This window comes from Dunckerocampus dactyliophorus, chromosome 1 (genome assembly GCF_027744805.1).
Source record: "Dunckerocampus dactyliophorus isolate RoL2022-P2 chromosome 1, RoL_Ddac_1.1, whole genome shotgun sequence".
Classification (NCBI taxonomy): domain Eukaryota; kingdom Metazoa; phylum Chordata; class Actinopteri; order Syngnathiformes; family Syngnathidae; genus Dunckerocampus; species Dunckerocampus dactyliophorus.
The window spans coordinates 43207822-43329717 of NC_072819.1; the positions used below are offsets into that span (position 1 = coordinate 43207822).

At 41.5% G+C, this 121896-nt stretch overlaps 3 protein-coding genes across 8 annotated transcripts in view; 1 reads left to right on the forward strand and 2 right to left on the reverse strand.

Annotated features, from left to right (window-relative positions):
• Positions 1-26132, reverse strand: part of LOC129188935 (IQ motif and SEC7 domain-containing protein 1-like) — a 128529-nt gene extending 102397 nt beyond the window's left edge. For 2 of the 3 annotated variants that reach the window (XM_054790093.1, XM_054790085.1), the window contains exon 1: positions 25564-26132. In XM_054790093.1, the coding sequence (XP_054646068.1) occupies positions 25564-25826 (263 nt within the window). In that variant the 5' untranslated portion in view covers positions 25827-26132. The remainder of the gene's footprint in view (positions 1-25563) is intronic. The other variant, XM_054790144.1, reaches the window with a different exon arrangement.
• A 15106-nt stretch (positions 26133-41238) lies between these two features.
• nup210 (nucleoporin 210) lies at positions 41239-77423 on the reverse strand. 2 transcript variants are annotated; one of them, XM_054791688.1, is made up of 40 exons: positions 77019-77423; positions 72575-72714; positions 71105-71236; positions 70328-70424; positions 69946-70096; positions 69011-69143; positions 68758-68916; positions 68446-68514; positions 68244-68350; positions 66623-66763; positions 66376-66513; positions 66064-66219; positions 64664-64862; positions 63058-63203; positions 61593-61811; positions 61285-61458; positions 60993-61185; positions 60702-60808; positions 58992-59096; positions 57972-58073; positions 57710-57838; positions 57364-57491; positions 57158-57293; positions 57016-57078; positions 55694-55873; positions 55538-55618; positions 55326-55457; positions 54821-54979; positions 54455-54546; positions 54159-54336; positions 53510-53685; positions 49987-50207; positions 49733-49869; positions 48981-49095; positions 48282-48428; positions 47143-47393; positions 46842-47046; positions 42744-42863; positions 42391-42468; positions 41239-42096 (listed from the first exon to the last, which is right to left on the reverse strand). In XM_054791688.1, the coding sequence occupies exons 1-40, from the start codon at positions 77177-77179 to the stop codon at positions 41993-41995; spliced, it is 5661 nt and encodes a 1886-aa protein (XP_054647663.1). In that variant the 5' UTR covers positions 77180-77423; the 3' UTR covers positions 41239-41992. The 2 variants fall into 2 exon arrangements, with proteins under 2 accessions (XP_054647663.1, XP_054647653.1); XM_054791678.1 differs by having other exon boundaries at positions 42744-42866.
• Positions 77424-85824: 8401 nt separating this feature from the next.
• Positions 85825-121126, forward strand: fbln2 (fibulin 2). 3 transcript variants are annotated; one of them, XM_054793032.1, is made up of 17 exons: positions 85825-85894; positions 87315-88599; positions 101358-101472; positions 102383-102512; positions 105115-105316; positions 106791-107009; positions 107728-107835; positions 109585-109686; positions 110281-110412; positions 113403-113540; positions 114534-114668; positions 115832-115960; positions 116121-116246; positions 116578-116694; positions 116770-116898; positions 116991-117114; positions 119898-121125. In XM_054793032.1, the coding sequence occupies exons 2-17, from the start codon at positions 87348-87350 to the stop codon at positions 120253-120255; spliced, it is 3516 nt and encodes a 1171-aa protein (XP_054649007.1). In that variant the 5' UTR covers positions 85825-85894; positions 87315-87347; the 3' UTR covers positions 120256-121125. The 3 variants fall into 3 exon arrangements, with proteins under 3 accessions (XP_054649007.1, XP_054649028.1, XP_054649018.1); XM_054793043.1 differs by having other exon boundaries at positions 85854-85871; XM_054793053.1 differs by lacking the exon at positions 115832-115960 and having other exon boundaries at positions 119898-121126.
• Positions 121127-121896: the final 770 nt, after the last annotated feature.

Consider the following 121896-nt stretch of genomic DNA (forward strand, 5'->3'; position numbering starts at 1 on the left):
TCTCGCGAGATCTGTGACACCTTTACCTTCTATATTTGCTACCGTTTTCTTTGTGGCTACCATCTAAAAACATGCATGTTAGGCCCGATATTGATTTGGATATCAGATATCGGTCTGATAGCAGCAAAAAACAAGTATCAGATTGTATCAGCCTTCATCTAAAATCTCCTATACAAGCAGTCTATTCTAGACCGTACTATATCCAGCATGTCTATCCAGCAGTGCCCAGGCAGAGCCCAAGTGATCTCAACGACAGCATGTGCTAACGTGCTAACAAAGTGGCAAGGAGTAGGAGTGATGTCGGCCGTGTGGCAGTGTTTTTCTGTTAAAGGCCGGAAAAGATGTTGTGGCTGAGTGCAAAACTTGTTTTTTTGTGGTGGCACAGAAGCGGAGGAGTCTCATACAACCAACCTCAGTGCACATTTGAAGCAGCATCACAAAAATACTAGGGCTGCAACTAACGATTATTTTAATAACCGATTAATCGCTCGATTATTTTTTCGATTAATCAGATTTTTTTTTTTTTAAACACATTTTTACTTGACTATCTTGTTATGCCTGAAACACAAAGATAATAGGTCTGCTTTCATAGATGACTAAAGAAATTAAAAAAATAGTCACATTTGAGAGGCTGAAATGACTGAATTACAGTACATTTTAAAATGAGACGATTCGTCGATTACCAAATTATTTGACGATTAATTGCTCATCTATTAATCATCAATTACAAAAAGATTAATTGCTCATCTATTAATCATCAATTAATCGTTGTAGCACTAAAAAATAGCACAGAGACAAAGAACCTAACTTGTGGCTGCTCTATGAGCAGCCCCTGTCGGTGGTGAGTAATATCAAGTTTAAATACCTACTGTTGCTTAGTGTTGTTTTCTGTGAGTAATATCACTTGATCAAGCCTTTTCTAATATTCAACGCTACAAAATAAGTAATAAAAGTATGTCATGCTAATATCTGATTGATATCTGTAAGGGACGACACTCAAGGCTGTAATATCATATGGGAAGTGAAAAAGCTGTCTCGGGTCACCCTTCACTGATGACCAAATCGTAACACATTGTCGCTGTGTGATGACAAAACAAGCCACAAACAACTACTAGACAGATTTAGCATAACAAATTCAAAGCTGTCTTCACAGCCATCACTGTATGGAAGTACAGTGTTACCGATGTAAGTACACACGCAATCGCTACTCCACACTTTCATAATGGAAAGCAGCAGAAAGACTCCAAATGAGCTCACAAAGTGAAAATGAAGAAATGTCATTTAATTAATGCAATCGCTCCTTCACACGTGATACAGACAGCAGATGAAAAATTGTGAACGAGCGACAATGTAGACACAGAAATGACATGCTGTTGTGTAAATCGGGTTTAAAATAAATAAATAAATAAATAAATAAATAAAATAAAATGTATAGGCCTGTTCTTCATGGCAAGTATCCTTAAACTACTTCTGTTGTGATCTGGTGTTGTATTAAAAATAACATTAAAATTTTAAAAAATTGAACTGAGGGTTGCCCTAATGGTAGGGAAACACTGACGTGTCCATTCAATTTTCTTAAATGTTTTGAATGGCCTTTTTTTTTTTTTTTTTTGGAAAAATTTGAAATTCTCATTTCAAAAATATAAAATCAATGTGCATCACAAACATGAAAATTAAAGAAACAAAAAATTGTGTCGCTGGCGTAAGCTTTGGCTATACACGGAATATCATACACTAAAACTGACAGGTTTTTTGTCAATTAATCTGAAGCTTGAAGATTGACTAGGCCCTAGACCAGGGGTCGACAACCCCCATCCAGCTCTTTAGCCTCCTTGATGCACCTCCCTGCACCAAGCAAAGTCACTGCCAATGACGCTGGCTTACCCATGTACTTGATATTTGGTGAGAAATTAGCAAACAACAAAAAATTTAACATTGAAGGACATTTTCAAAACAAGAGCTCAGCCTTTTCCGAAAAGTACCCAACTGCAGATGGACGTAACGGAGCGATTTGGGAACTACTACGGATGGTTGAGCAGAGCAAACATACTTTGAAGAAGTGGATGAATGTAGTTCAGTATTTAAATGATTTCAAAGTACACCTACACATGCAGTCTGCGCTTCTTTTAGTCGAATTGTGTCGTTATTGTTGTCCACAAGCTGTGTAATGTTTTGCGGCTCTACACTATTTTTCTTTACTGGAATAGGAGACGAAATGGCTCTTTTGATGGTAAGGGTTGCCAACCCCTGCCCTAGTCGGACCAAATCAATATGAAGCAAACGCAGTGAGTGGTTTGGTCCGCAACACATCAGAAAGGAGGCAGAAATGTCTTGCAGTGTTTTCCATAGTCAAAGCTAATGTGTGTGAATATCTTGTTTTGCCTAAGCATGTTTGGTCTGCTTTCATGGATGCCTTAAGGAAATTAGAAAATATTAACATTTCAGAGGCTGACATCAGAGGATATTTAAATTTTTTAAAGAAAAAAAAAAAAACACAATCAAACACCAGTAGGTAATTCATTGGATAACCCATTAATTGTTGTATCTCTATACTAAAGATCTGCTGCATTTAACCCCTAACCATGTCAACAGATAAGAACTATATTATAAACACAAAGCAATGGCAAGTCTTGCTGCTACACACTCCACAATGGTGGGCATAACGGGAATGTGCTGCAATCATTGCAATGCTAACACCACGTGAGGGACTTGTGTAGAGCACAATATTATTATTTTGGTCAAATGAATAACAATTATGCATTAATGCATTCCAGTGAGCCAAGTAATATGTGGCTTCTCAGTTTATTAAAGGACGTATCGCAGCAGGAATTCAGTTTGGAGAGACCAGCATTGTTTTCAAACTTCAAACCAACAGCTATTTGGTTTGAATGATTGGCAGCCATGAACCGATTGAAGCTTCAAGCCGTGATGAATAGGAATAAATCTCAGTCAAAACTTTGGTACCTCACGCCGCCCTCCACAAGCGTGTCACCACCATTCAATGACTTGAAGCTGTGGTCAGCTATAACAGCTCACTCACGCTGACACCTTCATCTGAGAAGCACAGGCTGAGTATTTCATGTTTATCGTCAGTATTTTACAAGAACCAGAAGGCTGCTGTCGGGATAAAACACTTTGCTGTATTTCCCTCCTTGCCTCTCTCAACGACAGGCACGCATGTGTGCCTCCGTATGTCTGCCCCACTCCGTTTGAAAGTCTTTTTCAGTCCACTGCATAAATGGAGTACATTCATCATGTGTAAGGTTCCTTGGCGATGTAAATGATCTTTATTAATCAGCAGCAAATTACAGCAAGAAATGTGTGTGGCTAAGCAGCTTTAATGAGTTCATCAAGTCCTAACGTTACGGTTTACGGTGTGAAAATGATGTATTGCTAATGTGTTTCTGATGTATGATCCCCAGTGCCTCTGTGAAGTCATGTGGCACTCACACGCTCCTTAAAATAAACTTCTACTCTAGCTACTTACAGTAAATGATCTCCATCTAGACTGAAACCAGGAGGTGGCCCCAGTCCTCTGCAGAGGTTATGTGTCAGCGCTCAACAAGTCACAAGTTTCAATTCAACTTTAAACTACTGGGCATTCAATGAAATGATATCAGGTTTGGATGTCCTGATCCGATCTTCAGCATCGGGATCGGCTGCCGATCCCCTGTATTTTGAAGATCAGGCAATATCGGCTTCCGCCACGAGATCGGGTCCGATCCGGTTACCGTATCACGTTCGTAACTGTGGGCCACACTCCAACATGGTAGGTGCGGTAATGCGCTTCAATGCTGTTTGCCCCCTTCCTGATTTCTTAGTTTTTTTGCATGTTTGTCACACTTAAATGTTTCAGATCAAACAAATTTAAATATTAGTCAATGACAACACAACTGAACACAGAATGCAGTTTTTAAATGAAACATTTTATTATTAAGGAAGAAAAAAAATCCAAACCCACATGACCCTGTGTGAAAAACTGCCCCCCCCGTTAAAACATAACTTACAGTAACTGTGATTAATTGAGATCTATCAGTCTGGAAAAAGTTATAAAGCCATTTCTAAAGCTTTGGGACTCCAGTGAACCACAGTGAGAGCCATTATCCACAAATGATGAAAACATGGAACAGTGGTGAACCTCCCCAGGAGTGGCCGGCCAACCAAAATTACCCCAAGAGCGCAGCTACGACTCTTCCAAGAGGTCACAAAAGACCCCACAACAACATCCAAAGAACTTCTGGCCTCACTTGCCTCAGCTTAGGCCAGTGTGACTCCACCATAAGAAAGACACTGGGCAAAAACAGCCTGCATGGCAGAGTTCCAAGACGAAAACCACTGCTGAACAAAAAGAACATAAAGGCTTGTCTCAATTTTGCCAGAAAACGTCTTCATGATCCCCATGACCTTTGGGGAAATACTCTGTGGTCTCACAAGACAAAAGTTGAACTTTTTGGAAGGTGCGTGTCCAATTACATCGGGCGTAAAAGTACTGCCACATTTCAGAAAAAGAACATCATACCAACAGTAAAATATGGTGGTGGTAGTGGGGCTGGGGCTGGGGCTGGGGCTGTTTTGCTGCTTCAGGACCTGGAAGACTTGCTGTGATAAATGGAACCATGAATTCTGCTGTCTACCAAAAAATCCTGAAGGAGAATGTCCGGCCATCTGTTTGTGACCTCGAGCTGAAACCAACTTGGGTTCTGCAGCAGGACGATGATCCAAAACACACCAGCAAGTCCACCTCTGAATGGCTGAAGAAAAACAAAATGAAGACTTTGGAGTGGCCTAGTCAAAGTCCTGACCTGAATCCTTTTGAGATGCTGTGGCATGACCTTAAAAAGGTGGTTCACGCTGGAAAACCCTCCAGTCTGAATTACAACAATTCTGCAAAGATGAGTGGGCCAAAATTCCTCCACAGCGCTGTAAGAGACTCATTATCGCAAACGCCTGATTGCAGCTGTTGCTGCTAAGGGGGGCCCAACCAGTTATTAGGCTTAGGGGGGCAATCACGTTTTCACACAAGGCCATGTAGGTTTGTTTTTTTTCTCCCTTAACAATAAAAACTATTTAAAAACTGGATTTTGTGTTCACGTGTGTTGTCATTGACTAATATTTAAAACTTTTAAGTGTGACAAACATGCAAAAAAAAAAAAAAAAGGAAAGAAAGAAATTCGGAAGGGGGCAAACACCTTTTCACACCACTGTACATTCTATCCTGGCAAAGAAATATAGGGCCCTTAATTTCCATATTAGAATCGAGGATTCAATTGCGGAATAGGCCAATAAAAATGGAATCTACTGTTAGATGCGGAATTTCGCGGAAATTGACAGTGTGAATGAAAGGCTGTAATCGTCAGAAGGAACGTTATTGAGGGGAAATATTTCCCCAGCGGGCCGCTCATTCATAGCCGCATGTCCTCACAAACACTAACCAGCCCCCTTCTGAGCTAAACATGTTGAGGCGGCAACCTGAAACACCAGCTAAGTTGGCGAAACAAATTCTCAAACTCTTACTTGTCACAGAGCATGAGCGTAAACTAAGGTACAGCAATAGCTTGGGTTAGCTTAGTTTAGCGGAGCATGCTAGTGCAGCTGTGTGTGTTTGCCACTCAGGCTTTGTGTGTTGTACTTTAGTGTTTGTTCGTTTAGGATGGCCGCTGACTTTGTGCAGGTTTTGTGTGGGGAAAAAAAGGATGACAACCACGGCTGCAAGCAACACTCAGCTAGCTATCTCACTCAGCAACAGTCAAAACAGATTTTCAACACAGACCACACTTCCGGCCTTCAAAGTAAAAGCTGCCCACATCCAGTCTAATAGTGGTAATAAAATAAGGGTGTCACAAAAAATAGCTTACATTAATAAAGCGATTGCAATTGCAACTATGTCTTCTTTAACCACAAGCACGGATATGATTGTTTGTTTAGGATTGTGTAGCAATGAACAGTTACGAAAGTTAGCAAAACTACGCCCGTTTCTGAAATACTGGGCAAAATTGTCCAATGATATTCTGCATCGATATATGTAAGGATTTTTACATTTATTTAACGGCAATTTTATTCACTGACACAAAAATCAAACAAGCCATGGTAATAAAATAAGCGTAAATAGTTTTTTAAAAAAATGGAAAAAAAAAAAATTAAAACCGAAAAAATGTAATTTAACAAAATTTAACGGATTTCACAGGTCTCTAAAAACAAAAAATCAAGAAGTTAATTTTGAAAAAAAAAAGGGGGGGGGGGGAATGTGTTAACAAAACAGAGATTTCAAACGATCTAAGATGTTGAGAAGTTGTTGTTGGTGTGGATTCCCTCCTCTCTCTCCCGTCTCTGCTCCTCGCCGTCTTCAATAAAACAACAAGTATCTTCAATAAAAGATAAAAGTGACATTAAATTCATGCATCCATTTCATTCAACATTTAGCATTATTTTTGCATTGTTTCCCGCATGTGAAACTAGAATGATATTGAAGCTTGAAGATCGAGTAGGCCCTATAATGTATTTTTTACATACATTTTGGGTGTCTGAATGGATTGACATTATTTCCTATGGGAAATACTGTTTTCATTTGGTTTCAGTTTTCCTCTGACCTTTTGGAACAGATTGATGATGAAAACCTGTACCACTGGATTTGATGTTTGATTATGTCAAAGGTTGGTATACTTTTCATTCTCGGGCATAATGAGTGTCATTTTTGGTACTTTCTGGTACGGTCAGTCAACGACTGAGGTAATGAGATTTACTTATTAGTCAGTATCAGCAGGAGCTTCGCATATCAGACTCGTTATCTTAAGCCACATTTCAGTCCACTTGAGGATTACAACCCTCCCTCTAACGCCTACTATACGCAACCATCTGTGTTTTCTGCTCGCCGGGTTATTTCCTGTATGGTGGAGGGGCCATGTTCACCAGCAGGCCACTGACTGTGTCTGCTTCCTGCTGTAAGCTGAAAACAACACTATGAGCTCAGCGACCATGACACAGCTAAACAATGAGCTGAAACTCTAAATGCTGCGGTAAAGCTGAGGGCACAGTTGGGTGGTAATGACATTGCACAGACCCGAGAAAAGTTATGACTTTAAAGTCACTTTAAAGTGGTGACGCAAACAATAAGGATTGAACAGTTATTTCAAGTTTCACTCCAAAAAGCTCCAGGCCTAAAAAAAAAAAAGCAGGATACAGAGAAATCTCACTTTAACTCGGCACCCATTAATTTTTGATTTAGGCCGACTATTTCTCTCTAAATCAGTGCATAGCAGCAGAATGGATGTGGATACATAGATGCTTTGTTGGACCAGCAATGGACCAGCTGTTTTCCGCCAACTGAGACAGAGCCCACACATTGTAAAAAAAAATGCCTTACTGCTAAAGAGAAATGGAAATGTCCTCTACGGAAATAACAAATGGGCTCTTAAAGAGGACAAAAGCGGGAAAATGAGAGGTATCTGCAGAAAACCATTGGAAAATATGATATTCCAACTACAGATGGTCATAATAATCTATCAGTGGATTATTTGATTATTTTAAAAAGGTGTAATTGATTGTCGATTCATCACATCTGGAAGTAACGAGGCAAAATGGAATGTCCTTCTTGGCTCAGTCTCAGCTAGTTTTCGGTGTAAAGAAGTGAGATACATCCGCACAGACTTCTGCAAAAACAAATATTTGACACATCGGAGTAAGAGTATTTCAAATAACAAATCGATCAAGAAGATGAAGTCAAATGTCCGTCCCCAATTAAAACAAACAAGTTCTTAAATCAAATAGCCTGATCCTCATTTCATTAAACTAAGCTATGCTAAACCTTTGTTCACAACATAACTCATCATTAACTAATTCAATACCAAAGATGTAGTTTTACATTTTTATAAACCCGAACGCCCAATCCCAACAACATATTTATACGTTGTTTTTTTTGTTTTGTTTTTTTTTTTTGCCAGAGGCTACAGGAGGTGCTGATGCAACTACTCACCAATGGATTAAGCTTGAGAGCAATTTTAAGCCATAAAAACGGCCACTGGGTGGCACAAGTGCACAATGGGAGGAAGGGGAAACACACATGACAGGAAGAGGAAGCCCTTACATAAAGGCAGCTCTTACATTCAAGATTCAAGAGTTTTATTGTCATATGCATAGTAAAACAGGCAGTTATACTATGCAATGAAATTCTTATTCTGTTCATTCTCCCAAGAAAAGAAAGAAAACACAAGAAAAAGAATAAGAACATAAGAACATAAGTACCAACATAAGAAACAAATACCATCCCAAAATGAACAAAAAAATAGCAAAAAATAGAAAAAAACGGGAGAGTGTCACAGAGACGTCTGCCACAGAGGGCGCCATCTTTTGGTATCACACACAAAAAAATGACGCATTGTAGGGACATTTTAATGCATGCACATGCACACACGCACACACACGGGCACACACACAGTTCTGTTGCAAATGTGAACATTGTAAATCGTTCATGGTGTTATATTTGCAAACAAATTATTTTAATGTAAATAAAAGCAGTTGTCTGGGTTATGTTGTGGTATAGTTGTTCAGATATTTGAGCTGCCACAAAAGCGAAAATTATGCTTGGAATGTAACTTTTGACAAAAAGCTCGTTTTCTCCCGTTTCTAGTCGGCAACTGATATTTTCCTGAAACTTACCTATGTTCTACTGCTGATTACTACAGAACGGAAAAAAGTTTATATAGCCATCGAAAACCTTATTCTGTGTGCCTTGAAAGATCAGTCAAAATAGTCTAAAACGGCCGGTACTGAAGGGGTTGTCTTTTGAAAAATGCCTGGGATCGAATGAGTAAAATATGCACTGCATTGTAGCTCTACTCACCATGTGTGTGCAGCCGATGCACATGAAAAAGATGCACACAAAAAGCAGCCAGCCGCTCCTCTGAGCCACTTATGTGAAGTGTTTACAGACCAAACTACTGCCTACAGTTCATTTGCATCTCAGAAAATGCCAAACCCCCCAAATATTGGTCGTCACTGGCCACACTGGCTCGGAGGGAGAGGCGTTGGGCATCCGTCTATGCTGACCAAGATGTGTGACCATCAGCTCCTCATCTGTGTTTGTGTGTTCAGCTGTCGTCGACTATCTCCACTTGCGCACACGCGCACACACAGTGCTCTCCCACCTGGCACAAAACAAGCGGCAGCCTTTCATGAGTCTCTCGGCAGGTAGCGTGCTACAGCTTGTGTCCAATTTAGCTGCACCATCAGCTCGTGTCGACAGATGTGAGGTGAATAATTGGACAGAGAAGTGGTAAACCCCCCACCCAAAAAAATGAAAGGCAGCTTTAGGCTCCTGACCCCCTCCAAGTGTTCTACTTTTCGGATGGAAAGTAAAAAGGAAAAACAACATGCATATGTTCCTCCGTTTTGGATTTTTCGAACATCTTGTATTTCCTCATTCATTTAGAAGTAAACGGTGGCAGGGAGATGGGTAACAATGAACATTTGACCTCAGCTACCGCAGCCATCTTTTATCAGAGCTCATTCAAGAACAACTCCCTTAAAGTTTCATTACTGCATGTGACCTCATCTTCTTCAACTATCTTGCATTAGAGAACCTTTTTAAAAAAATAGCAACGACCTGGGAAAATAAATCAATGAAGTAACTTGGCTGTACAGTGTTTCAGACAACTTTCTGCTCGGAACCTCGGTTTTCGTATATCCCGATTGTTCATGTAAATCATTGCCAATAATATGTCCCGGTTATTGTACAGCCAAACGGCGCCCAAACAAAGCATCCACACATTCTGTGAATAACGGATGGTGATTCTTTTAGATTTGGGATGCTGCAGACACATTCTGGCCAGGGAATGTTTTTCAAAAGTGGACAGTGTCTGACTTTCAGACCTTTTCGGATGTAGATATGATCAGTGAATACGATCGGTTCCATATGTGTGAACCAGTCGCACACCGATCCACCAAAATTAAGGAAATCGGAGCTGCACGCTTATACCACACGTTTGGTGACGAATGGGGGCTTTTAAAGTTGGGACAGTTCGACAGATTCCAGCCAGGGAATCTTTTACTCATGTTTATTATACAGTATGTGTGCGGGTGGTTTATTTGTTCTTAGAACGCACACAGAACTTTCTGTCTCCTTTCCTCCTCTTTTTAAGCACTGCTGCCCTGCGCTAATTAAGTGTTCAAGCGCACTGCGTATTTCTGAGGTGAGAAACACGGTTGAATTGAAGAAAGAACTTGGAGCAAAGTGCGAAGGTAGTGTCTCTTACAATAGGATTGTCATGTAAGTTAACCAGTTCACACACATTGCAGGGAGAACTGATTAAGGGAGACACACTACAGAAAGTGAGCCGAGCGAGTGTGTAATGATTGTACCTGCTGGTGAAGTCGAAAGTAAAGTGAGCAAGTACAAAAACCGTCCATTCTTTAAAAGCTTAAGCTTTAAATTTGTCACGGATTAGGAAAAAACAGCGTCCGCGTGGCTCAGTCAATATGAAGGTAAAAGTGCTGTTAAATGTTAATTTATCAATTTTTCACAGTTTATATGTATATCAATAGTTTCCGGCATGTAAAACTATAATTATGATGCACAAAATGCGTGTTTTGTTCATATTTATGAATGTCTGGAACGGATTAATTGGATTTGCAATGGGAGTTAAAAATTGCTTCGGTGTTTGTACGTTTCGGTTTTTGTCTGACCTATTGGAACACATTGATGATGACGACAACCGAGGTTCAACTGTACAACAAAAAAAAATCCTTCAAAAGTTTGAAGATCATTCGAGCACTGCGGCCGGCAAGAAAACACCGCAGTGGACACAGAAGACTGAGGCCAAATTCTATGTAGCCTCGATGTTTCCAAGGGAGCATAATTACTGACACAGCTGTCTTCTTCCTCTCCTGCTCATTAGAAGCTACAGAGACAATGGCTCTACCTTGAGTACGGTGACATGAACTGATGCGAGGTCAGTGGCGTACCTTGGTGTGGCGGCCTTTACCAGTAGAGTCATCAGACGAGGTTAACGGTGCTCATTAAAATCATGACTATCCTCTCGGGGGTGGGGCGACGGACAGCCACATCAATGAAAGCCCACCAGACGGCCTCTTAATAGGCTTGATTAGAGTAGGAGGAGGTCAGGAGCAAGTGGCACAATACATACTCAGGCTGCTTGCAGTTGGTTTGGAGTGCATGAAGAAAATTGTCTTTGTCCATTGCTTGAGATTTATTGGTAGAGCCTGAATGCAAATCATCCCAGTGTAGACATTAATCTAGCAGGAGTATTTCATTAGAGGGGGGCTTCCTTGGAGAAGGGGGAGTTCATAGGCTCGTAAATATGGTTTGGCACACTGATTGTTCAGCAGATCACGGGCTAAATGAGTGGATGCCGCCGGCCGCAAGAAACAGCCTTCTCCATCATGCTATCATTTACTGCCATGGGGGCCTAAAACATGCTGAAGCAGTTACCCGGCTTGGTATGAACTACATGCAAACTTGCCAAAATGGAGTTTCATCGTAGGGAGCAAATTACCCAAGGGGAGCCAAGATACAGACACGGCAGCAAAAACACCAGTAACTTTATATGGTACTTATCAGGGGCCTCGCCTATAAAAATATGTGTGGAAATCTGACTTTGAAAAGTCTGTGTACGCCAGAAACCCAACATTCACGCAATTTGCGGTTCATAGATTCCACCTTGAGAAGTGTGCGTACGCAGCTCCGCCTCAAGTTACGCCCTTTCCACGCCTCCACTTCGCCACAGAAGGTCAACGCCAAGTGACTCATGAGTGTGGCGTCCGTATTTACAGGGCCTTGATTGCATTGGAATCGACGAGGATGAAGAAGCGGGCTTTTACGGTGGAATTACTGGAAAACGTGTCATATTTGGAAGACACGGCGGTGGCATAACAAATAAAACAAAAGATTGAGTGAAAGCACGTCCGCTGCCATCTGTGTGAATGGAGCAGGGCCAACCGAGGCAAAAAATAAATAAATAAATAAAAAGCGGCCCCATATCAAGGCATGCATTTCCATTTTTAGAGAGCATGTTTCTAAATGTTTCCTAATTGATTAAAATTGACATTAACACCATCAAACTATTAAGTATATTATAATTATTTTATGAGGAACTAATGTGTGTTATTTCAAAGCACAACAAAAGAAAACGCCATCATTTCTGGAAAAGGAAAGAGTACGGCAAATAAATGTTGCCATTGATGACATACTTGACATAAGCAACAAAAAGCTGTCTTATTTTTGTGCTAAACTGTTCAAAGGAAAAGCAAGAAACGGAGCACTAAGGACATATTAGCTCTGTGTCTTGTAAACTTAAATCCCAGAATTATTATTACGTACCGCAGCCTTACATGAAGCGCACCTAGCACGCACATCGCGCTCAATCTAAAAGCTACCAACGGAGGGTGAGTGGCAAGCACGTGGGTGTCACGGGTCACTTGCTCCATAAGTACGACACACTTCCAACCCCTCTGATACCCTACTTCCTCGACATGCTGGCATGGTATTGCATTAATTACATTTTGGGGAAAGAAAAGTAAATATCCTCCGATTTCAGCCTCTCAAATGTGATTTTTTTTTATTTCCTTAGTCAGACCTAATATATTAGTGTTTTAGGCAAAACAAGATATTCACACACATTAGCTTTGACTTTGTAAAACAGTGGTTGACACATTTTTGTCAGTTTTCTGATACATTGCGGACCAAACTGTTTGTGTTTGGTTCATATTGATTTGGTCCGTCTCAGGGGTCGACAACCTTCAGCATTAAAAGAGCACATTTCCTCTGCTTCGGTGTTTAAAAAAAAAAAAAAAAAAATCACAAAGCTCAGCGTGGGAGCCACAACAATGAGACTGAAGAGCCGCATGCGGCTCGCCCCGGAGCCGCGGGTTGCTGACCACTGGTCTAGGACCCTTCCCCATTTACTCGATAAATCGAAACAACGAAGTTCAGATTCATCAAAAACAATCGTTAGTTGCAGCTCTAGTAAATAGTTTATCAAAATTGCGTAAAAATCAAAAGCATTATTTACACAGGTGCGGCATAGACCAAGGAGGAACCGCTTGCACGATGGAATTGATCATTTCCACCACACGGTCACTTTCAACAGAACTGTCAACAAGCCTGAATAATAACATTACACTACATGTCTGTTTATCACTCTACATGAACCAGGAAGCAACCTGCATTAACAAACATAAATAGGAGCAGGTTACTTCCTGGTTCATTGAGGACAACATACGGGAGTGCACACATGCTGTTTGGATTATGAGCTGAGCTTCTCCATTCATGCCTTATTAATTCAAATGGTGAAAAAAAAAAAAAATCATTGCTTCTGCAATGTTATCTCTGCACTCAAATTTGGGCCATGTGCTACTTCTCCAAAAATTGATGAAATATTTTAATTGAAAATTGGCTGCGTTGCTTACACCGTTTTCGTGTAACCCTGTTTGCTAACTAACTGACTAACTAATTAGCACACAACACGCACATGTGCCGTTGCTTTTGTCTTATTAGCATGAACAATGGCAAGTTTGCCCTTTGCACTGATTTGCCATGACATTCATCAATATTGGAATGCTGACTGTCGTTATTTGCTACAGACAATTTACAGACACACATATTAGATATACCTGATCAGGAATTTGGGGGCCAATCACTGAGTACTGTAGTGTGCCTGAATAAACTGATAACCTATCCACAGAAGCATTCCATCATTTTTGTCAATTTAGCCATGCCAGAAACTACGAGGCAAGGTTTAAAATAAAACTAGGGCTGAATAATTTGGAAAAATAATACGACTGCAAATTTTTAGACCGAATATTGTGAATGAGATTTGATAGGCAATTTCAAGTTAGGAAAAAAAAAAAAAAAAATTCTGGGTTGTTGTTTTTTTCCCCCAAAAACACATAATGAATGATTTTAATATGACCAACAATATTAATTCAATTCAATTTATTTATCACAAGAGCCGTTATCTCATGGCACTTTACACACGAAGGTCGCAAATGAAAACACCCCACATGATCAAGCAATTGCCGACGGAGGCAAGGAAAAACCTCCAATGGGGAAGAAACCTTGAACAGAACCCAGGCTCTGAGGGGTGGCCGTCTGTCTCGACTGGTTGGGTTGAGGTATAAAAATAAATGTCCCCATGATTGAGTAGGGGAGATGGTTCCATACCAGAGGAGCCTGATAACTAAATGCTGTACTTCCCATTCTACTTATAAAAATTCAAGGAATGGTATGTAATTGTAAATTCTGGTAGCAAAGTGTTCTACTGCGTTGATAGGGTTCTGGGAGCTCTTTAAGAGGGGCCTGACTATGTAGTGCTATAAATGTGAGGAGAATTTGAAACACAATTCAAACTTTGACAGGTAACCAGTGCAGTGAGGTTAATACGGGTGAGATATCATCTCTTCTTCTGGTTCCGGTTAAGATTTGTGCAGCAGTATTTTGGACTAACTGAAGGGTCTTTAAAGATTTCTTAAGGCAACCTATTAACAGAGTTACAATAATCCAACCTGGAGGTCACAAAAGCATGAACAAGTTTTTCTGCATCTGGTGGTGGCAGGAATTTTTTGTTTTTCATTGTTTCGTCAATGGAAAAATGCTTGTCGAATTTTGGAACTAAAGGAAAGGTCCTGATCAAAGATGACACCAAGATTTCTGCCAGTATTTTGGGGTTGAGTGCAAGACCATCTAAGGTAGTAATATCATTTGCAATCTCGTCTCTGAGGTTCTGGGAACCAAGGACAACGATTTCAGTTTTATCTGAGTTTAATAGTAAAAAGTCTGAGGTCATCCAGTTCTTTATGTCGTTAAGACACTCCTGGAGTTGGGACAGCTGACTAGTTTGGTTAGGTTTCATTGATAAGTACAGTTGTGTGTCATCTGCATAGCGGTAGAATTTAATGGCAGTGTTTTCTAATGATATTACCTGAAGGTGACATATAAAGGCTGAACAATACAGGTCCGAGCACAGAACCCTGTGGGGGTCCATGACTGACCTACATGTGTCTAGATTCTTTATTATTGATGGATACAACATATTAGAGAAAAAATATATATAGTTTATTAACATTTATGTATTTTCTTTTTGTACTTTTGCATAGTTCCACTATGGCATACTGCCTAAAGATATACAGTACCTACAGTAAGTTGCAGATGTCTTGTGTTTTATCTAAGATGTACCATACCGCAGACGTGTTTCTGTTTCATTCAAAATATTTGAAGCTGAGCCCAATGGCTCATTTATGATATCATTGAGCAAAGCCCTAAATTGGACAGCAGATATCACAGACTGCATATTTATGCCCATTATCGGCTCCCTTCACCAACCAATCCATCATCATCATCATATTCAAAATACCAGAAAAAATTTCCACAGAAGAAAAAAGATAAACCCCAAGATCGTAGTGCTCTGAAAGCAAAGGGTAAAATCAGGTGTCACATCGTCGGTCCAGCCACCACATCTGCATGCCAAATATTACTTTCACCCTCTGGCTCCAGGCCCGGGACAAGGTTTGAATGCAAAACACACGTAAACAGATGCATCCACCAGCATCGCGATAAGAAATCAAAGTACACTCAGACACTATTCCACACTCTAAATCCCAGTGGACAGCTTCAGATCGCTGCGGTGCAACTCTGATTAAACCACCTTCCTCTGGTGCATCATGCAAAATAACAAACATTCATCAAAACAAATGCCTGAGCATTTGTGACCTGGGATCACTTTACAGTGGCTGTGACCAGGCAGACCGTGTGTGTGGGTGGCAACTGCAACAAAATGCCATTTATCACCAGTGTTTGGGACTGGAATATACGGGCTTATCTGGTGTTGCCTTTCAGTTAATTCCAAAGTGAGCGCCAGCAATGTAGTCAGCAGTGTAGAAGGCTGTGAAAACAAACACCATTAGGAGAGAAAATTGCAAAGGGTCAGCATAAAATAGTGTCAGACCCAGGCTGACAAGGCACTCAACTATCAGGAAACCTGATATGCATGTGATTTCCAATTCTTACCGGTGTACTACAGCAACTTTCCATTGACACAGGCTTTATTTAGAAGTCAGGAAAGAAGAATGTTCCACTTTGAAAGCAGAGAAACCCATCACTTGTATAGCAATGACTGGTGTAAACACACTGGAGTCACTGCAGACCGAGATGATGTTCAATACGAGTGCATCAGTTGGACATTCACAATTCCTGACCAACAACGTTCCCTGGATGCCTGTTCTGCAGCATTCACTGGGAAATCTGTTGACTCGGCGCCACAGGATTCACATGAGCGGTGCATCACATTTCCTGCTCGATGCACTTTGTTCCAAAAGAAGGGCAGAGGGAAAAGCCTACATACAACATGTCAGGGAAAAAAAGCGTCTAGCCGATATCCAACCTAAACCATCACTCACGTAGAAGTAGCATTCATTTGTCTTTTTGCAACAAAAACAACCCTCTCTCTTCAACTTCAACTAGAGACGGAAGCTAACAAGCTAAACACTAAATGCACAATCCAGGTTTAACGCCTAAATATGCCTCACACACTTATTATTTTAAATGATGAAATGTATAGGCACCCACCCCGAATGAATGGTAATCGACAGAACAGATGAATCAGAGTCACGGGCTAGCGCGACAATCGCATCAACGTCTACTGTGGGATCGCCTACGCTTCACTCTGAAGCGGCCTGCGGTTGTACGCGGGTCCCGGCTAGTTGTCGGAAAAGGCGTTTCTACAAGCCGCGTCTACATAATCCGCACTTGCCTGTTGTAATTCCACTAACAATTTACCATCATATATTAACGTGTACTCAGCTTGCTGCAAGTTTTTAGGCTAGATTGTTATATGCAGTATTATATACTCGTTTAGCGCGGTTAATTGGTTCCATGATAGGTGAATTTCCGCAAAATAGGATTCCTTATTTTTAAATGGAATATTTTTGTAGTTAACATTATTGGACGTCTTTGAATGTGCCTTCTGAATGCCTTATACCCTCATCCCTCACGGTTAATTGGTTTCAGGACCGACCGCAATAAGTGATTCATAAATGCAATATTTTCATAGTTAGAGCATAGAAAAACCTTCTATAAACATTTTTTTTTTACATTTTATACTCGTATTACCTAATATAGTAGACATGATAAGTGATGAGACATAACTTATTACATGTTAGCATTGTGAAAGTTCCTTCTCGTTGTAGTATCACAAACATAATGTGGGTCGATCGCATGTAATGGAATCATAAACATTTTTTTTAAAAAGATCCACCTGGGCCTATCATGATCACTATGACATTTGCCACTTGACTGATTTTACAGGGCAGCCATCTGACATGAATCTGGTACAGTACCCATGGCTGCAAGTTAATGTAATGTACGGCACCGTCTCATCAATGCAACACTGGCACCTAGTGACCAGAATACTACATATGACTTGTTTTTCTATATTTTTGACTAATAATAGGCCATAGTCAACCACAAATCAGCAATCATCCATCCATTTTCATCAGAGCCAGCCAATCACAGGGCACATATAGACAAACAATCATTCACACTCACATTCATACCTAAGGACAATTTAGAGTCGCCAATCAACCTAACATGCATGGTTTGGAATGTGGGAGGAAACCGGAGTACCCGGAAAAAACCCACGCACGCACAGGGAGAACATGCAAACTCCACACAGAAATGCCCAACGGAGATTCGAACCCAGGTCTTCCCGATCTCCGGACTGTGACTGCCAACATGCTAACCACTAGACCACCGTGTGGCCCATCAGCAGTCATTTATGAATTAATGTTTGCTAAATCGCAATAGTGAAGGAGTGATGTTCGAACCGTGATATTGCGGGGGACGACTGCATTTGTATTTTAGTTTATTTTGCCATTTTGTGCTTGAAAATGCTTATTTTAGGCATGAGATATGTAAAATTTGCTTAAATATGCACATTTTGGACTAATAAATGGACATATTCAACCAAAAAACAGCATGATTTATTAATATATTTTGGAAAAACCGTGCAAAATATAGCTAGGGTGAAGCCACAAAATTCAAAGCGTGAAGTGTCGAGGGATAACTATAAGTTTCACTTTTCAGGATTTAAGATTCAAGAGTTTTTACTGTCATATGCACAGTAAAACAGGTCGTTCTGCTATGCAATGAAATTCTTGTTCTGTTCATTCTCCCAAAAAAGAAAGAAAACAAGAAAATGAATGAATGAATGAATGAATAAATAAATAAATAAATAAATAAAGTTATGAGTGTGTGCGTGTGTTGCGAATTTGTTTTGCGTCTCACAGCAACTGTGGTGCGGCCAAGGACCGTTGCAAAATCTCAAAGCTTTACAAAAAACATTATCGGTAAAGCATAAAGACATAACTGTAAAAATGTGGGCTTTTTTTTTTTTTTAACAGTGGGACACGTATTTATGAATCATTGGGTAGATGAGATATGTTTTCTGGGGGAAAAAACAGCCCATTTTCAGAGTTTTGTGGGTTTTTTCCCCCCAAAAATATCCACAAATTTGCGGGGCCGTCGTGAATGCTGAATCGTGAACGTGCGAGGATCCACTATCCATAAAAGCCACACTTGTAATGTTGTGTCAAGTGTTTCTCAACAGTCAGTGGCGATTGATGCACAAACCTTTCATGCACTGAACACCAGAACAAATTCACATCAATCAGGGCTTCCGCTACATGTAATTGAAGGGAAAGCCGCCACACCTTAAAAATTAGTTTGTTTTTCTTTTAACTTGAAAAACTATTTGAATATATCGTATAAATGTATATACAGTATATGCTATATAGACTCATATCTAGCTTATGACTTACGCACGTCCACTTGAACACAATTTAAAATATCATAAAAATTCCTATTAGAAAGAATGAACAATAGCCTGTAAAGTGTCAGTTGACGAAAGCTTGTCACATGCTAAGCCTATCTATGCCAGCGTGTGTGATCGCTCATGTTTCCCTCTCATCGATAAGCTTCCCATTTACCCAACAGAACACCCCGCATGACGTCGCAGTTTATAAGGCTCACAGCGAGATGCATCCTGTCTTATTTTGCCTTGAGGATCAACAAAAAAGGGCATATCCTTAAACTCATCCTGATACAAATATGTTAATTAGAGGGATTTAGAGGTGGATGTTATTTTGGCTAACTAACACTGGAGTAGCTTTGATTCTGAAGCTAAGCTATCCATTTCCCCACCGGCAGCCCTGATAATTAGGCTACAGACATGACGGTCCTATTGATTCATTTACTTATTGGATTGAAAGCAATTTAACTAATGTATTAAAATGCACAACTATTCCAAGATGAATGACCTCCCTGCTTGTGGTCTTACAGACATTAGTGAGAGGGGGGAAAAAATCCTAACCTCGAAATTGTTTGAATTATTTTTAACCAGCTGTACCTTTTTATGTATGTTACATGAAAGGTGGCAAAATAATGTAATAATGGAGATGCACTGTGTCTTCTGATACACTGAATGATACTTGGTTAGCTAGAAGGCTAATCAGAAAGTCTCTTCATTTCAACGTTACCTTTTAAGAGGAAGTGACAGAAATGTTTCTTTGCCGTTTCTTTTCTTCCTTCACGTTGACATTTTTACAAGCATTAAACAAGCAACCACATGGTAGCCGCGGTTATTTTCGCTAAATTCTACGCTAACATCCTCAAAATGCTAACACTTGATCTTGGGTTTACTATGGCCACAGTCTGGAGCTGTGTTTGAAAACATACGCGATACTAGAATCATACATCAGTTTGATGTAAGATATTTGAATGCATCACTACTGAAGTGTACATCCTACGTTTTTTGGTCATCGTGTTACCGACAAAGCCTGGCTGTTGAAATAAAAAACAGCAGATGAATTTGATGCTGTTGTTTTGATACAAATAGGGTTGACTTCCGCTGTATCCGCTGTATTTTGAAGATCGGCTTCCGCCACGAGATCGGGCTGATCCGGTTGCCGTATCACGTTCGTAACTCTGGGCCACACTCCAACACGGTCGGTGCGGTTGCCACTCCAGTCCTGCCACACGCGAGAAGAACTACCAAACATGACGAAGCGGCGGCGGAGTGTGAACGGAAGCTAGCGGGGTTAGCTTAGTTTAGCTGAGCATGCTAATGCAGTGGTGTGTGTGTGTGTGTATGTGTGCGTGTGCGCCACTCAGGCCGGATGATTATATTTTCACCGTGTTGCGTTTTACCGCTTTAATGTAAGGACCATTTTACAATGTCCACTGACGAGGTGCAGCTTCTGCTTCTGTCAACTGCCATTCCCAATGCACACAACACACTTTTGGCCTCCAAAATAAGAGCGCTCTTTATCATTTGTCTAACCGTGTAAACAAAATAAGGGTGTCATAAAAATATCTTACACTAATAACGCGCTTGGCATTACAACTGTGACTACATCTTCCTTAAGCGAGAGTTAAATCCCGACGGGCTCCGCAGTTTTGGGGGAAATTTGTTGGCTGTGGCCAGCACGTACAGGAAGTAGGGTTGAGGGGTTGCAAGTGTGTCGTACTTACGGAGCAAGTGATCCGTGACACCCACGTGCTTGCCACTCACCCTCCGTCGGTAGCTTTTAGATCGTGAGTGCAGCGTGGGACTCGTGCGTTCTAGGTGCGCTTCATGTAGGGCTGTCGTTTGTTTCACTCACTGGGGACGTACAGTTTGTGGGCATCGCACGACGCCCCTGACGCTCACTCACTCCAGAGCGTACAGCGGGAAGAGCCGCCCGCCGTGGCCGGGCAAGGCACATTAATGTCGTATACGCTATGCGAGCAGCCGCTGTGCGTCCACAGAGGTCGGGAGAATCAGAGTGTACAGCTGGAGGAGTCGCCCGCCGCGGGAGGAGCCACTGCCGTGGTCAGGTAATGTCCTATGTATGCGACACACACACTCCTCCTCTGCCTTGCTCTTGCGACCTGGCTGCGTGCAAGGTTTTCCTGCGTGCACTCGAAAAATTATTTGAAAATTAGCCAAGCTACATCCAGTTCTGAATAACAGGACAAAATGGGCCAATGATGTAGTGCATTGATAAATGTAAGGATTTTTGCATTTAATAGGCGGACATTTTATTCACTAGCTCAAATATGACACACGCTACGCTGGTAAAATAAGGGAGAAAGGTAAAAAAAAAACTAAATTCTATAAAAATTAAAATGGAAAAAAACAAATTTGGGAAAAAATGTAATGGGTTTCATAGGTCCCTAAGAGAGTTTGTTCAGAAAAATGGCGCATATTCTAAATCACACCACAAATTGATCTATAACCATGTCAAATGATTAGGCCTAGCCTAAGTATTTTGCAATTTTTGCTTTTATTGGATGGACTTTTATTGCATCTTTTATTTGATTATAATATTGTTGGTCATGCTGCGATCGGCAAGACTATAAAAAAAAAATCGGATCAGATCAGAAGCCAAAAAATGTGGAGCGGGACATCCCTAGATACAACGTTTAATTTAAACTGCAATTAAAGGTCACGAAAACCGCATGTTCAGAGCATCAGACTAAAACTCGCATAATTGTGTCTTGCCTACATCTTTGGCATGGTGGTGGTGGTGGAGTCATGGTCTGAGGCCGCATGAGTGCTGCTGAGCTGTGGTTCACTGAGGGAAACATGAACTCAAACATGCACTGTGACATTCTCAACGCTATGCTTCATCCCCCACCCTTGGGAAACTGGGCTGCATGGCAATTTTCCAACATGATAAAGCCAAACACACCTCCAGGGCAACAAGTGCCTCGGAAAAGGATTCGGCTCTGGGGAATCCCACGCCAGATAGCAACAGTGCTCACGCTAAATAGTCACACATTGGACGTGTTCACTGTGATGTGGACTCACCTGTGTTGCCAGCTACTTAGACAATAATGACTGTTTGTTGACTAATTTTCAGAAGACAGTAAACCTATACCTCTTTCCAAGCTGTACACTGACTACTCTCAGTTATATCCAAGTTTTTGGTTGCCTTTTGTGAGATAGTGTACCTCCTAAAGCCAAACCACGGTTTGGCTTCAGTTCAGCATCATGATGCCACTACAACTTCCCGTCGTTTATCACAAGCTGTGCAGAAACGTCTGTTACGAGATATGCAGAGTGCAGTTGATTACTTCCTAGAAGGATAGCCTGCAGGTTTCTGGAAATTTAGCAAAGCATGGAACAACCGAGCTGATGCTGACATGTCCCTAGAAAATCGAATTCCAATTATACACAGTTTCAAAGCTAATTTGTCATACATACCTGGATTGCTTGCAACCACGGCACTCTTTAAACAGCCCCGCACTACAAGTAGTTAAAGAGCACTAATGTCCTGAATCGGCCTATCAACCACACTTTACATTAACAGCTGTCATATTTGATCAGGTTCACTGCAGGAATCTCAGTCTGTTTGATAACCTGAACTCAATTAGTGTCCAGATACGGTACTGACAGGTGGACACCAGATGAATGAGAGGCGTCAGACAGAAATCTGCACTGCCCCCAAAATCAAATCTAAAAAGGTCAGAGTTAAATGATCTTCTAATCTTGTGAGTCTTGTATGATCAGCTGGCAAAGACATATTGTCCATGAGTCATCAATATTGATTTGCTGCCACAGATCTGTACTCCAAGCTCCAAAAGGTCAAAGCACCATCACGTTGCCCAGCAGACCGTCAAAAGCGAAGTTCAACGTCTGCATGCTGAAGCCTTCCTTCTGCAAGAGTGAAGTTCAGCTCAGGGAAGATTTACCCTGACAGTGTGGCCGAGTCTTATCTGAGGCTGTGCTGCCTGCAGACATGACCACCAGAACAACGGTACTTCCACTGGAGAGAATGTCTTTTCATTCACACTTGACAGTCTGAAGACGGGATCATGTCCACTCCATGTTACAAGCTATGCAGCCCATAACACTCAAGACTGTCCATCCAGGGATGGAGCCTATCACAGCTGAGTCAGGCTATGTCCACAAAACGCTATTCTTTTTTTAATGCTTATTTTTCTATGCAGTTTGGCCTTTCATCCACAGGTTTATGTCCTTGAAAAACTGAGCTTTTCAGAAAACTCTGGCCAGGGTAAAAACTTCCGAAAACTTTCAGCATGTGTGTCCCTTGTAACAATTATGTGTCGTCATTTCCACCCTTTATAAATAGAATTTAATTTGTGCAATGGAAAACACAACATTGCTCATTTTAAACATACTGACAGGTCTTCGGGCCGCACGGTGGCCTAGTGGCCACACAGTCTGGGGATCGGGAAGATCTGGGTTCAAATCTCCATTGGGCACCTCTGTGTGGAGTTTGCATGTTCTCCCCGTGCGTGCGTGTGTTTTCTTCAGGTACTCCACTTTCCTCCAACATTCCAAAAACATGCATGTTAGGTTCACTGGAGATTCTAAAATTGTCCATAGGTATGAATGGGAGTGTGAATGGTTGTTTGTCTATATGTGCCCTGTGATTAACTGGCGACCAGTCCAGGATGTACCCCGCCTCTCGCCCCAAGTCAGCTGGGATAGTCTCCAGCATACCCATTAGCCATAGTGAGGATAAGTGTGGTTAAGGTGTGGGTAAGGTGTGGGTACCTGCACCTGTAGCCACACTCCTACTTTCGCTCTATATTAATGAACAAAGGCACCAATAAGGGCTTCGAAGGACATTGCTGTTGCTGCTGCTATGTGCTCCATATGTGTGGGCGAAACAGCTCAGTCAAACACAATAACAATGTCCTTGACATGCGAAAACTCCCACGTATCTTCAAAAATAACGACTTCCTAGACAATGTTGTCCCTCCGATCAAGTCTTGTCCAAAACCACCGTCATAGAAGTCTGACTGAAAGCATCCCTTTGTTATAAGGGCCCTATGATTTTCGGAATCGCGAACTAAAAACTGAATCTACTGTTAACCGCGGAATCTCATGAAAATTGACACAATGTGAATGAAATGCTGTCAACGTGAGGAGAAGGAACGTTGGTGTGAAGCAGTACAGCATTTCCTCGGCTGACCGCTCAGTCGTGGTGGAACCTCATCACAAACACTAGCACACCCCTCCCAAACTAAAATGTCGACACGACGACCTGAAACACTGGCAAAAGTTGGGGGAAAAACTTCAGAGCTCCTCTCTCACGGAGCCTGAATGGAAGCTAGCGGGGTTAGCTTAGTTTAGCAGAGCATGCTGGCGCTTCAAGGTAGTACGCGTAAAAGGGAAAAAAAAATTAATTTTAAAAATTGCAACGGAAAAAAACAAACTTGGGGGGGGGAAAAAACGGAATTCGGGAAAAAAAACCAACAGATTTCATAGCACCCAGGTTACATACGCCTGTTTTGTGCTACAGAACTGCTGTCACGAGGGTAATTCAGCAAGATAAGGACAATTAGCCGCACACAGGATTATTTCAGCAATGACAGCATCACAGCAGAAGGAAAGAGTCAGACGATTTCTGTCTGAACACCTGCATTGATAAAACAAACTCCACTTCACAGCAAGATCCTGAGCATCAACATCTGTTCCATTTTCAGTTTTGTATTCTACTTAAAAGTAACTCTACTTTGCAATCAGTTTACACCCATCTCCTCCCGTAAATCGCCATGCTTGTTACTGTGCCGCCTATGGAAATGAATTCTGATTGGCTAAAATTGCCTTACTGTCCAGGCGGCAGCGCCCCCATTAATTTAAATTCTGCATGACAGCCTGGGAATGCGTTTTCATGTGGACAGAGACTGAAGTGGTGTGGATGGCGATTTTCTTTAAAGCGGAGAGAGGGAAAAGTGTGCTTTTGAAAGGTGTCAATTATAGGACTGACATTAACACCTATGAACAATATATGGAGTCTCTTCATGAACCTAGCATGCATGTTTTTGTCAGGCAGGAGGAGAGAACCCATGCAACCGCCACACAAAAAGGCCTGTGTCAACACATTTTCAAATCCAGCAGCTTCTTACTGTTATCACAAATGCTGGTAAATCGGGAAAGGACCTGTTGATGACTTTTATTTACATAGAATTTCACATGTAATGTTTTTATTAAAGTTGTTGGAGTGGGGTGGAGCAGGAGGGCCCGTTTGGGGTCAGATGAGGACATTTTCATTAGTTTCACAGAGGCTATTACATGGACCTTGGCAGAGATTTGCACTCGCCTAATGCCCTGCTGGTTGCATAACAGATCTTAGCTGAGAATGCTCCTTTTTCCCCCGAGGTTGCAGCCATTGCTTTCCGTATATCACGGATTAATATGGCTGACCACGCATGTGAATTACACTTTTAGGACCGCCGCTGGCTTTTATGGCATTTAGTCCGCAGTCCCATCAAGTTATAAAACCTGATGAGTCTGAATAATGCTGATCTTCCTTTATTAAACTGTGAGCAACTCTGGTTGTAAATTGTTACGCAGAACGTTTGGGACATCTAAACCTGAACCCTTCTGTCATTCTGTCCTGTATCAGTTCAAATGGGACCAGAAAAGTTGCTGTTTGCTAACCCCAGCTAATGTCCATCAACAAGCAGACAAACACAGCTCAAGCAGGTACTTTGGCTGCCACTGTAGCACCCCTGGCTGCTGTGAACGTTGCAAAGACGCTTACTTGTCATGTGTGAAATGCTCCTGGATGGCCCCCAGCGAGTGTGGGCTGTCGGCGCCCTGCAGCAGCCTGCAGCTCGCCAGGTGCCGCTGGTACCGCTCCTTTAGGCAGCCGTTTTCCGTGCACAAGTCACACACTTGCCGCTCCAGCTCCTCGATCCGCACCCGCTGCCTCTCCAGCAACTCCTGCTGAGTCTCGATGATCTTGTTGAGCTCTTTTAAATACTCCGCAGCCCTGGCAGGGTTCTCGGTGCCCGAGCACTCCATGTCGTCGTGGCGCAGGAAGCGAGTTGTACGACCCTCCAGTGTGTTGTGGGCTTCAAGCGCAATAAAGCTCGGCCGGGTTGCGCCTTTTGCGCCTCGCCATTGCTTCTGACAGCCGAATCCCGAATGCACCCGTTTGTATGCGCCTTTTTCGGACACTAAAACGTCGGCTGTCCGTCACGTTTGAAGCGTCGACGTCAGAAAGAGACAGCAGCCACATGTGACACAGGCTTTACACGGACACGGTGATCCAGCTCCCCCGAGGCGGACATGTCCACTACCACGCCGCTGCCGTGACTTTCTGCAAACAGACGCCGGCTGTCAAGTGGGCGGAGTTTACAAGTTTTATGAATCTGACAGCAGGTCGCGTTGAGCGCATTATGGCTCAAGCCAGATTACACGCTGACCCACATTTACCTCAATACATCATCACATGCAACACATAAATATCCTCTTCCCTCACAGGCGTGCAAATTTAATGACAGTGCACGATAACTTTTTTCACAATGGAGCCTGTATGTGTTTTCCAAGTGACATTTTTATTTTATCTTGCCTGTTGTCAACTGAAAAATACAACAGAGAAAGAACAGGGAAATCTGGCAGGAACAGGAAGTTAGACAGACACAATATTCATAACAGAAGCAGCACTTTTAAAGTATATTTGGTACAATTTAGCCCACAGTCAAACCATCCATCCATTCGAGTGCAATTTGGGTATCGATTCAATACCAAGTAAACACAGGGCCACCGTGGCGACACAGATGCTCTTTACTTTTTCAGAATCGGTGAATGATAATGTAATGTTTGCCTTTTAACTCGTTAATCAGGATTATAATCAATACGATACCCGGCAAAGATTGTTTAAATTGTTCGCGCTTACTTGTGAACAATTTAACAATGCTGAATATAAATACAATAATATAAAACAGGTAAAACGTCTTTAATTTAATCCCCAGCAGCAAATCAGAAAGCAGCGAAGCTTGCAGAAGGCACGTGACAAGATGCAGGCAGGCAACAGACTTGTGGCAATCGAAAATGAACAACCAGCTAGCGTGACGAAACCAAACACAGAGAAATGCTCCGACAAAGGACAGACAACAAAGGCTGAACTAAATAATCAAAACACAAATTAGCGGCAGGTGGGTGTATTCAGTATGCAGCCGAAAACGGAACAGAGCAAAAGAGGAAGTACTACAAAATAAAGGCAAAACCGGAACTAAGGCATAAACAGAGAAATGAGAAAACTGCCACGCAGGCAGACACGCGGGGCGTGACAAGAATAAGTGGGGACAAAGATAAGTAAAGCAAAGACTTTGAAAATAAATATGTAAATACTGGAGTAAAAATTTTGACGTAATTGCACAATTTATTACTAATTTCTGGATATATAAAGTAATAACTTCAGTGAATGTAGTGTATATATTGTGGAATTAGGAACAATATGTTATCATAGAGTTGTTAGTCAGTTGTTGATAACGTCAAGCGGCATCATGTCTGTGTGTTGTGTCTTTTATTTCCTTGTAGTGGAGATGTCAGCTTCAGTATCGGTCCAGTCCTTTGAAGTCTTCGACAACAAGCACTTTGGCTTCCTCCGGTCCTCCATTTGCCTTAACAGTGCCGTAAATTTTCCCCTGCTTCCTTAAGCCACTTGCTTTCTTGGCAATGTCAGTGCTGCGTTTGGTCAGATGCTCATTGATGTAGGCATTTGTACCATTCAGCGTCTTCTCCTCCTCAGCAATGCCACCTTGTTTTTATGTTGTTGTTGGTGCGCATTTCGATGACCGGTGTGTTATTTCTGCCAGACTTTGGAACGCCTCTATCGATGTTGACATCCACAGCCACCCCCTTTGATGGCAGAAAGTTGGCCACCTGTTGCTCTGTTGAAGCAACATTATCTTGTTCTCCTCCTGTTATCAGCTGCCCTGGCAGAAGGCTTGCATGTAAATGCGGAGTCTAGTCACAATCACGTTGTTCATGAATGTAGACTGTTCCAGATCATCAAACTTACACAAAAAAGTTTGTTTTAATAAGCTCCTACTACTTTCAAATCATTTGGCTTTTTGCATCCAAATCCCTCATGTATCCAAGAACTTATTAGCTGTGTTTGTAAAAAGATATAACAATATATAACAACACAGCAAAAACACACAAGTATTGATCCAATACCGATATTACCCTGGTTTAGTCAAGTTTTTCTTAACCGTTCGAAAAGGTCAAGGATGCTTGCTTTCTCTCAAAAGCGTAGTCAGGGTCACTTAAGCAATGTACATATATTACATTGATCAGCGTGTTCAATCATGCTTTCTTGATCTTTTACAAATGTCCATCTACGGTAGTCCCTGCTGCAATCACTGAAGATGGGTATTTGGGGTGGTTGAACTAAACTCCCTCCAGTAGCCAGTTTTTCCCTCGTCTGTGGGATGCAAAATTTGTTTTTTTTACGCCTCAGTTAATTTCTAGTCTCTAAGATAGTTCCAACCCTTGTTCTTTGTCCTTTCATCTCACCCTGTGGTAGCTTGTTGCTTCGGTCATGTCATGTCCTGTGTTTGTCGCTCTGCTGCCGCCTGTCTGCTGTCTCTTTTAGTGCACGCTGTCCTGCAGAAGGCGGAGCTGATTACACACACCTGTGAACAATTACCTGGACCCTTATTAGCTGATGCAAGACAGCAGGCTGGTGCCAGTTATTCCTTGCGTTCTCCTGCTCACCTACAGCCGTGCCCGCTCCCCTGGGGATTTCGAACTGGTCTAGCCTTGAGTATCTTTCCTTCGTGCTATCCTGCAGTCATCTTGATTCATGTCAGCGGGGATTAGCCATTTAACTATGTCACAGACGTTTTCAGCTCTTCTAAATACGAATACAAGACTGTCCTCCGTATAGCTCATCAATAGGTTGGACTGAACCAGTTCCTCACTTTCCTTCAGCTTGGCTTAAATTGTTCCAAGTTCTCTTCTTCAAGAGCTTCATATTCTTTTCCATCTGGCATTTCACCTTCAAGGTGTTACGATCTGGAGCTGTCGGAAGCTTGACCCCCGGTATGCAGAGACAGAGGCGTGCAAATAAAAGTCTTTAATAATGCACGAGCAGGTGCAGGTACTCACAGTTGTACAGGAACAAACAGAGGGAAAGGCTCTGTGAAAAAACACAAGTGGTCGTAGCAGCAAGTAAGAAAACCCTTTACGTGACAGCACAGGCGAGGTGACCAGAGGCAATGAACTAGCGGAGGCGGCGCTGGGCTTTTAAATCCCACTAATTACGATCGCTGCCGGCTGCGCAGCAAACACCCGGAGTGAAGCGGCTGCAGCTTCCTCCCAGCAGGAAGTGCAGCACACCAAAGTAAGAGTGCAGGACAGGAAGCGCTCGCAGCAGTAAAATGTGGTGGTGGTAGTGTGATGGTCTGGAGCTGTTTTGCTGCTTCAGACGCTGGAAGACTAACTGTGATAAATGGAACCATGAATTCTGCTGTCTACCAATCTATCTGACCATCTGTTCGTGACCTCAGGCTGAAACGAATTTGGGTTCTGCAGCAGGACAATGATCCAAAACACACCAGCAAGTCCACCTCTGAATGGCTGAAGAAAAAAAACAAATGAAGACTTTGGAGTGGTCTAGTCAAAGTCTTGACCTGACTGCTATTCAGATGCTGTGGCATGACCTTAAAAAGGCGCTTCATGCCCAAAAACCCTCCAATGTGGCTGAATTACAACAATTCTGCAAAGATGAGTGGGCCAAAATTCCTCCACAGTGCTGTAAGACTCATTGCAAGTTATCACAAACACTTGATTGCAGTTGTTGGTGCTAAGGGTGGCCCGACCAGTTATTAGGTTTAGGGAGGCAATCACTTTTTCACACAGAGCCATCTAGGTTTGGATTTTTCTCTCCCTTAATAATAAAAAGTTTCATTTAAAAACTGCATTTTATGTTCAGTTGTATTTAAATTTGTTTGATGATCTGAAACATTTAAGTGGTTCAAACATGCAAAAAAAAAAAAGAAATCAGGACGTGGGCAAACACCTTTTCACACCACTGTAGATGATATCAATATTTGGGTCAATCATACTGTATAGACAGGCTACCATTCAAAACAATGAAGTAACATGCTTTTTGCACCACGGCGCCATCTGCTGATGTGCCCGGGGACCCTCGGCTACACTGTACATTTTAAAAGTTTTCAAGAAGTTTTAAGCGGTTTTGGGGCTCTTCAAGATTTTCATTCAATGTACATTTCAGTAAAATTTCAGTTTTTCAGATTTAGGGGACCATAAATCTGCTCAATTCCATGCATCTGTTCAAAATAGCCACTGAGCTCAAGTATGTATACACACCATGGCTGGAGCCATGTGTGTCAGCATCGCATGCGCATGTGAGGCCAAAGCCCTCTGGGCTTGTGAGAGCAAACGGCTGCACTGCAAGGGGAAATAAACCCACCCGAATTTCATTGGAAGGCATTTCATTCCCATCTGCTGCACCCTGGGAATGCAACTTTACGGCCTCGCCTTTATGCTAACTAATATTTGACATGTGATAATGAGATGTGCATGCTGCTTAAAGGTGAACTAATGGTCTTGCATTTGCATTCAGAGAATAGTACATGAACCGACTGTATGTATGTTGCATCCCCATATGATGCAAGAATCTTATAATAAAGTGTTCCCTCGTTTATCGCTGGGATAGGCTCACAATAGGCCCACAATAAGTGAATTCCGTGAAGTAGCCAACTTCATTTTTTTTTACAATTGAATTGAATTGACTGTTCTCTTTCTTTTTTTGAGCAGTGTATGTTATCCATCCATCCATTTTCTATGCCGCTTCTCCTCTTTAGGGTCGCAGGGGCATGCTGGAGCCTATCCCAGCTGACTTCGGGCGACAGGCTAAATATAATATACTATAAATATAATATATATGTATTTCACTCCTCTGACCATGCCTTTTGGCCTGGCGTCGTTCCTCTGTACTGTAGCGTTTTTGTATCCTTGTTAAAACATAGTGTTGCAGTACTCCTCCTGTTGCAGTCCTGCTCCTTCGAACTGAAGATTCATTTACAAGCTAGCAAGCTAGCAATGACACAGGAGACAGCGGGGCGGCACGAAGGAGATTGATTGACAATGTTGTACAGCCTATCAGGACACAGAAAACAATGGGAGGCGCAGACAGATGAGAGAGGGAAGAAAGAGACACTCAACTTCCCATATTGCAATTCTTCTTAAAGGGCCAGGTTCTGCCAGTAACAGCGTTCATAGCCAGCAAATCCGCAAAAGGTGAACAGGGAAGACTGTACACATCATTTGCTTCAATTTCCACAAAAATTTGTGAATTAATCTACTGAGGAAAAGGCTTCTTGAGACGTCATCTGTACTTCTGTGTAGAAGGTGTCGGACGTTTCGCTCCTCATCCGAAGAGCTTCGTCAGCAAACTAATAAGTGCTGGTAGCTTAGGCCTTAAATACAGTAAGAGTGGGCGGAATTGGTGTGCCAACACCCTCCTCCTATTGGTTCGTTACACTAAGCCTGGGCGGAGCAGTGGTATAATCCTATCCTGTTATTCACACCTACGATAAAAGGGAAGTGTCGCTCCCTGAATTGGGTATGAACGACTCTGATACTGGCTTGTTAGCATCTATTGTTCTGGCTCGGCCCTGCCTTCACCTCATTTGCAAGACTAAGAGCTGTGGGTTTTGGTCTCAGTAACCTGCTGAACACAGGGTCCAAATTAAACCTCAAACCACCATTCCGATTCAATGATGGGTTCTGTTGTTTGACAAAAATAGCTTCCTTTACTCCTCTTTCAAACCATCTGTTTTCTTTGGCCAAAATCTTTACCTCGCTGTCCTGAAAAGAGTGATTGGTAGCTTTCAGGTGTAGATGTACTGCTGATTGAGGACCACTAACATTGTCCCTGCGATGTTGATAAAGCCTTTTTTGGAGCATTTGCTTAGTTTCCCCAATGTAGTGCTCTTTGCATTCCTCATCTTTACAGTGGATGGAATAGACCACATTGCTCTGTTTCTGGTTTGGAGCCTTGTCTTTAGGATGCACTAATTTTTGTCTCAGGGTATTTACTGGTTTGAAATAGGTAGGAATTTTGTGTTGCCATAAGATCCTCTGGAGTTTTTCGGAGACCCCCGCTACATAAGGGACTACCACTCCTCTCCTTTTTGCTTCTGTGGGCTTTTGGGTTTCTTTCCCTACTCTCTTCTTTTGACATTTGTTAAAAGCCCACCGTGGGTACCCACAGGTTGAGAGCGCTCTCTGGACATGTTGTGTCTCCTTTTTCTTTCCCTCAGCACTAGTTGGTATTTGTTCCGCTCTATGTTGGAGGGTCCTAATAACCCCTAGTTTATGTTGTAGTGGATGGTTTGATTCAAAAAGCAGGTATTGGTCAGTGTGTGTGGCCTTTCTAAAGACCTCTGTAAGTAGCTGTCTGTCCTTTCCTATAATTACCTTGCAGTCTAAGAAGGCTAGTTGGTTTTCTTTAGTGTCCTCGCGAGTAAATTTGATATTGGTGTCCACCGCATTGATGTGATCTGTGAAAGACTGAATTTCTTGTTTTTTGATTATGACAAAGGTGTCATCCACGTATCTAAACCAGTGTCTTGGTTTTGTCCCTGAGAAGGATGTGAGAGCCTGTTTCTCCATCTCTTCCATGTACAGATTCGCCACTATGGGTGAGACTGGTGAGCCCATAGCACAACCATGAATTTGTCTGTAGAATTTCCCTCTAAACTGAAAATATGTGGTGTTAAGGCAAATTTCCAGTAATTGGCAGATGTGGTCAGCACTAAGTTTTGTTCTCCGATGCAGAGTTGAGTCCTCGAGCAGTCTCTTCCTCACCACCGAGACTGCTGCTGAGGTGGGGACAGATGTGAAAAGTGAAGTCACATCATAAGACACCAAAGTTTCCTCTGGCTCCAATCTGAGGTCTTTGATGCTCGCCACAAACCCTTTTGTGTTCTCTATATGATGATCAGTGTTGCCTACCAAAGGGGATAAGACTGTTTTTACATATTTCGCTACATTGTACGTGGTAGAGTCAATGCTACAGACAATGGGTCTGAGGGGAAACCCTTCCTTGTGGATTTTTGGAAGGCCATAGATACATGGTGTAGCCTCCCCAGGGTATAACCTATGATACATCTGTCTGTCAATTAGTTCTTCCTTCTCTAACTTTTGGAGACAGTGTATGATTTCTTTCTTATACCTACTGGATGGGTCCCTTTTAAGTTGCTCATATGTGTTGGCATCACTAATTAGACTTGTTATTTTTTCTTCGTAGTCCAATGTGTTGAGAACCACTGTGCATCTGCCCTTATCAGCTGGTAAGATGGTGATGCTCTCATCTTTCTGCAGAGCCGCTAATGCTTTCCTCTCACCTAACGTGATATTGGACGGTGGTGGTTTGGCACTACTGAGAAGGGCCGATATTCTCAGACGGAGGTCCCCTGCCTCTGTTCTAGAAAGGTTATTGTTCCTGATGGCCGATTCAGCTGCTGTGATATAGTCTACTGTGGGTATCGTTTTAGGAGTCACTGAGAAGTTGAGACCCTTGGTTAATACTGCCTTCTCTGTCTCCGAGAGGCTTCTGTCTGACAGATTTTTGATCCAATTTTCTTTAGTATTGGTCTGATTCCCCCCATCCTTAGTGTTTACGACCAGCTGTGGTCGATTTTCCAATAGAAGTTTCTGGAATTTTCCCTTATGCCTTTCTTTGGTTTTGCTATGGTGCTTCATATAACCTGATTTGGTAAATTCACAAACCTCCTGATAGGTTTCGTGCGTAAGCTTGGTTTGCAATCTCTGATAGAAGGTTTCTACTTCAGACTGTTTATTTTTTATCTCTATGTTAAGTCTCCTAATTCTCAAATTCTGTATTTTTCTGATGTAGTTTTGTTGCATTTTCCTTGCCAAGTGTCCTTGCTCAAGGGACGCTTGCCTCATGCATTTGGGGATTAACCTACTCTGCCTGCATCTAAGATTAAATCTGAGGTGGTTCCTTAAATCTGCTAATTTAAGAGTGGCCTTTTCTAAGCTACGTACCAGCAGAAGGATGTCTCTCCCAAAGTTGGTCGCAATGCGTCTGTGTAGGCTCTCAGTCGTACAGGAGTTGTCCATCGAGGAAAAGGCTTCTTGAGACGTCATCTGTACTTCTGTGTAGAAGGTGTCGGACGTTTCGCTCCTCATCCGAAGAGCTTCGTCAGCAAACTAATAAGTGCTGGTAGCTTAGGCCTTAAATACAGTAAGAGTGGGCGGAATTGGTGTGCCAACACCCTCCTCCTATTGGTTCGTTACACTAAGCCTGGGCGGAGCAGTGGTATAATCCTATCCTGTTATTCACACCTACGATAAAAGGGAAGTGTCGCTCCCTGAATTGGGTATGAACGACTCTGATACTGGCTTGTTAGCATCTATTGTTCTGGCTCGGCCCTGCCTTCACCTCATTTGCAAGACTAAGAGCTGTGGGTTTTGGTCTCAGTAACCTGCTGAACACAGGGTCCAAATTAAACCTCAAACCACCATTCCGATTCAATGATGGGTTCTGTTGTTTGACAAAAATAGCTTCCTTTACTCCTCTTTCAAACCATCTGTTTTCTTTGGCCAAAATCTTTACCTCGCTGTCCTGAAAAGAGTGATTGGTAGCTTTCAGGTGTAGATGTACTGCTGATTGAGGACCACTAACATTGTCCCTGCGATGTTGATAAAGCCTTTTTTGGAGCATTTGCTTAGTTTCCCCAATGTAGTGCTCTTTGCATTCCTCATCTTTACAGTGGATGGAATAGACCACATTGCTCTGTTTCTGGTTTGGAGCCTTGTCTTTAGGATGCACTAATTTTTGTCTCAGGGTATTTACTGGTTTGAAATAGGTAGGAATTTTGTGTTGCCATAAGATCCTCTGGAGTTTTTCGGAGACCCCCGCTACATAAGGGACTACCACTCCTCTCCTTTTTGCTTCTGTGGGCTTTTGGGTTTCTTTCCCTACTCTCTTCTTTTGACATTTGTTAAAAGCCCACCGTGGGTACCCACAGGTTGAGAGCGCTCTCTGGACATGTTGTGTCTCCTTTTTCTTTCCCTCAGCACTAGTTGGTATTTGTTCCGCTCTATGTTGGAGGGTCCTAATAACCCCTAGTTTATGTTGTAGTGGATGGTTTGATTCAAAAAGCAGGTATTGGTCAGTGTGTGTGGCCTTTCTAAAGACCTCTGTAAGTAGCTGTCTGTCCTTTCCTATAATTACCTTGCAGTCTAAGAAGGCTAGTTGGTTTTCTTTAGTGTCCTCGCGAGTAAATTTGATATTGGTGTCCACCGCATTGATGTGATCTGTGAAAGACTGAATTTCTTGTTTTTTGATTATGACAAAGGTGTCATCCACGTATCTAAACCAGTGCCTTGGTTTTGTCCCTGAGAAGGATGTGAGAGCCTGTTTCTCCATCTCTTCCATGTACAGATTCGCCACTATGGGTGAGACTGGTGAGCCCATAGCACAACCATGAATTTGTCTGTAGAATTTCCCTCTAAACTGAAAATATGTGGTGTTAAGGCAAATTTCCAGTAATTGGCAGATTCAAATTCAATCAGCAGTACATCTACACCTGAAAGCTACCAATCACTCTTTTCAGGACAGCGAGGTAAAGATTTTGGCCAAAGAAAACAGATGGTTTGAAAGAGGAGTAAAGGAAGCTATTTTTGTCAAACAACAGAACCCATCATTGAATCGGAATGGTGGTTTGAGGTTTAATTTGGACCCTGTGTTCAGCAGGTTACTGAGACCAAAACCCACAGCTCTTAGTCTTGCAAATGAGGTGAAGGCAGGGCCGAGCCAGAACAATAGATGCTAACAAGCCAGTATCAGAGTCGTTCATACCCAATTCAGGGAGCGACACTTCCCTTTTATCGTAGGTGTGAATAACAGGATAGGATTATACCACTGCTCCGCCCAGGCTTAGTGTAACGAACCAATAGGAGGAGGGTGTTGGCACACCAATTCCGCCCACTCTTACTGTATTTAAGGCCTAAGCTACCAGCACTTATTAGTTTGCTGACGAAGCTCTTCGGATGAGGAGCGAAACGTCCGACACCTTCTACACAGAAGTACAGATGACGTCTCAAGAAGCCTTTTCCTCGATGGACAACTCCTGTACGACTGAGAGCCTACACAGACGAATTAATCTACTGTAGTTAATCTCCTGTAATCTACAAATCAGGAGAATAAAATTAAATTGAGGGCTTGCTGGCAGGCAACCGCAATCATTTATACTACACAAAAAGAAGTAAAATGGTTTACATACATCCCTGTCCTTTCTCTGCTGTTTGGGGCGTTATAATTGATTTTTACGCCAAATGTGTTCTTTAATTTTCCATCACCTTCTCGTCTTCTTTCTTTTTGCATTTGCTGTGTGTCATGCACACATAGGGTGCAAAAATTAGAGCGAAGATGAACCAGCAAATTAGAAAGTCAGACTTAATGTCACCGAAACTAATCAAAAGTATGTAAGTCCTTTTGCAGACCACCACAAGCACAGTGGAACCTCGGTTAGCGTCCGCCCCGGTTACCCGGTTTTTCGCTTCACGTCGAAAATGTACAATTGTGCCTTGATTTGCATGCCTCCTTTGGTTAGCGTACAATATGGCGCGTGTCTTGTTGTGTTAATAATACACTGCGTCAGTCCAACTGTGTTCTTGATGTATTTTGTTTAAATCAAAAAAACGTTCTTCCTTGTTAGGATCCTATTAGCTAGCTAAACACAATGGCAACCGGACGTTAGCTACGCTATGTCGCCCGTCTATGATGTCATCAGCGTTTGACTCTCAAAAAATTCTAACACAACACAGGTTTTTTAAATAGTTTTACATGCATAAAACTATTGAAAATGCATATAAGTGATGAACGAAAAGAATACATGAACATTTAAGGCTGCTATTACCTTCATTGAAGACATGACTGCTCCCAAAGACACGATGTGGCAGCGAGATCAACCGCCACCATCTCATCTTGCTGTTTTCAGTCACGTCAAGAATCACATCTTCAGTGAAGGTAAAAGTAACCTTAAATGATCATTTATCCCTTTCATTCATTATTTATATGCATTTTGAATTGTTTTCTGCATGTAAAACTATAAAAACATGTGACCCCAACAACAGATGGAAGCTCATTTGTGGCGCTAGGGTGACGACGCTAAAGGCTAGACCGTGATTCCGATTCCATCTGTTTTATTGATCACCTTTTATTATCATTCATTAGTGGTGAGTACCTATACATCTTATAATTCAAGATGTGTTTAATGAGTATGTGATGCACATTTAGGTCTGTGTTGGTAAATGTTTTTTAATACAGTACTATACTACCCAGAAGGCTTAGCGCTGTAGACCGGAACCGGCAGGGTGATACTGTTGTCTGAGAGTTGCGCCGTTAGAGCAAGAAAGCGTTGCTGTTTCTGGTTTGTTTACACAAGAACCAAACACAGCCTGAGCTTAAAACTGGATTGCGCTTCAAATGCATTTATTTTTCTTGCCTCCTTGTGAGTGAACAATAGCAATTAAAGAGAGACGGGGAGGGTTCTGGAGCTGAATCTAATTTTAACATCACAAGAACTTGATGAAATTGAATATTATTAGCCGCCCGTCTTGGTGATGGTGTATGTTAACCCTGTCAATATGTCATATAAGATAGTTTACATAGAGTATACCCCCCACACACACACACTCAAACTGTCACTTTAGTGTCAAAGGGCCCAGAACATCTATCCATTAGCTGGAATGTCCACATTCATAGCCACATGTTTTGTAGGTTCAAGCGTCCTTGGCTGAGACCTAAATCCCGCCCCTGCTGACCCTGACTGACACAAATCAAGAAAACAAGGCTGGAGATGTAAAATGATGCACTGCCAATTATATTTTTACTTTCCCCTAAAATGAGAGGCCCAATCAGCACCTTTTGAGGAGATAGAGGTGGAAGCTGTGAGTGTCAATGAGATTTAGTGGAAGTGACTGCAAGCTTGTCAACAATGTGGATTACAATGCAGAGTATTAGTTCTTTCTGTGGATTAAACCATCTGACAAGTCAGCTTCCAAGGCGAACATCAGCAGAGGGAAGCTACTTTGGAGTGTAAGGCGTGTGCCATTTTTTTAAACTAAATAGTGTAGGAAACTCATTTTGTGTTTTTCACCACAGAATAAAAAATACTCGAAATCACGAAAAGCCCCAAGTGGACTGAAAAGAGCGAGCAACAGAGAAATAGCTTCCCAAAGCAAACCATCTGGCACCATCCTGAGAGAGCGGCCTTGCCATTCCCGTCAGGTCTCATTCGGAGACCACCTCGTTGATCCCCACCGCCACGTGGAACAGCCTTCACCCAGGATGCAATGCCATGGCTCCCAATTGGACAGGCTGACAGGTGGGCTTCATGCAAACCTTGTGTCTTAGCAGAGAGAATAAATTGAGTGTCATTTTAGCTTTGCAGGGATGACTGCCTTAATGAGTCTTAGCTGCACTCCACGCTCACATTTACAGAACGACATGCCACTCTCATTTGATGGCAGTCATTTAAAAGTAGTCATTTCCACTTTATCATTTTTCCCAGCAGCTAGTCAAGGGGTGTCCAAAATGTGGCCCAGGGGCCCATTTGTTGCCTTTTAAAGATACAATGAAACAAGAAAACTAACAAAAATAAGAGAAATGGAAAAAGAATAGTAATTTTACAAGAATAAAGTAGAAATAGTATTATTCATGTCAAAAACAAACATTTTACAAGCATAACATCGTAATACAGTGTTCCCTCCTTCATCACGGGAGATAGGCCCCATAAATAGCCCGCAGTAAGTGAAATCTGCAAAGCAGCCAACATCTTTTTTTTTTTTTTTTACAATAACAAGGCTGTAAAGCCCCTCACCATACACTTTAAACATTATTCTCAGACATTTCTTGTTTAAACACTCTCAAAGAAGTTCGAACCTTTGCTTGAATTTTAATGATCAACCTACAGGTGGGAGACAAGAAATTATTAAGTCACTCACGCATATTTTTTCTCCTGTGACAGTGCCTTTTTGTCCTGGCGCCATTGCGTTGTACTGTAGCATTTTTGTATCCTTGTTAAAACATGTTGCTGCAGTCCTTCGAACTAAAGAGTCGTGTACAAGCTAGCAAGCAAGCAAGCTAGCGACGACACATTAGACAGGCAGGGCGGCATGAAGGAGATTGATTGACAATGGTCTACAGCCAATCAGGACGCAGAAAACAATGGGCGGGGCAGAGATACGCGCAAAGGAAGATAGACACTCAAATTCCCACGATGCAATTCTTCTTGAAGGGCCAGGTTCGGCCGGTAGCAGCGTTCGTACGCTTTAATAAAAAAAAGAAGCACAAAAAAAATTCAGCGAAAAGCAAATCCGCACAAGGTGAACCGCGGTATAGCGAGGGAACACTGTACTATGACGAAAAATGTAAATTTCACAATATTAGTAACAAAACAAAGAATAAAGTTGCAATTTTTTGGAAAAAAAAAAGTTGTGACATTACAAGAATAAAGTGAAAATATTGTGGGAATAAAGTCACAGATGATGAAATGAAATATTTGTAAAATTGGAAAACAACAACAGCAACAAATGGAAAAACGGGCAGTGGAGAAAAATGAATAATACACTATGTCACCTGTAACACAAAGCTGAGATGCAGGCTGTTTTGTCTTATATATATTTTTATTATATATATAACTTGTTAGCATATCTACATGGGCTAGTTTACAAAATATAAAACATCGGAGTGGCCCCCATGTCCTTATATTACAAACCGGTGTGTATTCATACACAAGATGCTGTGCAACATCTTGTTTATTCAGCCAACACTTTCAAAATCCCCCTGGGTCTCTCTTGTGACTGCACAAGCGCTACATGGCTGAACTTCCACATAAACGGCCTTCTCATGCATGAGTGGAGGCTCTTTCTGCTTCACACTTCCCCTGACAAACAAGAGGGAAATAATGCAGAACAACATATCTGGTGTGGAATATATCTTATGTTGTATTTCACATGCAGCTGTGCATGCGTGTGGAATTTGTGTGGGAACATCCACCGACTAGAATCACTTGCCTGAAGACCAAATGTCAATAAAAAGTTTAAAAACAAGTCAAATAAATCATATGTGCCACGCGGTAAACACCGCAGTGTGCCGAGCAACTCACGATTGTGTGGCACTTGCTGACATGCGGCAGGATACTGTGGGCATACGAATGAGCTTAGTGACTGGGACCCACAACAGCGGTCCAAAGCAGCGTCACAGACTGATGGGAGATATTTGATCAATGGTCTCAGGCCTTTACCAACCCCGCAGGGTGACAGAGACAAAGGAGCGCTCCCTAATCCCTCTTGTTTATCTACACTGGAGTGAAGTCAACTGGCGCTAGATAGAATTTAGCCACCTAAACACCACTTACGCTTCTGTTAAAACCATCAGTAGGCGGTAATGAAGGTAAGGGCTTACTGTGTGCACGCATACACCAAAGAAAATAGAAGTAGTATATGACACTAAACACATACAGTGGTGTGAAAAAGTGTTTGCCCCCTTCCTGATTTCCTTTTCTTTTTTTGCATGTTTGTCACACTTAAATGTTTCAGATCATCAAATAAATTGAAATAATAGTCAATGACAGCACAACTGAACACAAAATGCAGTTTTTAAATGAAAAGTTTTTTATAAAAGGGAAAAAAAAATCCAAACCTACTGTACATGGCCCTGTGTGAAAAAGGGATTTCGCCTTAAAACCTAATAACTGGTCGTGCCACCCTTAGCAGCAACAACTGCAAGCAAGCGTTTGTGATAACTTGCAATGAGTCTCTTACAGTGCTCTGGAGGAATTTTGTCCCACTCATCTTTGCAGAATTGTTGTAATTCGGCCATATTGGAAGGTTTTCCAGAAAGAAGCACCTTTTTAAGGTCATGCCACAGCATCTCAGTTGGATTCAGGTCAGGACTTTGACTAGGTCACTCCAAAGTTGGTTTCCGGTTGAGGTCACAAACCGACGGCTGGACATTCTCCTTCAGGATTTTTTGGTAGACAGCAAAATTAATGGTTCCATTTATCACAGTAAGTCTTCCAGGTCCTGAAGCAGCAAAACAGCCCCAGACCATCACACTACCACCACCATATTTTACTGTTGGTATGTTTTTTCTGAAATGCGGTGTTACTTTTACACCAGGTGTAATGGGACATTCCAAAAAGTTCAACTTTTGTCTTGTCAGACCACAGAGTATTTTCCCAAAGGTCTTGGGGATCATCAAGATGTTTTCTGGCAACACTGAAAAGTGACCTTAATGTTCCTTTTGTTCAGCACTTTGGACACCCATGCAGTAGCGTCATTGATGGATTCAAGTTTGTCAAATGTACATTAAGGTCAGATTTCTATTTGATAGATGTAACATGATACCACACCTGCTGAATTTAAATTAATGACGTTTATTTGCCAAGGCAGGAGCATATTTACAAAAGCACACAACAAAAGCCAGAAAAAAGCACTGTTTGAAGCTGTTTAGCCATAATAATGATGCATACAGTATTCCTCTTACAGAAAAACAGAAATTCAAGATAATTCACTTAACATTTTTCGCACAGACCAAAAAAACAAACAAAAAAGGCTGTCGCATTCGATGCGTTTGCACTGAAAAACACTTCACATCTTTTACCATTTCACATTATTGAATTAAACAGAAGCTGCAGGCAACGTGGCTCAAACCTTTAAAAAGGCAACTCCTACATTTAAAAATAACCAATAATGCACATTTGGAGGATGCGTCACGTGGGACTGTATTCAGTGGACAGTTTTACAGTATGTGTTTAAGCTACAACAAAAGAATAGTTTCTCTCGTAATTATGTTCACAAAATGTGGTTCCAGCTGAGTGTACATGGACAGTGATATGAAATAAAAGCTTCACAAACAATCAACATGGTTATGTAAGGCAGGCAACAAAACATGTTCACTTAACAATGGAGTGGTCTTGTACAACAACACGACAGGAAAGGACAAAAAATATTTGTTTAAAAAAAAAAAAAAACAACAACAAAAAAAACAGTCTTGTACCAAAAATGTAAATGCAGTGATTTTGCACTCGCAGCCCACAGCGTTCATCCCGAGGGGGATGAGGCACATTCAGTGATGGTGTGGGAGAGGAGGGACCCTAATGAGGGCTTCGTCAGGACATGTAGTCCAGAGAATAGAGACGTAATCGGGGGCTGCTGTTTGAATCCCCCGAAGGTATGGAGTGGTTGAAGGAGTTCTTTACTGGAGAGTCTAGGGCTGAAAAGGCCAGAAGGTGTGAGAGAAAAATCAAAGGTCATTAATACAGAATGTGAGAAAACAGTCGATCTTATATAAACAGAGCGCTCATTTTCAACACTTTCATCTGACTGCTCGAGAGTTACAGTCAGCTGTTCTGTTTAATTGAAGTCTGTAAAAGTGAGGCTGAGCAATCCTCACTGATTGATGCGAGGGAAGGAGCTGACTGACATTTTGGACAGATTTGTATTCATTCCATTTTCTTTCACACATTATTTTTTTGACAGGAAGCATCAGAGGGACTGTGTGCCCTACCAGTGATAGGAGGCGGCGTCCTCTGGATGAAAGAAGGGGGGTATGTTTGTTGCTTGGGAGAGAACACTGTGTGGAGAACTGCGGGAGACAAAACACGACATTACTGAAAAGCTTCAGACAATCACAACAGCATCATGTGCTCAGTGAGACTAAGAGCATCAGAAACCGTTCACTTCATAATGAAACTAAAATGGTGTGGTTGAAGAGAGCCACAATGGATCCCATCGGGCATCCTCCTCGGGAAAACTCGCGTTGATGAACAGAGGAATCAATCCAAATGGAATTAACCAACAACTGTAAAACCACTATATCCTGGAACATGACAAGGAACACATCAGGCGCTGGCACCGTACCGATGATGACGATCGCTGTACCGGCAAGCAGGGCGAACAGGGTGAACAGCATCATCTGGTAACAGTTTTTAAAGTCGGGTAGTGGGAGGCCCCCCTCCATGTTAACAAGTGTTGCAGCAGCTGCTATGAGAGAGCACAGGATGAGATAACAGCCTCGGCCAAAGGCTGGGAATATGTACAACACAGTATCATTTATTAATTACAGCAAAGGGAAGCGATAGCGCGTCAATACAGCCATGAAATTTGAATGGAAAGACGGTTGTTTTTGTAAAACTAGCCACACAGATGGAAAGCAGAACAATACCTGTGGTCTTTAATGCTTAATGACAGCGTTGTGCTTGCTGCCGTGGCTTGTTGTGTAAAATCCTTCTGACATGAATACTTATTTTATCTGACATGATGATGCTTGCTGCTGCAAAAAGCTTTCCAATAGCAGCTTGTCACTCAAAGACAGCACAGGCATGTGCAATCCATCCATCCATTTTATATGCCGCTTTTCCTCTTTAGGGTCATGGGGGTATACTGGAGCCTATCCCAGCTGACTTTGGGCGAGAGGCAGGGTACATCCTGGACTGGTTGCCAGCCAATCGCAGGGCGGGCATGGACAATGCATCTCAAAATTTGGTTATGTGGGTCGCATTGGAATCAGAACAAATTGAGGTAATGGAGGGGTACATGAATACAAATTTTAAACAGCCTGACTACATTACCGTTTAACACAGTTAGTTAATGCACCTGAACACCTCATGTCAAGAGCCCTGCAAAGTGCAGAATAAAGGACTGTGCATAATATGAACAAATAAGTAAGTTTGATGATAATGTTGTGCATTAAGGGGCCTATTCTCCCATGTGCGTAAGGGGGGAAAAGGCGCAGAGCGGAGTGGATACTGGCTATGCAGGACCGGTCCCCTGAAACATGATATTGCACTTGAAGTTTGGTACATACTAATCTATATCTATTCAAACTGCTGCTGTCAAAGTTTTTTTTTTCATTTTATTTACGTTCTTTCTTCCTCCCTTATTTTCTGGACAATATTATCAACCTGCATTTTTGTAGTCTTTACACTGCACCATCCATTCATCTGAAATGAACGCAAATGGTTCAGTGATGATTGTCAGTGTGGAAAAGTGTTTTTTTGCATGTTTGTCACACTTAAATGTTTCAAGTCAAACACATTTAAATATTAGTCAATGACAACACAACTGAACACAAAATGCAGTTTTCAAATTAAACATTATTATTAAGGGAGGAAAAAAAATTCAATTCTTTTCCTCCTTTAGGAATAAAAACTTTCATTTACAAACTGCATTTTGTGTTCAGTTGTGTTGTCATTGACTGATATTTTAATTTGTCAATTTTTTTTTCACACCACTGTAACTGATCGCTTCAATTGCTAGGTAAAAGGTGTTTACATCCACAGGGGCTGCCTTCCTGATGTTCGACAAATGGTCCGCGTTACGTTGGCAAAAGGGAGCAGGGAAGCTATTTTCGGTGGTTATCGGTCTGACAGTTTGAACTACGAGACTATTTAATATAAAATACATCCTGTAGCATCTGTCAGACGCTATAAAAAGGACGAGGAGGTGATCGAGGTCGGCCACAACTACACCAGAGGGATCAGCAAGAACGTAGCTGGCAGAGTAAGAGTAAAATGTAGCGGACTGTCTACTGCCACTCTCCTCGATCGTGCCCACACATAAAGCACCTCCTGACACGTTGATGTCAACAGTTGGACTAAACGGAACTCTTAACATCACACGAGTTCCGGGCCGCTACACTACATAACAAGTAGGGGTGTCACGAAACACTCCGTTCACGAGATGAGACGATACACAAGATTGGGTCTACGAGAAAGAGACGAGACAAAATTTTAACTTTCCTTTTAAGAAAAGTACACTGAAAAATATAAATATACAATATACTGCAAACTACCAATTTAATTTCTACCACATAATGTATGTGTATATACTACCGTGAAGTAAAACATAAGCCCGCCTTCATTGACAACTTCCACACATGGATGGGAGAATACAAGTAAAGGAAACATCTTAACTCCAAACACACAACAAAATGAGAGAATAGGCCCGCAAGTATTTAATCTTGAAAACTTCATCTATATTGTGTGCTAAATGAGAGCTGGTCATCTTGCGTGGTCTTGTGACTAATTAGTGCATTTCTCCGAGCTGTATGAGCCCTGTCATTTGTTTCTTGGATGCACTGACTATGTTAGAAAGCCATTTTGCATGTTTATGTTCTTTATGCTTCACTAATGTGTCTTTTTTGGGGGGCATTGCGGCCACTTTGTTTGGCGGTACGTGAATGCACCATAGCTGGGTGCCATATGACGCAGATTGAGCCTTATGTGTATGGCTTTCTCCGATGCTGCACAGAGACGTGTATTTTCTATTCCTCCTTTCACCTCGTCCCTGTTGACAAATGTTAATGCTGTGCGTAAATGTACAGAGATGAGCTTTAATAATGTGCTGTGTGTGTGTGTGTGTGTGTGTGTGCGCTGAGTGCATATTTGTTTGGTGCATAATCTCATGCTATTTGACCTTATATGTTCATTTTGCTCAGTAATAAGCCTCTCACTGTGTTGTTGATTTCCTGACTGATTTCTGTACTTTAATCTACCATTGTTTTCATAATGTTGTTTATGTGTAACATTAGTTTCTTTTTTAAAAATAATTAGGGCTGTCAAAATAATGCGTTAACGGCGGTAATGAATTTAATTAATTAATTACGTACATTTTTTTTCTGTAATTAACGCATGCGCACCAGAGCAAGCACGATCTGTAATGACGACAGACGGGTCCGTCCCCATAAGCAGTGGAGCGTCCTCACAGTCACACAGCCTGACATCGTTTTAGAACTTCATTCTGACCTAAACACACACAGCAGTACAATTCCAACACTATATCAAGTATGTATCTCCAACTCACACACGTCTCTAGATCGTTCGTATAATTAAACAGGAAGACAAAGAAAAAACATGAATTGGATATTCTTATCACTCACTTCGTAACTCTTAAGGAGTTTAATGAGTTTGAAGTGCCGCTACGCGGAAGCTCACGGCTGCTCGCAGCAGCGCGTCTGCCCGCTATGCGAAGCAGCACATTTTGGAGCTTCACTGTGTGGGTCGTAGGAGGGGACATCCCAGAGGAGCCATATGTTTCTCCTAGAAGACCGCTATGGTGACGGGGGGTAGCGGGAATGTAAAAAAAAAAAAAAGAAAAAAGAAAAAAGGCGGAAATAGGGACAGTCGCGTCGGAATGTGCAGCAGGAAATACACTTCTAATAGTGGAAAAGGCAGCAGTGGTGTTCCCGCTGTAAATGATGATGGCTGTGTTTGAGTGAGAGATGAGGAAGAGTATCACAAGTGGATTAGACATTTTGTAGAGGTGGTTGGGTATCATGGGGACAGGGATCTGATAATTTGAGCTTGGTGACATCACATGCAATTTAGATGAGTCAGTTTATTCCCATCACAAATTTTGGGTCATGCTGATGATTTTTTCTCATTTACAGTATGCCTTTATCGCTGCTGTTTATTTAGACCACACATACAAGCATAATATAGGCGTTGTTGTGATGTTCGGAGTGTCCGTGAATGCATCTCGCGGTCTGTTTAGTGACAATGAGGAAGTGTTGTTGCAATGACGAATGGACCAGAGACGTGTTTGTTTGGAGTTGAAGACACATATATGGTGTTGGAATTGCATTGCTGTTGATGTGTTCAGGTCAGAATAAAGAAGAGCGTCAGACTCTGTGGGGAGCTACACTGTGCTGCTGTCTACCGTCATAACAGAGAGCCATGGCTTGCCATGACGCGTATGCATTAATTACGCAAAAAGAAAACGTAATTAATGAAATAAATTAGTTACCGCCATTAACGCACTATTTTGACAGCCCTAAATTGAATATATCGAACTAAGATGTTTTATTGTGGCTTATGTTTTTTAAGTGTAAATGAGTAGGAGGTACATGGCTTCAGGTCAAATGTCTCAAGTGGTACGGGACTGTGAAAAGTTTGGGAGCCACTGCTCTCAATATTTTAGGAGACATCAAATTGTGACTTGTCAGAGAGGACAACTGACCTTGCACGTTAACACTGGGATCAGTCACATGTATCAAAGTGACCGGGATGATGAGACTCTGACCCAAGGAGGCACTACTGATAGTAATGGAGGCAGAGCCAGCTGCTTGGAGGTTCACAGCACTGACGGTGTACTTTGAGAAACTAGTGAAGCCGCTGTGCACCTCACTTTCTTCAATACCAATAATGGGAGAACTGGACACCACCTGAAACACCAAAAAAAATACAAAAAAAAACACTGCATTACTTTTTCCGTACATAAACCAAGGAGTCAAACATATGAAGGAAAAGTTGTCCCTGACCTCCATGTCTGCTAGCGCAGCAGCTGGACCGAAAACTGTGAGCTCCGCTGATGAGTGCAGGTTTGAGAGCAGCAGCTCAGTCAGGTCCGAGTAGAGGCCAGGCTCTATGGGCAGTCTGGCGCTGGCCTGTTCCCCAGAGAAGGCACTGCCCTCCAGGCCAGCCTTCACCAGCAGGTTGGTCATGGACATGCTGAGAACTCTGGTCAGCTGGTCCGCCATTGGCTGCAAGGTCATGGAACACGTGTAGAAGCCTGTGGCAAGGACAAAAGGTAAACAGAAGGTAGAAGATGAAGCGTCAGTGTCAGCTCTGGTGTTCATGAAGTTTAAAATGAATCAAAAATAACATTAGAATAAAACCTAAGCACTATAATCCCCATGAAGGGAGAATTAGTTTTACCCAATACATTAGCAAGTAAGAGTCAACTCCCACTCTGCTCTAATCTCTGAATTTGTAGGTGAAAGGTCATTTGCAGTCACATGTTCCTGTTAAGACCTCAGTTGGAATTAGCGGAGAGGTTGCAGCCTTGAACATGTTGTGGATTCCCTCAGAGATAAGCCAGTGACTAGAGTGAAGTCCCAAACACAATTAGACAGGCTTTCAGGCATCAGGGCGCCTCTGCAGCTTAATACATCAAGATGGCACCTTTATGGCCTCTGTTAAATACACTCCTTTTGGCAAAGTAGATATTGATTGTTGCCTGCAACCAGTATTTACCTGAAGCGTACATATGAACACTAGACCTAACTTTGTTTGTTTTTTTATAATTTTCTAAATAATTCAACTTTCATCATAATCATAATGTTCTTCTTGTAATATTAATGACTTTATTCTCATAATATTTTGACTTTATTCCCATGTTATAACTTTCCCCTCCCAACCTAAATTTCCCCAAATTACAACCTTATTTAGTTTTGTTTGTTTCTCATAGTGTTACGACTTCCAACTTTTTTCTCTTAACATTTTCCACTTTATTCTTGTAAAATTACTGAAGAATGCACTGCGGGCAAAAAAAAAAACAAAAAAACAGTCGCGAGCTGCAAATGGCTTCCGAGCCGCACTTTCGACAACCCTGCTATATATGATCCGCTGTGGAGCATAATATTCTCAGTGTAGGAATGAGACTTTGGACAAGACATACCAATGTTGGGGTCAAAGCTTGTGTATGATTTAAAGACGCTGCTTGCAGGGAAATCAACAGCATCGCTTGTAAAACTGAGGTGGCAGGTGACAGAAGTTTCTGGCTGCAGTTGTGCAATGGCCTCTGTCTGGATAGAGGAACAGGTTCCTGCAGGGTAAAACACACTGGAATAAGCTTTGGGCTGCAAATACACACCACAATTATCAACTCAAAACAGCGGAAGTAATCAAGACTAAATTAGATTAATGGAGAGGTAGAAGGAGCTGTGTAGAAAGCATTTGATACGGTGAGTCATGCAATATACTTCTATCAAAAATGTTCTCTACAGAACCTTCCAGTGATCACACTGAACACAGTAAAGTCTTTCATCACTTCTTTCAGTTTATATCAATATGCTAAGAGAGTATCGCAAGGCTCAACCTGGAAAGCATAGTTATTCGGGTCTTTACAATAGTGACCATCCACAGCTCCTCACCTGAACAAGTGACTGTGACGCTTCTATTATTTTGTTTTATGCCCATTTCTTTAAAAAAAGGAAGTATGGTGGTTGTTTCTAATACTTACTTTATACTTGGGGAGAGGATGGAAACTTTTAATAGAAACTTTAGAAGAAAAACTTGTTTGGAATTGATTTTGGTTACAATGATTAAATCCTATATGTGCAGATGCTAAAAGTTTGAAGTTGAGGCGCTTTAGTACCAATGAGGTTGTTTCCTTGAACTCTGGTGGTGAGCAGGACTTTAGTTTCCTTGCCATTTCTGACAGGTGAAGCCTGTGCCATTGCTGCAGTCTTTGTGGCTGCCTCCACCACAACCTTAACAGTAAAAAAAAAAGACAAAGAAATGATAAGATGCATGCTGGAACTCATCTAATCTTAAAGCTTTGCTATCGTCTGCGATACAATTTCATTAAATCCTAACTTTACAGACAGATTAATGTCCTCAAGAACGTAGATATCACAAAGTCAGGCAATATTCCATTTGCACATCTACAAAAGAGATATCTGTATAAATGTACATCTTACATTCAGCTAAGGACATGGAGGTGTGGCCATGCACAAAACTAACCAATTCATCTTCTCCCTACTTCATGTGTGAGCATCTCAAAGATGCTCATGTGTCATGCACACACGTTCAACACAATCCATCAGTCTACGCCTGGCAGGGGGTGACTACGCTCTTATTCTACTTCTCATCTCATTGTGGTATATTGCTCAGGATTGATGTGGGCAAATGCGAAGGCAGAAGCAATCAAAATCTCTAGAGAAGGGACAGGTGTTGACAGTCAAAAAGCAACCAGGAGTTCAATTTACATAATTAGAATACAATCAGTTTTTTGCGACTCATTCATCAAAAGTATGGCTGCCAGGAGTAAAATAATAAAGCTCATTTATCACTAAGCACCAGTGAATCCTTGCAGCTAAGTGCGCTTTTACTGTCAAAACGGCATACCTCTCTGTATGTTTTTAAAACACCAGATATCTCATAGTACACAGTAGCTGTCCCATAGTCTCTGGCTACAGCTGCACCAGTTTTGGGGTCCACCTGGAGCACACCATTGGCTGAGGAGCTCCAAGTGCCGTGGCCACCTGCAGAAAAGAAGAGGTTGCATGCAAGGTGATAAAGTAAAACTGCTGAAAATGTGGAAGACCTTACAGCAACACACACACAAACTGACTAATTTTACATCATTCCATACTCCTTACCATCTTGACTGGCCAGGTGCGCAGTGAAGCAAATTACATCTCCCACTACAAGTTTCTGGGCCTCTGGCGGATCGATGGCATGCTCCACAAGAAGCGGAATATAGTCTGCCACCGCAGTGTTTTCGCTGTCAAACACTGCCAGCAGTGTGAGGCCCACGTTGACCGTCCTGACAGTCAAGGTGTGGTTACCAGGCCCAGACCACATCTGCACCAGATCATCCCTGACAATTAACAAAAGCAGCAAGCAGAACTTTGAAATGTGTACTTCGGAATAGCAATTTGGGCACAACTCATATTATGGATGGCAAACCAGATACAACTTAAGTGTTTACTTGAGTAAATATTAAATTTTTTTTAGCTTTTGTTTCTAAGTTTCCCTAAGCTCAACTCCAAGCCTGAACTAATAAAAACAGACAGCTGCAGTCACATTGTATTATGCACATACCTGGTACATTCCCAATGGAAATTATTCCAGTTAACAAAAATGATGTGACCAGTAATAACAGAAAAGGAAGTTGGTTTGTAGACATTCTTCAGCTAAGTGTCTTTCTCTCTGCCTCCATCTAAAAAGCATCTGTTCAGGACAAACTGCTCCCCAGCTGAGGTACCTGTCAAAACCAATTGCCTCTTTGGATATTTTAAAAGAATTTAATCACAGTCTATTGTTTCTGTCTCAAGAGCATCAGTCATGTACGACTCTGATTTTGATTTCCCTAAAAGGTGACTGTCAGCACCTTGAGTACACCGTAATAGAATCATTTTATTGTGAAGACCGATGACGAGGCCCTCACAGATGGCACTTCCCTGCCCAACACTGCCATTCATTGAACTCACTCGGTAGCTGAGGTGGAAACAACTCCTTGTGAAGCCAGTAAGAGGGAAATTAACATGGTGAATTACAAGGAGTGTCTGCTGTGACTCCAAGCCATACCTGTGCTGTGCTGAGATGTTAATGTACCATCTTTGCAAAGCAGAGAGCATTATTAAAACCTAGGAATTTTATGGTCCACCTAAGGACTTGCACAGAATTGTAAAAATACATGCTTAGGCAATCCAGTGGACATCTGCAAATTATTTTTTATGTACATAGATGTAGCATATGTACTTATACCAAGGGTGTTAAACTTGATTTCAATGCAGGCAACATCTGAGTTATGGTAGCCCTCAGATAAGCTGGCTGTTACTGTGAAACACAGCATTACATAATTGCCCCTACACTCATTTATACATCTTTACATGGGTATGGGAGGGCAGTGCGATGCAAGTTGTGTCACGCAACCCACACCCGCATTTGTGGATTAATTCCAGGTGGATCACATAAAACGGTGCAGGGCCAGATGTGGTGTAAAGTGATATACAGTATACCATTAAAGTAGTTAAGATAAAATAGATATAATACAGTGGTTCACTTGCATGGCTCAAACATTTAAGAATGTTATATTGCATCTTGTTGCATGAAAGGCATTAAATCCATATCCAGCCCCCCGCCACCCCATATGTTAAGCAGTCTTGCATGAATTTTGATTGGAGGATGCAAATGGCTTTGTTTATTCATGGCTTTTTAATGAAATGCTAGTAGTTACAAGCTGGAAATGTCCAACTCATCCCACCTTGTAATGATATGTAGCAAGGTACCACCCCCCACATGGTTCCACAGTGCTCATGAGCTCTGAATTATTTAGCAAGCAACTCATTTAAAAAATGTTGACTAATTTAGCCCCCAATTTGAGAACGTAGTTCAGTCCACAAGGACTTGGCTTTGTTGAGAGATGTTAATCTGCTTCCTGACAACTGCCAGGGTATCCTTGAGCAACGCACTAAACCCACTCAAATTCAGCTCAACACCATTTTCACACCCCATCACTATGACACATCTTTGCTTGCCTCATGTGTGGTGTCTGGTTCTCAGTGTGGTGAAATGCATGTATCACAAATACTGTAATTTCCGGTGTGTAACTTTTTTTTCCCCTCATGCTTTGAACCCTGTGGCTGGTACAGTGATTTATGGCTAAAAAACTACATTTCCCATGAGAGAGTGCAGCTTCAGGAAAGAGTGACATGATTAGTAAAGAGGAAGCTAATATCACCTTTTGAAGTCTTATGCAGCGATCGTGTTTTATTCTGACAAATCTTAAGTAAGTTTGATCAAATGTAGAATTATTACAGCTTCTGTTTGGACTGCCAACCGTCCACTATCACCAATGGCTTTCGAAAGGCTCGACTGAATGAAGAGCTAAATGGATAATTTGCCTGGAGACAGTGAAGAGTGACAACGAAAAAGAGAGAGACTGACAAAGTGTGTGACGAAGGAATTATGAGGCTGCTCAGTTGTGGTGCTAGTCAAGACGACTTGAGTGGTTAAAGTTCCCAGGTGGAGGAGCAGGACGGTGATGAATGACTTCTGGTTGGCTACTGTTTAACTAGCCATGTTACACGCTCTGTAAAAAAATCTGTGTGTAAAATCTTTCTGTGTACTAAATATCCGTGTTACCACATGTACCTGCGGCTTATATACAGGTGCGGCCTATATACGGTATGTACAAATCTTTATTTCTTTGAATATAGTGGGAGAGGCTTACATACCGGTGTGCACTATCGCCTGGAAATTATGGTACAGTGTTCCCTCGTTTACCGCGGGGGATAGGTTCCCAAAATAGCCCACAATAAGTGAAATCCGCGAAGTAGCCAACTTTATTTGTTTACAATTAGGTATGTTTTAAGGCTGTAAAACCATACAATTTTCTCAGACAGGCAATACCATTTTCTCACATTTCTCTCTTGTTTAAACATTCTCAAAACCTTAATGATCAACACAAGAAAATATTAAGTCGCTTATGCATATTTCACTCCTGTGACCGTGCCATCTCGTCCTGGCTCCGTTCCACTGTACTGTAGCGTTTTTGTATCCTTGTTAAAACATACTGCTACAGATGAGCCGAAGATTCATTTACAAGCTAGCAAGGAAGTAAGCTAGCGATCACACAGGAGACATAGCAGGACTGCATGAAGGAGATTGATTTACAATGGTCTACAGCCAATCAGGAAGCAGAAAACAATGGGCGGTGCAGGCAGACGAGAGAGGGAAAAGAGAGACACTCAACTTCCCACAATGCAATTCTTCTAAAAAGGCCAGGCTCGGCCTGTAGCAATGTTTATACGCTGTAAAAAACACACTAAAAAAATCTGTGATACAGCGAATCCGCGATAGAGCAAGGGAACACTATATATAACAGAGTGAAATTTGAATTTCTATTTGGAGATTACTTCCAGCATTATATATTGAAACATATTAAAAATCAATTACCTGCATGCATCAATCACGCAGTTAAGGTTGAGAAAAAATTACACTTTTACAGTCAATCATCCACCTAAAATTTTGTTCATTATCCAAGGTCCTTGAGAAAAGACAATGTGTTGACATTGTACGCTTCAGTCAACTGTGTTTCCATAGCTTTGACATCACACTCGTCAGTAAAAACCACAAGAAGGTTTGATAGGATCTGGAGGTAGAGTGGTGACTGACCTGTTAGTGGAGAAGGTGAGATGGCTATTGGAGCTGTGCAGGGCCTCTCCAGTGCTGGCATGAAAATGAACAATGAAGGTAAGGACTATTCCCAAGGGGAGGGCTTTCAGGCTGTCTCTAGTGAATGTGTGCAACACTGGACTGGTGCTAAAACGCACGTAGGACACAGGCACCACCTGACAGAGGAGGATAAAGGTAGCATTGCAGTCAGGGATAATGTCACCTTAACACTGAATACAACTGTTAACACAACACATAGTAGGGGATGTAGCAAGTAGGAAACTGTGTGATTGTGAATGAATGTTGACTGTATGTGAGGTTGGAGGAAAGACATATGCGTCAATAAAAAAAAAGAAAAAAAAAAATACACTTCTTATATAGATAAATGCTGCCTCAGTGTACAATACATAAAATGACCACAGCAGAATTAACAGCAACTAAACAGTAAACAGGAAAAATATTATTTAATTGCTTTTAACTTAATGCAATTTTCCACATCTACCACTCACATACTGCTATAATGTGATAATATACTGTATTTCTGTATTTCCTTTAAAACTTAATAAGCAGATTGATAGGTTATTTGATGACTGAGGCCCTGCATGAACAAAAAAATAAAAAAGCCAGACAGGAAGCCTCTCGAACTGACCTTTACTGCAATGGTGAGAGTTTGATTGACACCAAAGGACTCTTGTGAGGTGACCAGCAGTGAAGATATGCCAGTGAGCGAGCCAGAGAAGAGGAAGCCCTTATTGTCAACTTGCGCGATAACAAGCTGGTGGTCAGTGCAATCCAGCATCCGGTAAGACAGTGCACCCATTCCATCCCTAAGACATCAATACAATTCAAAGTACACACGACTCCAAAAGAGTGTATTATTTCTAGGACAAATCAGTGTGGTGCCTTTCCAAAATGAACCTGACAGAAAAGGGATGTGGAACTCACCTGTTAGTTTGGAGTTTTAGAACCGAGTTTGGAGCAATCAGTATCTCTCCGGCCTCGATTTTGGGATTAACCATGTGCAGCTTGTCATAGACCTTAATCAAAGCAAACATTGTGAAAGCACTATTATTAGCGAACCTACACTGCTTTTGAAGTGATATGTCACAGTCTGATACATTGTGACATTGGGTGCAATAATCTTTCATCGTCTTATCACTCACAAAGCTAACAACTTTTGATGTTCCAAAGCTCAATGATGTTCTGTAGCCTCAAATGTTGTTAAAATGGGGGAGTGGGGGGGAGTTTCAGGAAAGGAACGCATTCTAGCATAGCACACAGGAAATTAGGTCATGTGTTTTAGAGTTGTACCTGGATTTGAATCTCATCTTTGAGCTCTGGAAGATTACCAGCAAGTTGACCAACTACCGGGTCCACAACTTTGAGGACCACCTTGAGCCCTGTCCGGCCTGTTGTTTGTCCAGTCACACCCATGCCAAAGTTGTGCTCGGGGCTGAGCTCCACATTAGCCTGAGGGTTTGGAAGACAACAGTGATGGTGAAGCAGGAACAACCAGCAAACTGTTCTTTTTACAGCATCAAATAAATGGGAAAAAAACACCTAAAAACTCAAGTGAATAATGGGTATGTAATGAGAGTTGTTATGTCTTTACATTGACCACTTTGGTGGATTTAATACATTTTAATTAACCATTAAGGTCACAAGGGCTGCAAATAATGTATCTTCTCATCTTACTGTGACAAATTTATGTTGTATTTAATTGTTTAAATGCAGAATGTTGGAAGTTCATCTGATAAAATGATAGCCAAGAATAGCAATGCCTCAGTGTTAGAAACGGCGTTTGAGAGCAACATACCTCAGTGTGTCTTGGCTGGACATCTAGGATATCCCGCTTGCTGGTGGACCAGTGGAAGGTGAGGCCAGGCACAGCATTACCGAAAGTAAAAGGTGTTTGACTATTGGTTAAACCCATCACATATACAGGCATCTATAGAAGGAGATTGAGAAGAAACAATTATAAAACATCTTTTATCAGCGGAAACAGGCTATTTGATGTACAAGTTGTACCTGCGCTCCGGTCTTTAGTCGCGTGATGGGAGCTCTGATTCGAATGGCCGTCAAACGCACAACCTCAACGTCTACTTGATCCTGAGGACACACATTTTACTGTATTGGTTAAAGAAACTGACTAACTCACCTGCATCACCCCATCATGTTATTTACCTTAGACACAACAACCAGCTTTCCCGTTTCAGCGTCAACAGCTTGAACCATTCCGGTCACAGTGACGTTACCAATGGTCACACCCCTGACATGACCGATGCCGTTTACAGAGGCAATATCCTCATTGGAGATGGAAAACAGAATATTGGACTGAGGCTGAGGGCCACCCTCAGATGTAATCTAGAAGCAAAGGTAGATTGACAGACAGGAAAATGGAAAAAAGACTCCCTCAGCAGACATTTTGGAATGCAACACCATTATTTAAGAACAGTTCTCATACTTAAGTTTACTGTTACATAACTGCCAGCAAAAATCATTACATGAACTTTCTGAAGTGAAACATAACTTGTGTACAGTGGTCCCTCGTTTATCATGGGATATACAGTAGGTTCCCGAATGGCTCGCAATAAGTGAAATCCGTGAAGTAGCCAATTATATATATATATATTTTTACAATTATTAAATATGTTTTAAGGCTGTAAAACCCCTCACCATACACTTTATACACTTTTTCTCAGATGGGCATTAACATTTTAATGATCAACCTACTAGGCTGGACACAAGAAATTATTAAGACTCACGCCCCTATGACCGTGCCTCTTCGTCATGGCGCTGTTTGGCTGTAGCATTTTTGTATCTTTGTTAAAACATAATGCGCCTGTCGTCGTATTTTCCTCACACAGTTAGCTTCTTCTGTTTCTTCTATTGTTTACAGTATTGGCAGTTAGCAAACAGTTCACACGGTTAGCTAGTTTGGTGGTCATGACCACAACGAGACGGCATGAAGGAGATGGATTGACAATGGTCTACAGCCAATCAGGATGCAGAGGACAATGGGTGGTGCAGACAGAAGAGAGAATAGAGCGAGACACCCTGCACAGAACCTCAACACTCAACTTCCCACAATGCAATTCTTCTTAAAAGGGCCAGGCTTGGCCTATAACAGCGTTCATATGCTGTATATATAAAAAAAAAAACAAAAAAAAAACAAAAAAAACCCACTAAATTTGCACTTTGAAAAAAATCAGTGAAACAGTGAGTCCACTAAAGGTTAACCACGATGGAGCGACGGAACACTGTATATTACCCAATGTAATGTTAGGTAATTAGATGGCTTCCTGATTAGATGGCAGTGCTTTTTAATGAGAGTGACAGTCCAGTTAAAGAGGCGCTGGAAAGGACAGCTATGAGACCAATGCTGTCTTCCAGATAAACTCTGGCAAAGGTCCCTTTTGGAAGATTGACTGTGGACCAGATGAACTCTGCTGGCAAGTTAAAGTGAGGCTGGCCACTGCCAGCACATGCATCAGTAGCAGACACACCTGCATCATTGCTCCAATCAGTAGAGTCATTTTCCTGGGAATGAGCTTGAATGGTGGAAATACCTATTAAAAAAAAAGAAAAGTTTCCAGTTGGTATGACAGGGCAATAAAGACAGCAATAACATTCACAAACAAAAAATACCTCAATTTGTTGAGGAGCAGATGAAATCTTTCTCTCAGTTGTATCCACTATGACAGCAGACAAACTGGTCTGGCCAATAGAAACACCTTTCACGAGGAAAACAGCAGTGTCGTGTTCTGTGGACTCTGCCACTGGTCTACAAGAAGAGGCATCAACACACAAACCTTTACATATTCTCAACAACAACATATGAAGTTGTCACTTACATTAATGAAACTATTGAAGAGGCTGCGTTGACTTTCAAATTCATGAATTGGAAATAGCTGGCTGGGAAAGGCCTCTTGTTATCATCCAACACTCTGACGTAACATCGTACCGATTTACCGATCTCCACCTGTAAATGAGACAAATGAGGCCAGCCATTTGTGGAGGAAAAAAAAATAATAAATCACCATTTTGGTTCACAGGAAGGGCAAGCCAAAGGACATTAAGGACCAGTCCAGAACAAACATATTAAGTGCTCAAATGTCACTGAGGCACGTATGGAATGAGGGTTACTGATAATACAGCAGGAATACAGCAGGATGAGGGATTATCAGACTGGAAACTGACCTTGTCGACCACTCTCACATTCACTTCTAGGATGTCAGAAACATGCACTGTGGCTTTGACTGGTGCTGGGAATGCCAAACAGAGGTCATGAACCATCACTTGCACCACCCCCGGGTGAATTGGAGCAATCTGGGGACACAAAGGAATCCAGCAGAAATATTATAATTGGCAGCATAAGCACTCTGGATCACTGATGTATTTTAACAATTTCTATTCACCTTTCACTCATTACTTAAATTTAATTCCAGATATTACCCCTTACCTGAGCTGTTCTTTGGGCCTTGTGAAATACCACATCTGCAATGCCTTTAACACTGGTATTCAGAAAAAAGTGGCCTGACCCCTCTTGCAAGGCCAAGTTAGCCTGCAAAAAAAAAAAAAAAAAAAAAAAAAAAAAAAACACACAATTTAAAGCCTTGAATCGTCACTCAAAGTTGTACTGGGACTAAACAAATTCATCCAGAAGAAAGTGATTCTCTCCGGTAAACGCCATGCCTTTTCTGAAAAACTGAAGTATCCAAATCAATTACACAATAATTTGTGTCTTAATAGGTCACCCATTTTTTTTTTCCAACGACTGTTATTTTTAGAGCATCAAATAGAAGGAATAAGCCACTTCCTATTATATGCAATATACCAAGTATTTTTTATTCCTTTTGGTTTTTAAATTTTTCTTTCTGAACATATTGTGACATATTGTGATACACTTTGTATATAAATTTGGCAGGTCGGATTTTATTTAAAAAAAAATTTATTCAGACTGTTACAGCAATGTAATGAATCATTTTAATGGTGGACCCCAGAAAGACTAGCAATCGCTGGAGTGGATGCGAAGGGGGAGTCCAAGGAAAAAAATAAACAATTAACAACCAAAATCCTTTTATACAGTTCATTAGCTGTTATTTAATCCCTATACCTGATTAACACGTCTCCTTCATTATCAAGGATTAGTACAAGAGATGCCCACTGAGAAGAGTGAGCAGGGTCAAACACCATCATCAGTCGGGGTCATTGTAAGCTGGACCCTATCCCACCTGACTTTGGATGAGAGACAGGATAGACCCTGGACTGGTCACTAGTCAATAACAGCGCACATATAAACAACAATTCACATCTATCAGCCGTTTAGAACCTCCATTTAACCTTACATGCATGATTTTGGACTGTGGGAGGAAACCAGAGTTCCAATTAAGTTGTTTTGGAGAATGATCATTACTCAAAACAGACAAAACATTCATGTAACAGTGGAATAAAACCTAATTACATCAAGGTCATCTCTTACCCGCACATCTGGGTGGTTGTATATGATCAAGGTGTCCGGGAAAACATTCACATCTTCTACTAACATGAGCTCCAATGTTGCTGAGACGGGCGTCAAAGGGTCTTGCTATTCAGAAGAAAAGTTGAAACAGAATGAATACATATAAATATTCATATACAGTGGCGTGAAAAAGTGCTTCCTGATTATCATACTTTTTGTTTTGTCACACTTAAATGTTTCGGCTCATCAAACAAATTTAAATATTCGGCAATGACAACACAACAACCGAACACAAAATGCAGTTTTTAAATGAAACTTTTTATTAATAAAAAGAGAGAAAAAACATCCAAACCTACATGGCCCTCTGTGAAAAAGTGACTGGCCCCTAAACATAATACTGTAACTGGTTGGGCCACCCTTAGCAGCAACAACTGGAATTTTGGCCCACTGATCTTTGCAGAATTGTTGCAATTCAGCCACAATGGTGGGTTTTCCAGCTTGAACTGCCTTTTTAAGGTCATGCCACAGCATCTGAATAGAATTCAGGTCAGGACTTTAACTAGGCCACTCCAAAGTCTTAATTTTGTTTTTCTCCAGCTCTTCAGAGGTGGACTTGCTGGTGTGTTTTGGATCATTGTCCTGCTGCAGAACTCAAGTTAGTTTCAGCTTGAGGTCATGAACACATTCTCCTTCAGGATTTTTTGGTACATAGCGAAATTCATGGTTCCATTTATCACAGCAAGTCTTCCAGGTCCTGAAGCAGCAAAACAGCCTCAGACCGTCACACTACCACCACCATATTTTACTGTTGGTATGATATTCTTTTTCTGAAATGCAGTGTTACTTTTAAATGAGACACACACCTTCCACAAAGTTAAACTTTTGTCTCGTCAGACCACAGAGTTTTTTCCCAAAGGTCTTGGGGATCATCAAGATGTTTTCTGGCAAAATTGAAACAAGCCTTAATGTTCTTTTTGTTCTGCACTGTTTTTGTTTTGGAACTCTGCCATGTAGGCCATTTTTGCCCAGCGTCTTTTTTTTTTTTTAATGGTGGAGTCATGAACATTGTCATTAACAGAAGCAAGTGAGCCCTGTAGCTCTTTTGTGACCTGTTGGATGAGTCGTCGCTGCGCTCCTGGGGTAATTTTGGTGGGCTGGCCACTTATGGAAAGGTTCACCACTTCGCCATTATTTGTGGATAATGGCTCTGACTGTGGTTTGCTGGAGTCCCAAAGCCTTCGAAATGGCTTTATAACTTTTTCCAGACTGATAGATCTCAATTAACCTCAGTTATGTTGTGGGGGGGATCACTTTTCACACAGGGCCATATTGGTTTGGATTTTTATTTTTTTCCCCATTTTGTGTTCAGCTGTGGTGTCATTGACTATTATTTCAGTTTGTTTGATGATCTGAAACATTTAAGTGTGACGAAGCAAAAAAAAAAAAAAAAAAAAATCAGCAATAGGGCAAACACTTTTTCACTCCATTGTATATACATTAACGTCATCTGAAGACTGGCACAAGGCATTACACTGGATATTATCTTTAATAAAGGCTACTAAAAGTAAAAAAAAAATTTAAAAATCACTGTAGATTTGAGTACTTGTTACCCTTATACTGTAGATATGCACTGCAAAGAGTTAACGCCATTCACCACCTTGCCTGCGCCAGCGGACCACTGCCACAGCTGGGAGCAAACTGATCAGACAAAATTTGAATTAGGACACTTACTCGACTGTGAACCTTTGCTGCTTTGATATGTGAAAGCTGGTAATCCAGCGCTGTCACTGTGACGGCAGCAATCCCTGACTGATGATGCACAACAACAGTCTGACGTCCTGCCACAGATGACAAATAGTAATTGCTACACAAAAGGCAATCAATATGTTTTGCAATCACAAAAATGTACAGAAATGAAAAGGATATACACGTAGGGAAAAATATTCTAATGGGAAGTTTATGAGATTGAGAATTATCTTACGGCAAGTGGCTTGTATTTCATAAAAGGATAGCAAGTTTTACCATGCAGTTTCTTTTGTTTGTTTTCATCCTCAAAAAGTTGAAGACTCATGGGGAAAATGGGCTCAATACTGGCCAGGGACACTTTAGTTGATTCCCACACCAAGTTCAGTGAGCTAAAGTTGTCAAACTTCCGTCCTTGTTGATCAAAAGCTGCAAGGTCCAAAACAGAGTTCCGGTGATTTGAAACGGGTACCTTCAAAGCAACATATACATAATAAATCCATTATTAAAAAAGGTACCATTTTACAAAAACACCACCATTACAAGACTCAAGAGAAAACCACATGCGTACCACTTGTTTGTTCTGCTGCAGCAGGGGGCATGGCAGGTCCAGCGGTGGAACGGCGTACACTGGGACCAGATTGAGGCGGGACGGGGGAGCGCAAACAAACTTTACAGATGTCAGCTCTACAGCGGGAAAAGGGTTGGTCACACTGGCTTTGTTCCCCACCCTCACGTCCAGCAGCTGTACAATTATGATAACAGATTATGATCACTACAAACATAATGACGGGGACACCACGGTGTCTTTCTTCACACCCTAAATTATGCCCAAGAAGAAAACACTACCCTGTATAACATCAAGTATCAATATGTCACCTGCTCTCCCAGGACCCTGCATGTTGTTCTGACCCAGTGCTGGTTGTAATTATGGGATGATGGGCTAGTCAGAGTAAGGCTCACACTTTCTTCATCCTCTGCTTTCAACATGCAGAAGAATTTTGAGGGCTCCAGAACCCATGGCCGAGGGCCACCCTCAAACAGCATGTCTTTGGAGGAACCAAGACTCACTACAGCCACAGATACAGGGTCAATCGCCTGCCACAGGACATAATAAACACAATCAATTAAAACATAAGGATTATTTAAATAAGAGCAGCTAACTTACAAGCCAAATAGCAATTCAAAGCAAACACAGCCCATGGTTGTTATTCTGAAATTCAAGGACAGTGTGGGTGTCATGAGGTCTCGAGATTAAAAAGTAACAATATTTCTCGTTTAGAAAAAAAGCTGTCTCGCGGGAACACAGGCAGCCAGAACTCTATCAGACCGATCTATGGCATCGCTACTGTGAATGATTATACACGTAATATGGAAGTGGGAGTGTGCAAGGCAGCAACAGAATCACTCTTAGTGCTTTACACACACTATAAACCTTTCAATCGTACCTGCATGCAGTATTACCAGCGACACTCGCTCTCAACCTGTGTCTATTTTTTTTTCATCTGAGTTCAACAGCTGTTGCCGTGTCAATGTGCAAGCAGAAGCTTATTCTACATTTGATCAAAGTCACTTAAGATTTGTGAAATCACGATCACTGCATATGAGTTCTATCAAAATGTAGTAGCGTCTATTTCGGAAATTCACAATGGTATCACAGAGCAGAGATGCAAAAGTGGGTGAACTTGGCAGAACTAAGCAGAAAGACATTACTAAAACATCTGAAATAGTTACAAACAAAAAACAAACAAAACTATACTTCAATCTCACCATTTAAAAACTAGTGCAAAATCTAAACACATGATGTAGCTTGGATGTCATACTCAGGAAGAACAAATGTGTGTGTACTCCACATTGGGACATTTGTCACCTGATCAAAACATGTCATACTGTTGAATTTTGCATTCTTCAACAACTGTTAGAGACTCGGTCTCATTCCGATGCAATACAGAGGCGTGCGCGTATAAATCAGACTAGCAAGCGTATAATGCATAATTAAAATGCATAGAGCCTGGAAGAAATCCAAGAGGGGAGGATTTGAACAGTCGCTGATGATCGCATTTCTGTCTCGATTGTGAGGGCAGGCTGTGTGTATGAATGTGCAGGTGCGTGCACATGAGGCTTTGCTGCCTGAGAGGACAAAGGCTAATTGCCTCTTTAAGGGAAGAATAAGACAGAATCAAAACAATGGTTTCAGGTCATGTTTGCAATTGCTAGACACTGTCAGTGTACAGTAGCATTTAAGGGACTTCAGATTGCTGTTAGATGAACAAATTCAATGTGTGCAAATACAAGCCACTTCAATGTGTACAAACTGTCAAAATGACAAATGATTCACACTCACAGTGAGGGGAACATAGGCTGCAATAGTGATCTTGGCATTGAGGTGAACGTTGCCATGGATGTAGCTGACCAAGAGTGTGGTGTAGCCGGGGGCAAGGGCTTTGGCTCTCACCCCACTGCAGTGCCCCAGGCCTGGAGCCATTCGACCTGCATAGCAGAAAAATAAGCATTAGGGGACACACAAAAGCAGCAAAACGGAAATGTAGATATAACTAAAATTGTACACACAGTCACACTCATTTATCTCCCTATAGAAAAAGGCTCTTTTGTCATGCCAGGTTACTTTTTTAATTAACAGGTCTCTAAATACAGTTTCGAAAAAAGTTTTAATTTCAAAAGATTAATTGCTTCAACATGACACTAGCCCCCCTAATATCCCCATATCCGGTCCAGAGTCACAAGTGGGCTGGACCTTACCAAAGCTGAATTTGGCTGATAGGAGGGGTACACTCTGGACTGTTCGCAAGTCATTCACACGACACATACTGTATAGACAATCATTCACACCCACGTTCACCCGTATGGGCAATTTAGTCTCCAATTAATGCGGGAGGGAGCTTGCGTACCTCAAGCAAACCCATGCATGCATGGGGAGAACATGCACCCTCTACTGTGCATGACGAGGTCTAACCCAATGTTCAAACCCAAAACCTCATGGCTGTGAGGGAGATGCACTCACCACTCTTACACCATGCTGCCTGTTAATATATACTGTATGTACCGTAAAGCACCGTGTATAAACCGCACTTTTTTTTCCACTGGTAAGAAGCAAAAAATCGGGGTGCGGTTTATACACGATGACAGGTCTGTGACCAGAGGGAGAAATTGACGAGAAGCCCATTTTAGAATAGTCATCTGTGGGTCAGACAGTTGCTTTGACTTTAGCGGTTGTAAAATACAATACAACGTTGGAGTTTATTCAAATTCACACTGAAGCAATGCAATAAAAATAATAATAGAGAAAAAGAGAAGCAGTGAAAGATAAGATATCAAAACATCTCTGAAAATTGCAAATTTCTTTATTTTGATTTTTTATTATTATTATTATTATTATTAATCTGTGCTTAGCCATTATATTAAAGATGTAGATGCCGAAGTTCAGATTTCTCCTTTATTCTTTTTTTTGAAATTGCTTAGTACCTTTACGCATGTTGATTTGAGATGAAAGAGTTGGCAAGCATTTATGAACTAAAAATTTCCCACCCCCCGCCGTGAGCCTGAAAATGGGGGTGCGGTTAATACACGGTGCTTTACCGTAATTAAAAAAAAAATTCTACTAATTAACTAAAATGTGAGGCAATACTTTTATTTTCCAGCCAAATTATGTAAATGGGTGAAATATCCACTGTTACAATTTTTGAATACAAAAGAGAGCAAAAGAAAGCACACATTTAACCTCAAACACAACAAAATGAACCCAAATAACCCCTTTCTATTCCAGCTGGCATTTAATCTGAGAGACACTGTGTGACCAGTTGTAGTACACATTGACAAACTGTCAATGCCAATCCTCCTGTAAGTGGAGGAGTCTGCAACATGAGGAGGTGGTGCTTCCCCTTTACACAGGTCAGCAGCTGCTACACAACAGAATGTGTTTGTGGATTTACCTTCCAGTTGCTGAAAGATGCCTGGACTCTCCTCATCAACCTGCAGGTCAAAGTGGGAACAGTCACTCAACATGACGCGCTCCATCCCCTCTTCCTCCAGGAGGCCAAATATCCTGAGGGGTAGATCCAGAGTCAGGCCCACCCGGGCTTCCACTTGGCAGGGAGCGAAGTCCATTGCGACCGGTTCAACAACATATACCTAAAAGAAATACAGTATATATGGTTTGGGATTTTTTAATCATTTATGTTGCGTACTCACAGTATATCAGGCTGCTTGCACTAAATTGCTTTCATGTGTGAAATTATCTTCAGTGTTTTTCAGTGATCTTAAACGGGCTTTTAAATAGCTTTCAATAAATTCTAAATTACACATTTAAGGAAATAAGTAGAATGTGCATGTAGAATACAGCACAACAAAGCTAAAACTACATTGGAGAGTTTGTGCACTGCCAAAATTGGATATTTACTCCCAAAAGTGAAAACTGTGTTTTGCTTTGAATACTCTGGTGAAAAGAAACGCTATTTAATATCTGCATTAATATAAATCCTTCTCACTAGTAATTAAAAAAGTTACCCAGTTGATGAGGGGGAACTCTCCACGGCGCATTTACCTAGAATCAGGGCTTTTTAAGCCTTAATAATTTGGCATTCTTCTTTTTTGTTTTTTTACATAAGCAGTACCGTGGCCAAGTAACATGTAATGCACTCATTTTCATCTGTGTCATCTTCTGTTCTCTTCTCTTCTCTCTGTTTTCTTTTATTGGTTTGGTTTGACTTATTTTTGTGTTTTTATTTACTTTATTTTATGTTTATTTATTTTACTTATCTGATTAAATACTGTAGGTTTTTTTTGTAGTGAAGGATGCGTAATTTCAAGGAGGACTACAGATGCGTTGTGAGTTGGAGATACATACTGTATGTTGTTGGAACTACACTATTTTTGATGTGTTCACATCAAAATAAAGTAAATATGTAAAATTAATTAATGAAATAAATTACTTACCGCTGTTAATGCATTTATTTCAGCAAATCAAAGGGGATTGAGCACCTAAGCATATAGCAAGGTCTATCAGCTGTGTTTAAGTGGTATTACTATTGACACATTTAAAAAAATAAATAAATAAATAAATAAATAAATAAATAAATATATATATATATATATATATATATATATATATATATATAATGTCACCATTCAATGATGAATGTTAAAGAAAACATGAGGAAAAGCCTACAACTTCACACTGTGTTTGAAAGAGGTAATATAACTCTCAGCTGACATACAAACCTTAGTTTTAGTCATAATTCAATGCCTAAAAATTCAAAATTGATCAAATCTGTTCAAGTCACTGAGGAAGTGAATGGGTTAGCTACAATGCTGTTCTACCAAGTCATCATACCTTCATCTGTCCAAAGTGGAGTGGGTTGCGCAGATCATGAGCAAAAACAACACTAACGCCGACGTCACTGACTGTCGTCATCACACCCTTGACAGTCACTGTGGCCACAGCTGTGTTGGAGGAAGACCAGCTGAAATTTCCACTGCCGCCTGTTGCCTAACCACAAGATTAACAAAAACACTGAAACACGCACCTTCATTGACATTGAGTACTCACAAGACAGGATGAAGGGTAATAACCAAAAATGCTTCTGCTTTCAACTCGTTAAAAGGCCATTGAAGCCTGCATCTCTCACATACTAATGAACTGTACCTTAATTGTGTACTGATAAGCGCCGACCTTGGGTTGCCATGGGAATGTGAGAATACTGGGACTAAGAACTATGGGTTTATAAATTTCCACATCCTGTTCATTGTGGATTGGGGTGACAAGCGGGTAGACCCCACCTCTCTAAAACAAAACATAAGTCATAGAAAATGATCACACGCTCTCCTGAATTGGCAGAAGTGGACAGAATGTTTGTGATACTGCAGTTGAGTACCCAAGATACCACACTCACTTCATCCACCACAGCTCTTAAGGTAGCATCAAAAAGGGTAAGGCCTTCTTTTAGAGCTCTGACATGATGAAATGAACCATTGAGGGAAGAGTGCAGGATTTCAAAGTGTTCCAGAGGGAAAACCGAGTCAATACGGATATTCTGCCAAAAAGAGAAACAAGAAAAAGCAACATCATCAGTTGTGCTTCAAGTTACACTGAATTACAGAAGGACAAAACAGTAGAAAAGATGTCATCTGTAATCAAAAATGTGCAATTTGTGTGCAAATAGGGATGGGTACCTTTCACATTTGAACCGATACGATACTGGTACCAATTCCCGGGCACCATTTATTAAATGAAAAAAGAAAAAAGGAAATTAGCATTTATTACCACTCAAGATGTTGGATACTTTCTCACATACTTATAAAACCATCTGCCGACCTGTTAGTTTGTGTATACTAATCAGTGACAACTAAATACACATGTATGATTTTTCAGTCCATTTTAATTTATTTGTTTTAGTGATTTGGTTTGGTTAAAATATGGTCGTTTCTATACACCATGCACTGGCATCATGTCCCGTATTCAAAGTGTCTTCTTGACCATTGACCAAAACAGGTAGTTTTGATTATATCCATATACAGTCATCCCTCGATACATTGCGGCTTATGTTATGGCTAATATTACATTGACGAGACATGACATTATATTACATTACCTTCACACTGCATGTAGTCAGCCATGGCATATCCGACAGGATAGAGTGAAAAAAATGTTCGCCTCCCTTTCTGTGTGGAAGTGGTATGTTTTTGGCTTCTGACTTTGTCCTTCTTACCTACTCAGTTTGAAACACTAAAGTTCAGAAGAAATAAATTGGAGATGCCAACTAGTTATCTCGGTAGCTTGCTATGCTAGTGCCGGCCGTCTGTTATGTCCCTGCAGTGATCCCGTAGTCTGCGCAATGTGGTGTAAACAAAGACAAATAGCAGCATAAAGGTGTTATTTCATGTCTACTGGGCTCTAATGATGTTTAAAACTGTAGTTAAAAAGTCATTAACAGGTTTTATACTATATGCTCTAACTAAGAAAACATTCCGTTAATTAATATTGAATCCTACTTTTCAGAAATTCACTTATCACGGCCGGGTCTGGAATCAATTAACTGTGGACAACTGTACTTAAATAATGTGTTATTTAAGCTTCTGTGGCTCTAATTTGTCTCCTTGTTGGTGTAAACATTTCCTCCTCCTTCTGGCTTTGTAGTCTTTACTTGTGAATTGAAAGTTGTTAGGAGTAGCGCGATAGCACTCCACAGAGACTGGCGTTTTGGTACCAAAACGTGGTAAGTTAAGATTTTACATGAATCGGTGCTCGGTTGTACTGACAACATTTGGTTGGGGCCTATAGAAGTACCGTTTTCAGTACCCATCCCTATAAGCAAAACATCTACTATAAAAAGGTTATTGCTAGTATTTTATTATATTATTTTTTATTATTTTTTATTATATTATTAATTTCTTTTAGTATTAATAATAATACTACTATTAGTATTAGTATTTCGTTCGATTCTTAGAAACATAATGCAAATTCAGAATTTACTTGTACAGTGAAAATGATCCTTTTTATCGAGTTTTACTTACATGAGAGAGGTACATTTTGTTTCCAGATTTATCAAATACTTCAATCAGGATGTCATACTCTCGGCCTGTTTCCAAAACCCAACTATCTCCTGGATGAATTTTAAAACCTAAACGAAATAAAACAGAGATTTAAAAAAACAACAACATTCTATTGAAAAACACTTTTCCCTTCAAAGAGATAAAAGGGCGTGAAGCAACTAACCGAGGTAACCAGGGTCAACCACAAACAGAGTGCTGTTGGGAAGGCGAAAAACCCCTTGCATTCGAAGACCTAAATAGATAAGTGTAAGGAAAATAAAACCAGACACTGTACAGCTCAATACTTACACAATACTTCCCCTTGTTAACATTTAAATCAGATTAGCAGCTTGAAAACCAAACATCATCATCAGTACAGCTGAACGACACAAGTGAGACTGTACATTAGCGGCAGAAGAGGTCACGGTCTAGTACAGCCCATTAGCACATTATTAAGCCTCCAACTGTGCGAAGCGAGAACATTTCAGACGGATACTTTTATGGTCGAGCACCACATTGATGTGTCCCAGTTGAAGAGCTGTAACTGTAGAGGTTCTTTGATCCAGACGGGCAACGGCAATGTCTGGGTTTCTGCTCGGGTCAACCACACTGTTTTGAAGATGCAGCTCATACTGATCACAAGGCATTGAGAGCTCTTGAGGAAAAAAAAAAAAAAACAGAGCACAAGTTTGCATAGGAGCTCAGTTTAACCCAGACCCTCAACAGAGAGCCACAATCAACACTCTTACCTGTTATTGAGCCCTGTCTTATCTTCAGGACTTGGTATCGGATTGAGGTTCCGGCCAGGAGGTAGACATCATATGCAGGGCTCAGCAAGATATTCTCTAAAATTAGTAGTTTCACCTCAGCTGCATGCACATCCTGTAGCACGGATGCCATAGCAACAGAGCATAAGCTTCCAGACTGACATGGCAGTGTGTAAGTGAATTTACCATATTACATGGCTTGAGAAAATGGGCACATGTTTCAGTACCACACTACATAGAAGTAGGAGCAAGTGGAATGCTACATGGAGAGTATAAGACTTTATTTCCATTTGTTTACATGACTTCCTCAACCCATGCTTGCTCAATCCATAAAACACTTTATATGTTAAAGAATAATGTGCGGTTATTGAGTCATGACTGGCCCACATCATTAAAGTATGTTGGAGTATTTGTAGTTATACTTTCATTATTATATTTATTTTTTTTTTTTTAACTTCGCCTTGTGCAGCTATTGTTTGACCTTATATGGAATTTTCAAGCAAAAAAATTAAAATGGGTTCCAGTATTACATTAAGTAATCTGGGCAAAAATCAAGCTAAACAAAATATGTTATCCTAAATTAGAAACTATTAAAATGGATCAAATTAAATAACATTTTCTAAACAAATCACACATTTGTATCGTTTGCACCTTTTTTTTTTTAATTCAAGTCATCTTTCTTTTTATGATTGTCATACAGTGGCCATCAACTTCTGAAATTACAATTCAGGTAGGGATGAATCATTAACCCTCCTTGCTATTTTTAGACCTCTAAATCACTAAAGGTTTGCGGTCACACAGAGGCCACAATTTCAATTCTTCTTGTCTTCTAACAGACCAGGAAAACCTGAAGGCTGTTGGAGACTCGCACACATATTTCAATATTTTTTTTACTTAATGCTGGAAAACTCTCTTACCTGATATAGTGGTTCTTGTATTTTGGCCTTGACTTTAGCATGTCCTGTTTTCAGGCCCGACACCAAAATGATATTGCCCTGTTTGCCAACACGCTCCATTTCAGATATGTATCCAGGAGGTGTGTATGTCGACTCAGAAAACTTCAGAACCCTTGTGAACACACACACACACACACACACACACACACACACACACACACACACACACACACACACACACAGAGAAGACCAAGTTACTTTAGCAGTCCGTTGCATTGGACCAGAAGGAAGATAATGTAAAATACTGGTTTATTCTGCATCTCAAGAGGAAACATTAGAATCAATTATGAAACTCCATGTTCGATTTGCTTCTAGACAATGCAGACAGTAAATAAAGACCCACCGTAAAGAGTTAGAAGAATCAGAGAATCCATTTACATCCACATCTTTTACTAAAGTCCAGTCAAACATCAGACCTGCAAGAGTGCTGAAGGTGTTTCCTGTAACAGACAGAAAAAAATGAATTCATGCATTTTCCTTATGCACAAACAATAGAGTGCAGATTAAACAAGGGGGTAAGTAAGAACGGAACAGGGGGATATTTGCATATATTTGTTTCTCAGATCAATATGCGTCTGGACATAATGGATTCTGAACACATTCACCGGACAGCTCCTGGCAGCTAAATTAGCTAGAACAAAACCAATAGTCGTTTGATTACAGGCTCCTTAACATCCTTCTACAATTTACTCCAAATAATTAATCTAAAGGCCAAAGTCAGCAAAACATAAAACATGATACCCTGGAGTCTTAAACAGAAAGCATCCGACTGGAGCCACAGCTCGTTTAGTGAAGTGACTTTGCCTTAAATGGAACTAGTGGAAAAAAATAAACAAAATCAGGTCAGGAATGGAGAGAAAACCTACCTGGGGGGGGGGGGGGGGGGGGGGGGGGAATCAGACATTACTCTGACAATTTTTAACAGGAGCAAATAAGCAATAGAGGAGTGACTTGGGAAACTATGTGTTTATGAACACAAATACGTAGTGTAAATTGTACCTAGGAGTATATAGGTCAGGACGAGCTGGGGTTTGCTAATTTTTCTTCTCTTGATGAAAAGGAAGTATTTAAGAATCACCAGCAGGCTATAATAATGAGAAGAGCCTTATCTTGTCGACACCTTCAGAGTCCAGTGCATGAATTTCAAGTGCAAGCGGTGAATCCTCCAGGTGGAGCTCCCTGGTGGTCGACACAATCTGGATGTCACTGATGACGTCAACGATTGCATCACAGCGCAGAACCTGTCCTGTCACTGAGAATGGACAAGATACAATGCACGTAAGTACTGGACGAGCGCAAAAAGAGTAAAGCTGATCTAGGTAAGACTTGGTTGGACAGAGGAGCCCATATGTTTTTGCACAACACTTTTGAAAAAGGATGTGAGAGTACCAGTTTTGTTTTAATACCTTGCACAATTTTACGTTGTCATAACAGTATAACACCCTTATGTGACAACATTGCAAAATGAATTGCACAATAAGTAGATAAAGAGAATGGGGCAAGGGGTATATTCTGCAGTGTGAAAATAATTTGATGATCGTGTAGATTTCCTCCACTGAGGAGAGCACCATGTTACAAAAAGTACATGTTTTTGCATTAAGAAGAAAGACACTTAAAATGATTCAGGGGATTAAACATTATATGGCTAACAATAGGTTTATTAATGTTTGCTGCTTTATAACTGTCCTATATCTTACTGAGGTGTTATTTGTTCAAGTATTTTGGTAACCTGGGCTCGTTGCACGAAAGTAGGATTCAGACATCCAGGATAAATGACTGAGATGAGTTCAAGCAATCGAAAACAAGAGCGTCTAGGCTGAATTGGTTGCACAAAGACCAAGCCAGGATGAGCAGACACGGATTCATCAAGCCGGGTGAAACCAATCCCGGATTAGTGCTTGCATGCGTTTTCCTTAAATAGACCCCGCTATCGATCACAGATTCATTGATTCACCATGGCAACGAGAGCGGCGTCCTTTCCCTGTCAGAAGAGGAAATCCTCATGGAGTCTTATGAGGAGGTAAAAGGGTTTATGCGTAAGTAGTGCATAAATACACAATCAGTGTGCCGCTGAAACCATCATAATTACAATACAACTACAAGTGCTCGATTTAATGTTACGTTTGTTGCTTGAACAATCTAGGAACATCTATGAACCCTCAGAGCACATCAACCTTACTGGCTTGTAGCTTCAATGAAAGCGTATATACTTCCGGTTTCGCCTTGAGCGCTAAGCCTTCTGGGTAATGTAGGATACATCGACATTTACCATCGCAATTAACATCACTGAAAACAGTAGTACTCTTATTATGAATTTGATGAAATCGTAGGTGAAACTGACTTATGATGTGAGTGAAATTGTGTAAATGTAACTCCAGACTGTATTAGTCTTTAATCTTGTAGATGTGTATTTCTATGGTTTGTGTTATATATATGCAAAAAAAAGTTGATCGATTTTTAACTGTGCCAGTGTACCTAAAAGTTGATAGATTTTTAACTGTGCCAGTGTACCTAATGTTACTAGTTAGCCAGGTAGGAAAAAAATAAATGGAAAATCATAAAGAATTTTTTTTTTCCTTTTGACACTTACCAACATCTTCAGCCAGAATGATGCTGGTCAATCTGGAGGGCTGGGTGGAGAGAGCCTGGAGAAGCGCTCTCCTGGAGCATCCCTGCCCAATCTCTTCATCCAAAGGCTGGACGCTTGCTACTTCTGGTCGTGTTGAAGTCCTGGAAGAACATGACAAGAGTATACTGGTTAAGCACAGTACAGTATCTTTGGGATTAAAACTACACCTTGACTGTATGGGGGATTTCCCAAGAGACACTAAGCTCCTTCGATACTGTCCTGTTGTTTCATGTTAATATGATAATCCTGCCTCTTCTCTCTGCCAGTCTTGAACTTTCTGTTCAGACAGTCTGTTGATGTAGCATCCTCCTGAATTAACCCCATTTTGTACCATACCATGTAAAATAGTACGGCTCTTCAAGCTCTCTAAACACGGAAATGATCCAAAACCAAAAAAACATACAACCACCATAAAACACATGTATGTAATGAGAAAATGCTGCAAATGTAAAATGTTGCAGTCACATAAATGCTGCAAGAGCAAAAACAAATACAAAAGAAAAAGGCTGCAAATGACAAACACACACACAAACACACACATGAGTCCCTAAACAACTGCAAGAGAGAAATGCTTCAAGTCCACAGAACAAAATGGAAATTTGCCAGGCTACCAGGGCAGCCAGACCTTAAGGGTGTCCATCTTGATGCCCAGAAGAAAATTATCTGAATGAAAGGGTGTTTTTGTTCAACGCTTGGCCATAATATTTTACAATCACAACTTTACAGTATTATAGAGCAACCAATTTATGTAGCTAATGTTAGCGTAGCATGCTTCTGGCACCTCTGGTAGTAGGGATCCGTATCGAAACATGGTATTGTGATGGCTCCGGTGCCAACCGATGTACAGTAGTAGGCAGTAGCGGGACCGAAAGCCAAGCGGCTATCGGTCATTATCCTTTCGGTACTAAATTAATGCAGACTCAGCCACCTGCAACAAGTGCTTGAAAGTGATATTGTGCAAGTAATGTAACGTCCCCACAGAGACAGTGTGACACTCTTATTAAACTTTATTGCCGACCTTAACACGTCAACAGCAGTGCTCAATTCCAACAAGGTAAACTCACAAACGTTTCTCCGTCACTATCTACACCTCTACACCAACACACAACCAAGCCTGTCAAGATAATGGATATATCGATTAATCAAACGATTAAGAAAAACTAAGTCGATAATTTTGCCACCTTGATAAATTGACATGTGCATATATGCCTGTTTGTTTTCTTCGTCTTTCTGTACCACACAGGCTGGATGACAAGGGCGTTCACTCTGCATGTGTCTGTGCGCGTTGGTTCTATAGTGGAATGAACAGAGATTGAACCCTCCTGTCAGCCTCTTTGTCCCCCAGTACGTGGAGGTGGGGCTACAACTGAGTGGTTCACAGCGAGTGGAGCGCTTGCAGTCAGCAAGTTAGCAAGCAAACACTAATACGAATGACCGCACAAAAGCCATGGTTTCTAAGCCAAATGCCACAGCACCGGTGTGGAAGTGCAGCAGAGCCTTCGTCCCGACAGTCAACGCTTACTGAGGCGTTTGATCGGCAAAGTAAACATTAAATGAAACAGTGCAAAATGGTGCGTGCTCACAGACAGTGTCGCACGCTAAATTGCAAAAGAAATGTAACCTTTCAATACGGTTGAAAAGCCAACATTACGGGAAATGTAAGAAATCTTAATTGCCTGGGAGAACATACATGTACTTGTCACAAACAGCAATTCCTGAACTGTATAACCGAATGGAACAAGACGTGTTGAAGGACATGAGAAACATTGCATTTTATTCCGCCAACACATATGTGGCCCAGCTCAAATATGACCCCCTACATTAGTTTAACAATACACGACATAACTGTGTGTGTGTGGTTTTTACCGAAATGTTTTTTTTTTTTAAACAAAGACATGGTCTATTTTTTATTGTTTTGGGTTTTTTGTTTAGTTTATAATGTTGTTTGTTTAATTTATTTAAAAGCTCTTGACATTCCAAATACAATGTTTAATACTCTTCAGAAATTAAACTTTATTGCTTTTGATACGATGTACTCTCATTAGTCTGCCATATAATTAATGAAAAAATGGTCTCAAAAAATGTTGGCAATAATATTGATTATGGACAACTGGTAGGACAATTATCGTCCAGCAAAATTTGTTATCATGAGGCCTACACACAACACTCAACCTCATTATCCACCGACGCCGAGCGAGAACAGCGGAATTCTGGACATCAACAACACAGCCACAACAACATCCAGAATGGTGTATCAGTTGTGCTCAAATTATGCAGAATGTATGCACTTAAAGTGTGCAAACTTTCACCACAGAGGGCCGCACACTGCAAATCAAAGGATACACGGGCCTGCTTTGATATTATCCATCCATCCATGTTCTATGCCACTTATCCTCATTAGGGTTGAGGGGGTATGCTGGAGCCTATCCCAGCTGAGTTTAGGTAAGGTAGGTAGAGGGGTAAGGTACACCCTGGACTGGTCGCCAGCCAATCGCAGGACACATATAGACAAACAACCATTCACACTCACATTCATACCTATGGACAATTTAGAGTCGCCCATTAGCCTAACATGCATGTTTTTGGAATGTGGGAGGAAACTGGAGTATTCAGGAGAAAAAAAAACATGCACAGGCAGAACATCTCTCCACACAGAGATGCCCAATGGAGATACGAACCCAGATCTTCCAGATCTCCTGACTGCGTGGCCAATCGCCAACCAACCACTCTGCCACCGTGGCATGATATGTATTTTTTTATTTTTTTTATTTTACACAGTATACACACACACACACATACATATATATATATATATATATATATATATATACACACACACACACACACACATATATACATATACATACATATACATATATATATACATATACATATATATATACATATATATATATATATATATATATACACACACACACACACACACACATATATATATATATATATATATATATACACACATATATATATACTGTATACATACATATATATATATATATATATATATATATATATATATATATATATATATATATACACACACTACACACACACACACACACACACACAGACATATACATACATATAAGAAGGAGAGGTTCCGCGGGTCCTTCATACCGACCGCTGTCAGGCTCTACAACACCTGCACCACCTGAACCATGTTGTAGTCACTATGTATTCTTTACACTGTATTCTTTACTTGCGTATCATGCTTGCTGCTGTAACAAGTGAATTTCCCCGCTGTGGGATAAATAAAGTACAAATACAATACAATACATACACAGTATACATACATATATACAGTATACATACATATATACATACATACTAAAAGACAAAGCTTTGTTTTATTATTAGGATCAACATTTCAGCTTCTTCTCTTTACATTTTGCCTTTGTGCTCAATTTTTCCCCATTTTTGCTGTTTTTTTTTTTTTTGCTTAATTTTATTTCTACAATGTGCCACGGCTGCACTTTGGACACCCCTGACTTAAAGCAATGTAAAATCTGGATAATTTGGCATATTCCTTGTGTTCTGTATTGTTGCTGGTTTTGCTGTGATAATTACGACAATTTGTTGTCTGTTTAATTTCATATTGGTGAACTTATTACTTGGTTATCATTTTAGTTCGATTATCCAAGTACTTTAAAATTACTATTATGTTCAACTCGCATGTCAGAAAATTCCGTAAAAAGAAAAAGACATTGTTTTTGTACAAAATTGGGATTTTTGTTTTTCATTTTTAGAGTACCGGTTGGGGCACTGCTAAAGTACCGGCACCATTTCAAAAGTATCAATTTGGCATCGGCACTGGATAATATGCAAATGATAGCCAACCCTACCGAGTAGCCTCGATTGAGTTCCGTGAACTTGCAGCATATCTTGCATGCATGTGTTTTATGGTGTTTGTGTGCTTTTGGTTTTAGATCATTACTGCACTGTTCCTCTGTAGCAACACAGAGGTGCCCTGAAGCAAGGCAACAACTTTTTACTTTACATGTCTTGAAAAATCCTTCAAGCCTTAATAATGACGGCACACTGCTGACTGTGTTTGCGTGTAGCATGTACAGTATGAATGTTTCACCTCTCTGGGATTTATCAAAGGATCTATCCATGGATCTCTAAGGGATATTGGAGAATGCCTTCCATGAGACTTCTATTCAAGGTTACTTCCTGCTTATGAGGGATGTCTCTATATAATCTAACGAAAGTAAACGAGATGAAAAGAAGGAATGTTACAAAGGTTCAGATAAAGGCACAAAGAAAGTAATGCTGACAAGAGATCTGTTTCAGGCTATTTTGAGGCGCGCACACACACATTGAGGCCATGTGCAGGATGTAATATGACACTCCCTCAGCGAGCATGTCCTTACTATCTACTTACCATTTGTAGCAACCGTCGGTGGTTTCCAGTGTGAAGTTAATTCTTGTACCCCTGGCCAGCGGCAGCAACACTTTGGGCATATTTAGCCTGGAAGCCCAAGTGGTCTGCAACGGGCATATTAATGACAGACACACTAACGCGAACTCTTTGAGTGTAAGCATTTCCGCTAAATGAAATAATGAACATTTGTTGATAGGGCAACTAAAGGGTAGAGACCGTAACTTGGGACCACAACTTCTTCCGTCTCACTAAAACATTACTATTCCGCGCAACACTGGCGGAAGTGTGGCTCTCTGTACCGAAGATAGAACTACTGAACTTGATTCTGAAACTCAAAAACACAACACGCGCAAACCTAGCTAAATACATGCCGAGTACCCGCCATTAGCAACTATTGGACTTGATAAGAGCATGCCGGGAGTGAGGTCACGTCACATTACAGGAAGAATGACGCGTTTTCTTAAAGCTACAAGCACATTTGTTGAAAGCCAGGCGATAGAATGTCAAACATTTGCTATCCAATTGTAGTAATTTGATTCAAGTAACTCAGTTTTTTACGTTACAATACTAGAAATACGTATTACACACTAAATTTGAGTCATTCAGCCAGGTCACGCATTGAATGTTGCAAAAACTAATTTATTATATGTGCAACACTGCTAATATACTGTAAACCGCCAGATTCCTCTGGATTTTTGGTACTCGAAATTCGGACCTGTTGTAAAAGTGTTATCGCCCGCTAGGGGGCAGTACAAACACATTGTGAGCAATATTAGTCTCCAGTTGAAAAGATGGAAATCTCGGCTGTTTTTAGAGAGACGGTTCTTTTTGTTCGGTTCACAAATGAGAGCCGCCTCTTTCGGTCCCAAGTGGCTCCTCAGACCTTTTTTGTTGTCTTAAAGTAATTTATTACCAAATCATGTGTATTGTCAAAAATCAATACATGATACATGATATCAAATCTTTATTATTTAAATGGTTTATTTAAGCCTCAATGGGTCCGCACTGTGGCCTAGTGGTTAGCATGTTGGCCACACAGTCACAGTCCGGAAATCGAGTTCGAATCTCCGTTGGGCATTTCTGTGTGGACTTTGCATGTTCTCCCCGTGCGTGCGTGGGTTTTCTCCGGGTACTCCGGTTTCCTCCCACATTCTAAAAACATGCATGTCAGGTTAACTGGAGACTCTAAATTGTCCATAGGTATGAATGTGAGTGTTTGTGAATGGTTGTTTGTCCATGTGTGCCCTGCGATTGGCTGGCGACCAGTCCAGGGTGTACCCCGCCTATCGCCCGAAGTCAGCTGGGATAGGCTCCAGCATACCCGCGAAGTGCATAGAAAATGGATGGATGAGCATCTCCAAAAATACATTATAAAATACATAAATACAAAAAGAAAGACCCATCTCAATAGACAGACAGAGAGACCATCAAAATCTATTGCAAATTTCTCTTGCAAATTTTTCACAAAGAAAGAGCACCACAGCGTGTGTTGAACCCCGTCCCTCCCCCTGCTCAGTGTGGACACAGATACGTTGCCACACATCTTGGCCAAAGACATTCACCTCTAACATAAAAAACAAGGAAAAAAGTAATCGCTCCCAATTGGCTCCGAAAGACGCAAACCGGCTCCTGACGTTCTTTTCAAAGAGGCGGCTCTTAGAGCCGATTCGTTCATGACCGACACATCACGAATTGAAAGTTGAAGTGGTTAACAAGTTGGTTTTGCGACAATCCATAACATGCACAAGAAGTTGAGTTCTCTTTGTGAATGTTTTCCAGGCTCAAACTAAGCTCTGTTTTTGTTTTTTACTCTGCAAAACTCAATTAGAAAAAAGGTGAATACATACCTTGCATTTGAAAATAAGGGACATTTTCCCAGGGCCCAGAATTCCTGGCACAGTCTCTGGCTGTTGCTCAAGTGTGAATACCGTCGCTATTGTCGCCTGTAGGACAATTAAACGGGAGAGCAACAGAAAAGATGGGCAAAATAAGGGAGTTTCGCACGGAAAACGGGAGGGTTGATGAGTATGGTTGAACACTATAGTTTCAGCGACCAGTCCAGGGTGTCCGCCGCCTCTCAAGTCAGCTGGGATAGGCTCCAGCATACCTGCGACCCTAGTGAGGATAAGCGGCATAGAAAATGGATGGATGGACGATAGTTTCATCAGTTTTTTGGCATTCAGTGGTAAGCACACACGTCTCATGAAACGTAATATGGATTCCAAATCATCAAAGCAAATGTGGAGATCAATGATGACTACCATTTACTGGAACATTTTTCAGTTCCTGGACTGCACAGTTTCTTTTAGACTAGCCCTGAGATGAAACACCAATACATAAATTCTAATTATCCGTCCTGAATTCAGTGTACCATCCGCTCCTCTGCTTTGAAGTCAGCGCAGACATGCACCTCCCACTTTGTGGTTTTCTCTTTTAGTGAGATGCATGGCTTGATTAAGGGATACACTGTGGTTCTGAAGTGTTTCACATCACTCTGCTTTATGCCAGTGGTGACATAAACCTTTGTATGAGTCAGATTACACAAGCAAAAAAGGCCATCACTGCCTTACATAATGATTATATATAATCATAACAATCTACGCATGTGAGACATGTTGACACTGAGGGATGAGTGTGAGGCCCTGCTTGGATGAAAGTCTGAAATCTTTCACCGACACAGTGATGTCGCTGAAGAATGAAAGAAGTTTAATTTATTTTGACAAGGCCGTAATGATTGGGCTTCACTCCTACTTTTCATTTAATCTAAGTGTACACTGCATCCGTGGGTAGTGTGTGTATAATTGATGTGAGGATGGAATGACGTAATGTCTGAGGATTTCATAAACATGAGCCGAATGCGACACTCCATCAGCACTTCACATGGAGGCTGTGTTGTCGACACAAAGCGCAGACTGAACACATTCGGAGGGAAAACTGGCAGTTGAGCTGTGTCTAGACCTTGAATTAATTTTTATATGAGTTCCACCTTTTAAATCAACAAAGTTGGAGCTTACAACCAAATTAATATTTCCAGCGAAAAAAAGATATTTATCGCTGTAAAAAGAAACTTTCCTTGCATTTGTGCTTCTGGTAGGAAGCAATTTATGTGATTTAAAAAGGAAGATAGCTCACTGACTTAAAATATGTACTAAGATGACCTCTGGCCCCAGCTACCACCAGCATTTTGATCAGTACTTGTCTTACTTACCTTAGTTTTTTGCTGCAATGGAAAGTCAAAGATAAAAATGTTCACAATGTGGTGACCAAATGAGAGTAATTATTCTATTATTTATACAGGCCACTGATGCAGTTCACTTGCATAATGAAGGCTCAGAGTTTGTGAAATTGATGTACAACTGCACTTCAGAACTAGCATCATTCATAACAAAACTCATCTGATCATCGTTGAAAGACACAGAGCAGACGTTGTAAATAAATAGGTAGTGCCGATGCCAAAAACGTAACTGGGACCTCTAAGAAACGTAACCAGCTCATTGGTGTTGTTGAAAATGACCCTCCATGTTTGCGCAGATGCCCACACACAGACCAAGCCCCCGTTTATAACGGACCTTTTCCAAGCAAATTGTAATAAAAAAAAGGTATGACTTTCCAGAAGCTTAATTTTAGCCTGCCTTATCCATTCCAAAACCAGTTTTAATGTGTGTTTGAGATAATTTAGTTGATGCAGTTTAGCTGGTGATTTGATGTGAATTCGAAGAACTCGGAACTTTTTGCAGCGCAGCAGTACCGCTGACAGCAAAACAGTTCGAGAGCATGATCTTACCGCCACCATGCTTGGGAGTTTCTACAGTGTAGAGTCTAAAATCCAGTGGTATCATGAACAACATTTAATATCCAAAAGCAATGTTTTTTGCTCGATGGATTCATTATTAACCAAAGACTGCTGTATCTCTGTTTCCTCATCTGGCATGCATGACTCATACTAGGACGCACTAGACCATAGCAATAAACTCTTCCTCAATTTCTCATCCGAAGTTCTGAACTTCCACCAGAAATGTAATAGGCTTTAGTCTGTATTACGAAGTACACACTTCAAGGGTCTTCCAGGTGAGAGGTGCAGTCGGTAGACATTGTAAAGTCTGTTACAATCCATTTTTATCTTGAAAATTGGAATGAAGGCAACATTTTGTTTTCTCTATCACTAAAATAAAACATTGAAAAACAAATGTCAATAAGATCAAATAAGATATGCCTTTATTAGTTCAACAAAAGGAAATTCCCTTTAGTTGTCTGTGTTTTTACTTGTACAAGTAGTATTGAATTGTTTTACATAATCTTAATGGGAAGTCCCTTACAACTTCCATTAGGATTAGGTCAATAGAGTTGAGTGGCTTTGTATTTGTTGAATTTATGCCTCCCTGATCACCAGCAGTAGAGCTTGAAAGAGATTAATTTCAACAGAATTATATTAATAATGGTTGTTTTACACCGGCATGTTGTATTAAGTGAATTTGCAGAGTCGAGAACGATATTTTTATACTGTTAGTCTGTATATTTATACAGTATAAAGTATAAACTTCAGCAGGCATGTTATTTAACTGCAGCTTGGAAAGCATTTTACAAGACACAGCTGGGGAGTCCACAATACATATGGGTCTTAATTTCCCGTGGCGGCGTGAGCCCCCAGCAGAGCAACGCACTGCCTGTGCTGCTTTACCCCAGAGGCTCTGCTCTCATCTCAGAAAGATATGACAACATCAGTTGGTCTTCGGCCACATACAGTATGAGTTATATTATAGTATATTATGTAAGGCGTAAATACCCAAGTTCTCTTGAGATTAATTATGCACCGATCAGGTGGCTAATTAAACATACCAATTCGGACCAAGTCAAACTATGTGGCCGTTTCAGCAAGATGTGGTACACCTGTTTAAACAAAGAGAAGGAGGACAATTTACTTTACAATGCATAGATAACATTCACGCCTGCTGCATTATGGAGGGGGGGCAAGTAGACAATGATGTCACTGCCACAGGCGTGAGCTTTAATGGAAACTTCAGACACAAAGTGAGGCAAAGGTCACCTTGCTACGCTTCGAAAACCAACAATAAACACAATCTTTTAAAAGTAAAAATTGAATTCAATATCCAAAGTAGGACCAGAGCCCATTAGGAGGATTATTACGGGCAAGAGTTAATGGCGCTGCGCTGGGGCAATTAGAAGTGGCGCAAGCCACCATTCAAGCATGCATGAATGAGAAATTACAACAGTGTGGGGTGAAATTACGTCTCCCAAAGCAGTGTGTGTCAGATGATATTATCTCGTGGGCTGAGAGCCATTACAGCACTGGGGGTTTCTTGCCCCAGCACAGAAAGTGGAGGCCAACTACTGTGGGAGGACAATTACGTTTGGTTCTGATTGCAACAAGAGGACATCTCTCTGGAGTCAGAGGACCTCAAATATTCTTAACCTTCAGTTCAAGTGTTCACTCATTTTATTTTAATTACACAAGATTTACATTTTAATGTACTATTTGGAACTGTAAGCTTCATGCATAGTTATTGGAATGTCACAAAGGATCATTTGCTTGTGAATACTCCTGCACTGTGAACAGCCTTAGATCATTGATGCTACTTGTATGTCATCTCTTTACTATATGTGTGCAACATCGCCTTGTGATGGCCTTTTTTTTGCCTTTCACTCTGAGGGCCACCATCTAATGGGTGTCACCTTTTTACATTTCACAATGACAACATCTGCATCCAACTGGGTCACAAGTGGCATGTTTATATGGAAAAAAGTATATAAAAGATATGCTCATAAAAAGACTAAAAACATGTGATACATCTTTAAAAAGAAAGCTTTGTGTCGTTATTAGCTATAAATGTCAGCAGTTCACCTTTTTCTCTTTACATGTTTTGCTCTGTTTTTTTTCCCCCATTTTTGCTTTTTTGGTGTTATTTCTACAAGGTTCTGCAGGAAAACCACTGGCCACAAATTCATCACGGTTGATGTGACGTCAACTCTGTGAGCACCACATCTCTCGTCGACTATTTAGCTTGTTAGCTTCCCGTTGTGAGCGAACAATGGTAATTAAAGAGAGAAGGGAAGTGTTACTGCAGTTGGAAATAATTAGTGCTCGACAACAGTCATTCAATCCAAAATTGGAAGAGAAGTGGTTCGCTGAGGTGGGTTGTCCTCCCTCTGAGCAAGTCGCTTATAGACAGGAAATCATGTAAAACAAGCCAACCAATCACAGCCTTAACAGTCAGTGTCGCTGCAGCTTGAGGATTTTTTTAAAGGCGTATGTCAAGCTCCGCTGGAGGGTTCAGAGGGTGAGGAGCCAGCCGTTACTGCCATGACAAGGAGAGCCCACCTGAGATGTTTTCCACATGGCACAGTGGAGGGGGCGCTATCATGATCTGGGGTGCTTTTTCCTTCAATGGAACTTCAGCTTCAGGTTGTGCATGGGCGTCAAACGGCATCTGTTGGAGGGTGCATCCCTCATGACTGAAGACCCTCGACTGTGTGGTAATAACATGCTTTTTCAACAGGTCATCACTGCAGTTCACAATGCCCGCCTGACAAAGGACATCTTTGGAGGAATAATGTTATTCCTTTGGACCATCCTGCTTGTTCCCCTGATCTAAATCCAATTGAGAACATTTGTGAATGGATTGAAAGGGAAGTTTACAAAAATGGCCATCAGTTCCAGACAGTGGATGCCTTCCGTGAAGCCATCTTCACCCCCTGGAGCAACATTCCCACAACACTGGCATCAAGCATGCCCAAACCACTTTTTGAGATGAATAACAAGAATGGTGCAGCTACTCATACTGAGTCCTTTTTTTAAAATTGTATTTCTATTTAAGGGGGATTTGCTGTTTTTTTAGCTAAACCTTTGATCAGCTGATGAACAGCCTATTTCAGTTTAATGGTTGTTTGCAACAAATTGCTTACTCAAAATGTTTTTTGTCTCACTCCCATTTCTTCTTGTTGCTTTTTAAAGCTGTACATAGAACCTCTTTAAGATCCAACACTGCAAAATGAACATTTTTGCAAGTTTTCAACTGGTCTTAAAGTTTTTATCATTAGTGTATGACGTGTTTTAGCCTTTTGAAAAAAAAAACAAAATCACAATGGCACCTTAGATTTTTCATTATTTGGCCCTAGGTGAAAAAAATGTGGACACTTCTGGTGTAATGTATACTATACACACAGGGGCGGACTTACCATTAGGCAAACAAGCAATTGCCTGGGGCCTCGAGATTTCCAGGGGCCCCCAAATGTCTCATAATAACTGATCCTCGATTTTTTTTTGTAAAAATCTAAAGCACATACTACTGTTTTAGTCTTAATTCACATGCTTAAAACTACATCTAAACTACTAAGATGCGTAAGTTGTCATAAGCGTTTGGACTATTCCATGTAACTGAGCATATGCGGATTGATCCCGGAAGAGGGGAAGGAAACAAACTTGCTGGCGCGGAGTTACCCCTGTGGAGCGGAGAAGAAGAAGGCGAGTGGAAAGCAAACAGTTTTTTATCAAAACTACCTAAGGTGTCAACCTTTCTCACAGTCACAACAAACATAGACACGAAGAGAGCAGCACCGCTACCGTCAGTGTCAGCTGAGGAGAATGCAGCAGATGAAGCTGAGTGTGACGCTTTTCATCACAAAGATGTGAGTATTAAAGCAGTAAACTATGTTAAATGTTGCTTAATGTTCTTATCGATTACAGTAAAAGCGTTGAGACGATTCACTTGTTAGGTAATAACAATCCACAGGAAGATTTTAAGGACTGTTTCAAGATCGGGAAATAGGAGAATTTTCTCATATTCACACTTGTTAGAAGATGATAAACATTAATATTTCACATTGTTTTTAGGGGGTTATATAAACATGGTTATGTAACTAACAACTTAAGCTGACAGATAACTGTAACAGATTTCAAAAGCAGGAGGGCCACACTGACTAGGTTTGCCTTGGGCCCCCAACTGACTAAATACGACCCTGTATACACAAAACTGACTCTAGTTCTCATGTGTACATTTTATTATAGATACATTTTGTGTTTGTGTTTTCTCCGGTTACTCCGGTTTCCTCCCACATTCCAAAAAACATGCATGTTAGGTTGATTGGAGGCTCTAAATTGACCATAGGTATGAATGTGAGTGTGAATGATTGTTTGTCTATATGTGCCCTGCAATTGGCTGCGACCAGTCCAGGGTGCACCCTGCTTGTCGCCCGAAATCAGCTGGGAAAAGCTCCAGCATACCCGCGACCCTAGTGAGGATAAGCGGCACAGAAGATTCTGCGGTTACATGTAAGGGATAGCCAGGTGTGCGCCTTGCAGGTTTGCTGATCACAACAAAGAACATTCCAGGTACATAAAGAGGGCGCTATGATTAGCAAGGGGCCAAACATAGAAGTGAGCGCTGCTTCTGTCATCTGATCTGCTCATTCTCCCACTCTTGTCTATTTAAGTCGCTCGCGTGACCCTAAAGATCAAACTAGAAAACAACACTGAGGTGCTTAAATAGTTGAAAGGTGACACAATATGCCACTTCAATCACATACTGAATTACCAATTTAGCACATATTAGCCCCTTTTGGGTTGTAATTATACCCATATTAAGAATGCAAGTGCTTAAATAGTCTCCCTTCATTGAAGCAAATATCCACAATTACGCGTGCAGGGACAGCAGTGGCATACATTTTTGCAAAGTGTTGCCACTAGTAGAAGTCTTGGGCTGAGCTCGGGTTGTGTCCCTCCCTCTGTTCCCCTCTCCTCCCTTAATAAAAAAAAAAAGGCGAGGGCGCTCCCAGCCAGTGGAGCTCACTCACATTTTTACGCACACGTTTCTTGCAGCAGCACAGCGACGCTGCAGGGTAAGGAAACCAAGGCAATCAAGGTAAGGAAAAAATACTGCAGGTCCGTGTCCTACGGAATATTCACACGTTCGCTACTGTAATCAAGAAAGACAACAGCTATTATTAGTTGTGTCTTGTTTTAAGCGCTGCATGCTTGGTTATGAACTTAATTAGCGCTCGGATGTGATGTACTCTGTACTCTCTGCGTGCAGTAAAGTTGCATTTTTTGTTTCTGAAGAAAAGAGCATTTTGTGATGCGTTAATATCTTGCGTCAACGTGTACACTTGAACACTTGAAAAAGCAAAACAAGGTTTGCACGTGTGCGTGTGCCTTTGCAAGGGTTAAGGGTCAGATTTGAACCCCAAGGAAGGGAAAGCAAAACACCCAACCCACTTTAAATCACAATTCAACGTTCGTCCCACCTGACTGTCTAGTGAGAAGAACAACTTTGAATGTTGTGGACATTTTTTTGTGGTGCCTTTAGATCTTATTTCACCACACGAAGTCGCCACAGCCGAGCGCCATGTGCCTTTTAAAGGCAGTGAGATCTGGTAAAATAATTTTGTACCCTCTGCACACAAAGACATCATTGATTCACTAAATGGAGCTGCAGCTTTTGTGTTCCTCTGTGGTTTAAGGCAGCAACAGATGTTACATATATTTTAATGACATGAAAATCGATACGTTCTGTAGTTATAGGCTACCAATGTTAGCGCACGCTGAATGAACCACATTCCTACAGGTTGTTTTACCTTCTGAAAAGGTGAAGAAATGCGCTGCTTGTCATGTGTGTCGGTGCTTTTAAGTGTGGAGTGTTGTTGTGCATCTCCACACTTCCAAGATCAATAGACAAAGCTGTTTCTGACACTTCTCAACTACCTGTTGCTAGCTTCATAAAGCCCTGGTTCCCGTGGTAACCAAGAACTTGTGAAATCAGACATATGCTGCTTAAAACATTTCAAGCAGGAATATGAGCAACTATTTAATGACACTGATGAAGTGCACATTTGGTTTTGGAGCACATCAGATGAAACGTCACAGATGTCTTTTGGAGACCATGCAAATAGCAGCAGCAAAAGAAAATACAGGAAAAGCAAAATAGAAAACACCTGTTTTTCAGAACGTTGTCTGATTTGTAGTCACATCACTTACTCTCACATTCTAATGTTGTGCTGCCAGCCTGCCTCCAGATAGTGCGCGTTTTTGACATCCATCACATGCGTGTTTTGCCTCGAGAAATATCTAATGCCCATGCAGACTTTTATTGAAACTATTTAGGATGTGAGAAAGCAGTTCAATGATTAAACCGTCTTTAAAAAATAAATAGTAAAGACAGTTTTCCTTTAAGCAACTGACATTTTTGATTGTTATTTTGTCTTATAACCCACCCAACCGCCGACTGCTGTATCTGTGAGGTGTAAATATGTCACTAATCATTTTTTATTTCCACTGGCTAACAGAAACACTTCATCTGGAATCCAACTGGAGAACTGATGTTGTCTTCCACACATAAAATGAACGCACAAAGACTTGTGTTGTGTTTGTGTTGGATGGTGCTGTGCCTGCACACTGGTCTAAGCCAGAAGGACTGCACAGGTGTGGAATGCCCGGTTCAGCAGAACTGCATTGAAACAGTTCTCGAGACAGGCGCCTGCTGTCCCACCTGCACACAAACGGGCTGCACCTGTGAAGGTTACCAGTACTACGACTGTGTCCAAGCAGGCTTCCGCAAAGGCAAAGTCCCACAGGGGAAATCTTATTTTGTGGATTTCGGAAGCACAGAATGTGCTTGTCCCAAGGGAGGAGGGAAGATAAGTTGCCATTTTATTGAGTGCCCTGAAATTTCCCACAACTGCATTGACATTTTGCAGCCTGCAGATGGATGTCCACAATGTGGGCGTATTGGTTGTACCCATGGCAACAAAAAGTTTGAGGCAGGACACACCTTTCAGTTAGATAACTGCCAGTTTTGCTACTGTCCAAATGAAGGCGGGAAGTTAATGTGCTCACCCATTCCCGGCTGTGACCTCCATAGTGTTAATAAGCCCACAGGGGTTGCAACCACTGAGAAAACAAACTATTTGAAAGTGACTAGCAGCCAACCTTCCAACACCAAGTTAGTGCTGGGAAACACTCTACCGCTGTACAAGCCAGATCCACCCAGTTTTGGCACAGAGGATTATGACTACTCACAGCCTGAGCCGACTTCTTTCCCTGTCCAAAATCTGGCCCAACCAACTACAGCTCCACTCACTTACCCAAAGTCAAGCTCCACCTCAAACGATGACAGAAGAAGTGAGCTGAGGGACTTGCAAAAAAGCTTTGATACTGAAAAGAGCAGCGAGGATGAGGTCATGCGTGACCTGGATCCAACAAGCGCTGTTTCATCAACACTGCAAACAATAACAACACAGAAAGTGACTTTGGAGAATGACAAACCACAACAGCAAAGCGACGAACAGAACACCACCCGGCAGATGCACTTTGGCCACCACAAACAAGGTCGAGGTAGTCACGCTAGGAATCGTGGCTTACTCCATTCTGGCAGCCGTAATAGACAAGAGCAAGCCTCAGTGGAGCACAGGCACACTACTGATAAAGACAAACTTGGCTCGTACCCCTCAGTCCATTTCCAGCCCCCCAACATGACTCCAGTCAGGATGAGGGAGATTGAAGAGCAGCCCTTAAGACAACCTCAGAACCTGTCCAACTATCAGTCTATGGATGGAGATGGAGACGCAGACGGTAAGAGATGTTTCCTTTCGCTTTGTGTGCTGACAAATATGAAATGTGTTGACAAATTACCGCTTACATCCAAATACAATGTGCTCATTTGGAGCCCCAGCAAAGACAATGTAGGGTTGCTACTATTGTGACATATTCATGTGACACAGCTTTGTCTCACATCCTGTCTTTTGAGGAGGAATTCATAATCACTCCGTTCAAGCTGGCAGAGGTCCAGCAAAAAACTTTCAATTGTGCATGGAAAGTGTGCTTTCCCAGCACACTTTTAATGCATACCTCTTGGTAAACTGAAAAGAATATACTGTACAGTCAAACCTCAAACCAGTTCTCGAATGCCCAAATTTTGTATGATTCGGTTTTTGTAGAAAATCTTTGCCCAAATTTGGCCCCAGCTTCCATACATCGTCTCGGTTTCCCAAGAAAGCGGTATCAATCTGTCAGTCCTTTCTGTGTCCCGGCTGGGTGAGGTTTCCTGTGTTCAGTCAAATTAAGCTGCAGGCTCTGCTCCTGGTGGTACCCTTTTGCCTTTAAGTTTCAGCTTTGCAAGCATACTCGCCCCAGAACCCAAAGACTTTGGTTCCCTGGACGCTAACAAACTTGTACCTTTGTCCCGTACTGTATCATTCCACAGAATTGAGTGCCCAAACAAAACACACTGCCCGTTAGTGACTCACTGTCCGTGCATTTTTTAATTGAGTGCATATGCTAAATAACCCGCCGTTGGGCAAAAAAAAAGTTATGAGTGCGAGCAATTTGATAAAGAAGGTGAAAAACACTTTTGAATTCAAGAAAGAACTCTTTGCGAAGTACAAAGATGGCACCCCTTTGTCCATTTCATTCGTCATTGATGATTATTGTGTATTGTTTTCTGATGTAAAACTATAAAGATTCTCTATAAAATGTAATTTTTGATCATATTTTTGTGTGTCTGGGACTGATTAATTGGATTTCCTATGGGAAAAATGGCTTCAGTTTTATTATCATCTTTCAAATATTTCAAGCTGGGAGATCTTTGTGTCCTTCATACTGTATGATTACTTGCACGTCTTCCAACAGTTCAGCTTGCTTCAGGCCATATGGGCCAATCTACAGCAGGTACTGAGATAAAAATCAGATGACAGTGATGCTGTTCACTGGAAAACCACCATTTCAGCACAATTATGGCAAATGATCCACAAATCACAGCTTGTGTGATCATATGAAGAAAGCAGATCTTGCTATTTGCTACTTAACCTACCTAACAATGGTCTGATTTTTGTCCAGGCGTGTCAGACCTGCGTTTTCTTTCAGCACCTGGCCTCCGTAGGTATGTATAATATATGCTGAATGCATTTCTGAGGCATTTCTGTGGGGGTGAACTCGCAGATGTATGTGTCAAGTTTGTTCTTAGGAGTAAAGTTGAAGACTGGAGGTGAGAAATGTTTCTTTGGGAATGCTACGCGCCACATTTAGCCTGATTCAGGTGTTAGTTTTTCATTACATTAGTACATGAAGATGGAATTCGGCTTGCTACAAGTACAAGGACCTTACAAGTGTGTCTGTTAAAGTGTAGGACAAAAATGATGCTGTGAAATTGAATGGACCAAACAAATCTTCAGAGCAGTGGCATGTTAAAGGGATAGTTCAGATTTTTGGACATGAAGTTGTATGACATCCCCATCAGCATTGTAGTCCAATAACAGCGACTTACCCCCCACATGGTCTCCTAAGTCCAGTTCTGGTCAGATTTCTGTGATGAAGAACGTAGTTCCGCTTAGTTGCTGGGAACAATTAAGTCAAGAGTTTGGCTTCTAAAAACAACATGCGTTCAAAAGATTAAAACATTTGCATCGCTAAACTGCCTTCTGAAAAACTCAAACCTCACCACACGCTTGGCGTTATATCTGCGCACTGTCCGCTGTGGAACACATACGTAAACAAGATGGCCGCGGCGCTCCGTCGCGTAAGTTGATGCGAGCGTCTTCGTCAGATACACATGAACGCACAGAGACAAACACATAACGCCGAGCGTTTTGTGAGGTCTGAATTTTTTGAGAAGGCATTTTTGTGATGCAAATGTATTAATCTTTTGAACACATATTGTTTTGAGAGGCCAAAGTCTTTACTTAATTGTCCCCAGCAACTAAAAACTCAGAACTTTATCACTTTAATGGATAGTCAGGAAAACCCCGCTACATAATGGTGATGAGTAACGCCTGTTATTAAGGCCTGTACCAGAAGATGTGTTGTTTGAAAGAGAACACAAAAAACATAAATACCATAAATGCATACCTGTCAACACTTGTTTTCCCTGGGAAACTCCCGTATTTTGCCCTTCTTTACCATCGCCCTCCCGTTTGTATCCTGTAGTTTCTGGTAAATTTTGCAGTTTTTAAAAATCCCCTACGGTACTGCAGATGACATTGGTGACAGTGTCCAGGCTTGATCAACACAAACTTTTTTCCCTTCCTAATTTTCAAATCCCAATGCTGACAGGTATGAGTAGAGTGCAGATATGGATGGATGGTGTCGTTTGGATTTTAGGAGGAATATTCAGTACAGCGGCAGCACGGTATGTGGTTAGACTGCCTCAGTCTGAGTTTGAATGCCCGTGTGTTCTCCATGTGCTTGTATGGGTTTTCTTCCCACATCCCAAAAACATGCATGTTAGGCTACCATGAAGCTTGTAATTGCCCACACAGTCGTCCCTCGCCACATAGCGGTTCCAGTTTTGTGGCTTCGCTATATCATGGTTTTTCAAAAATATATTAATGAACAAATCATGCTAGTTTGTCACTGTATATGACCTATTAGTAAAAAATGGCTAAATGAAGAAAAATACAGATAAAAGACATTAATATGATGCATTGAAATTGTGATATGCAGTATTCCACAGGTAGGTGTCAGTAGGTGAAACATACAGGCGACAGACTTGATCACCGGAACAACAGGCTTTTATTGCAGGTTTTAATGATTTCACAACAGGCACAGTAATAATAACATAGTAATCTTAATAATTTGGTATGCTCTGATAGATCGGCCACTGATTAGAATCGGCTAATTTCCGTAAAAAACATGTGATTGGCATATGCCGATAAATGCCTTTCAAAGCCGATCACAAAAACCCATCGCCGTGCGGCGGCGACATGACAATTCATGTCATGACAATACAAGCATGACGTGGATGTGCATGTGTGCTGTGTCACGCAGGGTTGGCAACACCCGTATTGAGCAGAGCAAGGAACTCACTTTTGCCGCGAGAATCAACACTAGTCTGTAAAAGCTCAGTGGTTTCAGTTTGACAGTTTTACACAGGCTACGCCAATCGATGCCAGTGTGTTTAATCACTCCCTTGTCAAACCTACTGGTGTTCGACTTCTCTTGCATCTTTCTATACACACTTTGCTTAGCTGTCTGCAGCTAACTAGCTAGCTAGCTAGCCAGAATTATCCGCCTTCTCGTCTTCGGACTCCAAATGTGACTTTTTGCCACAGTGACATTTTGCAATGCGGTAAGTTTGGAGTTCATTTTTCTCCCAGTGGACATTAAGTCCATCAGGTACGTACTTTTTCAACTTTTTCAAGTGTCTATGTATTGTTGTCATTATACTAATTATGTCTTGTCCTCCAAACACTATTTGTGTGTTGTTGTTTAATGAACATTACCTATTAGCCAGGGCCCTTGGAATTGTCTAATGGGCAATAGGACTCATCATAAATAAATAGAAAAATGTACAGTTAATCCATGTGATCGGTATTGGAATTGGCAGCACAAAACCCTGACTGGAGCATCCCTAGTAATAATAATAACAATAATAATAATAATATTAATAACATGGGCTAATTATTGCAACACACATGAACAGTTTTATTTATGTCTTGAATGGCTTATTTTCTCTATATCTGTATATATCTACTATGAGTATAAATGTGACTATATGGATTTTATGTCCAGATATATATTTTTTATATTTTATTTATGTTTATTTATATATCTTATTTCATGTCCAGAGGGCTCTAATAATGTTAAAACCCGTATTTAGTACGTCTTAAACAGGTTTTCTATGCTTTAACTACGAAAATATTCCATTTTACAAAGACTTTCCTACTTTGCAGAAAATTCATTTATCGCGGTCGGGTTTGGAACCGATTAACCGCGATTGACGAGGGTACTGTCGGTGTGAAAGTGAGTGTAGATGGTTGTTTGTCTACATGTACTGTACCCTGTGATTGACTGGTGACTAGTTCAGGATGTATGCCGCCTTATGCCCAAAGTCAACTGGGATAGGCTCCAGCTCACCTGGGACCCCTAACGAGGACAACCTCACCAGAGTTGAGCTGAAATTGTCTAAGAAGTTTGGATGTAATTACGCTAATCAACAACCAACTACTACTCTCATCATGGTTCATTTAACTAAAGTAAAAAAAGTGTTTTGCTTATCCCTTTATTAGGTAACAAGCTACTTCCTGATTCATGCCATTTAGATTCCAGGTTGAACTATGTCTTCCCTGTCCATGATAAACAACCAACAATCTGGAATGGAACTCTTTAAAAAAACATGAAAGTGTGAATTGTTTCGTCCTTTACGTGGTTAACAGGCTAATTCCTAGTTTGTGGAAAATTACATATGATGTTACAGATGCCCACTCCTCTAATAAGTTGTGAGTAAAGCAGTTTTTTTCCCCAATCCTGCAAAGAAATGTCTATCAATACCCACTGCATCCCCCTGCTCATTCATTGTACTTGACAGAGGTCATACATCCATAGCCATTTTTTCAACTGAACATACCTTTGCTGCAGGAGCATGTTCCAAAATAAATGCCTTGTGCTCTCAAGTCAGTGACTGCAGCTCATTTGTTCTGTCTGTCCAAACAGATGCAGAATGTGCTCATGAGGGGAGGGGGATGGGATTGTTCATGTGTTCTGATGCTGGGCTGGACTTAGTATAGGATTTCTCGGGGGGGTTGTACCTGCGAGTGGCATAGGACACACGTGATGAATGAGACCACTGTTGTGACTTGATTGCCAGACGCTCCACACTGTTACTTCCAGAGCTGGTGTGATTACTCGTCTCCCATGCTGGCTTCCCAATCATCCTAGTTATCAGCTCATCTGAGGTACACCTCCATATATGCTCACATTCTTCGTACAACACTTACTTGGACACCATGATGTTCAACTCAACCAGAGCATGATGCGACACTATTAAATGTCTGAGGTGGGGTGGACAAAACAAATGAGTTTCTATCAATGGCCATCTCACAACGTGCTGCATGTGACGGTGAGATCTAGTCTCCTCAGCATTACATGGAGGGTGAATTCCAGAGCCGACCTTGGAAATATCTATGAAGAAGATAGTTGTAGTTGAGTTGTAGGGTGCCTTCCAGGTAAGTTACAAGAATTCCAGTAAATCTGCCATCCACAAAATTTCCTGACTGAAAGGAAACCTTCTGCACATGTCATGTGCTGCGTTATGCTGTGAGAAAACATTGCTCCAAATGCAGAAATCCATTCATAAACCACATGTGCAAGTAAAGTGAAGACACAAACCCCTAAAACATTAGAATGAAAGACAAACCTTCCATTCATGTTTGTGTTATATTGATAGAATAATTAGTAACACACGTCCTTTTGGCTCCATCCAGGCCAAAATCAAGACATCTGGTGCTGTGCTTTGAATGGGCCTTTCCTGCTTTCTGGTTTGGGAACAGACCTTGAGCATGCGAATGAAAAAGGAAGCAAGCTTGAATAACAGGAATATTGCCGTTGAACATACTAAACCAATTGAATATTCAGTGTCGAAAGCAGATGTTGAGCTGCAGAAAATGAATTCAACCTGTGTTTTTGAGAAACGCAACCAAGGACAGGCTGCAAGAATTCAGCGCACCATTAGTCTTGACAGTGTGCAATAGGTTTTCATCCAGCTTTAAAAGGCGCTTGTGTCAAGAGTGTTGGCTCCTGGCAGCCGACGCCTCGTTTAGCAATGAGCTAGCATCTGTTAGCAGTTTGTTTGCCTTTCTTATGGGGATGTGAGCAGGTAGTCAAGTCTATTATCTTAACAATGTGCTATTGTCACCGCGTATAACAAGAGCCAATCAGACCGTTTTTGGGCCCGCTTCACACGTAAAGTTCAACACGTTTGGCGTTTGGGCTCTGATCCACGCTCCAGTTCAGCACACTACCCCTCCCTTGGAATAGCACGATTATGTTACGACATATAAGACATGCGCATTGTAGCTGAGGCAAAGAATGACTGTCATGTGATCACCTACGCAGGTTATTCATGATAAGTGACACATTTTACGACAGAATTAAATACAATGCCTCAAAATGTAAAAAAAAACAACCCAAATCCTATCCTACCTGTGAATACATTCACGTTCGTCATAAAGAGATGTCATTTCATTAATGCGATCGTTGCTCTTGCAAGTAATTAATGACTGCCACCTTCCACAAACTAAATAAATCGCCTAGCACCTCGAAATAACACTGGAAATAATCCACAGTCATGGAAATTGTGACCAACGCATGATGCTTTTAACTGTTGAACTTCTTTCCACAAACGAAAACAAAACTAAAACTAAACGAGCACAATGATAAAAGCTAATATAATGACCGCAGTTGTAGCTGCTATTGCGAATCATTTATGATGACGTATAGTTATGTAGGGACACATGTAAAGCAGATTGCACTAGATTAGTTTTATGTTTACGCTAAAAAGAAGTACAGTTCCCATGATGCTTAGAGTGCGGAACGAGGAAGTAGTGAATTTCCGAAATAGTATCACATGCTTTGATAGAAGTCTCATCTTAAGTTTGATCAAGTGTAGAATTACTACAGCTTCTGCTTGGACATTAACACCGCGGCAGCTGTTCAACTCCAATGAAAAAAACACAACACAAGTCGTGAGCTAACAAACGACGCTGGGAGCACCAAGTGCAGCTTGGATTGCAAGGTTTATAGTGTGCGCAAAGCACTTAATGTGGGTTTCATTTGTCCCTCGTGCACTGCCACTTCCATATTACGTGTATTATCATTTACAGTAGCGATGCCAAAGTTGACAGCCTGTTTGTCTTCTTTTTGCCCTGACAGCTTTTCTCTTAAACGAGAAATATTGTCACCTGTTAATCTCGTGATACGAACTCTCGTGGGAGCTCGTGTTAGAACACATCACGGTGAACATCCAAATATTAGACACTTTGCTCTCCTCCACCTTCTGCTTGAGGATGCCGTACAGGTCTGGAGACATATTAGGCCACTCCATCACCTTCAGCTTCCTCAGCAAGGAGGTGTGTTGGGCTGGGCAGGATGTTGGAAAACTGTCATGCGGCCCAGTTTTCCAAGGGAAACGCTCATGCTGCTTCAGAATGTCACAGTACAGGTTGGAATTCAGGTTTCTTTCGATGAACCGCACCTCCCCAGTGTCGGCAGCCCTCCCCAGCACTCATGCAGCACCAGACCATGACGCTTACTTGAATGGTATTTGTGTCGCCAGCTATTTAGAGAACAATGTTTGTGTGTTGTGTCATTTTCAGTGGATAGTAATTATATACTGCTGTACATGCTGCACACTGATAACTCCAAAGCAGCATTAGTTGTGTGTCAGACTGTTAGAAAGTTTTTGCAGCACAGCACATAGTGTAACAAACAGAGAATGACAGTTTAGCCTCGTCACATTCTCTAGGCTGCAGCTGGATGAAGGGTAACTAACCGCAAGGAGGTGTAATAGGATTGGGGGTTACTGCGTGCAACCATCAAAGCCTCAGGCAACCACTAATAGCTTGCCTCAACTTATTGTAACCCTATAATTAAAAAAAGATGAATGACACGATTGTTGGCTAAGAGTCTCAAGGGGATTAAGACAAAAGTTGTCAATCAAGACTTGTAGTAGAAATGAAGTCATCCTGGCTGCAGGGGAGTCCTGCCTATTATGTCAGAGCCAGCTGTTGTCGGACAGCGATTATGTGCTTCAGAATGCGCTATATCTCTGTAAGTACACATGTTGAAGGTGAGAGGGACATTATGTCATCCTCTCAAGATGAACACAGGACTGTAGGCGCACACCGTCTATATACACAAACGCACAAATACTTTACGACTTTTTACAAACAGTCATCTGAGAGAATTAAACGTCATAGGCCGTCTTGTTTCGTCAACTTTTGGATTTTCTCTGTATGTATGTTAAATGACCTCTAAGGCTGCTTAAGAAAAGACACACAAACCTTGATGGCAGCATGTGGCTTTATGACACCTCCAGACATGTTGAGAGCCGTACCTGTTGTTATTCTACCTACATATTTTCCAAGAGAGTGATGTCACAGGTTTGGATTTGGACAAGAACAAAGTATGTGGTGCATTTTGTACTAATAGACAAATATAATGACAGACCTGAAGCTAAAGGGTGCTCTCGAGCCTCCTGTCAATACCACATTGAAATAAACACAGCTAACTATTGGACATGATTTATTATTGTGTGTCCACCCATCGTTTCAGTCCAGTTCTTCAGGTCTCTTCAAAGGTGTTGCGTGTATATACTTTAACACATGGATAAAACACAATTAGAGAGTTGCATACGCCTATAGAAAACAAATGGTAGTAAAAAAAACCCCGAAAGCGCTCGTTCTTGTGTGATTCAAGGAGGCCTTTTAACCGCACACATACTGTAGGAATAGATCAAACACTCAATGGGCCATAAAGGTTATTTAGATTTCTCTGTTGAAACTAGTTAAATTATGCACAAGTCACTGGTTCTGAGTGATTGGCTGTCTTTTATGATGTAAACAAGGTAGTAAAGAAAGGCATCAGAAGAAAAAGGTTAAAAATAGAGCAAAATACATCATGTAACGAAAAAAAGTTATGTTGATATTAATAACTAATAATAACACAAAGTTTTATCTATATGTATATAAATAAATATTGATTTTTCAAGTTGGGTGGAGTACTATTAGTAGTAATTTAGTTTTAGTAGTAATTTATTCATATTAGTAGTAATTTTTTCAAGGTTGGCAGGTCTGCACTGGTGATGATAAGTTCAGGTTGTAGCCCGTGACTTGCCCGAACGTTGGCCACAGAATGTGCGAATAAATGTTCTTTCAAGACAAGTTCGTTTTTTTTTAATAAGGGTAAATTTCTCGCAGCTCGCAACCAGTCACATGACCAGCCACTACAATAATATTGTGATATGATATTGGGGGCCAAAAGAGCCATCTTTATTTAGTGAGCTGAGCTCTCTTAAAAGAGACAGAATTCCCATCACTTGCCTGTTCTATCTTTGTGTTTTTGTTAGGGGTGTCACAAGATTTGGCAAAATTTAAACCTGACAAGATTTCTCGTTCAGAAAAAGAACATCTCGTGGGCATTACTACTGGGATCATATTAAATTAATCACACAATTCATGAAAATAAAGTTGATCATTTTGCCAGACTCAATATATTGCCATGTGCATGCATGTCTGTTTTCCTCGTCTCCTGCCTTCAAACAGGCAGGAAGAGAGTTCACTCTGTGCATTGGTTACAGCACCTTGGCATTTTTGTTCCATAGAACAACTGCAGTCTCTTTGTCTCGATGGGTGAGGCATGGCCGGTAGCATACACACAGCGTGTGTGCAGAAGAGTGTAACGTAGTAGAAATTAAATTCGAAGATTGCAATATATTGTCATATTTTTTATGTTTTTTCATTGTACATTTCTTAAAAGCGATGTTAAAATCTCGTCTTGTAGACCCAATCTTGTGTATCGTCTCGTGAGTGTCTCGTGATTCGTAGTTTAGTAGTTTAGTTTTTAGCATCAAAGCACAAATGATAAGGGAACCCGATTGTGTTGTTGTTGGTGTTAAGTGGTGTCTAGCCTTAAGTGAGTCATACAGTGAGCAGTCAAGAGTTCAGTTGTTTTGTCGATTTGACTCTCCATTGCAGGTGACTCACTTGTACATTTGAGTTTTGCAATTATACTTTCTCCCCGTATTACGCAGGTTTCTCTGATTTGTCATGTTTTTAGTACTACGTCTCTTGTTTGTACATGGTTACAGTTCACACTAACGTCAATTTACGAGGTGGCCGTGTAGCGCAGCATCACTTCTAAGAAAGATTGTTGATACAACACATACCTCCACCAAAGTTTTACAACCGCGAATGTCCATGTTCTTAACATAACATTGTTGGCGGACAGAAATATACTGTGTGCACACACCCTCTCCATGATAAGCAAACGTGTCTGGCGCTTTGAAATTCCTTGAGCTTGAAAATATCACACTAGTATTTGGGACAATAATTCAGAATTCCTAGTGTTTAAAGTCTAGACTGTGAGCTTTTCCTATATCTTGTTACCTCAATTAGCTACACGAGTGGGTCAAAATATTAGAAACAGTTGTCAGTATGTTGCAGACAGAGACAGCTTGGGCACCTTAATATGACACCCCCTCCAGAGGTGATTTACATGCACTTGCTAAATAAATTAAATGTTGTTTTTTTTAATAATTCTAAATAAACAACAACAGTTTGCACACAATCACTCTCTATATTATTTACATTTACTTTATGCAATAACCATACGCAAAAGCTATATAAAACACCTATATACAAAAATAACAACTACAGTATATGGAAAACTGTGTACAACAATGACTTATGAGAGACTTATTTGTGATGATTAGTAGTAATATTCATTGGGCACTGCTTTACATTTAAATTAATGTGAGCTTTTAAAATTTCAAGAGTTAAGAGTAATTACTAGTTTTTATATACTGTTATTATATTGAAGGGGAAATTTTTTCCCCAGATTTTTTGGAGTCTTCTGGAGGCAACATAATACCATCTGCTTAGATCGCCTAATGGGCCCTGCGGTTCTGGTTGCAGCAGGAGGGGATAGAAAAGAAGAGAAAGGAAAACAGAGAAGAACAACAGCAACAACAACGATTGCAACGACAATAACAAAACAACAGAAACAAGCAGGACGACATCAGCAAATGTCTGTGACGCCCATAAAGACCATAATGGAGAGGACAAAACATTATCAACAGCCACAGTACAATACTGAATTGAAACAGTCAATACATATTAGTGGTAGTAGTAGTCATGAAAATATTAACCATGACAGTGAACAGAATGACAATAACTGTAATGCACATAATTGTCATAACTATAATCACATTGCCGACATCACCATCACTGTAATAAAACCAATAACATAATAACACCCTGGATAAATCAGTGAGTTATGTGGGGAAGTACGTATGTACTGTTTGTATGTATATGTACGCGTGGACAGGTATCTTTGTGTATGCGTGCATGTCTTCGTGTGTATAAACATGTACTGTATAAATGTGTGCGTATGTGTGAACATGTAATTGTCACTGAGAATGTATGAAAGGAGAGGGACTGCCTCCCACCACCCAGCAAGCCTCGCCACACACAGCCAGGCCGAGCCCCCACCACCAGAGCACCACCGGGCGAGCAGAACCAAGACCGGTCCTCCAAGAGCCAGCCCACAGAAAAAGTTGAACTTTCTTCAAGGTGTGTGTCCCATTACATCTGGCGTAAAAGTAATGCTGCATTTCAGAAAAAGAACATCATACCCACAGTAAAATATGGTGGTGGTAGTGTGATGGTCCTTCAGGACCTGGAAGACTTGCTGTGATAAATGGAACCGTGAATTCTGCTGTTTACCAAAAAATCCTGAAGGAGAATGTCCGGAATGTCCTGTTTGTGACGTCAAGCTGAAATAAACTTGGGTTCTGCAGCAGGACAATGATCCAAAACACACCAGGAAGTCCACCTCTGAATGGCTGAAGAAAAACAAAATGAAGACTTTGGAGTGGCCTAGTCAAAGTCCTGACCTGAATCCTATTGAGATGCTGTGGCATGAACTTAAAAAGGCACGTCATGCAGGGAAACGCTCCAATGGGGCTGAATTACAACAATTCTGCAAAGATGAGTGGGCCAACAGTCCTCCACAGCGCTGGAAAAGACTCATTGCAAGTTATCGCAAACACTTGATGACAGTTGCTGCTGCTAAGGCCCGAGCAGTTATTAGTTTTTTCACACATGGCCATGTTGGTTTGGATTTTTTTTCTCCCTTAATAATAAAAAGTTTCATTTAAAAACTACATTTTGTGTTCTGTTGTGTTGTCATTGACTGATATTTACTTTTGTCTTATGATTTGAAACATTTAAGTATGACAAACATGCAAACATTAAGAAATCAGGAAGTGGGCAAACACTTGTTCCCACCACTGTACAGCATATGTGGCCTGTGAAAGGCAGCGGTGCGGCTCAGCTCAAAGCTAGAATGCACTGCCAACTTAAAGCATATTTTCCCGGTAAACTGCATAATGTGTTTTTACTCAGTCTGCTCCTTGACCCAGTTTGAAAGGAAGTGCTAATGTGTTACTTTTTCCTCAGCTCCATCTCTGATTAGCCCAGACGTTTTTTTTTTTTTTAAAGGATAATTTTATCTGAATGTAATTTCAGCTGGTTGCATTCTTCTCCCCGTTACGTGAACGTGAGGGTAGGGTCAAGAAAGAAATTTGAGAACAAAGTTTGCCTCAGTGTAACATATCCAAATGCAGTACTAATTCTCCCTATCTTTCTCCAAACATCACATTTCGCTCCTTATAATATAATAATAATATATATTTGTATTTCAATCATTTCACTGATGCCATTCTAAGTTATTAGGCATCCTGTTTCAGCTGAATTCACATTGTAGCCAATATTATGTCTGGAATATGAAGCACTGTGTCATATAAATGTGGAAACATTTGTGTCTGTGTTTCATTACAGTGTCAGTCATGGAGCTGGTGGAGACCTGCTGTGAGACTGGTGCAAAATGGGCTTCAGTTAATGGTCACTGCAACAGCATGGAGCCACCCACTAAAGATAGGCAGTCCATCTGTTGGTGAGACCATCACATGTTTTCACTTCAGCCATTATTTTCCATCACCTTAAAAGCCGTAATGACCTTCAGGTGTTGTTACTGAGGTAATCATTGAGCTCATTTGCTAAATTGGGATTATTTTTGCAACACAGACGTAACAAGAGCTGCAACAATTAATAGATGAATCAATGATTAATCGATTGTTCAACTAATTGACAACAATGTTTTGATTTAAAAAGGTATAATATCATCTGATTTCAGCCTCTAACTTGGGAATATTTTTTAATTTCTGAAGTCATCCATGAAAGCGGACCTATTGTCTTTGTGTTTTAGGCAAAACAAGATATTCCCACACATCGGGTTTGACTTGGTTGGTCGGGTTTGACAGTGATTGACATTTTTGCCTCTTTTCTGATATGCCACTAACTGCATTTGAGTCATATTGATTTGGTCCGTCTCGGGCAAAACCGATTACTCGATTAATCGCAACAAGCTTCAGATTAATTGACTAAGAAAGTAATCGTCAGTTGCAGTTACATAAGTCGACACACTCGGAGCTGATACTGTTGAAATTCAGTGAGTAGCTTCCGTCAGACCCGCGGGTGAATTGATAAACTTTTGATCATGAAAACTGAAAGCTTTGACGACCCAAGGACAAAATGATGAACTTTTGATCAGGATCAGGGAATCCCCTCGAGTGTTTATCTGTAATAATCGTCTCTTCATGGTCTTGACTGGTGTATGATTACAAGTTCAATTCAGTGCAGACATCACTTACCTTTTCAAGCTTTTACATCTCATCAGTCAACTCTTATACTTTAGCAACGGCGGCCATGGGAAGAATGGGCAGCCCACGCATGGCTGCAGGGCCACAGTCACACACTGTTCGCCCCAACAGCTCTTTTCTCCCTTGTGCTTTTTCCTCTGCCAGGACGTCTCAGCAACAGTGCTGCCTCGGTTCCCTGAGAGAAAGACGATGTCTGGCTGGAATGAGTGCAGCCAGAGACGGGGATATGTGTGAGGAGGACGCCAGTGATACGTGTGGGCTCAGTTCCTACAAGGCAAGTAGCTATGGCCAGATGCAGCAGCACAGGGCAAACATAGTTCACTGGGTTCACAGTCAAAATGTGAATTTGCCAGTTAGGGCCCAATTCCATCCAAATGAGCAACTGCCAATTGCATTAGTCAAAGAAGGACTGAAGCCGTAGTTGAGTCTTTTTTTCTTAAATCTGGACCTCTCCTTTGATGATTACTGTTGTGAGTGCAAACTTGGTCAATCGCCTTATTTAATTTAGACAAATGACTCAATTACAGCTAAAGATTCCCTCTGACCAAGGCTTTGCTATCTTCAAAAGGGACTTGAGCAACAGCTGTTTGACCTCTATGCAATTGCAGACGCATGTTCAGGAAATGGATGGAATAATATAGCAATGGGAGACTTTGGACATTCAGGCAAAAAAAAATACTTTATTACTCCCTAATTCAATAGTATGCCAGCATACTGTGTGTATATGTGTGTGTGTGTGTGTGTGTGTGTGTGTGTGTGTGACAATACCCCACAAGAGTATATTTTTCTAACTTGTAGGAATCATGTGGTTATAATGCGTTAAGGGCGTTTAAGGAGCATGATTTGACTTCATTCTCCATTTCCCGCTCTTGGTTACGGTGGCCGGAAAGTGCAAAACATTTCAACAAAGTGTGAAAGAACAGAAGAAAAAAATATATCATCAATTAACCAAAGGTGAAACAAATTTACACGTCAGAAAACACATTAACAAAACTTGAAACAAGTTAACATTTTAGGAAACGCATAATGAAAAGATGAAAGAAATAACAAGCATTTGGAGCATTGGCGAAATGTAATCCTCTGGCAACAGGACCATTGTCCCCATCAGACAGTGGCAGAGCATGAGTCTATCCCCATTTTGATGGACCAATCACATGAACACTGAGTCAATGACACAAAAGACACTAAATTGCTTTTTACCAAAGAGATAAGAAGGAAAATTCATTTTGTTTGGGATTGTCAAATTTCAAGCACACGTATTACAGTCGTCCCTGGCTTATAGCGGTTAATTGGGCCATCCATTTTCTATGCTGTGTGTCCTCACTAGGGTTGCGGGGTATGCTGGAGACTGTCCCAGCTGACTTTGGACCCTGGGCTGGTCACCAGCCAATCACAGGGCACATATAGACAAACAACCATTCACACTGACATTCATACCTATGGACAACTTAGCGTCTCCAATTAACCCAGTGCTTCTCAAATAGCGGGGCGGGTCTTCCCCGAGGTGGGGGTCGCACAGTGAACTGTCAGGGGTGCGTGAGAGGCAGGGAGGACTTTCAATATTTGTGCAAACCTCCCAACATGTCTGAATTTGTGGTACTTGGCATGCAATTTGACTCTTGAATATGCTTGTATGCGTCAGTGCTCTCCGTTTTGGTGCATTTTTCTGGTTTCAGTTTCGAGTTCAGTCTGTACAGTACAGATAAATAAATAGATCTTATCTGTTTCTCAATCGTGTTTCAAACTGGGGGGGGCACAAAAAAATGTCTGTCCCCCAGTGGGGGAATGACAGAAAATAATTGAGAACCACTGAATTAACCTAACATGCATGTTTTTGGAATGTGGGAGGAAACCGGAGTATCCGGAGAAAACCCACGCACGCACGGGGAGAACATGCAAACTCCAATATTTCAGACCCGACAACGTTAAATGAATTTCTGCGATATATTTTTCAATGTTAATAAATTTTATATTTTCATAATTAGAACATAGAAAACCTCTTTATGACTTTCTAAATATGTTTTTTTTTAACATTATTAGAATCCTGTAGACATGAAATAATATCCTTATAGTCGCTGTTACACTCCTATTATTCATTGCTGTGGTGTAAACTCTACACTCTTAGACTCTTAGTCTCACTCGAGACGGCCGCTAGGCAAGACAATGCAAGTTTATTTATAGAGCACAATTCATACACAAGGTCATTCCAAGCGCTTTACAGAAAAGAAGGGTAAAATCACTTCATAAAATCATTCCATAAAAACATAAATTCATTCTAAAATCATTACATAAAGCTCCATAAGTCATTCCATAAAACAAAAAACTGATTAAAAATGAAGAGTGCAGATAAAACACTTTCATTTGCCATATGCACAGTTCAATAGAAGTGTTTTCAGCTTGGATTTGATTGGATTGTCGCACATCTTCCGGAAGACTGTTACAGACTTTGGCAGTATAAAATTGAAATGCAGCCGCTAGCTAGCAAACTAACAAGCTTGCAAGCTAACCCAGTTAGCCTCGAACTTAAGAAGCCAAAAACTTACCACTTCCACACAGAATGGGAGGAGAGCCTTTTTTCACTGTATCATGTCAGACATGCCATGGCTGACTTCATGACTTTATGGAGTGTTAAAATAATACATTGATTCTCAAATAGTAGGGTGGGTCCCACTCTGTTGGTGGGGCGGGGGGGCGTGAGAGGCAGGACTTTCAATACTAGTGCAGACCTGCCAACGTGTATGAATTTGTCATACTCAGCATGCAGTTTAACTCTTAAATCTGCTTGTATGTTTCACTGCTCTTCATTTTGTTGCATTTCACAGGTTTTATACACATATTATATGAGCATACATGTAAAGACTGATTATGACCTCCAGGAGTGCTGTGACTGCTGCTCAGTGGGGCTGAAGGTCCGCAGTGAGGGTCATGAGTGCAAAGCCCACCGACACATGGGCCTCCACTGCAGACACGTTTTCCTCATGTGCTGCGAGGGCGAGGACATATGGGACCAGAGTCGTGTCAGCTGGCCTGCCGTTAAAGAAAAGCCTGCTCTCGATGCCACTTCACCACCAAAAAAAGGTATTGACGGGAAATGCAGACACAACTTGCCCAAACCCATATTACTAACGCATTGTATGCCTCATCATCCCAAGAGGTGAGGGCATGCAATCGATGCACTGCCAGGAAAAAGTATAGCTTTGAACCAAAGCTAATCTGTTTTCTTGGCATTTAAAAGAAGCAGGTCCCCCAGCACGGCTGAAAAATGGTTCGTTGGCCTCCAAGAACAAAGTGTAACAGTCGTGTTCAACCCTCTTGGTTAATTCTACGAGATGGAGCACCTGCCTGACATTTACTTGTTTTGCTCTTTCCCTGCTATTCCAAGTTTTGCCCTGTTTTGTTTATTTCTTCTGGTTGAAAACTCAGTTATTCTGACTGTGTAGATTCTCAGTCATACAGGCCAAGGTAATCCGTGGCGGATGAATCGAGGCAGCTGGACTTTTCTGGTTTATTGAAGACATTTGTACTTTAGGCCACAAGGTTTCTTCAGTTATAAAAATTAGGTACTGAGTTTCCCTATTCATGTTTCTGGTGGGTGTGTCCCCTGGTGGTGGTCACAATAGGGTTGCTGTTGTTGTTGTTGTTGTTGTTGTTGTCCGGCTTGACTGTCCTGCATTACTTGAGATTGTTGGCCTGATGGGAGGCAAAACAACTCGTGAGTGGCCCTTCTTCCCGTTGAATAAGACAATCTTTGGATGAGAGATGATAGAGACAAAACTCATCTGTTTAAAGAGTGCCTTTTGAGTTTGACTTAAACGCTTTCTTTGACAACTCTTTTAAACCAGTGGTCTCCCCAATTCAGAATTTGGACATCATTTTCCTCAAAGGAATGTCCCTTCTTGTTGAGATGCATATGAACTGCTGACACTGGGCAAAAAAAAAAAACTGCTGTCCTATATTGTGCCATGCGCTTGTGTAACGGTTGTTTGGTCTCGCCAATGTTGAGGTCATTGCACTCCTCCGTACACCGCACTGCAGAAACAACATAGTTGAGTTTGCTTCTCGGGATTTTGTCCTTGGGGTGAACCAGCTTTTGTCTGAGGGTGTTGGTGGGTTTGAAGTGCATTGGTATGTTATGCTTGGAAAAAATCCTTCTGAAGGAGCCTTTTGAAATGTCTTGAAACAAGAAGAGCCCAGTTGCCTTGATTCAACCCCTGCGGCTTAGTTCATCTGAAATCCAAATAGTTGGAGAGGAATTATTCTGCCTGTTGATGGATGATGGGGTATTTTACTTGTTTGCGGCTCGTTAGTTAATTTGAATTAATTGCACAAATACAGACCTTTTATAGTAAGACACATAAAAGAGCAACCCACCCATCCATCCAGCAATCAATTTTTACCACTTATCCTGGTCAGAGTCACAGGGAAGCTGGAGCCTACAGATCAATGGCAAGGCACTGTTATTGTTTTTTATTTTTTGTTCGTAAACTATCAATTCATCGTCCCCGTGCGTATATGCATAAAGTGTAAAAACAAGTGCGTGTGTGTGCTGCAGTGTCCGACAGCCTTTACCCAAACGAGGCCTTCTCCATCGGCAAAGAGAGGCACGGGGAGAACGCGGCGGAGGGGCCTATTGAGGTGGAGGACATGGATGAGTGCCTGATCTACCAGGGCAACATCTGCGACCACAGATGTGTAAACACACTTGGCTCTTTCCGCTGTGAGTGCTTCCCAGGATACGTGCTGCAAGAGGATGCTTTCACTTGTGCACAAGGTAAAGCTTTATGTGGTGCTAGCAGACATTTCCAGTGATGCCAGTGTGCAGGAAAGTGTCCCTCCGTCATACGATTTACATCCAGCATTCTTGTCAGGTAGACAACATCTGATGTCATTTGCCGGCATGTTCACAGTGTATTATTTTCCTGCCCTCGTTGAGTTCCTTCCTGCCTGCAAGCCCCGATACCACCTAATAATAGCTATTTTAATCACATGCTAACATCCCTTTCCTGGACTGACAGCCCCGCTTCACAAATCATGTCTCTCCTGCTGACATGCAGTCTTAGATGAAAAATATTTTCACTGGTTGGAAAATCTTGCACAAACTGAAAACAGGAGGCCCGCTCACATGTCCAGAATGAGAGGTATTTGAAGATAACACCGTATGACTTTACTTTAGCACACCAGACTTAATCAACACAACGCTTTCGCCAACACAGACCTGTCTCAACAGGATGCTAATGTCAGAGCTCCCAGCAAATTACAGTGAGGGATGGGGCTTGCCAATAAACCCAAATGTTTGTCTGTAGGCAATGCTTTTTCCTGCCGCACCTTCATGGTTTTATATATTTTCCTCTGGCCGCCACCTTCATATCGTCAAATGGAAAAATGGGAATATGTGTAAGCCTTTAACTAAGGCAGAGGTAGGCAAGGCAGACTTCTTGATTAGAGTGTAATCCCTCGTGCCTGTGATGACATTATTCGTGTTTCTGCAGAGACAGTGGATGAGAACAGACTGAAGGAGGATGACAGTCAGGGGGTGGAGCCCACCTTGTCTTTTCCACCCCCCACCCAGCCCTCAGTGCCACTCAACCCCTGTGAAGGTTAGACTGCTTCATAAGGGGAGAGGGAGACTCAAGACTTTCCAGACCGAATTTCTGAAACACGCATCATGATGTAATTGAATATGACAGAATGAGAAGCCAGTTGCCCGACATTCTATTGTTTCAAGTTTTCAATGGACTGTAATGGAAAAAGGTTAAGGTTAGATGGTTCTAGACCTGACTTGTTCACTCCTGAAACCATAGGGGGACGGCATGGCTCAGGTGGTAGAGTGGTCGTCTCCCAACCTGAAGGTTGTGGATTCGGTCCTCCGTCCTCCCGTGATCATGTCGAAGTATCCTTGAAGCCCCAGTTGCTCCTGATGCTGCGTCATCAGTAGGTAACAGTGTCAAAGCGCTTTTAGTGCCTTGGAGGTGGAAAAGCTCCATACAAGCGACAGACCATTTAGCGTATTGTTAACTACAATAAGCTGCAACAGTCAATCAATGAATTGCTGATTATCCAATTAATCAACAACTACTTTGGTATTCAATTAATCATTTTTGATTTGAAAATATAAACATCCTCTCATTTCAGCCTCTCAAATGTGAATATTTTTAATTTGCTTAGTTATCCATGTCACCTATTATCACCTATTATCTTTGTGTTTTCGGCAAAACAAAACATTCACAGACGTCAGCTTTGACTTTGGAAAACAGTGACGTTTTTGTCTCTTTTCTGATATGTTGAGAACCAAACCACTAACTGTCAGTGACATGCATGGCTGGTGAGGCACCGACTTCTTTGGCGTTTTTTATGTTAATACAGGTTGCTCGCTAAGAGGATAACCAAAAAAACATTTTTTTTCAAACTGTTACTTAGATCTAATTATTTATTTATTTTTTATACACTAAAAACATTTGTGCTCTTGCCTTTTATCTGTATACAAAGTACATGCAGCCTTTTTATCTCCAGGAAAAGTTCTGATGCTTTGTTGTAAAAGTCCGATCACCTCCTGGTGAGTTTGGGTATATAATCCTCCATCTCGGCAGTCATGACATTTCTATGTATTTTTATTGTCTGATAAACAAGAATAATGATGTCACACTTACATTAAAGCCATTGCACAGGCTGTAGAAAGTCATGATGTATAATAAATGTTTCTACAACCTTGTATGATTGGCGACATGCTGACAAACAGAAGCTGGCAGACGCCACGAGCCAACTCAGTGTGCACTCAGACAGTAGGCGAGCCTACTAAGACGAGAAGCCACTCTCACGCTGGCCTCACCGTATGTTTCTTCCCTGTATTTGATCAGGAAATCTGCAAAGTCTACGCTTTCTATTTAAGAAAATGTTAAAAACAATTTGAATCATAGAGAAAATATGTTTATAATACAGTTCAATGGACAAATATTATTTATTTTGTTATGGTCTTATTCGTTTTTGAGTTTTTCATCATTCCTCCCGACCGCTGCTGTTTGCGTTTGGTTCAAATCGATTTGGTCCGTTTCGGGACCAAACTGAAAAACCTAACCGATTACTTCATTAATCGAAACAACAAGCTTCAGATTCGTCGACTAAAAGAATAATCGTTAGTTGCAGCCCAAAACTACACTTTTCTTGAAAGCGACACCAGGGTGGAGGTCCACCTTTCTGTGAGCTTAAGATGGCAACGCAATATGATTAGGTTAGTGATTAACCTGAAATAATCAAATAAAATTGAGGGAAGAGTGGAATCTGCTTCATGGGCTTACAAGGTTGCTGTTTTCCATGGTACATTTCATGTGACCTTGCTTTAATACGTGCAGGAAATGGCCCCTGTGATCAGCATTGCATCCCGAAGGGCGGAAGGCCACTCTGCTCCTGTTTCCCAGGATTCTCACTCATGGCTGATGAACATTCCTGCGAAGGCAAGGCAGATATAACACTGGAAATATTTTCTGACCAGGGTCGCACATGGAAGTTGGACACAATCTCGGTGAAATGTGGTGTGTAATTTCACGTCTCAAATTTGAGGCAGTTTGGCTCCAGTTGAGGCGAGATTCTTGGAATGCCTCTTGCTGATTTATCTCTCTCCCTCATCAGCACCTCGAGATGTGCAGAGGAGATACAGCTTTAATCTTTTTTACTCCTGGCAACACACTGCGATCTAGACCAAAGTACTGATTGGCATCATTTTAAAATATCATCCCTCAAATGAGTTTCCATCAGGGGGATTTAACACAACCATGTTATTCTTACGTACTGTACATCATATACATCTGATAGACTGCTTAAAAGCACACTGGGACAATGGCATAGAAAGCAGCTCACTCCCGTCATGCCCATACTAGAAGTACAAGAATCGTTTGCATACCCTCTCTCTTTAATTTGCCTCCATTAGTTGCCAGTAATGATTTAAAATAGTAATATTTGCACATCCTCCTCGCCTTCTTTTTGCACACTTTCCTTTCGCTTTCTTCACCCTGACACGTTTCTTGTTTGTTCTATTTCCTCTGTTGCAGATGTTAATGAGTGTATGTCGGAGCATGGCTGCCAGTTGAACGAGCGCTGCATGAATACTGCAGGGAGCTATGTCTGCCAGAGCCTGATCACCTGTCCCCAAGGGTACCAGATCAACGGAGACATTTGTGAAGGTGCGCCACACTTTTATTAGCAGTAAGCAGCATGGAAATGCTCCGGAGTCAAGACAGTGTTTGTATAATTTTGCAGTGTGAACGGAGCACAATGAAGATAAGGTGCTGAAGATAGCGTGACCATAGAGCCAAAATTAAGTGACAAAAGGCAACACCCCGCCTTCCTTACAGTTTGCTTGCAGTTTCATCTCAGCGTGAAGAGCTGCCATGCATACCCACGTAGAGGTGGTGTCCAATTTTGAGATGCAGCAGTCACCTTTCCAATATGTCTCATTATTTCCATGCACCATAAATTTGGGCTGTGCCGAGGTCTCATTCATAAAGCAGCAGCAGCCGCATCAGGACGAATAGCTCCCACAGATGATTATTAGATGTGCTGGAAATGCTGCTTGCCTCTGCAGGCTTTCTGTGGACTCAGTCAAGGAGACTCCATGTAAATGTAAAGAATGTTCAATCAAGCAAAATGAGCATTTAACAAGGAACTATATTAAACAGGAGCGGTAAGAATGTAAGTAAGAAGCTGTTTGTTGCCTCTTCCTGTTGGCGACTAACTACAACAGCAATTTAAATAACCACCCAGTTTGCACACAATAATTTTATATGCTGTATCAGCTACATTAACACTATACAATAACTATATACAAAAAACAAATAAAATAACCATGTACAAAAGCTCTATACAACTATATACAAACTATGTACAAAAAAGACTTATTTGGTATTTTCATTTGTACAGTAGTAATATTAATTGGGCATTGCTTTACATTTGAATCGTCCATCCATTCTATGCCGCTTATCCTTAGGGTTGCGGGGGTATGCTGGAGCCTATCCCAGCTGACTTTGGGCGAGAGTCGGGGTACACCCTGGACTAGTCCACAGCCAATCGCAGGGCACATATAGACAAACAATCATTCACGCTCGCATATGGACAATTTAGAGTCGGCAATTAACCTAACATGCATGTTTTTGGAATGTGGGAGGAAACCGGAGTAACCGGAGAAAACCCACACAAGCACGCAGGCACGCAAGGGAAGGACATGCGGACTCCACACAGAGATGCTCAAGCGGAGATTTGAACCCAAGTCTTCCCGATCTCCTGTGTGGCCAACATGCTAACCACTCGGCCACTCTGCGGCCCACATTTGAATCAATGTGAGCGTTTCCATTTTAAGAGTTAGTAGTAAGAACTTGTTTTAATATAATTATACTGAAGGTTATTTTGTTCATGATTTTGTGGTGCCTCTTGGCGGCTGTGGCACCCTCAGCATGTGCCTATATCGCCTAAAAGGCCAGCTGGCTCTGCAGAACCAAACTAGCGGAAACACTGACCTGCATTTACAACTTAAATTGTGATTTTTGCTCTATGAAATTATATTAATTTATTTCCATCAGCCTTCATTTTCTCCTGATTTTGTAGAGTGTCACTTGGCAGCACTGCTTCCACTACGTGTATGTCAGATTTCTGCTTCTGTGTGTTGCCATGTTAATCTAATCTGCCCAGGGTCTTCAGAATCAGTAGGTTTGACCGATATCACTTTCACACTTTTAGCAGTGGGGCTATTTTTTTTCAGATTTCAGATGGGCTGCACAAGGTCAGCTAGCTGGCCCACAACAACATCAGCATTTTAATGTCCTTTAATTGTTTGACTTGAGCAAAACTGTTTGACAAATGGCCTGTAGAAGAAGGACGGATGGTCACTGTGAGAAAGTAATGAAGTTCATCTTTTGTCTCTTGTCACAACTTGAAGAAAAGTGACCACGGGGATGAAAGTAATTGAGTTTCTTTATCAGAATGACTCACAATGGCCGGGTTAAGCGTGTCCACCTTTCAATAATGCACTTACAGATGCAGCGCTTTGGAGATTCTGTCAGTATTTTCACTCGATGCTTTTTGTGCCCCTAACCGACTTTCAAAAGGTACAAAACAAACAGAATATAAAAGTTTGATCACTTGTGTTGTAGAAGTACTTTTTCAGCCAGATTCAGTCAGTTTTCTGTCAGCCAGGCCTGTAATACATCAGAAACAATTAAAAAATAACAATTTCAAGTTGCAAAATATGATTGCAATAGAGACAAAAGCAATGATGAGAACAGGAGCGGCATCATCCATACATATTGTAGTATTCTAAGGTCACACAATAGCATACTTGTTGTCTATATTGCACATTAAAAGTCCAGGGTTCAAGGCAACGTCAACGTTCCCTGTTACCTTCGCTGTGACGGAGGTCGCTGCCAGTCTCATATGCTCATCTCTCTTCCCGTCTTGTGTCCCTGTCTGCATCAGGTCCACCCGGCTTTTGCAGACTCTGCCAGGCTTGTATGTACTATCGACGGGGTAGAGATCATTCAACCCTTGCATCCACAGGGCTGCCTGCCAGGCCTGTTTTAGTCTCAGTGCTGCAATTACTGTAGTGAACTTCAGCTGGCGTTGCTTGAAAATGCCTGTCACTGATGCATTATGCACTCACACACACATGCACCTCAATTTGTAATTCTTTGAGGCTGTGATTCCCCTCGAGTGCTGGGTCTTACTGTGGCAACAGATACAGTTTGATTGACAGGAGGTAAATCCCTTGGACGACAGGTGTGAGAGGACTCTTGAGGAATATGCCACGGTTCTCTATGAACAGATGCGGAGTCAAAAGCTAGCCAAGGAGGTAGATTTGTATAGTTAAAGTGAGCAAAACATTATTTAAGCAGTTATGGATGATGAGCAAGACTCAAATGTAATACAATCCTATATAACCTTTCAGTTATGAGAATTAAGCAGGCATGGACTGCCTGCTGAATAGCAGACGCACCGTCTGCCCTTAAGCCATACTGCCATCTAGTGAAGACTTGTGTCAATACATGTATAGTTTTTGCAGCATGCACAGCATTTATCATGTCCAATGGATTACTTGACTGAAACTAATAATGTTTGATCTGTGTTCTGTTTGCAATTAATCATGCGCACGATCAGCAGTTTATGTGTTTACACTCTTTCATAGATATTAACGAGTGTATGCAAGGCAGCCATGACTGCAGGACCGAGTATGAGTGCGTGAATACAGAAGGCTCGTTCAGATGCAACCCCAAACCTCGCTGCACTCCTGGCTTTGAACGGGACACACATGGGAACTGTATAGGTAGGGTATATCCTTTTTACTAAATGTGTTTGCTATGTAATATGCCTGTCAAATGTGTATTTTTGACCTTTCAAATAAGAGTATGACTCAGACTGACACTAGAGAATCATAAGTAGCAGAACACAAGGGCAGGTGTGACACACCAGGCAGCCCTGCTTACTGCCTGGGCTGGAACCTGCGTCCACAGATCCCCACTAAATGAGAGCTGAGCAGCGCTAGCCAACGAGCTAACCTCTCGAGCTGCCAGCTTGTTGTCCAGCGCAGCTCTTAAGGAGTCAGGGAGTGAGGTTTACCAACATACTTTCAAACATAATCAAGTGTCAAGACAGTATACGTTAGGACTCAGGGTTGTCAAACTCAAACATTGCAGGTTTTCTTTCCAGCCGGTCACCACAGCAGCTGATTTGAATGATCAACACCTCCTTCAATTTGAATGAAGGCGCTCATCAATTACATCACCTGCTGGAGAAATTGGTTGGAGAGAAAACCTGCAGTGTCTCGGCCCTTCATGGCACGAGTTTGACACATGTGCTGTAGTTGGTAATGTATGCTGGAGGGAGTTTAAACAGTGCTTTAAAGTTTCCAATCTAGATCAGCCAAGTCATGACCAGCATTTGCCAGCAGGTGACTCCCAGCCCTCGGTGACGGCGCGATGTGTCATGCAGGTGAATGAGTAGCAGGCTGCAGGGACACAGGGGTTAAATGCCACACAGGCAGGAGATCAGAGAGAGGCTGCTGTTGGGGGATGCATAGGGGGCGGATAAAAAGCAATCCTGTGTCGTACCACAGTACAAACTGATGCTGTGGAATTAGCCCCCAGGGGCAGGAACTGGGGCATGTTGAGGCAGCCGACGCCACTGTAAAAGAAGTACAAGAAATGCTCTGAGAAATGGGAAAAAAACTGCGTTTATTTCTCCAAAGCATTGCAACTGCATGGTGTGCATTGATATCTGATTGCCCTATTCAACTGTTATAATTTTCTTTCTCCAACAGACACTGATGAGTGTGGCACCCGGCCGTGTGGTTCAGGCTTTAAATGCATCAACACAGTGGGGTCCTACACGTGCCAGAGGACAATGATATGCAGCCGAGGCTATCATACCAGTCTTGATGGAAGCAGGTGTATTGGTAAGATTTGCAGTTAAGGCGTACTGTGAATGTTTCACATGCAGAAACGACATTAAGTCAAGTCAAGTCTGTGTAGAATAAGGAATATTGAAAAACTATCGGAAAACAGTCAAATCTTATGTTTTTAAAACCAACTCTGGTGCATTTGCTGTGCCAGTACGCTTCGTTTGTTCAAGTGTGAACGAGATCATCCCAACCCTGCTATGCACCAAAAAAGCGGACCGAGAGATGGGTCTTGTTCCGCTTGCAGATGAACTCTGGTGCAGTTCACTTCAGTTGCGCTCAAATGTAATTGCTACACGGACCAAAATCATAGACCGGTGTTAAAATGACATGCAGAGATGGCCAATATGGAAGAGAAAATGCATTGGTTGTCTCTCTGGTATTCTCTTTCTCTGTGTGTGTGACAACAAAAAAGTCTTTTTTTGAAATCTATGCTGATAAAAAAATAGCAGAATATAAAGATAACCTACATATTCAACCGGGTAGACAGCATTTTGGTTTGGACTATTTGAGTTATGTCATGACGATGCTCTTTAAAAGTACAGTTTTGAAACTTTTTGTGAAATGTTTGGTCCTACAAGTGTGAATGCAGCCAATAAGGCTTGACTGAATTCGTCTTCGCACATAAAGGTCATCACTGACAGTTGGAAGACTCGTGTAGAACTCTAATGTAAGTGGTACAGTTGGAACATGACCTGGCCATTAATATTCAAAGCCATTATTTGGTTTTGGAAATTGTGCTTGTTAGAACACTGACAAGGAGCATGCACGTATCGATTTGATGTTTGCCCTCAGCTATCATAAGCACATTGTGTCTGATTTCAAAGTTAATACCTTCTTGGCTTTGCAATAGAAGAAATAGCCATGAGATTTCTTTTAAGACAGGCCCAATTAGAGACTTGTAGAGCACTGAAGATCAGGCATATTGATTTGACATTTGACCCCCTTGACCGCTACACACAGTCAGTGTTGAATCTCCAATCATTTGCACACTAATATATATTTATTGCAATCCTGGAGAATTCCCTCTGTCCTACAAGCGAGGGTCCCTCTAGTCACTTACTAGTATCCCTGTCACTGCCACACAAAGATTCTGAGCTGGTGTAATGGCTGTTTTAACGAAGAAGCCCCTCTCCTTAATGTCCCTGTGTGTCTTGTAGACGTGGATGAGTGTCAGAGCGGCGCACATCGATGCGGACAAGGCCAGCTGTGCCACAACCTTCCCGGGTCGTATCGCTGTGAATGTCAGACTGGTTACCAGTATGACTCTTTCAGACGCATGTGTGTGGGTATGTTGTATGAACCAACTATATTCATCACAGACGCAGACCCACACACACTCCCATCTAATGCCAACTCGGCAGCTTCTGTTTGGTATTCTGCTCTGTCGCACATGTGCAACACCAAATGCAAAAATATGTTACACTCAGACTTTTTTTTTTCTTCCAGATGTAAATGAGTGTTGGCACTACCCGGGTCGTTTGTGTGCTCAGACCTGCGAGAACACTCCTGGCTCCTATCAGTGCTCGTGCACCACCGGCTTCCGCTTATCCAGCGATGGCAATAACTGTGAAGGTGTGTGCATTAATTATTGCTTAAGTGGGCGTGTGTGCATCCATTTGTTCATGTCGGTGCATGTTATTGTAGTATTTTTCTGGCTTTAAAGTGTGAAAACATGCCTGCGTGTGTCTGTGGGCGGGACTTGTTATATTTCTGTTTTAGGTCCAGAGAACAGCAGGTTGTGGGTGATGGCATTGCTTGCACCAGGCCATGCCTTGGAGCATGCGCCAATAAAAACGTTATTGGCTGAATAACAACATCACTCCTTTATGTCGGGGAAGAAACACCGAAAAGGCTTTGATCAGGCGGATTGTGACAATAATGAGCTCTAACCTCTCATCTCCAGATGTGAACGAGTGTTTGTCTAGCCCTTGCAGTCAGGAGTGCTCCAACATCTACGGGTCTTACCAGTGCTACTGCAGGCAGGGATACTATCTGCGTGAGGATGGGCACACCTGTGAAGGTGCGGCAAGTTCACAATAGAGTGTTTATACCTTCGGACATCATTTTCAAGTGATTTATCTCCTCCGTTTTCCAGATATCGATGAGTGCTCCCAAAGCATCGGCCATCTGTGCACTTATAAGTGTGTGAACGTTCCTGGTAGTTACCAGTGTGCATGTCCTGAATATGGATACACCATGTCTCCGAATGGACGCTCCTGCAGAGGTGAAAACATGCTTTTACAGCAATGCTGGAATAGAACAGTAAATATAAAATATAAAACCTTGAGCACATTTCTTGCTCCCCGTTTCTTGTAGATATTGACGAGTGCACCACAGGGGCTCATAACTGTTCTCTAGCTGAGACTTGCTACAACATCCAAGGAGGCTACCGCTGCCTGTCCCTCACCTGTCCACCAAACTACCGCAAAGTATCTGACACGTAAGTCGTAAAAATAAGTTTTTTCATAAAAATAAATGGAAACATTTGTCCACCATGTAGAATTACACAGGTGGACATAGAGTAGTTTCAACAAGAATGTCCCTCAGAATGGCACTGACCATTCGGTGCCAGTACTTAACTGGTTGAACGTCAGTTGCAAGTTGAACGTAATAGTAATACCATCCATCCATTTTCTATGCCGCTTGGCCTCACTTGGGTCGCAGGGTGGAGCCTGGAGCCTATCCCAGCAGTCTTTGGGCAAGAGACGGGGTACACCCTAGACTGGTTGCCAGCCAATCACAGGGCACACATGTAGACAAACAACCATTCTCCAATTAACCTAACATGCATATTTTTGAAATGTGGGCGGAAACAGGAATTCCCGGGGAAAACCCATGCACGCATGGGGAGAACATGCAAACTCCATACAGAGATGCCCAAACGGAGATAAAAACCCAGATCTTCCCAATCTCCTGACTTTATAGTGGATATACTGTATATGCGTGAATGTAGGCAAATTTGGTGTCAAAATATGCTTTGCTCCATATGGTGGCAATAGCATAGCAGAGGAGCAGTGATTGTGGGATAGGTCCTAAGCTCCCCCGAAATATATAAATGTTCCTATTGCAGCCTTACCCCGGTTTAGATACAATTCTTACATCCAGCAGCGGTTGCAGGTTACCGCTGGACACCTGGAAAATTACGATACATGGACTTCCTAAAGATTTTGTGACAAATCTCATCAAGTTAATCGCACCCAACTGTTCACAAGCTTTCATTCAATCATTGAAGGTTCTTTCAGCGATACAGGGGAACCTTGGTTAGTGTCATTAATTTGTTCCAGAAGGTCCGACTTTAACCGAAATGAACATTAATACGGGATACCGGGGCCTCACCCTGGAGAGGAGCTTGCAGGCAAGCGCCTGGAGGTCGGGCCCCGGCCGGGCCCAGCCCGAAGAAGCCACACAGGATCCCCCCCGTAGACCCACCGCCTGCAGAGGCAAGCATAAGGGTCCGGTGCAATGTGCTTTGGGTAACGGTCGAGGGCGGGCGCCTGGGCAACCTGGTCTTTGGCGGACAACTCTGGTTCTTGGGACATGGAATGTGGGGAAGGAGCCCGAATTTGTGCGAGAGGTTGAGGCATTGTGACTAGACATAGTCGCACTCACCTCGACCCACAGTTTGGGTTCTGGAACCAAACTCCTCGAGAGGCGTTGGACCTTGTTCTACTCTGGAGTTCCTGCAGGGTGAGGCAGCGAGCTGGTGCAGGCTTATTACTAGCCCCCCGGCTCGCTGTCTCCGTGTTGGAGTCATCCCTAGTGAACAAGAGGATCATTTCCCTACGCCTTTGGGTTGGGGAAAGGGTCCAGACTGTCATTTGTGTGTATGCACCAAATGGCAGTTCATAGTACCCAGCCTTTTTAGATTCCATCAGAAGGGTGTTGTAGAGCACCCCAGCTGGTGACTCCGTAGTTCTACTGGGAGACTTCAACTCCCATGTGGGCAATAACAGTGTGACCTGGAGGCGCATGAGTGGGAGGAACGGCCTCCCCGATCTGAACCTGTGCAGTGTGATGTTATTGGACTTGTGTGTGAACCACAGTTTGTTCGTAACAAACACCATGTTCGAACATAAGGATGTCCACAATTGCAATTGGCACCAGGACACCCTCGGCCGCAGGTCTATTATTGACTTTGTAGTTGTACCATCATACCTGCGTCCGCATGTTCTGGACACGCGGGGGTAGAGAGCGGCTGAGCTGTCAACTGATCGCCACCTGGTGATGAGTTGGATTAGATGGTGGGGGAGGATGCTGGACAGACCTGGGGGACCCAAACGTGTAGTGAGGGTGTTCTGGGAACGTCTGGCAGTGTCTCCCGTTCGTCAAGTCTTCAACTCTCACCTCTGGCGGAGCGTCGCATGCATCCCAGGGGAGGATGAGGATATCGAGTGCGAATAGGCCGTATTCTGTGCCTCAATTGCTGAGGCGGCCGCACGGATTTGCGGGCACAAGGTGGTCGGTGCCAGTCGTGGCGGCAAGCCGCGAACTGGAAAACCGTCCGACGCCTCAGAAAAGGGAAGCAGAGCCTGCTCCACACTGTTTACAGTGGGGACAGAAGCCTGCTGACCTCGACTGAGGATATAGTCAGACGGTGGAAGGAATACTTTCAGGCCCTCCTCAGTCCCACTGACATACCTTCCATAGAGGAAGCAGAGTCTGAGGACACGAGCGCGGACAGTTCCATCACAGCGGCTGAGGAATCTGGGGTAGTCAAAACGCTCCCGAGTGGCGAAGCTCCGGGAGTGGACGAGTTTCGCCCTGAATTCTTCAAGGCTCTGATTTTTAGGGACCGTCTTGGCTGGCATGTCAAAATGCATATAAATGCATATGAAGGGATAAATTAACATTTAAGGTTACTTGACGGGACTGAAAACGGGAAGTTGCCGCATCGTGTCTATGAACAGTCACGTCTTCAATGAAGGCAAAAGTAACGTTTTTCCACCAGTGAAATTGGACTGGACAGTCAAAATTGGACTTTTGACTGGTAGTGTACAAAAAGTCCAGATTTGGACTCGTGCAGTGTATTAACAACACAACAAGACGCGCCATACTGTACACTACTATTGTACACTTTTCAACGTTAACTGAAAAACACGCTAACTGGGGCGGACACTAACCGTGGTTCGACTGCATTTTAAAATAATCCCTGAAAGTTTATTTAAGTTTCACATAAAACAAATCGAGTTTCAAGACAGATAAAGGATCCAATATCATTTGTAGGCGCTGTGAGCGGATCAGCTGTCCCAACTACCTGGAGTGCCAAAACTCACCATTGAGAATCACCTACTACTACCTCAGTTTCCAGTCCAACATCGTCATCCCCGCTCAGATCTTCCGCATCGGACCATCGCCTGCCTACTCCGGGGACAACGTCATTGTTAGCATCACAGAGGGAAACGAGGAAAACTACTTCAGCACCCGAAAGCTGAATGCCTACACGGGGGCCGTGTACTTACACAGACAGGTTGAGGGCCCGAGGGACTTCCTGATTAATGTAGAGATGAAGCTTTGGAGACAGGGGACGTTCACCACATTCCACGCCAAGATTTACGTCTTCATCACGGCCAACTCGGTGTAAGAGCTGGAGCTCCTCCGCAGGCCAACATGGACCTCAAATGACATGACAGTTTCAGTACAAGTTCATAAATATGCCACTTTGTGTGATCATGTTCTTTTTATCCAGTCAAAAAGGACATTCGTTCACTGAACAACACACTTAATACTGTTGGCATATCTTCATATTTTCCATTTCTCTTATAAAATCCAAGTGCCATTATGAGAAAATAAAAAAGACCCATCAGTTCTAAACTAGGAATGAAAGCTGTGCACAATAGCACCAGAATGGAATATGTTGCCATTGCTTGAATTATTTTAACCCGGACGTTTTCCTTGCCTTCAAATAATGACTTTGTTTGACAAACGTGAAAGCATAGGAAATAAGCATGAGAAACATTTCTGTACCTGAATGAACACCTGAGACTATTCTTCCAAGCTGCACTGCTGCCTTTATTTTGTTTTTGAAGTATTTTTTAAAACTAATTTAATGTTAATCCATGTAGTGAACTATTGTATTCCTGTATGATGTAAGGTATTCTGATGTATGTATAAGAATGGATGTATGATAATTTTATACTAAATACATAAACTGCAAAGTATTTTAGTGTCTATGTAGTTGGTTAGGTTTTCAGCAAATATATTTATTAGGATAAAAAGTAAATGTTGAGATTCTTGTGTATGTTTTTGTACGTGTATGACAATCCTATTATTAGTAGCAGGCTTACACTTGATAAAGTCTGATTTATTCTTTTCTGGGTATTGCAGTGAACATTCTGTTTATCTACAAAATGACAATGTATTTATCCACAAGCAGACCGTTGTTATCACAGTGATGGATTAGGTTTATAGTTGTTATATAGTATCAAAAGAGTTACACTTCCACCTACAGGCAGATTGTGGTATAGCACCTCTGCTGTGCTTTAAGATTGAAGGTTAATGAGATGCTACAAATGTATAATGTGTTTGTAGTTTTCACTGTTGTAGCCTGCGTCTTAATGACAAGTATAAGACCAGCAATTGTATTTTAATTACTTTGACTTAAACCATCATAATATACTACTGTATTCTGCATGTAAAACATTTGATAGGAGAGAATATGGATCGTATTTTAGAGTTTTGCTATGCAGCAAATAGGCATGCACTCGTCCCTCGTTTATCGCTGTTAATTGGTTGCAGACCTGACCGTGTCAGGAATTACAGCGAAGTAGAATTCTTTACTAAATCGAACATTTTTGTAGTTAGAGCGTAGAAAACCTGTTTACGCCCTTCTCAATATGGGGGTTTAACATTATTAGAGCTCTCTTGACATTAAATAACACCCCTATAGTCACCTTTACATTTGTACTCCCCAGTATAGTAGAAAAAAGGCAGAAAAAAAGCTATTTAAGACCTAAATAAGAAATGATACAGACTCACACGTTAGCATTGCAAGAGTCACGTCACAAGTACTATCTGCAGTGGCTGTGGTCTCATCGATGTAACATTACTGACACCTAGTGACCAGTATAGAATATCACATCAAAAATATGTATTTTGCATCTGCTGAATGCCTTATATTTGTATTTTAGTTCATTTAGCCGTTTTTATGCTTGAAAATGCTTAATTTATATATAAAAACTATGTAACATTTGCTTAAATATGTATAATAATAGGCCGTAGTCAA

Bases quoted from the DNA above. Each gene is read 5' to 3' on its own strand.
- fbln2 (XM_054793032.1), top strand. From the start codon at position 87,348: ATGTTGTCTTCCACACATAAAATGAACGCACAAAGACTTGTGTTGTGT. The intron at 110,413-113,402 runs GTGCGCCACACT...ACTCTTTCATAG, and splicing joins CAACGGAGACATTTGTGAAG to ATATTAACGAGTGTATGCAA. The intron at 115,961-116,120 runs GTATGTTGTATG...TTTTTCTTCCAG, and splicing joins TTTCAGACGCATGTGTGTGG to ATGTAAATGAGTGTTGGCAC.
- nup210 (XM_054791678.1), bottom strand. From the start codon at position 77,179: ATGCTTACACTCAAAGAGTTCGCGTTAGTGTGTCTGTCATTAATATGC. The intron at 57,839-57,971 runs GTAAGGGGTAAT...TTGTGTCCCCAG, and splicing joins AGGCCCAAAGAACAGCTCAG to ATTGCTCCAATTCACCCGGG. The intron at 42,097-42,390 runs GTAGGGCACACA...TGGCCTTTTCAG, and splicing joins GACGCCGCCTCCTATCACTG to CCCTAGACTCTCCAGTAAAG.